The following is a 121,896-nucleotide window of genomic DNA, read 5'->3' as shown; positions in this document are numbered from 1 at the left end:
TGCGTGTCTGGAGCCTGTGCTCTGCAAAGGGAGAGGCCACAACAGTGAGAGGTCCAAGTACCGCAAAAAAAAAAAAAAAAAAAAAAAAAAAAATTAGTAGGCTGTGTGTTTATAAAGTTGGCAAAATCAACTAGACATTTACAGAGCCTCACTTCAACTACTGTTGATGTGTGATATATTGGTAATTCACTGTCGCAGTTTGGGTTGTGTTAAAATTAGTATTGACATATTAAATATTTTTTTGGGGGGATTATTAACATGTACTTCACTTTTTATTTTTTTTGAGGTACATGGCTGGTCTAGGGGGATGTCTTTCTATATAAGCCTTCTGTAAGTAATTGATTGGCATTATTAGGAGGCTAGTTTGTAGTTGTACTAAGTTTGGATTGGTGAAGTAAGGGCAGTCTGTTTGCTAGTTGGGTTTCCTGACTCTTCCGTAGTTCTGTGCTTCTCCTTTTTTGGGGGCTCGGCAGGGCCACGATGGCCTACAAAACATGAGATTTAGTGTTAGGTAGGAGGGTTTGATTAAGGAAGCTGTTTACCTGATAAACACGTGCATATGTATGTATGTGTGTAAATGCTCTATGCCTGGTGATTGTCGACTCAAGAACACATTATAGTTGATTATCTTGGTAAATAATATTCAACTTAAGCTCAGCTGCAAGTTGCTTGACTTGTTAAGTGTTAACTTGTTGACTTGTTAAGCCCTCTGATGGCCACAGCTGAGTCACAGCATCCCACAAAATTAAAAAAATACGAAATGCATGACACCAGTTATGTGTGAGCGTAGGCTGCTTTGATCGTCCATCGAGGTGTCTTATTTAAGGGGAAGGAGTGGGCAAGTTTAGGTGAGATGGCCCTGAATTAAGAGCCAGGTGCCTAATACAGTTCCTTTATAGAAATCCGCATAGTTCGTGGCCCAGAACGAGGAGAGAGGCACGTTTGTGGGCGGGTTGATGGTTTATCGAGGCTTTCTGGTTATCGGTTATGATAAGCATGTTGACGGGAAATGTTCGGAAATAACGTTGCATGTACAATTAATAAACATATGTCCTGTATAAAATCAATCACTCCAATTACCCCTGTGACTATTTCATAGGGACTGGAATCTAGTGTGCATTGAACTGTAATATCAGTAGACTGATGTACATGGTTATACACATGGAGTAGATAATACCTGATTATATGATCATGTATAATGATAAAGCATAGGTATCCTACTTATATATGTAGAAGGGCATGTAATGCACAAAGTCCATAGTAATGTCAGTTTTCATGATGTCATATTTTAATACTGAACATAGTACTTAACAATAGTGTTACTGTCCCATAAGCAAATTGTTCAGGGAATTCTTTAAGTCGAATTTCAGCTTTGGGAGCTGAAGGTGGAGGTGGAGCCTCTTCCTTGAGTCTCAGGGAGATATGTTGTTCTTTTCCGATTTACAAAACCAGGGTAATAAACATACTGCAAAGACTTTTCTTTTCAGGAGATTATTTTCAACAATGCTTGTTATTGGTATAAGGACAAAAATGAAAAGAAAGTATAGAATAGATGCTGGTTTGGGTTTGTGCAGCCAAAACAGGAAACCGAAGCTGAGACCGACGCAGCCCAAGGTTTATTCTGTGGCCAAGGAATGGAGAAGCGAGACCTGAGTTCACAGATCAACTTCTCACCCACGGGGTGAGAGGGATTCGATTTTAAAGAGTGAAGACTGAAGCGATGAGGAGTGAGGCTAATGACGGGGAGACACATGCATTAGTCTACTGGGGAAGGGGCAGCGTTTTCCTGGAAATGGGGTGCACCCCCTTCTATCCTTTTTTGGTCCCCATCTTCCAGGCATGGCCACCAGTACGTGTGTCATCCAGCAGCTGATGTGGTAAAATCAGCGTGTGATGAGACTGAGGGTCTGTTGCAGGTAAGATTCGTTGCCACCTTGGTTCCAGCTGGTTCGGTTTTTTTTTGTTTGTTTTTTTTTGGTCTGTATAGCTTCCTCCTTTTGTCTGCAGATCCTGTGACTTAAAGATTCATGTTTATTCCAGTTCTGGGGTGGGGAGGGGTGGGTTGGTGGGTTTTGGGTAAAGACCTGGCACAGCTCTGGCAACAAAATCCCTCCTTTCCTTGTCACTGTTCCTCTCTCGAGGGGCGCTGAAGGTCAAAGTTCTGCCTTCTGAAGCCACTTCTCGCTGAATATGGGAGCAGATTTTCCCTGCATTAGAGGAGTAGAAGTGTTCCTAAGTAGCCAAAAATATTCTGCTCACCAGGCTGCAGTCCCAGTTGCTCGTACCCTTGTGTTAGTATCATCTGCAGTCTGATGGCTTCAGTCCATTCACTAAGGAAGTTGACAAGGCAGTGAAGGAGGCGAGGCCCCAAGATGAGCAGGAGGATAACAGCAGTTACTGGACCGAGAGGTGGAGAAGACCAGGTTAAACCGGGAGGCACTGTGTGACCATATTCCAATGCAGCTTGGATCTGGACCTTGTGTGTTATATCTGTGTAGCCTTTGAGGTTGCTCCTATATCTCTTAATGTTTACCTCAATCCGACCAGAGTTATTGCCAAAACTGCAGCAGGTTTTCTTCGTAAGTGCACATACTGCCCCTTGCTCAGCCAGGAGATAGTCAAGGGACAGCCTGTTGTCGAGGACGACTTCTGCTAGTGCGTCCAGGAAATTACAGAGTCCTTGTAAGGAATCTCCCGTAATTTTAGACAAGCCATGAAGGACCTGATGGTAAAAGCGTGCCCTCTGTGCACCGGAGCCGGATCTAATTTTGGAGGCAGAGTTTAGGGTGAAATAGAGAAGAACAGCTTTACTGCTTTGCCGGGCAAAGGGGGACACATCGGGCTCGTGCCGCAAAAAACTGTGTGTCCCCAGCGCAGTGTGATTTGATGAGGAATTTTATAGCAATCGTTCACGGGGATGTGGGTACCTGTGTAAAGACCTGGCCTCAGTCCTGGAGCTTCAGGGGAGATGTGGAGAGCAGGGTACAGACCCAGCCTGGCCTCAGTACTGGGAAGCTCTGGGCTTCTGTCTGCATGCCAGTGCTCAGATGTCTGTGGTCTGGAGCTGAGGTGGGCTTGTCTGGGTAACAGCGCTCCACTCTGAGTGTGGTTACGTGGCCCCCCAGGGTCAGTGCTGTCGTAGGGCCCTTAGTCCTTACCCCTCTGAGGTTCACCTTCCCTGGGGCCGGTGGAGACTCCTCAGGTGGGCTACCTGGTAATTATTCCAATTCAGCAGCACGCAGAGGGCGAGGAGGGAGGCAGGTTTACCTGGTGAATTGATTGCTGGGCCCATGGAGCTGGGCTTAAGGCTGATGGGCAGCAGGTGAGGTTGCTACTGCGCTCGCCTTCCGGTCGGCCATCCCCACTCAGCAGAGCCGGGCCCTGCTGCTCCTCTTTCAGCCCTGCTGTTGGGGAGTTTTCTGCACACCTCGGTGAGCAAGGAAAGGGCCGAGCCTGCCAGAACCAAGGTACTGTGTTCAACTTTAGCCTGAAAAGTTTAGAACAGTGGAAATAACGTGGAACCAAAGTGAAACAGGAAGGGAGTGACTTTCCTGGGACAAATGTCAGGCGTGGAGATGGAACCTGCACTTCTTTCTACAGTCCTAGGAGGTCCCAGGGACCCGGCTTGTTCACACGTTGGGAGCCCACGCAGCACAGCCACGGTGTCCTGACCAAGGTGGATGTGTGACCCCAGGTACAGGGTCTGGGGAGGTGGGGTCCCCCTGGTGAGTGTGGACGTGTGACCCCAGGTGCAGGGTCTGGGGACTGTGTGGTCTCACCCCATCTGCATGGGTCAGGATCACATGTAGGGGGAGACCCCATACCTGCTTTCTGCCTGCAGTGTGTCTTGTCCCGTCTGAGACTTCCAGCGTCTGAGTTGAGGGTTTTGCCATGATTCACCTGTGGTCCCTTTTCTGTTTATCTTGTCATGATCCTATGAGCACAGGCACCTTGGAACAAGCTGCTGCCTCATGTTCTGCTGAGTGAGCCGTAACCCTTGGTGGCCTAGTATTCACAACATGTCGTATATCAGATCCATTTATACGGGTCACCACTGTGTGGTTCCCCGGGTCAGAGCTCAGGTAGCATAGACTAGCCGCGCTGAGAATGGTCCCTCACAAGCCATGGGGTGGTACCATGACGGCCCCTGCCGTGGGGGAGGGTGCTTGGGCCTCGCACATTTGTGACAAAGGGGAGTCATAACTGGAATCGCAAGAAGACATCATTTCAAAAGTTTATCATCTTCTAAGTGGACTAACAATACGTTACACACCCTTTACCATCGTTACCATTTAGGTGCGTGTTTCTGAGGCATCAGGTACATTCACCTTGTCATGGAGCCATCACACCATCCCTAGAACTTCTCATCTTGTAAAACCAAAATTTCACAACCTTGAAAGTCTCACTACCCACCCCCTCCTGCAGCCCTGGCAGCGTCGTCTACTCTGGTCCACGAGTTGTTGACTCCAGGCCCCCCATGTGGGTGGAATCCCGCAGTGTTTGCTGACGGGTCAGTTTGGAAGAGCTGACTTTCATTCTGAAGCTCTCTCTTTGCATCTGAAGAACTTGCATTCAGGTAGAAGCTGTAGGAGGGACAGCGTGTCCAGGGTGCAGATGAGCTAGGACCTGACCAGACACTTTTGAGACCCTCTGGTCCCACCTCTTGGGCTGTGCCTCAGCTGCATCATCGTGGTCCCTGCTGCTGCCCCTGGGAAGCTGGTGCCGAGTGAGATTCCTCTGGTGCCCCTGCTGCCCTCCCCTCTTCCTGCCAGTTGGGGAGGGAGATGGCAGCTGAGTGGCCGTTGCTCCTGAGGCAGGAAGGAGCTTACAGGGCAGACTCTCAGAGTGTGGGGTGTGATCCCCAGAGCCCGCACCCCTCATAGGACACAGGGTCGGTGTGGTGACAGGTGCGCAGGTTGCCTCATCACTAACATGGACTGTTCCCAAGATCCTGCTCAGGAGGGCGTGGTGGTTGGCCTGCGAACCCAGCGGCCCTGTTCCTATCCTGGAGCTCAGAGAGCAGGTCCACCATGAGCTCCGGATTCACCCTGGGTCTCAGCCGTCTCCTCTGTCCTGTCTTTGAAAACAGGAAAACGACTTCTACTGCTCATTGTCCGTAACATAGACCTGGTCCTGTCGCTATTAGGGTTCTTTAATTTAGGCATCCTGGGATAGCAGGTGTTCTTAGCCCTAAAGAAGGAAAAGCTCATGAGTGTAAAAACATTTTCAGATGAAAGTAATATTTGATGACTGTCTCTATACTACTTTGCTGTTGACTTCTCTTAGTCATAATTCTCCTGGTTTTAGACCTGATGGGATTATAGGGGAGTCAGAACTGAAATCTTCATAATCTGTGTATTTGTAGCTTCAGTATCATTGACGATCCACAGTGTCTATGGTTAGGGAAGTTATTGATTTCATGTAAAGGATTCCCATTGATGATAGGGCAATTCAGATTAGAATGATGGCTGTAAATTGTTCAAATGTCTCTACCTGTGCATCTAGTGTATGCATCTGAGTCAGTCTAGTTGTCAATATTAGTGAAATAATATAGAGGACCAGAGAACTTATCCAAAAATAATTATTAATATGATCATGAAAATGTAAAAGTTTTTCCATAATTGGTGACGTTGCATCTTGAGAACCTAGATGAAATGGATATGCCTTCGTGATATACAGTTTTGCCTACGATTTAAGTTTGACGGTTATGTAATTTTTGTTTTTACTGTTATCTCATTTATTGAGAAAGACATAATGATTATGCTGTTGGCTTGACACTGGTTGACAAGGACTTGATTTCTTCCTTCTTTATTTTAAATTAACATAGGTAGGGTCTTCAAACGTAGGATGTGGTGGAGGGCATCTGTCTAACCATTATAGGTTATAGTAGTAGTTTCCACTACTGAGACTTCTCGTTTCGATGCAAATCCTTCTCAGATTATGACGATTATTAGCATTACTGCTGATGATGAGAGGAATGAGCCTAGAGACAAAATGTTTCATGTTGTATGTGCCTCAGGGTAGTCAGAGTAATGCAGCGATATCCCTGAAAGGCCAGGAAAGTGCTGCGAGAAGAGTCATATTTACTACTACAAAGAGAGTTGTGAAGGGAATTTTTGCTCATGTTGAGTTAAGTGTGTAAGCTGAGCACAGTGGGAATCAGTGTAGGAAGCCTCCTGTAATAGTGGAGACTGCTCCCCCTGACATTACATGATGGAATGTGCTACTACATAGTCTGTATCATGGAGGACAGTGTCCCGGGATGAACTGGCTAAGATGATTCCTGTCAAACCACCTACTGTAAGGAGAAAAATAAAGCCTAAAGCTCATAATATAGTGGGAGATCATGTAATATGACCTCCGTGAAGAGTTGCAAATCAGCTAAATACTTTTACTCCTGTAGGAATAGAAATAATTTTGGTGGCTGATGTGAAGTGTGCTCAGGGGTCAACATCTTTCCCCCGGTAAACATCTGATGGGCCCACAAGATAAATCCTAAAAAGCCAATGGACGTGATTCATAGTCTTCCCATATATCTGAAAGGCTCTTTTTGTCCTAAGTAGTATGTAATGATTGTGAGATCATTTCAAACCCTGGTAGGCTACGAATAGAGACTTCTGGGTGACCAAAGAATCAAAATAGGTGTTGATACAGGATTGGGTCTCCTCCTGCAGAGTCAAAGAAAGTAGCGTTTAGGTTTGTATCTGTTAACAGTATGGTAATTTAGGCTGCTAGGACTGAGAGTGACGATTATAGTAATATGGCTATAGTTGGGGAGATCAAATAATGGTGTTTGGTGTGGAGATGTGTCTGCTGGTTTTATATTAAAAACTACAGTAATAATTTTTTTTTTTTTTTTTTTTTTTTTTTGGCGCACGCGGGCCTCTCACTGTTGTGGCCTCTTCCGTTGTGGAGCAAGGCTCCGGACGCGCAGGCTCAGCGGCCATGGCTCACAGGCTCAGCTGCTCCGCGGCATGTGGGATCCTCCCAGACCGGGACACGAACCTGTGTCCCCTGCATCGGCAGGCGGACTCTCAACCACTGCGCCACCCGGGAAGCCCTATAGTAATAAATTTAATAGCACTAAGTATTGAAGAGATACTTGCTAAATGTTAGGAGCAAGTGGTTAGGTCGACAGAGGCTCCTGCATGGGCCTGATTGACGGCTAGAGCTGAATATACGGTTCCACCGGTACCAGCACCAGCTTCTACTACTGATGATACCAGTAGGAGTAAGAATGAATGATGGGGGAAGTAACTAAAAGTTTATATTATTTATTCGGGGAAATGCTATATCGGGTGCCCCAGTTATTAGTGGGACAAGTCAGTTTCTGAACCGTGCAGTCGTAATGGGTACACGTCTAAAGGACATTATTACCAAGGCAGGGGCTGCTATGACTAGGCTACAGATTGCTCCTCTCCAAGCAGTGCTCCAGGTCAGCATAGCTCAGCCTGGATTAACAGACTGAAGGTGCTGCCTACTCTTCCAGCTCAAGAAACAAACTGCAAATGTGAGGTGCCGATAACTTTGTGATTTGTTGCAAATAATCATCAGTTTATGAACAGAGGTAAAATGACTGAGCTAGCATTAGATTGTTAATCTAAAGAAAGAGATTGAGCCCTCTTTTTGCCAGACCCTGTGGTGAATCAACAAATCGCATTACAGATTGAAAGCAGCAGCTTCAATCCTGCTGGTGCTTTTCTTGCCCTTTTTTTTTCTTAAAGGCTGGAGAAGTAGATTGAAGCCAGTTGACTAGGGTATTCACCTGTTAACTAAAATTTCCTGGGGTGTAAGCCCATCAATCTAGTAAGAATTTGGCTTAATTAAAATGTTTTATTTCCATTTAATTGATGTAGGATTGAGTCTTGCTTATTTTCAGGATTTAAGTAAATTGCACTTGCTTAGGGTTTTGAAAGCTCTTGGTCTACACTAATCTAAATTCCTAGTCCAGCACTGATAGAGTGGGTGTTAAGGGTAGTAATAGTGTAGATATTATGATTAGTAAGGATAGGAATGTTATTTTTTTAATGTTACTGAAGTATAGTTGATTTACAATGTTAAGTTCTGTACAGCAAAGTGACTCAGTTATATATATATATGTATATATATTCTTTTTCATATTCTTTTCCATGATGCTTTATCCCAGGATATTGAATACAGTTCCCTGTGCTATACAGTAGGTCCTTGTTGTTTATCCATCCTCTCTATATATTAGCTTTCATCTGCTAATTGCAATCTCTCAATCCATCCCTCCCACACCCACCCCCTTGTCAACCACAAGTCTGTTCTCTGTTTCTGTTTAGTAGCTATGTTCATTTATGTCGTATTTTAGATTCCACATATAAGTGATATATAGTATTTGTCTTTCTCTTTCTCACTTTGCTTAGTATGATAATCTCTAGGTCTATCCGTGTTGCTGCAAGTGGCATTATTTCAGTGTTTTTATGGCTGAGTAATATCCCATTGTGTATATGTACCACGTCTCCTTTATCCATTCATCTGTCAAAGGACATTTAGGTTGTTTCCATGTCTTGGCTATTGTAAACAGAGCTGCTGTGAATCTAGGGGTGCATGTATCTTTTCGAAATACAGTTTTGTCTGGGTACATGCCCAGAAGGGGGATTGCTGGATCATATGGCAACTCTATTTTTAGTCTTTTGAGGAAACTCCATACTATTTTCCATAAGGGCCGCACCAAGTAGGTTATTTGTTTTGTATATTCTGTTTTATTTTTATGTTGTTTATTGAAGGGAATATAGTTAGTGATGTGGCATATGTTAGCTGCAAGTAGAAATATATGCTGAGGACTGCTCTGATGGCTATTAGTGTGGTAGAATGTTCTTCTTTTTTTTTTTTTTTTTTTTGCGGTACGCGGGGCTCTCACTGCTGTGGCCTCTCCCGTTGCGGAGCACAGGCTCCGGACGCGCAGGCTCAGCGGCCATGACTCACAGGCCCGCGGCATGTGGGATCTTCCCGGACTGGGGCACGAACCCGTGTCCTCTGCATCAGCAGGCAGACTCTCAACCACTGTGCCACCAGGGAAGCCCTGTTCTCATTTTTGTGATCTCTTGGATAATTATTCATTTGGGTAAAAACCCTGATAGTGGTGGGAGACCTCCTAATGGTGCTACAATGGTGAGGATAAGTATTGTGATGGGAGGTGTTTTATTTCATGTGTGTGATAATGATCCTGCTGTTGTACATAAGCTGGGCATAAATAGTAAGAAGACAGAGTGACATTGTGATATAAATTAGCATGCTTAAGATTGTTATGGTTAGATTATACATTATAATAGCTGTTGTTCATCCCATATGGGCAATTGACGAGGAGGCTATAATTTTTCCTAGGTGATTATAGTTAAGTCTGCCTCAGCCTCCAATTATGATTCATAATATACCTATGATTAATAGTTTGTTTAGGTTGATGGATGGTGAGATTTGGTATAAAACTGAGAAGGGTGCAAGTTTGTTCTGATAATAGCATCTGGCTTGCTGTTCATGGAGTGACTTGTGTTACTTCAGGGACTGAGATGTGAAATGGGGAAAGACCTAATTTTATGACAAGGGCTATTGTTATGATGGTAGATGCTGTTGCATTAAAGATGTTTGTAATTCATTGTGTTCATTGACCAGAGTATATTAGATTAACAAAATAGCCATGACAAGTAGTATTGATTTGGTAGATTGTTTTAGAAAATATTTGTTGGATGCTTCTATAGTTTATAGGTTAATGTTTTTATTAGAATGGGGTAACAGTAACCAGTGTGGGCTTGTTACAATTATGGTTCCCGATATAACTGTCAGTAGAATGATAATAAAAACAATATGGTTTATTATTCCAGGAAGGATATAAAACAACATTTTGGGGGTATGGGCCTAATATCTTACTTTTGGTCCTTACTGTAGCATGTGGTGTAATGTGGTAGCATGGAGAATGTAAAACTCTTAAGAGTAGGTTCAATTCCTACTATTCTAGGAATAAGAGGGTTTAAGCCTATATTATTTATTCTATCAAAGTAACTATTTTGTCAGACATATTTATGTTTGTGGCGAGATGCCTGATGTGATTACAGATTGTGAAACCTCTCAGATACACAGAGCTAATGTTAGTGGTAAAAAAAAACTTTTATATAGAGATGTGTAAGCTGATCATATCAAAATTGTGGGTAGGATGCTCGAATTCCTAGAAAGCAGATTGTGAGGAGTGTTTTAATGATGAGGCTGGCTGTATATAATTCTGGCACGTAGTGGTTGTAAGATGCTCCTGTAGGTAGGACTGTCGTGAACATGTTTATTATGATATTGACATATTCTCTAGGAAGAACAGCGTGAATGTGCCTGTGTTTTCTCCATTGAAGCCAAATACACGTTTTGATTGTACGTTTGCAAAATCAAATGGCGCTTCATTGGATTTCTGCTAGAATCATCAAATTATGGGTAGGGGTCAGGATGGGAAAATTAGTCAGAGGTGTTTTTTGTGTGATTACTGTTGATAGTGTAAATGATCCACTTACCAGCAGGACTGATAAGAGAATAATTGCTAATGTTACTTCATATGAGATTGTGCTACTGCCTGTAGAGCTCTAATTAGTTCATGTTTTGAATCTGAAGCTCATCCAGATCTGAGGATGGAATAAATGGCTAGGCTTGATATAGCTAATATAAATAGTACGCCTAGGTTTACAGTAATTGGTGGAGAAGTTATGGGAAGAGGAATTCATACTGTGAGAGCCAGGGTTAAGGCTAGCACTGGTGCAGTAATAAATACATAAACTGATGATCTTGACGGTCATAGTGGAGCTTTAATAAAGGATTTGACTGCATCAGCAATGGGTTGTAATAACCCACAGGGGCTGACCATGTTTGGCGCTTTCTGGATTTGCATACAGCCTAGGATTTTCCGTTCAGTTAATGTAAGGACTGCTACAGCGAGTAAAATTGGGTAATTAGTGAAAGAATGTTGATTATAAACATATTCTTAGGAAGAGGACTTGAACCTCTGTGGATAAAGGTTTAAGTTTCACGCAGTTGCCGGGCTCTGCAAACCCTGACAAACCTTGCCTACAGTAGGGTATGTATAAATTAATTGAATGTAGATTATATCATCATTTAGTTCAAATACATTTTGTAAAGTAGGCCTTCTTTCTCTGGTCCTTTCTTATTGGGAGAAATCTATAGTAGATAGAAACCGACCAGGATTATTCCAGTCTGAACTCAGATCATGTAGGACTTTAACTGTTGAACAAAGAGACCATTAATAGCAGTTAAACCATTGCAACGTCCTGATCCAGCACCAAGGTCGTAAACCCTGTGGTTGATATGAACTCTAGAATAGGATTGCACAGTTATCCCTAGGATAACTTGTTCTGTTGATCAGTGTTTTAGAACAATAGGCAATAAAGCATTCTGACTAGTTGGTCTAAATTTTAACCACTAGGAGGTTATTTTATTCTCCAGGGACACCCCAACCAAAATTGTTAATCCATTTAAAGCTATGTTATCCTTTAAAAGGTCAGTTGTTTATATTTTTGGATTAATGAATTAATTTAAGCTCCATAGAGTCCTCCCATCTTATATTATTCCCGCCTCTTCACAGGAAGGTTAATTTCACGGATTGAGACAGTAAAAGCGTTTTATGACCAGTCACGCAAGTCCTTATTTAGAGAACAAATGACTATGCTACCTTTCCACACTCAGGATACCACAGCCCTTATTAAACAGATGTCACTAGGCAGGAAGTGCCTCTAATACGGGAAGTGCTAGAGGTGATGTTTTTTATAAGCAGGCAGGGTTTGTGATTCCCAAGTTCCCTTTACTTCTTAAAATCTTTTCGTAAATGCATACTTGTGTTGGGTTAACAGTGTTTGAATAGGTTAAGTATTAGTTTAGGTTTACTTTGTTGTTAACTATCAGTGGGTTATCTGTTCTGATATAGGCTTATGCAAGGAGAAATATTTCTTGTTACATTGAGTATTGTTTCTATTAATGAATAGATTAGTCCAGTATAAAATTAGGAGTTGCTCTATTTACTATTAAGATGAATGTGTGTGTGACTGACCTTGAATGCTCTCTTAATTGGCTGCTTTTAAGCCAACTATGGTATTGTTTATGCTTATCGTCTAGAGAAGGTTGTACCCTTTATCTAGAAAGCTGCAGTGTTTTAGAATGACACTTAAAATTAGAGTAAAAGTCTTTTTCTAAAAAAATATTTAAAGTTGAACTAAAATTCCTTTCTGAACAACCAGCTGTCACCAGGCTTGTTAGGCTCGTCACCTCTACTCACACGTCTTCTCACTAGTTTGCCATTTAGATGAGTTTGTTCTTGTAAACTGTTCCTAAGTAGCTCATCTGGTATCAGGGAATTTAACTTAAGTTCTCTGTAAAGTTTTCTAGTTAAATCAGTATGAAAAAACTAAAAGGGGTAAGTTTTTGGTACTTTTCATGCTTCTTTCCTCATTCCCTTATGGTACTTTATCTATATCAACAGATTTAAATTTCTATCTTCATACATTAGATGTTGACTGAATGTTTTATTTAGTTTACTTATGATAGTTGAATTTGGTGGGAAGTTTGAACTAGTTTTAGTAAAAAGTGTTCATGCAGTATGAAGTGTCCTGGGTGTAAACTAGGTGCTTTTCTTTAAGCTGCACTTTGATTCATCCAAGCACTTTGCAGTCTGCTCACCTTCCAGTATGCTTACAGTTTATCTCCTGTTTTATGTTTGGTACTTGGTAATAGGTTATGAAAGATTATCTGTATTTGAGGAGAGTGATGGGCAATGTGTGTGTGCTTCATGGCCTGGCCTGATCCAATTAAGCACTATGTTCTTGATTTACTACTAAGTCCTCCATTGGTTTTTTTATTTCATAGAAAATTTTGTATAAATTATTTTGTTTTTGAGGCAGAAAATGTAGCCCACTTCTTCCTCCCCCATAGGCTTCACCTTGACCTGTCGTTTTTGTCTGATAATTATGCTTACTATTGTTCTTTACCAGGGTTTTCTGAGGATGGTGGTATATAGGGCTGGTGAGGTTTATCAGAGTTTATCAATTATAGAACAGGTTCCTCTGGAGGGGTGTGAAGCACCACCAAGTTCGACTTTTAGGATTATGCTAGTAATCTTCTGGTAATTTTGTTACAATTACTTTGATATAGGGCTAAGCATTGTGGGACATCTAATTCCAGTTTGGATCTTAGCTGTCATGGAATCAGAAATGTTAAAGCACTTTGATAGCTTATTTTTATTTTAGCTATGGCTTTGTACAGCTTAGCTAGGGCTTTATCTGGTGGTAATTTTTAACATGCTTTATGCTGGATTTCTTAATAAATATGGGTTAATCTTATGACCAGGGTGGCTGATGCAAAATTTACCAACCCTAATTCTTTTTTTTAAATATAAATTTATTCATTTTATTTATTCATTTTTGGCTGCGTTGGGTCTTAGCTGCTGTGCGCGGGCTTTCTCTAGTTGTGGCGAGGGGGCTACTCTTTGTTGCGGTGTGCGGGCTTCTCATCGTGGTGGCTTCTCTTGTTCCGGAACACGGGCTCTAAGGCGTGCAGACTTGAGTAGCTGTGGCTCACTGGCTCTAGAGCGCAGGCTCAGTAGTTGTGGCAACCGACTCAGTTGCTCTGTGGCGTGTGGAATCTTCCCGGACCAGGGCTCAAACCCAAGTCCCCTGCCTTGGCAGGCGGATTAACCACTGCGCCACCACGGAAGCCCCCTAATTCTTAGCAGAACTTAAGCTTTCTTTTATGGCTTAATTTTTAATCACTGCCATTTCCCACGGGGGCGAAGTTAAGCAAGGTCTGAGCTACTTTTTAGTGTGCTGGAGGCCTGCTCCCTTTAATCTTTTGATTCAGAGGGCATTCTCAATGGATGCAGACTTGCATGTGTAATTTTATTAGAAATTGGTAGGCTGGGACCACACCTATGAATTTATGGAGTTGGCAAATTCATCTAGGCATTTACAGAACCTGACTTTACTTATTAAGCTACATCAACAGGTTGAGGAGGACTTTGTACGTATAAGATTGATGTATTCATGTGATATATTGGCATTCAGTGTAGTAGTTTGGGTAGTGTTACAATTAGTGTTGAAATATTTAATATTTTTTCTTTTAAAGATTATTAAATGTACTTTTTTTTAAGGTACATGGCAGAACTAGGGAGGCATCTTTCTTTGTAAGACTACTATAAGTAATTGATTGGTATTATTAGTATACCAATATATATATATATATATAAAGTATAACTTTGTATATATAAAGTATAACTTTGTAGTTATACTAACTTTGGATTGGTGAAGGACAGTAGGTTGTTAGATGAGTTACCCAGCTCTTACGTAGTTCTGTGCTTCGCCTTGTTTGGGGGGTTCGGCAGGGCCATGATGGCCTACAAAATATGACATTTAGTGTTAGGTAGAAGCGTTTGATTAAGGAAGCTGTTTACCTGATAAACATGTGCATATGTATGTGTCTAAATGCTCTGTCTGGTGATTGTGGACTCAGGAACACATTATAGTTGATTATGTTGGTAAATAAGATTCAACTTAAGCTCAGTTACAAGTTGCTTGACTGTGTTAAGGCCTCTGATGGCCACAGCTGAGTCACAGCATCCCCCAGAATTAAATGATACCAAATGCATGAAACCAGTTATGTGTGAGCATAAGCTGATTTGATAGTCCATCCAAATGTCTTATTTAAGAGAAAAGAGTGGGCAGTTTTAGGTGTGATGGCCCCAACGTAAGAACCAGATGCCAGATATAATTCATTTCTAGAAATTCCCGTGGTTCTTGGGCCCAGAACGAGGAGAGAGGCATGTTTTGGTGGGTTGATGGTGTATCAAGGCTTTTGGTTAAGCTCTGGTTATTGGTTATGATAAGCATGTTGCCTGGAAATGTTTGGACATAATGTGGTATGTACAACTAATAAACATGTCTTATATAATAACGATCACTTCAATTACCCCTTTGAATATTTCATAGGGACTGGAATCTAATATGGATTGAAATGTTTAATGTGTCCTGTAGTATCAGTAGGCTGATGTACATGCTTATAGACATGGGGTAGATAATTAATACATGATTACAGGATCATGTATTATGGTAAGGTGTATGTATCAAACTTATTTATGTGGAAGAGCATGTATGTACAAAGTACACAGTAATGTCAGCTTTTATGATGTCATTTTTTAATACTTACACAATACTTAAAGATAGTGTTAATGTCCCGTAAGCAAATTGTTCAGGGAATTCTTTAAGTAGAATTTCAGCTTTGGGAGTTGAAGGTGGAGCTGGAGCTTCTTGAGTCTTAGGCGGATAAGTTGTTCTCCTTTTCTGATTTACAAAACCAGGGTAATAAATACACTGCAAAGACTTTTCTTTTTAAGAGATTATTTTCAATAATACTTGTTATTGGTATAAGGACAAAAATGAAAAGAAAGTATAGAATAGATGCTAGTTCAGGTTTGTGCAGCCAGAAAAGGAAACCGAAGCTGAGACCGATGCAGCCCAAGGTATATTCTGTGGCCAAGGAATGAAGAAGCGAGACCTTAGTTCACAGATCAACTTCTCACCCACGGGGTGAGACGGATTCGTTTTTAAAGAGTGAAGGGAGGAGGAGTGAGGCTAATGACGGGGAGACAGATGCATTAGTCTACTGGGGAAGGGGCAGCGTTTTCCTGGATATGGGGTGCCACCCCATTTCTATCCTTTTTTGGTCCCCATCTTCCAGGCATGGCCACCAGTACGTGTGTCATCCAGTAGCTAATGTGGTAAAATCAGCGTGTGATGAGACTGAGGGTCTGTTGCAGGTCAGATTTGTTGCCACCTTGGTTCCAGCTGGTTCTATCTGGTTGTTGTTTTTTTTTTTTGTCTCTCTGTATAGCTTCCTCCTTTTGTCTCCAGATCCTGTGACTTAAAGTTACATGTTTATTCCTGTTCAAGGGGCGTGGTTGGCGGGTTTTGGGTAAAGACCTGGCACAGCTCTGGCACCAAAATCCCTCCTTTTCTTGTTACTGTTCCTCATTCTTGAGGGGCGCTGAAGGTCAAAGTTCTGCCTTCTGAAGCCACTTCTCGCTGAATATGGGTGCAGACTTTCCCTGCATTAGAGGAGTAGAAGTGTTCCTAAGTAGCCGGAAATATGTCTGCTGCTCACCAGGCTGCAGTCCCAGTTGCTCGTACCCTTGTGTTAGTATCATCTGCAGTCTGATGGCTTCAGTCCATTCACTAAGGAAGTTGACAAGGCAGTGAAGGAGGCGAGGCCCCAAGATGAGCAGGAGGATACAGCAGTTACTGGACCGAGAGGTGGAGGAGACCAGGTTAAACCGGGAGGCACTGTGTGACCATATTCCAATGCAGCTTGGATCTGGACCTTGTGTGTTATATCTGTGTAGCCTTTGAGCTTGCTCGTAGATCTCTTTAATGTTTACCTCAATCTGACCAGAGTTACTGACATACCAGCAACAGGCTTTATTTGTAACTGCACATACTCCCCTTTTCTCAGCCAGGAGATAATTAAGCACTTGCCTGTTGTCAAGAACAACATCTGCTAGTGAGTCTAGGGAAGTACGGAGGCCTTGTAAGGCATCCCCCATATTTTTAGATAAGTCCTTAAGGGCCAGCGTTGAGATTGTGTAGAGTGGTTTCATGCTGTGTGAAACCTCCACAGGAAGCCACCAGTGTGAGGGCAATCTATGCTTCTGCCAGAATGAGATCTATCGCCCTTTTATCTCAGGGTGGGGTGATATCATGAATGGTTATACCTAGGTTCCTGGAACACAGCTGGCCTAGCATGCACTGTGCACAAATTGGGGACTACCTAAACAAGGGTAGCCTAGAGCCCACCCTGGAGAAGGGTAGGAGTTAGGGTTGTTCTTATGGGGCAATTGGTTTACTCTCAGGCCACAAAGGAAGAGGTACCCAGGGGGACTGCATGCCTGGTGCACTTCTGAGGAGTTGAACCACCTCCATAAGTGGCTAGCCCAAGACGGGGTGCCCTTGCAGTGTGGGGAGAGAGGCCCACCTGCACAGCAGGGGCCACTGGGGTATTCTTGACTAGTGGTTTTCCCCCAGGCCTCAGGAGGGCCATATACTAAACACCAGACAACCAGTGTCTTCCCTCCCCAAAGAGTACATTTCCCATCTGGTCCTTGTGTGTATTCACGGAGTCAGTGTGGAGGGCACCAGTAGGAGAAATTTCCATAGAAGTCAATCCCGGGGCACTTAATTGTGGGGCAATGGAAGAAGCACTGATCAGAGTCCAGATCAGCCACACGGTGTTACTGGAAGTTCCGCCCTTTGGTGGAGGCTGTTGATAGGGGCAGTGGCAGCAAGACCGGTAGACAGATGGCACTCTAGCGTGAGTGCTCTGTACTCCTTAGAGGTGTTGATGCGAGGGGTGAGCTCCAAGCAGGAAAGCTGTGTTAGGGATGACATATGAACTTCAAGAGGGGTAGGATTAGCAGACCTGTTAAGCAAGGTGAGAGTGAGGCTGTCATTCGTAGGAGTAAAATGTGATAGCTTTAATCCATAGGCATCACCTTGTGGGTGGGGGTGACAGACCAGCACTGGGATGGATTTTGTCCACGGGCTGTGAGCCTCAAGAAATTTACTACTGCATTGAATTCGCATTCCGCGTGGATACTTATGAGACAGAGCAGAGAAGGAAAGGAAGAACAGACAGTAATGGCCACTCATGCTGCCACCTGTATTAATATTCCCTATATCCAGCATGGACAGAGATGTTTGCCAGAGGAAGGGGTTTCACAGAACAGCAGAGCCAAGTAAGACAAGGGCAGCTACTCAGCCTGTCTGTCCCATTACTTATTGGTAAATTCGTCCTTTTGAAAAGTAACTTAAGGTCTGTGACAGGTTCACAGGTATATTGAATGGGTGCCCCAGTAACCTCCTCAGGCACAGGTCTATGCCCTGTAATTGTAAGGCAGAATGAGTGGTCACTGTTACTAGATAAGGTCCTATCCGCTTGGGGTCTAACTGGTCTTGTGGATTTCCAGCCTTCCAGGTTTTCAAATAAAGCCAATCCCCAGGGGAGAAAGGATGTAAAACCATGTCAGAAAGGGAAGGCAGCTCTGGATTCCTGCAGGCATGTAAATCTCTGATTACTTCCCCTCCCTGTAAGGTATATTTCCATCGGTCCATAGCCCTAAGTTTCGTCTTGGAGCTGGGTCCTTCAGGAATGGGCCCCCCATGCATAGGCTCCTAAGGATTCAACCTGAGCTTTCCTTTAGGGGCTACTTGCATTCTCAATAGTGCTACAGGGAGAAGCAAGATCCAGGGTTGATGAGTGTCTTGACAAAGTTTGGTTAAGTTTCTTTTGAGGATTTGATTTCTTCTACTTTTCCTAGGGACTGTGGTCTCCAAGTGGAGTATAAACCCCATGTATACCTAGAGCTTAGACTCCCTTAGTAATTCGGGAAAGGCAGGCCCACTGTCACTCTGGATGGACTTATGGAGCCCAAACCGAGGGATTATTTCCTTAAGTAGGGTCTTAGAGACCTCCAAGGCAGTCTCAGTTTGGGGGCGGGGGGAATGCCTCCATCCACCGGGAGGTGTCACTAAAACCCAGCAAATGTCTAAAAGTTCCTTGTGCCCAGGGCCTGACTGTAAAATCACTTTGCCAGTCTTGACCTGGATATGTGCCTCTAAACTGGGTGGGGGGTCACTCCATTGACCTTGGGGTTGGGGCAGGGGAGTGTTGGGCTTATTCCAGAGGCAGATAGGGCAAGCTTCAGCCACCTGTTTAAGGAGATTATGGACACTGGGAGTAGTCATGCATTTGATGAACCACTGATATAGGGCCTCCTGCCTGTAATGTGTGCTCTGGTGAGCTTGCCTGGTGGCCTGCAGGGTAACAGCTGATGGGAGGAACCGCTGCCCATGACCATTAACCATCCATCCCAGATATTCTGGGCTTTTAAAATAGCCCCATCTCAAAGCCTTTTCCCTTTCTTCTGGGGTACATATGGGAGTGTAGGAGTTAAGGTCTGGGTGAGCTGGTAGGAGTGGCATTTGAAGTCCGTCCCCATCCTCAGCTACTTGTTTAGCTGCCATGTCTGCTCTGTTAACTCTTTTTTTTTTTGCTTCTCCCTTTAGTTGGCCTCTGCAGTGAATAACTGCTACCTCCTTTGGCAGGAGTATAGCCTCCAGCAGCTGCATAATTTCCCTCCATTCTTTTTTTTTTATTGGAGTATAATTGCTTTACAATGTTGTGCTATACAATGATGTGAATCATCTATATGTATACATATATCCCCTTCCTCTTGGACCTCCCAATCCTGCACTTCTAGGTCATCACAGAGAACCGAGCTGAGCTTCCTGTGCTTTATAGCAGGTTCACACTAGCTATTTTACAGGTAGTGTATCATGTCAATCCTAATCTCCCAATTCATCCCACCCTCCTTCCCCCCCCCCCCATGTCCACATTATTCATTCTCTACGTCTGTGTCTCTATTCCTACCACGGAAATAGGTTCATCTGTACCCTTTTGCTAGATCCCACATACACACGTTAATACACAGTATTTGTTTTTGTCTTTCTGACTTACTTCACTCTGTATGACAGATTCTAGGTCCATCTGCCTCAATACAAATAACTCAATTTCGTTCCATTTTATGGCTGAGTAATATTCCATTGTAGATATATACCAAATCTTCTTTATCCATTCATCTGCTGTTGGACATTCAGGTTGCTTCCATGGTGCTGGCTGTTGTAAAGAGTGCTGCAATGAACACTGGGGTACACGTGTCCTTTTGATTACGGTCTTCTCAGTATATATGCCCACTAGTGGGATTGCTAGGTCATATAGTAGTTCTATTTTTAGTTTTTTAAGGAACCTCCATACTCTTTCTCCATAGTGGTGGTCTCAATTTATATTCGCACCAACAGTGCAAGAGGGTTCCCTTTTCTCCACACCCTCTCCGGCATTTACTGTTTGTAGATTTTTTGATGATGGCCATTTTGACCGATGTGAGGTGATACCTCATGTAGTTTTGATTTGCATTTCTCTAATGATTAGTGATGTTGAGCACCTTTTCATGTGCCTCTTGGCCACCTGTATGTCTTCTTTGGTGAAATGTCTATTTAGATCTTCCACCCATTTTTTGATTGGGTTGTTCTTTTGATATTGAGCTGCATGAGCTGTTTGTATATTTTGGAGATTAATCCCTGGTCGGTTGCTTCATTTGCCTATATTTTCTCCCATTCTGAGGGCTGTTTTTTGTTTTGTTTATAATTTCCTTTGCTGTGCAAAAGCTTTTAAGTTTAGGTAACGCATTTGTCTTTGTTTTTATTTTCATTACTCTAGGAGGTGGGTCAAAAAAGATTTTGCTGTGGTTTATGTCAAAGAGTGTTCTTCCTATGTTTTCCTCTAAGAGTTTTATAGTGTCTGGTCTTACATTTAGGTCTCTAATCCATTTTGAGTTTATTTTTGTGTATGGTGTTAGGGAGTGTTCTAATTTCATTCTTTTCCATGTAGCTATCTAGTTTTCCCAACACCACTTATTGAAGAGGCTGTCTTTTCTCCATTGTATATTCTTGCCTCCTTTGTCATAGATTAGGTGACCATAGGTGCTTGGGTTTATCTCTGGGCTTTCTCTCCTATACCACTGATCTATATTTCTGTTTTTGTGCCAGTACCATACTGTCTTCACTACTGTAGCTCTGTAGTACAGTCTGAAGTCAGGGAGCCTGATTCCTCCAGCTCCGCTTTTCTTTCTCAAGATTGCTCTGGCTATTCGGGGTCTTTTGTGTTTCCATACAAATTATAAAAGTTTTTGTTTTAATTTGGTGAAGAATGCCATTGGTAATTTAATAGGGATTGCATTGAATCTGTAGATTGCTTTTGGTAGTCATTTTCACAGTACTGATTCTTCCAATCCAAGAACATGGTATATCTCTCCATCTGTTTGTATCATCTTTAATTTAGAGTTTTCTGCATGCAGGTCTTTGGCCTCCTTAGGTATTTTATTCTTTTTGTTGCAATGGTAAATGGGAGTGTTTCCTTAATTTCTCTTTATGATCTTTTGTTCTTAGTGCATAGGAATGCAAGAGATTTCTGTGCATTAATTTTGTATCCTACAACTTTACCAAATTCATTAGTTTTCTCGTAGCCTCTTTAGGATTCTCTATAGTATAGTACAGTACCATGTCATCTGCAAACAGTGACAGTTTTACTTCTTTTCCAATTTGGAGTCCTCATTTCTTTTTCTTCTCTGATTGCCGTGGCTAGGACTTTTGAATATGAGTGGCGATAGTGGACATCCTTGTCTTGTAGCTGATCGTAGTGGAAATGCTTTCACTTTTTTACCTTTGAGAATGTTTGCTGTGGGTTTATCATATATGGCCTTTATTATGTTGAGGTAGGTTCCCTCTATGCCCACTTTCTGGAGAGTTTTTATCATAAACGGGTGTTGAATTTTGTCAAAAGCTTTTTCTGCATCTATTGAGATGATCATATGGTTTTTATTCTTGAGATGATCATATGGTTTTTATTCTTTAATGTGTTAATATGGTGTATCACATTGATTTGCATATATTGAAGGATCCTTGCATTCCTGGAATAAACCCCCCTTGATCATGGTGTATGATCCTTTTAATGTGCTGTTGGATTCTGTTTGCTAGTATTTTGCTGAGGATTTTTGTGTCTACGTTCATCAGTGATATTGCTGTAATTTTCTTTATGATATCTTTGGTGTTGGTATGAGGGTGATGGTGGCCTCGTAGAACGAGTTTGGGAATGTTACTCCCTCTGCAATTTTTTGGAAGAATTTGAGAAGGATAGGTGTTAGCTCTTCTCTAAATGTTTGATAGAATTCACCTGTGAAGCCATCTGGTCCTGGAATTTTGTTTGTTGGAAGATTTTTAATTACACTTTCAATTTTATTACTTGTGATTTGTCTGTTTATATTTTCTATTTCTTCCTGGCTCTGTCTTAGAAAGTTGTACCTTCCTAAGAATTTGTCCATTTTTTCCAGGTTGTCCATTTTATTGGCATATAGTTCTTTGTAGTAGTCTCTTATGATCCTTGTATTTCTGCAGTGTCTGTTGTAACTTCTCCTTTTTCATTTCTAATTTTATTCATTTGAGTCCTCTCCCTTTTCTTCTTGATGAGTCTAGCTAATGGTTTATCAATTTTGTTTACCTTCCTAAAGAACCAACTTTTAGTTTTTTTGACCTTTGCTATTTTCTTCCTTTCTGTTTCATTTATTTCTGCTCTGATCTTTATGATTTCTTTCCTTCTACTGACTTTGGGTTTTCTTCTTCTTCTCTGGTTGCTTTAGGTATAAGGTTAGATTGTTTGAGATTTTTCTTGTTTCTTGAGGTGAGACTAAATTGCTATAAACTTCCCTCCTAGAACTGCTTTTGCTGTGTCCTATAGGTTTTGGGTTGTCATACTTTGTCATTTATTTCTATGTATTTTTTATTTCCTCTTTGATTTCTTGAGCGATCTCTTGGTTATTTAGCAGTGCAGTGTTTAGCCTCCATGTGTGTGTGTTTAATTTTTTTCCTGTAATTGATTTCTAATCTCATAGTGCTGTGGTTGGAAAATATACTTGATACATTTTCAGTTTTCTTAAATTTACCAAGGCTTGATTTGTGACCCAAGATGTGATCTATCCTGGAGAACATTCCGTGAGCACTTGAGAAAAAAAGTTCCACTTTTGGGTGGAAGGTCCTGTAAATATCCATTAAATCTATCTGGTCTGTTGTGTCATTTAAAGCTTGTGTTTCCTTATTTTCTGTATGGATGATCTATTAGTGTAAGTGGGGTGTTAGAAGTCCCCCACTATTATTGTGGTACTGTCAATTTCCCCTTTTATGGCTATAAGCACTTGCCTTATGTATTGAGGTGCTCCTATGTTGGATGCATAAATATTTATAATTGCTTTATTTTCCTCTTGGATTGATCCCTTGAGCATTATGTAGTGTCCTTCCTTATCTCTTGTAACCGTCTTTATTTTAAAATCTCTTTCATCTGATATGAGTACTGCTACTCCAGCTTTCTTGTGATTTCAATTTGCATGGCATATCTCTTTCCATCCCCTCAACTTTCAGTCTGCATGTGTCCCTAGGTGTGAGGTGAGTTTCTTGTAGACAACATATATATGGGTCCTGTTTTTGTATCAATTCAGCCAGTCTGTGTCTTTTGGTTGGAGCATTTAATCCATTTACATTTAAGGTAATTATTGATATGTATGTTCGTATTACCATTTTCTTAATTGTTTTGGATTTTTGTGGGTCTTTTTCTTTTGTGTTTCCTGCCTAGAGATGATCCTTTAGCATTTGTTGTAAAGCTGGTTTGGTGGTGGTGAATTCTCGTAGCTTTTGTCTGTCTGTAAAGCTTTTGATTTCTCCGTGGAATCTGGATGAGAGCCTTGCTGGGTAGAGTAATCTTGGTTGTAAGTTTTTCCCTTTCATGGCTTTAAATACATCCTGCCACTCCCTCTGGCCTGCAGTTTCTGCTGAGAAATCAGCTGATAACCTTATGCAAATTCCCTTGTATGTTATTTTTTTCTTTTCCCTTGCTGCTTTTAATATTTTTTCTTTGCATTTAATTTTTGTTAGTTTGATTAATATCTCGTTTGTTTGTTCTTTAGTTCTTCTAGGTCTTTGTTAAAGACCTTGATCTGTGCCTCCATTCTATTTCTGAGATTTTGGATCATCTTTACTATCATTACTCTGAATTCTTTTTCAGGTAGGTTACCTTGCTCCTTCATCTGTAACATAGTTTGTTGTCTCTTTTTTTGATGGGTGGGACTGCGTTCCTGTTTTACTGTTTGTTCGGCCTGAGGCTTCCAGCACTGGAGTTTGCAGGCAGTTGGGTAGAGCTGGGTCTTGGTGCTGAGATGAGGACCCTCTGGGAGATCTCACTCTGATTAATATTCCCTGGGGTCTGAGGTTCTCTGGTAGTCAAGCAGTTTGGACTCTGTGCTCTTACCACAGCAGCTCAGGCCCGACTTCTGGCCTGGGAACCAAGATCTCACAAGCTGCACAGCAAAAGAAAAGAAAAAAAGGTGCAGTACAATAACAAAGAATAAAAAATATATTAAGAAAAATAAAAATATAATTGAAACAACTACAACTAGGCAAAACAGAACCACAACATAAAAAAAGACATAAAAAATTAGAAAAAATATAAATGAATCAACTAGAAGGTGAAACAACCACAACCTGAAAGAAGAAAAAAAAAAGAAAAATGCCAGACAAGGCCTTGGCTGTGGAGGCAGAGTTTAGACAGGGAGTGGAACTTAGGCAGCAGCGGGCTTTAGTGGGGGCAGCAGGGCCTAGGCTCAGGTCCTTGTAGCTGGAAAAAGCCTTGGGGGTGGGACCTAGGCAGGGAAAAGCAGCATGGCCTGAGGGGTGCCTTGCACTGTGGAGTTTGGAGATAAAGGGGTGTGTGGGCAGGGTTGGAGGGGGTCTTAGGGTGCTGGGTGGGGCTTAGGCTTTGTGCAGCAGGAAGGAGACTCTGAGGGTGGAGCATTAGTCCTGGGAGCCCAAGAGGGCAGGGGAAGCACTTGTTGCTCCCTTCCATTCCTCTGCTCTCCTGAGGGTCTCCCCTGTCACTGCTGAACCCCTAATGTGGGTGGGCCCCAGTGGGTGTAGAAACTCCTCCCCTTCCCCAGCTGCCTCTCAGAGGCACCTGTCCCCTCACTCTGGTCTTTACTTTTGCTCCCCCTTCCCTCCCTCCCACTCCCTCAAGACCCACATGGCTGAAGGGGGCCTTGGTGGGCAGAGGGTCAGGCCTGGGATCTCAGCAGGCTCCCTGGGGCCCAAGTGGGTAGGGGAAATGCTGGCTGTGCTCCCTTCTGATCCTCTGCCCTCCCAACAGTCCCCCTTCTTCCCCCTTGGGGCATGGGAGCCCCTCCCCTACCCCAGCTGCCTCTCAGGGGTGCTGGTTCTGCTCCCCACCACCTCTCCCCCTTCTTCCCCACAAATCCTAAGCAGTTGCTTAGGACATCTGAGGGGGTTTTCCTTCAGTCCCTGGATGACTCCTTGAATCCTATTCTAATTTATGGGTTTCTTCGCAGCCTATTGAATGCCCTGAAGTATCAAGTCCCTGAACTGTGTGAGGTGCTGCTGACCGTTTTCCTCTTAATGGTTCCACCCCTAGAGTCCATGTCAGGAATGGCCTGGATTCAAGTCTGGTATAGAGTGTGTCCTGCATTATTTTGGTCTTATCAGCTTCCTCCTTTGCATTAGTTATAATCAGTGCCTTTTCTTCCCCAGAGACTAAGATGTTCAGGAGGGTTTGGACACCCACCCAAGTGGGGAAAGGACTGTGGAATATTCCTCAGACTAAATTGGGCAGGGAGGCCAAATGCCCCTTTGGCGTGTGTCCAGTTCTCCATTTGCTCAGCTACAAGGACCCAAGGACTTTGGACGATTTGGGGGTCCTTTTCTTGTTTTCCCAGTAGGCAAGGTGATTTTCCTGAAATCTGGCAGAAACATTTGTAAAGAGTTTGTGTCTGAGAAGGGATCCCTAGGGATCTGCAGTGGAGGGTAGTGGGGAGAGACCTGTCCAACAGAGACATGTACCCTGCCCCAGGACGGCAAATTGGGATACAACAGACCAACACCAAGGATGTGCTCTTGGGTTTTTGATTACATCCTGAAGGTGGGAATGCAGCAGGGGTTCTGGGGGCTGTGAGCATTCACAGTTGCCTACTTACATTTTTTTCAGTCAGCAGGATGCCTAGTGCTCATCTACCCTGCTCTGTGACAGACTTATCCTTTCGTGGAAGTCTTCCAGTGGTAAGTGCCCCAGTGACCTTTAAAAATGCTCAGCGTGTGCCCACATTTGCAGCAAGGGGTTTCAAGAGCATTAGGACAGACAACAGAGACTGAAGCTTCAATCGTATAAAGAACAGACTAGGACGTACAACACACACAGAAGACAAAGAGATGTTCTTACCATGTGGTGGCCTCTCGTCCAGTCTAGTCCCCTTTTGGGGAACCAGTTCAACGAGACAGCCAATTGTTCAATCTCACTCACTAGTAGAGGACTGGCTATATTTAGACAACTATGTAGCTGTATGGATCCCAAGGAGGGGTCCATACAACTTAATTTGGCAAAAAAAGCAGTGTACACATTCAATGTAATCCCTCCAATATTCAAACTGCATTTCTCATGGAAACAGAACAAACAATCCTACCAATTGTATGGAACAACAAAGAACCCTGAATAGCCTAAGTGAGCCTAAGAGAAAAACACAGCTGGAAGCATCTCCCTCCGTGACTTCCTACTACACTATGAAGCTATAGTAACTAAAACAGTGTAGTTCTGGCACAAAAACAGGTGTATGGGCCGGAGGAACCGAAACCCATTTGTACGTCATCAGTTAATTCATGACAAAGGAGCCAAGAACACAAGACAGGGAAAGGACAGTCCCCTCAATAAATGGTGCCAAGAAAGCTCTACACCAAACATCAAAGAACACCAGACACTGTCAACACCACACACAAAACTAATATCCACAATTTTCCACATCAAGCCCTTCCTCTGCTGGGTCCTCTGAAAATGGACACCCCCCCCCCCCCCCCCCACCGCTTAGCAGTAAAGCACACACAGGAGGTTTCTCCCCACCTTTTCCTCACCTTTTCGTCCCATGGTGGTGCCTCCTGGCAGTTCCTGAAGACATCTGGTTCCTGCCTGCATGGACTCAACAGTGTTGTCCCAATGCTGAAACCATGGCGGATCCTGAAGAGACTGAACTTCAATCAGCAGCGTGAGAAGCCAAGTTCCTTCACAAGCCAAGTTCATCAGTGGAGCACATATGCACCTCAAGGATCAGCAAGGTGGGCGTACCACCTCCTGCTGGTCAACTGGGAAGTGCAGGTCACAACCTCTCAGTTCAGTGGAGCCCATGCTCCAAGCTGGCAAGCCTGCAGAAACCACTAAATTTGGAAATTCAAACTGAAATGGAGCCAAATATCCCATGACTTCTCCAAAAAGAGTTACAGAATAATTGGAAACCATATGCAATCAAAAGAATGTAGACACAAACTTTACAGCCTAGAACCAAAACTCACTCAAAATTGTCCACAGACAAATTTAAAATGGAAAACTATAAAAACTGTAGATGAAAACACAGAAGCAAATCTACATTACCTTGGATTTGGTGATGGATTTTAACACAAAACCTCAAAAGCCTATCCACAAAAGAAATAAAATGAACATGGACTTTAAAAATTTAAAACATTAGACTCCATGAAATACCTTATTCAGAAAACCAAAAGACATGCCACAAACTGAAAGAAAAATTATTTGCAACATGATAAAAGATTTGTACTCAAATTACACCAAGAAATCTAGAACAAACCTCCTTAAAAATGGGTGAAGATTAGAACAGACACCTGGCCAAAGAAGATTATACAGACAGTAAATAAGCATACAAGAATATGCCCAACATCATATACCATTAGGGAATTACAAATGAAAACAGAGATAGCACTGCACACCTATTAGAATTAATAAACTCCAAAAAAAAGCCACTACTGATTGATGGGAGGTGAACAGGAACTCTCCTCTACTGCTGGTGAAATGCATATACAGCTACTTTAAAAGATATTTTGGAAGTTTTTTCCAAAGCTAAATAAGACTCACCTCAGGATCCAACATCCTGCCTCCAGTATTTAGACAACTGCTTTTCAGAACTATGTCCAAACGCAAACAAGGATGTAATTAAGCACAGCACTTCTACTCATAATGGCTATAAACTTAAAGAAACCAGGATGTTCTTCAGCAGAAGAATGCATAAGCAAATTGGGGTACCTCCATTTCAAGGGGAGCGGAATATGCCACCCCAATATGCCTCTTGGCATAAGGATTATTTTGAGCTGATTATTTTTTGTTTTTTTTTTTAAAAAGAAGACAACATGAGAATCTCTGAAAACCAAGTCAAGATTGCCCTTTTGTGAGGGAAATATATATATTTATAAGGGAAATCTCCATTTGAAAGGTTATCTCCCTTTCCATTGCAAGGAATAGGAAGGATGACTAAATCTCAAGAAACTCTACCAATGGAGAAAGCTACTACTTAAATCCATACCCTTCCTTTCTTTTGTCTTTAGATGAAGATGGTATTTAAGGTGATGGTTTGGGCCATTTCAGGGCATTACTCAGTGTTCCTGAGTATCTCCCTTGCATATAGGAGGTACATATGTTATTAAACTTCTGATTATTTGTCTCCAGTTCATCTGCCTTTCATTTTTTATGGGGGGTAAGGAGGGGACCTCAATGAAAAACAAAGAAGGGTAGAGGGAAAATTATTTTTCCTTCCATATATGCAATGGTATAGCAAAGGAGTGAACCATCAACCACCTTACATGTATATTGCTAAGCAGAAGAATCCAGTCTGAAGTGCTAAACACTGTATGACCCCATTTATGACATTCGGAAACAGGTAAAACAGACGGTAAACAGGTTATGGGTGGGGGACTGAAATATTCCATACAATACTTCAGTGATGAATACCTGCCACTATGCATTTGTCTAAACCCAGAAACTTTTACGGCCCAACAAATAAATCATAATGCATTCAATTTTAGTTATTTAGCATATGGGAGTGCCACAGGATACATTACAGAATTTAACAAAAACTGATTTAGTAATGTATGAGAAAACCTCACTGTTGGTAGTGGGACAAAAGGTGCTGACCTTAGTAATTCTGGAAGTAAATGGAATCTCTAGACTAAATGCAAAATGTACTGTACCCAAACAGTGGACTCAAAGTTCTTTCCCTGCAGGCAGGAGCTAAGAATGTTGAAGCCACTGTATCTGTAATCTGGAATGGAACAAGCAATGAATTCAAAAAATGACAGATGGTGGAAGCCAGGTTTCTAACCATTGGAATAGGAAGCTACAGATAAGCAAAGGGAGAAGGTTACAATATCCATGTAATAATGGATCAGGGTGATGACATCTATATAAATTCATCTTTAGTTTAACATGGATACAGACAGTTCCACATAGAAATCTTTATAATTAGGTGTATATGCACAGGTTGGAATACATGCATATATATTTCAGTGCATTATCAGCTGAGTACATTTAGCTTTCAAACGTAAGTTTTTAATACCATCCTCTAATTAAAGGAATCAGGGCTCTTTGAAGAAATGGCTGCTACTAGGACTCAGTAAATATATGAGCCAGGATAATCTTAAAGTATCAAAGTAAAGAAGTACCAGCAGGGGGCTGGGGGGACGGACGACTCACAAGATGTTTTCATTTGACATAATTCCATGAGACAGTGGAGAAAGCTCTCAACAGTCAAAGCAAGAATGAACTAAGCACCCAAATACTGTACTGTACTGCTGAATTATAACCACAAGTGTAAAAACTAATCAGGTGTCCACACTAGTAAAATGACTACAAACACTTTTTATGAACTGTGTTGAATAGAAATGTCCTATGCAGAAGAATTCCAAATAACTGATGTAGACACACAGCCATTCATCCATCGAGGAGGGTAACCCTCTTCTGAAGTGTGGGTTCTTCCTAAATAAGATACACAGCATGGACATGGGAAAAATAACTTCACAGCAGGGAAAACTGACAAACAGGACCTCAGCCACGTGACCAAAGTTAACATGAATGGTGATAAGTTGCCTTGAGAGCCTGTTCCTTTGACCTAAAATGATGAGAACGCACTTGACCTAAAATGATGAGAACGCAGTTGACCTCTGTGATTTGCTTCCTCAAAACCCATAAACCCAGTCTAATCATGACAGAAAAACACCACGTAAATCCCAACATGGGACAGTCTACAAAATACCTGACGAGTCCTCCTCCACAAAGAACAAGGAGAGTCTGAGAAACTGTCAAAGGCCAGACAGACATGATGACTACATGTTATGTGGTGCCCTGGATGGGATCTGGGACAGAAAAAGGAAAAACAAAGGGAATTAGAATAAAATATGGACTTCAGTTAATATATAAAAAGGTATCAAAATGTGTTCATTCATTGTGACAATTCTGTAGGAAGCTAGAAGGAAGGAAAAATTATAAGTCAAATAAGAGAAAGCTATTGTATCAAACTGGAAATGTAGAGGAAATGGGTGATTTTGTAATAAAAACACATTAACAAAATGCCCCTAAAATAAGGCAAATACAAACAGACCAATTAGCCACCCAGGGACCCCTTTCCCCTGCTGGTTCTCCTCTCATTACTCTGGGGTTTCCCTCTTCTAGACAGGGAAGGAACAAGAACAGAGATGCCCAGCAGCTCCCCTACGATCTGACCCCACCCAGTGTTGCCACCTCTGCCCACCATGACCCCCCAGGTGAGGACACCCTGCCAAAGGGAGCCTCAGGGATTATTGGTTCTGATGTGTCAGCAAGGAATTTTTTGATTCCAAGGGACTGGACACACTTACTGACAGGAAATAAGTTAATAAATTTAATAAATTTCTTAATGATAGAAAATAATATACTTGCAAGAGGCAGTTATAGGAGTGGTTTTGAGCCTGGTGAGACAAGCTCGCACTCTCACAGTATGACCTGGTCCCTTTCTCTTACTAAGTGACTTTGTGGTGGCCCCATCCACAGGCACAGTCTCTCTGCATCAGGAGCCTTCAGCAACTGCAGGCTAACACCCACTCATGTCCATCCTACTGCGAAGGGTCTCTCCTTCTTTAGGTTCCATGAAAAGTCATGGCTTTAAATACCTTTGCTCTGGCTTAGGTCATGGTCTCATGCTTGAACCCACCAGAGTGCCAAGAGGATGGAACATGGGATTGGCTAGAGGTGGATCATATGTCCATCTTCAAGGGGGGGTGGAACATGGGATCAATCCTCTGCAAATGTGTGGACCGGAAGCAGGCAAGATGTAATTCCCAAAAGCTGAGATGTTGAGAATAGATGCTGGGTTGCGGAAAGCAGCAGATACCACGTTACTGACAGCCTACTGCATAGCTGTGTATCTGAAGCCCAAGGAAGGACGGGATTCACTTAGGGTCAGGGGCTGTGGCCACTCATCCAATCCTGTCCTCCCAGTTTGGCAAGAAGCTCTTCCATTTGCTGAAAAAGCAACTTTGTTGCTGGTGGTAAACTCAGGGTTCCTGGTTTGGGCATCCGGTCCTCACATTTTAAAGACTGGCCAAGAATAGCCTGTGTGCCCTCAGAAGGCACACAGACCTCATTCCTGGCCCTGGGGGGTGGGAGCCATGCCTACCCCTTGGCCACATTACTCACTCACCCACAAGGAACAAATTTGCTCATTTTCCAGTCTCTTCTCTCTATGAAGAGCAGAGACCAACTACTAGAGTTGCAGTAGTTGAAATGAAACAGAGGGAGTCTCGTGGATTATTTTATACCATGATAACACAGTTGGTGTCTTTCCAGAGACCACAGGGTATGGGCCAGGGATGCACATATCTCCCCAAGGCCATATGGCCACAACATGAAACTGCCTGCTAGGAGGCCCAGATGCTTCCATACCTTTGATTCTCAATGAACATGAATGTCAATCTTTGTTACAACCAGAAGGTCAAAGAATTTCAGGGCCACAGTCTGTTCATTATTGTCATGACCAGGGCCAAGCTCAACATTTGGAGGGTTATTACTTGTCTTGGCAGGCTAAGAGGCTGTAAGGGAAGAGATATTTGTCTCAATGACATGGATGTTGGGAACTGAAACATCCCAAGGAACTGTCTAGGCTGCCCAGGTAGTTGTTCAATTACCCAGCAGCACAATCAGTAACTGGCCACAGGGGGCTTGAGGGGCCAAGGCTGACCTGAGCTGGAAGACCATGGATGTCTGCCTGGATGCTCAGAGGCCAAGGGCTGTTCTGAGTCCTGTTTCTACACCCATGCAGATGGAACAAAGGACACATCCAGTCCCAGGAGGGCCCCACCAGACCTCAAGAAGGCAGCACCTGGGGGCTGGCAGCTCAATGCACCCACTCCTGTATAAAATCCACACGTCGGGGCTTCCCTGGTGGCGCAGTGGTTGGGAATCCGCCCGCCGATGCAGGGGACACGGGTTCAAGCCCTGGTCTGGGAAGATCTCACATGCTGCGGAGCAACTGAGCCCATGCGCCACAACTACCAAGCCTGCGTTCTAGAGCCCGTGTGCCACAACTACTGAGCCTGCGTGCCACAACTACGGAAGCCCATGTGCCTAGAGCCCATGCTCCACAACAAGAGAAGTCACCACAATGAGAAGCCCGTGCACCACAACAAAGAGTAGCCCCCGCTCGCTGCAACTAGAGAAAGCCCGTGTGCAGCATCGAAGACCCAACACAGCCAAAAAAAAAAAAAAAAAAAAAAAAAAAAAAAATCCACACGTGTCTACTGAGTACCCTGCATGTCAGGGCTCTGCTGGACGTGGGGCTGCCCTGACAGAGTGGGGCCTGCATCACCCTTCCCAGGTGGGAGCGTGGAGGGAAACCCTGCATGACCTCTGAGACCCTAAGAACACTTGGCTGAGGTTGAGTTCAGTTTGGAACAGTGAGTGGCCAGAGCAGACATTTCATTCATCTTCTATCAGAGCCCAGAACAGGAGAAGGAGAAAAGCAATGGCCTAGCTCAACCCTGACCCCTAATCCTGACACTGACCCTAACCCTAAACTCTGACCCTGACCCTAAACCCTGACCTAACCTTAGCTCTAGCCTATACCCTAAACCTGTACCTTACCCTAACCCGTATTCATACCCATATCCTACCTGTACCCTAATTCTAACCCATACCCTAACACCCATACTCCAACACAGAACCCTAAGGCCAAAGACCCTGAGACCAAAACCATAAACCTTAACCAATAAACAAAACCATAACCATAATCAAACCGTAATGCTTATTAATTAACCATATGCATAAATAAGTCATAACCATAAAAATTAGATCGCAACAGCAAACATAAACCATGACCCAACTTGGCCCCCACACCAGTCTCAGCCCTAATGCTAACCCTCCAAACCACTAACACCAAACCAAATGAATAAAAATCACACAAATACATCATAAAAAAGAAAACAACAGCAGTATACCTTATAAATAGGAATGTAAGAATCCTCCACAAATAAGAGCATGAAACCAACTGAACATGAAACGGATGATGCCACAAGCAAATGTCTCTACACCAGAAAGGTCAGGTTGTTCAACATTAAAACTAAGCAATGTATTAAACCACAATAAAGGTGTGAAGTAAAAACACATGATCATATCAATTATTACAGAAAAAGCTATAATCAAAATCCAGTGCTATTTCATGATACAAACACTCAAGAAAGTAGGAATAAAAGGAAATTTGTTCAATATGGAAAAGAGTAGTATACAAAGCCACAGGAAACATCATGCTCAAGTTAAAGATTTATTCTTGAAATCAGAAACAAGGCCAGGAAGCTGGCCTTCACCACTGTTACTCAATAGTGTACTAGAGGTTCTACCCAGTCTTGAGGAAACAAATAAAAGGCACCCATGTGTCAATGGAAAAATTAAAACTGTGTCTATGCACGGAACACAGACTACATCATCTTATAAATAAAACTTCCTTTATTAACAAAAAATTATTTGAGCTAGTCAACTAATTCAGCAAAATTACAGGAAAACTATCAGGCTCGGAGTCTGACGTGGCTGACTGTAGGGAGCTCCACAACCCATTGGCACCGAACCACTCCCCTCAAAAATGATCCAATTCATGTTCAAACTGACAGGCTCCTGGATTAGAACTCACCTTTAAATGGTAGCAATAAAAAAAAGCTTGGTGGGGAGTTGACCTAAACCCAATCCTAACTTGCAAAAGAAGGAAAGCTGAAGTTGAAGGTTTGAGGCCATCAATCTTGTGACATATCTTACATGAAAAACATTAGCAAACTAGACAAGAAAAGGATTACTGACCAAAACTGAAGGAAAACGGCTAACAGGACTTATGTGAGATTGATTCATTGTAAGGAACTGACTGACTGGCTCATGCAATGCAGAGGCTAACAAATCTGAAGATCTGTAAGAACGGGCGATCTAGGATTGGTTCAAGGTGGCAGAGGAGAAGGACGCGCTCTCACTCCCTCTTGCGAGAGCACCAGAATCACAACTAACTGCTGAACGATCATCGACAGGAAGACACTGGAACTCACCAAAAAAGATACCCCACATCCAAAGACAAAGGAGAAGCCACAATGAGATGGCAGGAGGGGCGCAATCACAATAAAATCAAATCCCATAACTGCTGGGTGGGTGACTCACAAACTGGAGAACACTTATACCACAGAAGTCCACCCACTGGAGTGAAGGTTGTGAGCCCCACGTCAGGCTACCCAACCTGGGGGTCTGGCAACGGGAGGAGGAATTCCTAGAGAATCAGACTTTGAAGGCTAGCGGGATTTGATTGCAGCACTTCGACAGGACTGGGGGAAACAGAGACTCCACTCTTGGAGAGCACACACAAAGTAGTGTGTGTACTGGGACCCAGAGGAAGGAGCAGGGACCCCATAGGAGACTGAACCACACCTACCAACTAGTGTTGGAGGGTCTCCTGCAGAGGTGGGGGGTGGCTGTGGCTCACTGTGAGGACAAAGACACTGGCAGCAGAAGTTCTGGGAAGTACTCTTTGGTGTGAGCCCTCCCAGAGTCTGCCATTAGCCCCACCAAAGACCCTGGTAAGGCTCCAGTGTTGGGTCACCTCAGGCCAAACAGCCAACAGAGACGGAACCTAGCCCCATCCATCAGCAGACAAGCACATTAAAGTTATACTGAGCTCTGCCCACCAAAGTAACACTCAGCTCTACCTACCACCAGTCTCTCCCATCAGGAACGTGCACAAGCCCCTTAGATACCCTCATCCACCAGAGGGCAGACAGCAGAAGCAAGAAGAACTACAATCCTGAAGCCTTGGACCAAAAACCACATTCACAGAAAGATAGACAGGATGAAAAGGCAGAGGGCTATGCACCAGATGAAGGAACAAGATAAAACCCGAGAAAAACTAAATGAAGTGGAGATAGGCAAACTTCCAGAAAAAGAATTCAGAATAATGATAGTGGGCTTCCCTGGTGGCGCAGTGGTTGAGAGTCCGCCTGCCAATGCAGGGGACATGGGTTCGTGCCCCGGTTGGGGAAGATCCCACATGCCGCGGAGTGGCTGGGCCCGTAAGCCATGGCCGCTGAGCCTGTGCATCCGGAGCTTGTGCTCTGCAATGGGAGAGGCCACAACAGTGAGAAGCCCGCGTACCAAAAAAAAAAAAAAAAAAAAATGATAGTGAAGACCCACGTAGCAAAAAAAAAAGAAAGAATAATGATAGTGAAGATGATCCAGGACCTCGGAAAAGGAATGGAGGCCAAGATTGAGAAGATGCAAGAAGTGTTTAACAAAGATCTAAGAATTAAAGAACAAACAAACAGAGAAGAACAACACAGTAACTGAAATGAAAAATACACTAGAAGGAATCAATAGCAGAATAACTGAGGCAGAAGAACAGATAAGTGACCTAGAACACAGAATGGTGGAATTCACTGCTGCAGAACAGAATAAAGAAAAAAGAATGAAAAGAAATGAAGACAGCTTAAGAGACCTATGCGACATTAAATGCAACAACATTTGCGTTATAGGGGTCCCTATAGGGAAGGAGAAGACAGAGAGAAAGGACCTGAAAAATATTTGAAAAGATTATAGTCGAAAACTTCCCTAACATGGGAAAGGAAATAGTTAATCAAGTCCAGGAAGTGGACAGTCCCAGGCAGGATAAACCCAAGGAGAAACACGCAGAGACACAGAGTAATCAAATTGGCAAAAATTAAAGAAAAATTATTGAAAGCAACAAGGGAAAAACGACAAATAACATAGAAGGGAACTCCCATAAGGTTAACAGCTGATTTCTTAGCAGAAATGCTACAAGCCAGAAGACAGTGGCATGACATATGTAAAGTGATGAAAGGGAAGAACCTATAACCAAGATTACTCTACCTGGCAAGGATCTCATTCACATTCGATGGAGAAATCAAAAGCTTTACAGACAAGCAAAAGCTAAGGGAATTCACCACCACCAAACCAGCTCTACAACAAATGCTAGAGGAACTTCTCTAAGTTGGAAACACAAGAGATTAAAAGGACCTACAAAAACAAACCCATAACAATTAAGAAAATGGTAACAGGAACATACATATCGATAATTACCTTAAACGTGAATGGATTAAATGCTCCAACCAAAAGACACAGGCTTGCTGAATGGATACAAAAACAAGACCCATATATATGTTGTCCACAACAGACTCACTTCAGACCTAGGGACACAGTCAGACTGAAAGTGAGGGGATGGAAAAAGATATTCCATGCAAATGGAAATCAAAAGAAAGGTGGAGCAGCAATACTCATATCAGATAAAATAGACTTTAAAATAAAGAATGTTACAAGAGACAAGGAAGGACACTACATAATGATCAAGGGATCAATCCAAGAAGATATAACAGTTATAAATATATATGCACCCAACATAGGAGAACCTCAATACATAAGGCAACAGCTAACAGCTATAAAAGGGGAAATTGACAGTAACATAACAGTGGGGGACTTTAACACCTCACTTACACCAATGGACAGATCATCCAAACAGAAAATTAATAAGGAAACACAAGCTTTAAATGACACAATAGACCAGATAGATTTAATGGATATTTATAGGACACTCCATCCAAAAACAGCAGATTACACTTTTTTCTCAAGTGCGCACAGAACATTCTCCAGGATAGGTCACATCTTGGGGCACAAATCAAAGCTCAGTAAATTTAAGAAAACTGAAATCATATCAAGCATCTTTTCTGACCACAACTCTATGAGATTAGAAACCAATTACAGGGAAAAAAACGTAAAATACACAAGTACATGGAGGCTAAACAGTACGTTACTAAATGACCAAGCGATCACTGAAGAAATCAGAGGATATCAAAAGATACCTAGAGACAAATGACAATGAAAACATGAGGATCCAAAACCTATAGGATGCAGCAAAAGCAGTTCTAAGAGGGAATTTTATAGCAATACAAGCCTACCTTAAGAAATAAGAAAAATTTCAAATAAACAATCTAAACTTACACCTAAAGGAACTAGAGAAAGAAGAACAAACAAAACCCAAAGTTAGCAGAAGGAAAGAAATCATAAAGATCAGAGCAGAAATAAATGAAATAGAAAAAAAGAAAACAAAAGCAAAGATGAATAAAACTAAAAGCTGGTTCTTTGAGAAGATAAACAAAATTGATAAACCATTAGCCAGCCTCATCAAGAAAAAGAGGGAGAGGACTCAAATCAATAAAATTAGAAATGAAAAAGGAGAAGTTACAACAGACACTGCATAAATACAAAGCATCCTAAGAGACAACTACAAGCAACTCTATGCCAATAAAATGGACAACCTAGAAGAAATGGACAAATTCTTAGAAAAGTATAACCTTCCAAGACTGAACCAGGAAGAAATAGGAAATATGAAGAGGCAAATCACAAGTAATGAAATTGAAACTGTGATTAAAAATCTTCCAACAGGGCTTCCCTGGTGGCGCAGTGGTTGAGAGTCCGCCTGCCGATGCAGGGGAAACGGGTTTGTGCCCCGGTCCGGGAAGATCCCACATGCCGTGGAGCGGCTGAGCCGTGAGCCATGGCTGCTAAGCCTGTGCGTCTGGAGCCTGTGCTCCGCAACGGGAGAGGCCACAACAGTGAGAGGCCCATGTACCACCAAAAAAAAAAAAAAAAAAAAAAAAAAAAAATTCTTCCAACAAACAAAAGTCCAGAACCAGACGGCTTCACAGGTGAATTCTATCAAACATTTAGAGATGAGCTAACACCCATCCTTCTCAAACTCTTTCAAAAAAATTGCAGAGGAAGTAACACTCCCAAACTCATTCTCTGAGGCCACCATCACCCTGATACCAAAACCAGACAAAGATGCTACAAAAAAAAGAAAATTACAGACCAATATCATTGGTGAATACAGATGCAAAAATCCTGAACAAGATACTAGCAAACAGAATCCAACAACACATTAAAAGGATCACACACCATGATCAAGTGGGATTTATCCCAGGGATGCAAGGATTCTTCAATATACGCAAATCAATCAATGTGATACACCATATTAACAAATTGAAGAAGAAAAACCATATGATCCTCTCAATAGATGCAGAAAAAGCTTTTGACAAAATTCAACACCCGTTTATGATAAAAACTCTCCAGAAAGTGGGCACAGAGAGAACCTACCTCAACATAATAAAGGCCATATATGACAAACCCACAGCAAACATCATTCTCAATGGTGAAAAACTGAAAGCACTTCCTCTAAGATCAGGAACAAGACAAGGATGTCCACTCTCACCACTATTATTCAACATAGTTTTGAAAGTCCTAGCCACGGCAATCAGACAAGAAAAAGAAATAAAAGGAATACAAACTGGAAAAGAAGAAGTAAAACTGTCACTGTTTGCAGATGACATGATACTATACGTAGAGAATCCTAAAGATGCCACCAGAAAACTATTAGAGCTAATCAATGAATTCGGTAAAGTTGCAGGATACAAAATTAATGCACAGAAATCTCTTGCATTGCTATACACAAATGATGAAAAATCTGAAAGAGAAATTAAGGTGAATTCTATCAAACACTCCCATTTACCACTGCAACAAAAAGAATAAAATATCTAGGAAAAAACCTACCTAAGGAGACAAAAGACCTCTATGCAGAAAACTCTAAGACAGTGATGAAAGAAATTAAAGATGATACAAACAGATGGAGAGATATACCATGTTCTTGGATTGGAAGAATCAATATTGTGAAAATGACTATACTACCCAAAGTAATCTACAGATTGAATGCAATCCCTACCAAATTACCAATGGAATTTTTTTTTTTTTTTTTTTTTTTTTTTTTCAGTACACAGGCCTCTCACTGTCATGGCCTCTCCCGTTGCAGAGCGCAGGCTCAGCAGCCATGGCTCATGGGCCCAGCTGCTCTGCGGCATTTGGGATCCTCCCGGACTGGGGCACGAATCTATGTCCCCTGCATTGGCAGGCGGACTCTAACCCACTGCGCCACCAGGGAAGCCCCAACCAATGGCATTTTTTACAGAACTAGAACAAAAAATCTTAAAATTTGTATGGAGACACAAAAGACCCCAAATAGCCAAAGCAGTCTTGAGGGAAAAAAAACAGCTGGGGCAATCAGACTCCCTGACTTCAGACTATACTACAAAGCTACAGTAATTAAGACAACATGGTACTGGCACAAAAACAGAAACACAGATCAGTGGAACAGGATAGAAAGCCCAGAGATAAAACCATGCACCTATGGTCAACTAATCTATGACAAAGGAGGCAAGGATATACAATGGGGAAAAGACAGCCTCTTCAATAAGTGGTGCTGGGAAAACTGGACAGCTACATGTAAAAGAATGAAATTAGAACATCCCCCAACACCATACACAAAAATAACCTCAAAATGGATTAGAGACCTAAATGTAAGACCGGACACTATAAAACTCTTAGAGAAAAACATAGAAAGAACACTCTTTGACATAAATCACAGCAAGATATTCTTTGATCCACCTCCTGGAGTAATGGAAATAAAAACAAAAATAAACAAATGGGACCTAATGAAACTTAAAACCTTCTGCAAAGCAAAGGAAACTACAAACAAGACGAAAAGACAACCCTCAGAATGGGAAAAAATATTTGCAAATGAATCATTGGACAAAGGATTAATCTCCAAAATATATAAACAGCTCATGCAGCTCAATATTAATAAAACAAATAACCCAATCTATGGGCAGAAGACCTAAATAGACATTTCTCCTAATAGGACATACAGATGGCCAAGAAGCACATGAAAAACTGCTCAACATCACTAATTATTAGAGAAATGCAAATCAAAACTACAATGAGGTATCACCTCACACCAGTTAGAATGGGCATCATCAGAAAATGTACAAACAACAAATGCTGGAGACGGTGTGGAGAAAAGGGAATCCTCTTGCACTGTTGGTGGGAATGTAAATTGATACAGCCACTATGGAGAACAGCATGGAGGTTCCTTAAAAAACTAAAAATAGAATTACCATATGACCCTGCAATCCCACTACTGGGCATGTACCCAGAGAAAACCATAATTCAAAAAGACACATGCACCCCAATGTTCATTGCAGCACTGTTTACAATAGCCAGGTCATGAAAGCAACCTAAATGTCCATCGACAGACGAATAGATAAAGAAGATGTGGTACATATATACAATGGAATATTACTCAGCCATAAAAAGTAACGAAATTGGGTCACTTGTAGAGACGTGAATGAATCTAGAGACTGTCATACAGAGTGAAGTAAGAGTCAGAATGAGAAAAACAAGTATCGCATATTAACGCATATATGTGGAACCTAGAAAAATGGTATGGATGAACCGGTTTGCAGGGCAGAAATTGAGACACAGATGTAGAGAACGTATGGACACCAAGGGGGGAAAGCAGCAGCAGGTGGTGGTGGTGGTGTGATGAATTGGGAGATTGGGATTGACATGTATACACTGATGTGTATAAAATGGATGACTAATAAGAAACTGCTGTATAAAAAAATAAATAAAATTCAAAAAAAGAAACATATCAAAACTGTGATTAAAAATCTTCCAACAAGCAAAAGCCCAGGACCAGATGGCTTCACAGGCGAATTCTATCAAACATTTAGAGAAGAGCTAACACCTATCCCTCTCAAACTCTTCCAAAATATAGCAGAGGGAGGAACACTCCCCAACTCATTCTGTGAGGCCACCATCACCCTGATACCAAAACCAGACAAGGATGTCACAAAGAAAGAAAACTACAGGCCAGTATCACTGATGAACATAGATGCAAAAATCCTCAACAAAATACTAGCAAACAGAATCCAACAGCACATTACACGGATCATACACCATGATCAAGTGGGGTTTATTCCAGGAATGCAAGGATTCTTCAAAATATGCAAATCAATCAACGTGATACACCATATTAACAAATTGAAGGAGAAAAACCATATGATCATCTCAATAGATGCAGAGAAAGCTTTTGATAAAATTCAACACCCATTTATGATAAAAAAAAAAAACCCTGCAGAAAGTAGGCATAGAGGGAACTTTCCTCAACATAATAAAGGCCATATATGACAAACCCACAGCCAACATCGTCCTCAATGGTGAAAAACTGAAAGCATTTCCACTAAGATCAGGAACAAGACAAGGTTGCCCACTCTCACCACTCTTATTCAACATAGTTTTGGAAGTTTTATCCACAGCAATCAGAGAAGAAAAGGAAATAAAAGGAATCCAAATCGGAAGAGAAGAAGTAAAAGCTGTCACTCTTTGCAGATGACATGATACTATACACAGAGAATCCTAAAAATGCTACCAGAAAACTACTAGAGCTAATCAATGAATTTGATAAAGTAGCAGGATACAAAATTAATGCACAGAAATCTCTGGCATTCCTATACACTAATGACGAAAAATCTGAAAGTGAAATCAAGAAAACACTCCCATTTACCATTGCAACAAAAAGAATATCTAGGAATAAACCTACCTAAGGAGACAAAAGACCTGTATGCAGAAAATTATAAGACACTGATGAAAGAAATTAAAGATGATACAAATAGATGGAGAGATATACCATGTTCTTAGACTGGAAGAATCAACATTGTGAAAATGACTCTACTACCCAAAGCAATCTACAGATTCAATGCAATCCCTATCAAACTACCACTGGTATTTTTCACAGAACTAGAACAAAAAATTTCACAATTTGTATGGAAACACAAAAGACCCCGAATAGCCAAAGCAATCTTGAGAACGAAAAACAGAGCTGGAGGAATCAGGCTTCCTGACTTCAGACTATACTACAAAGCTACAGTAATCAAGACAGTACGGTACTGGCACAAAAACAGAAAGATAGATCAATGGAACAGGATAGAAAGCCCAGAGGTAAACCCACGCACATATGGTCACCTTATCTTTGATAAAGGAGGCAGGAATGTACAGTGGAGAAAGGACAGCGTCTTCAATAAGTGGTGCTGGGAAAACTGGACAGGTACATGTAAAAGTATGAGATTAGATCACTCCCGAACACCACACACAAAAATAAGCTCAAAATGGATTAAAGACCTAAATGTAAGGCCAGAAACTATCAAACTCTTAGAGGAAAACATAGGCATGACACTCTATGACATAAATCACAGCAAGGTCCTTTTTGACCCACCTCCTAGAGAAATGGAAATAAAAACAAAAATAAACAAATGGGACCTAATGAAACTTAAAAGCTTTTGCGCAGCAAAGGAAACCATAAACAAGACCAAAAGACAACCCTCAGAGTGGGAGAAAATATTTGCAAATGAAGCAACTGACAAAGGATTAACCTCCAAAATTTATAAGCAGCTCATGCAGCTTAATAACAAAAAAACAAACAACCCAATCCAAAAATGGGCAGAAGACCTAAATAGACATTTCTCCAAAGAAGATATACAGACTGCCAACAAACACGTGAAAGAATGCTCAACATCACTAATCATTAGAGAAATGCAAATCAAAACTACAGTGAGATACCATCTCACACCAGTCAGAATGGCCATCATCAAAAAATCTAGAAACAATAAATGCTGGAGAGGGTGTGGAGAAAAGGGAACCCTCTTACACTGTTGGTGGGAATGTAAATTGATACAGCCACTGTGGAGAACAGTATGGGGGTTCCTTAAAAAACTACAAGTAGAACTACCATATGACCCAGCAATCCCATTACTGGGCATATACCCTGCGAAAACCACAATTCAAAAAGAGTCATGTACCAAAATGTTCATTGCAGCTCTATTTACAATAGCCCAGAGATGGAAACAACCTAAGTGTCCATCATCGGATGAGTGGATAAAGAAGATGTGGCACATATATACAATGGAATATTACTCAGCCATAAAAAGAAACAAAATTGAGCTATTTGTAATGAGGTGGATAGACCTAGAGTCTGTCATACAGAGTGAAGTAAGTTAGAAAGAGAGAGACAAATACCGTATGCTAACACATATATATGGAATTTAAGAAAAAAAAATGTCATGAAAAACCTAGGGGTGAAACAGGAATAAAGACACAGACTTACTAGAGAATGGACTTGAGGCTATGGGGAGGGGGAAGGGTAAACTGTGACAAAGCGAGAGAGAGGCATGGACATGTATACACTACCAAACGTAAGGTAGATAGCTAGTGGGAAGCAGCCGCATAGCACAGGGAGATCAGCTCAGTGCTTTGTGACCGCCTGGAGGGGTGGGATAGGGAGGGTGGGAGGGAGGGAGATGCAAGTGGGAAGAGATATGGGAATATATGTATATATATAACTGATTCATTTTGTTGTGAAGCTGAAACTAACATACCATTGTAAGGCAATTTTACTCCAATAAAGATGTTAAAATGAAAAAAAAAAGAAACGTATCAATTCATGAAAATCTATCTTATACGTATACACTAGCAATAATCTGAAAAAAATTATGAAAAGAATTCCATTTTAAATGTCAACATTAATATTTAGGAATATATTTAATCAAGATACAAGACTTGTTTTTATGTATGTAGAGTTGTCTGTATGTTCAAAATTACTGGAAAGTAAATTACTTTTCAAAACACCATGTGAATACCATGCCGGAAAAGCAGAGAAAACATCAAACTTCATATAGAGGCCAGCCTTACCCAGATCCAGTTCACCCAAAGTCCACACGTAATTTAGAGGCACTGTGGGAAGATTATATTAGGAGCCACTTTCTTCCGTGTTATGGATGACCTGGATGTGGTAGAAAGAGTTGGGTTTTTGAATTCCAATTTTACACATCATTCCACCAACAAATTACTAGAAATAATGCATTCAGTAAAGTATCAAAATCAATACACAAAAATCAGTTGCATTTCTAAACACTAACAATGAACCATCAGAAAGAGAAAAAAAAAACCTTATTTACAATTCCATCAAAAAGAATGAAATGGTATTCATTTAAATTTATGAATAAATTTAACCAAGGACGTGAAAGACCTGCACATGGAAAACTTTTAAGACACTGATGAAGAAATTGAAAAAGAACACAAATAAAGAGAAAGATATCCTGTTCTCATGGAATGGAAGAATTAACGTTAAGATTTCCATTCTACCCAAAGCAATGTACATAGTGAATGCAATCCCTACCAAATTTCAATGGTACTTTGTACAGAAACAGAGCAAATCATCCTAATATTTGTATGGAACCACAAAGGACCCCAATTAGCCAAAGCGATCCTCAGAAAGGAGAACGGGCATCTCGCTCCTTGACCTCACGCTACAGCAGGAAGCCACAGTCACCAAAAGTGTGGACTTGGCACAGAAACAGGCGCGTGGGCAACAGGAACAGAACAGAGGGCCCAGAATTAAACCCACGTGGATGGGGTCAGTTAATTTATGACAAACGGGCCAAGGACACACCAAGGGGAAGGACAGTCCCCACAATAAGCAGTGCTGGGAAAAATGGACACCACATAAGTCATGCCGGTTACACTGCCCACAAAACTGACGAAAACCCAGTTTTCAACATGAAGCCCTTCCTGGGTTGTATGAAGATGGACCGCCTCTCAGCAGTCAGTCGCACACAGGAAATTCTCCCCACTTTTCCTCACTGTTTTCTCACCTTTTCCTCCCGGTCGTAAGGAAACTCAGCTCCAGTCTGCAGGGACGCAGTCCTGTGTTGTTCTGAAGCTGAACCCCAGCGAGCCCTAAGGAGACTGAGCTCCTGTTGGCAGAGACGCTGTCAGCGAGGCATCCCAGGCCCAAGCGGGTGCCTGAGGCAACAGAATTCCTTTCAGGCGCGCAGAGCCAAGTCCCAGGTGGAATGCGCATGCGCCGTGGGTCAGCGAGGTGGGCTTGGCCCCCCTGTGGACAGTCCCGGAACTGCAGGGCGCGCCTCACTCACAGTTCACTGGTGACAGCGCTCCCTGCAGGCAGAACTGCTGAATCCATTAAACTGTGGAAATTCAAACTGAAATAGAGATAGCACTCCACAACTTTCTTAAAAATAGTTAAGGAACAATTAATTGGAAACCGCATGGAATGAAATGAATGTAGATGCAAACTTACACAAAATTCACTCAAAATTATTCACAGAAAAATTTTAAATACAAAACTATTCAAAATTATAGAAGAAAACAGAAGAAAATTGACAGGAGCTTGGGTTTGGTCATGTAGATCATGAGCTCCAAGCTTTAACAAAAAACACAAAAAGCCAATCCACAAAGAAAAAGAAGGAATATCATGGACTTTGTAAAATTAAAGATTTCTACTCTGTGAAAGGCCTTATTCAGAAAATCAGAAGACAAGCCACAGACTGAGAAAAATATTTGTAAACACATATCTAACAAAGGATTTGTTTCAAAATATACAAAGAACTCTAACACAAACCCCATTAAAAATAGGGAAAGCTCTGAATAAACACCTGATCAAAGAATTACACAGATAGTACACAAAACCAGGCCCATGACCAGGGGCAGAGAAACAATGGTCCAGCTCAAGTCCCTAAGTCATGTGTGACCCTAGACTAGTCCTGTCCTTCCTGGAGGCCTCAGAGAGATGGAGAGGGAGGAAGGGAAAGAGGGCCAGTTATGCTTAAACCTAACTCTAACCCTGAACACTCTCGCCACTTTCGTTCCAAGGTCTAGGAAGTCCTAGCCATACTAATTAGATGAGAAAAAGAAATAAAAGGAATCTAATGGCAGAGGAAAAAGTAAAACTGTCACTGTTTGTAGATGACATGGTACTCTATAGAACAGCCTGAAGACGACACCCCAAAACAGATAGGACCCATTGGAAAATTCAGTTAAGTTGCAGGATAGAAAATTAATCTACAGAAATCGGCTGCATTTCTATACACTCACAACAAACTATCAGAATGAGAAATTAACAACTCCACTGACAATAACATTAACAAAAATAAAATACCTAAGGGTTACATCTAAACCAGGTAGTAAAAGACCTGTACTCAGAAAACTGGAAGACCTTGATGAAAGAAATTGAAGACCACACAAACAAATGGGAAAATATGCTGTGCTAATGGATTTGAACAATTCTTATCGTTAAAATGATTCCACACCTCACGGCAATCTAGAGATTCAATACCATTCCTATCCTATCAAAATACCAATGGGATTATTTGGAGAACTAAAACAAAGAATTCTAAAATGTGTATGGAAACACAAAAGAACCTGAAAAGTCAATACAATCTTAAGAGAAGCACAAATCTGGGTATGTTACACTCCCTGATTTCAAACTATACTACAAACCTAGAATCATCAGAACAATATGGTATTGGCACCAAAGAAACACACAGATCCATGGAACAGAACTAAGAGCACAGAAATAAACCCACACATTATGGTCAGTTCATCTATGACAGAGGAGGTGAGAATATACAATGGGGAAAAGATAGCCTCTTCGATAACTGTGTTGGGAAAACTGGACAGCTACATGCTCGAGAATCAAACTGGAATCCTTACTCATACATCTATAAAAACCTTAAAATGAATCAAATACTTCAATGTAAGACCTGAAGCCATAAAACTCCTAGAAGAAAACATATGCAGTATGCTCTTTGACATCAGTCTTAGCAATATTTTGGGGATCTGTCTCCTTAAGCAAGGGAAACAAAAGCAAAAGAAGCCAATGGGACTCCATCCAACTGAAAAGCTTTTCAACGGCAAAGGAAACCATCCACAAAATGAAAAGGCAGCTTACTGAATGTGAGACAATATTTGCAAACAATATATCTGGTAAGGGGTTCATATCCAAAATAGACCAAAAACTCACACAATTCAACCTCCAAAAAACAAAAACCAATTAAAAAATTGGCAGAAGATCAAGCATTTTCCCAAAGAATATATACAGATGGGCAACAGACACATGAAAGGATAAACAATATCACTTATCATCATGGAAATGCACACCCAAACCACAATGAGGTTATTACCTCACACCTGAAAGAATGGCTATCAACCAAAAGACAACAAATAACAAGTACTGGCAAAGATGTGGAGAAAAGGAAACACTCATGCATTTTTTTTTTCTTTTTTTTTTTTACCCTCATGCATTTTGTTGGGAATGTTCATTGGTATAGCCACTATGGAAAACAGTATGGAGGTTCCTCAAAAAATTAAAAGTAGCACTACCATATGATGCAGGAATTAATTATACCAGGCCACCACTCTGATTCCACCCAGGTAACCCTATGTCCCCTCCTTGTATGTGTGGACGTCGGGGGTTTATGTGGAGTGGGTCTACTTCAAGCAAGAGCAGGTCAGAAGCCTGGTGAGCTGGTCATATCCACACTCCAGGTCAAAGCTGGCTGGGTGGGATGTGGAGAGCTGGGGCAGCGCCCTTTTGCCCGAGGTTTATCCCAAGCCCTCTAGAGGCATCTCTTTCCTCCCAGGTGGATATCTGAGCAGACACGGGTCTGTGCCTGATCTGGAAGCCGAAGGTCTAGCAGGCAGGAGAAGCAGCGATAAGATAAAGGCCTGGCAGGGCTCTGATACATCCGGGCCAGGCTGGCTGCTGGTCACTGTCATTGCAGAGCCCCACCCCACAGAGCCACGAGGAGCTTGTTGATGGCGACACTTAATCCATCTCCCCAAGTGAGGGGCCACTGCACCACACTGCCAACGAGGGCCAACGCAGCATCCTGGTGAGTGTGTCCATGGAGGGTTCTCCAGAACCAGGGCCCAGAGATGAATGGGAAAGGCCTCCTGCCCGCATACCACCCAAGCCATTCTCCAGGGTCCCTTCCTGGGCTTATGTGCAGCTCAGCACATCCAGCTCTGACCTGGAACACTATGTCAACCTTCCCCTGAGTCAGCTGGAGGACCTGGAGCCCACCAAGGCAGAGACCAAAGGTGGGAAGGCCGGGGGTGGGTGCATGTGAGTGTGTGGGAGGGGTGAGTTCTGGGCCACACAGGGAGGAGTACCCAGAGGCTGGTGTTGGGCCAGGAGCAAAGACTGGCCCCAAACCACCCATCTGGTGGACTGCAGTCTGAGAAGTTCCTGGGCTGGGCCTTCTCTGGAAGGCTCTGGGAAGATTTCTGTCCTTGGAAAAGGACATGGAAAGGCAGGCATGTGGGTAATCTTTTCTTCTCTCACAGCTCCAGCCAGAGACCCAGAGCCAGGTCAAAATTCACCACCCCTGCAGGGAGAGCATGCACCAGCTCTTGCAGGAGACCTAAAGCCATTTCAGAAACCACCACACACCCAGGCAGAGCTGGCTCTGCAACCACCACTGCTGTCAACTCCCGATCTACACCATCAACCCACTCCCCCACCCAAAATTTACTTTCCTTCCCCTGTAGTTGTTTGCGTTTGTGTGGTTTGTAATTTTATTTTTTTCCCCACATTTATGGCATCCCGTCCTTTATGTTTTACGTGTGAAATAATAAAATTTAAACTTTTTCTATTTTAAATTGTGAAATTAAGTATTCACAACGCTGTGCAAATATCACCACTGAATAGTTTCAAACTATTTAATTCCCCCCAAATAACACCCTGTATCCAAAGCACGCACTCCCCATTCCTCCCTCCCCCAGCCTCTCACAACCCCTAATCCTCGTCCTTTACCTGTTTCTTTACCTATTCTAGATGTTTCCTATAAATGAAACTATACAAAAGGTGACTTTTTGTGTCTGCCCACATATTTTAAGAGGGGACTGGTGAATTTTCATTTTTTTAAAATTTGAAATAGCATTTTTGTTATTTGAAAGGGAAATCCAGATGGATTAAAGATGAGAGGTATAAAACGAAGCCCTTTTAGTAAATATATGCAGAATCTCGGGGTAGACACTCTTCTAAGTGTGACACCTAAGCCAGAAGATAGGAGGGAAATGCTTAGCTCCTCCTGTGGCATTAGTCTAAAACCATGGATTTTTACGACCCAACAAGTAAATAACATATTCAAATATAGTTATTTACGATATGGGAGTGTCATAGGGTAGAACAGAGAATGTGAAAAATAATCTGATTTAGAAATGTAGGAAAAAAACTCAACTGTTATTGGGCAAAAGGTACTTGACCTAGTTAGCTACAGAAAAGAATGGAATCTGTAGAACAAAGGCAAACTGTGCCATACCTAAATACTGGACTCTGTAAGTTCTTTCCATGGTGTTAGTGGCTAACAGTACTGAAACTACTATATCTGTACTAAGCTGGAACGGAGCAAGCAATAAATTCAATGAATGACAAATGTTGGAAGCCAGGTTTCTTACCGTTGGAGTGGAAAGTTACAGATAAGCAAAGGCAGATGGTTACAATACTCATGTAATAATGGACAGATTACATTTCCTCAACTTTAAAAAATGTTGTGCATCAGAAGGTGCTATCAGGGCTTCCCTGGTGGCGCAGTGGTTGAGAGTCCGCCTGCCGATGCAGGGGACACGGGTTCGTGCCCCGGTCCGGGAGGGTTCCACATGCCGCGGAGCAGCTGCGCCCGTGGGCCATGGCTGCTGAGCCTGCGCGTCCGGAGCCTGTTGCTCCGCAACGGGAGAGGCCACAACAGTGAGAGGCCCACGTACCGCAAAAAAAGAAAAAAAAAAAAGGTGCTATCAGAAAGTGAAAACACAGCCCACAGAACTGAAGAAAATATGTGCACATGATATATCTGACAGGAGTCTCCTTCAGAATACATCAAGAACTTTTACAAATCATCCACAAAAAGACAACCCAAATTTTAAAATGGAAAAGGACTTGAACACACCTTTCTCCAGACAAGAAACATAGATGGTCAACAAGCACATAAAAAGATGTGTATGAAGATAGAAAGAAACCCACAAGATGGAATTATGTCAGAGGAAAGCAGGAGCAAATAGAAAGAGCTCTCAACAGCCGAAGCAGGAATGAATTGAGCAGCCAAATACTGCACTGCTGGATTATGACCAAAAGCTTAAAATAACTTTCTGGGTGGGGCGTCCACGCTGGTAAAAAGAAATGATTAGATAGTGTTTTGTTGTTTTTTAATGAGTACCACTGAATAGAAATCTCCTACGTTTAAGTATTCCAAATAGCTGATGTAGATATTCAGCCACTCATTAAGGAGGTGGGGCTAACTCCCGCTCCTGAAGTGTGAGTGCCGCATAGTGACTTCATCCTGAAGAAGACGCAAAGTACGGACTTGGGGAAAAAGTAACTTCACAGTGGGGAAAATATGACAAAAACTACCTCAGCCAAGAGGGCAAAGTTAACATGAACAGTGTTGCTTTGATGTATGTTCCTATGATATAAAGTAAGGAGAAAGCACTTTACCTCTGTGATATGCTTCCTTAAAACCCATGACCCCATTCTAATCGCAAGAAAAACGTCAAGTAAATCCCAATGCAGAAGAGTCTACAAAGTAGCTGCCTAGTCCTCCTCAACACTGCCTAGGTCACTGAGAGAAGGACAGTGTGAGAAAATGTCCAAGCCAGAAAGATCCTAAAGTGACATGATGACTCAATGCCATGTGAGACCTTGGATGGGATCCTAGGACAGAAAAAAGGGAGAACGAAGGGAACCCGAATAAAATATGGATTTTAGTTAGTAGTAAGCTATCCATATTTGTTCATTAACTGTGACAATTCTGTAGAAAACGAATGAAAGGTGAAATTAAAGGTCAAATACAACAAGCTATTGCATCAAACTATAAACCTAGGATAAAACAGTGATTTCCTAACAATATACAAACAAAATGAACCGTAAAATATGGAAAATACAAGCAGACCAATTAACCATGCTATGACCCTTTCTCCCTGCTAGTTCTCTCGTTGTTCTGGGGTTTTCCTCTCCTGGGACATAGAAGAACAGGGATAGAGCTGTTTGGCAGCTCCCCTTAGATCTGACCCCACCCAGTGTCTTCATCTTCCCCAGACATGCCCTATCCAATGAGGACACATGCCAGAAGGAGTCTCAGGAATCACTGACCCTGATGAGTCAGGACTTGCTGGCTTACAAGGGACTAGACACACTTGCTCAAGTAAAATAAATTAACATTATTTTAAATGATAGAAATAAATTAATACTTACAAGAGACAAGTTGAAGAGTGGGGTTGGAGGTGTCAGGTCCAATGGCTCACGTTCTTGTAGTATGTCCTGCTGAATCAGTCGCACTGAATGCCTTGGGGTGGTCCCATTCACCGGCACAGTCTCTCTCACTGCATCCACAGCCACCAGCAACTCCAAGATGACACCCACACAACATCCATTCTACCAGCAAGGGTTTCTCCTTCCCTAGGGTTCCATGAAAACTCATGACTTTGAATGCCTTTGGCCTGGCTTGGGTCACATTCTCACCCTTGAACCGATCACAGCAAGCAGAGGATGAAAAATGGGATTGGCTAGACGTGGATCATACAGCCATCTTCTAGGTGGGTGGAATATAAGGTCAGCCCCCTGAAACTGTTTGGACTGGAAGCAGCTGAGATGTAGTTCCAAAAGGAAAGCTGAGGTGCTGCAGCTGGTCATGAAGACAGATGCTGGCTCGGCAAAAGCGGCAGATTCCGTATCACTGACAGTCCACTGCATGGCACAGAATCAGAAGCACAAAGCAGGAAGGGATTCACTTAGGGTCAGGGGCTGTAGCCACCCATCCGCTGCTCCCGCTATTCTCCCACGACAGCGAAAAGTTCTTCCATTTGCTGAAAAGCAAGGCTGCTGATGATGGTAAACACAAGGATCCTGCCTTGGTCACCGGGCCCTTGCATCATAGAGACTGTCCCAGAATAGCCCAGGTGCTCTCAGAAGGCACACGGACCTCGTTCTTGTTCCCGGGAGGTGGTTGCGCAGGATGCATATGCCTGCCCGCTGGCCACATTAATCACCCGTCCCCGAAGAACAATATTGCTCATTTTTCCAGTCTCTTCTCCTGCCTTTACAAAGAGCAGGTACCAAATGCTAGGGTGGTAAAGAAATTATTGCTCAATGAAGTACGGGGAGGCTCAAGGATTATTCAATACCATGGAATTCATAATCGGCAGGCTTTCCAAAGGCCGCATGGGTGTATATGACTCTCTAGTAACACGCAGTCCCTGTGAAACTGCCTCTTGGGAGGCCCAGCTGCTCCCATAGCTTTGATTCTTAAAGAGTATGAATGTCAAAAGTTTGTAACAGGGCTTCCCTGGTGGCACAGTGGTTGAGAGTCCGCCTGCCGATGCAGGGGACAGGGGTTCGTGCCCCAGTCCGGGAGGATCCCACATGCCGCGGATCGGCTGGGCCCGTGAGCCATGGCCGCTGAGCCTGCGCGACCGGAGCCTGTGCTCCGCAACGGGAGAGGCCACAACAGTGAGAGGCTCGCGTACTGTTAAAAAAAAAAAAAAAAAAAAAAAAAAAAGTTTGTAACAACTGGAAGGCCAAAGGACTGCAGGGCCACCGTCTGTTGTCTGTTGTATGGTTTTTGTGGCCAGGGCCACATTCAACATTTGGAGGGTTATTACCTCTCTCGGCAGGCTAAGAGGCTGTGAGGGAGAGGACCCTTTTCTCAACCACATGGATGTTGGGAACATAAACATGCCAAGGGGCTGTCTATGCTGCCCAGGTTGTTGTTCAATTGCCCAGCGGCAGGTTCAGCTCAGTAACTGGCCAGAGGGCTTGACAGGGCCCAGGCTGGGCTGAGCTGGAGAACCACAGATGCCTGCTTGGATGGTCAGAGGTCACGGGTTATCCTGTCTGAGACTTGATTTTCTACTGATGCCCGCTCAGATGGGACAGAGGATTCATGAAGTCCCAGAAGGGCCCCAGCTGCCCTCAAGAAGGCAGCACCTGAGGGTCAGCCCGTCACTACCCAGTCCTGCGTAAATCGGCACGTCTTCAGAGTGCCCTCGCGTCAGGGCTGTGCTGGAACCTGGGACTGCCCAGGCAGAGTGGGGCTGGCACCACCCCTTTCAGGCAGGAGGGAGGGAAGAGAGAAACCCTACATGACTTCTGACGGCCTCCACAGCCCCTGACTGAGGTTGAGGTCTATTTGAAACAGAGACAGTACAGACATTTCATTCGTCTCCCAAGAGCCCAGGACTGGGGGGAAGACAAACAATGATACAGCTCACCTACCTGACTCACGTGTGACCTTGGGAGAATCCTGTCCATCCTGGAGGCTTCAGAGAGATGGAGAGAGACAAGAACGGTGAGAACAGGTTATCCTTTAACCTAACTCTAACCCTCACCCTAACCCTAACATCCTAACCCTTTACCCTATTACCCTAAACCTAACAATCCTAACCTTGGATCCTAGACCCTCGATCCTGACACCTCAACTCTAATCCCTGACCCTGACCCTTTAACCATCACCCTAAACCCTGACACTGACTCTAAGCACAGACCTTAACCTTAGCAAAGTGGATGCCAAGGGATGACTCTATAATCTCTAAAATAAACCAAGGGAATAAATCCTCATGACCTTGCATTTAGCAGTGGTTTCTTCGATCTGACATCAAAGCTTAAGCAATGAATAAAATATAGATACACTGGATTTCCTCAAAGTTAATAATTTTATCACATCAAAACTGCTATCCAGAAAGTTAGACAGTCCACAGAATGGAAGAAAATATTTGCACATGATATATCTAATAAGAGTCTGTTATCCAGAACGTATCAAGAAACTCATCAACAGAAACACAAAGAACTCAATTTTTAAAATGCACAAAGGACTTGATCAGACTCTTCTCCAGACAAGACATGCAAACGGTCAACAAGGACATGAAAAGATGTCAAACATCAGTAGTCATGATGGAAATGCAAATTCGTACCGTAATGCAATACCCCTTCAAACACACAATTGTTATAGTCAAGAAAAATTAAAAATAATGAATATTGGCAACAATGTAGAGCAAATGGAACTTTTAAACATTGTGGAAATGTAAAATGGTGCAGCCTACGTGAACAATACTTTGACCTTTCTTCAAAAAGATAAATGTACTGGGTTGGCCAAAAAGTGCCTTCAGTTTTTAAGTAAAAATAAAACACACATTTTTCATTTTCACCAAGAACTTTATTGAACAACGTATTCACCCTTTTGTTTCACTAGCTTCTGCCCTTTTTCAGGCAACCACATAATTCTGTCTTCCCAAAACTTTTTATCTTTTTGAGCAAAGAACTGTTCCTGGTGCCTTTTACAGTCTTCCACGGAATTGAAATTTTTTCCATCAAGAGAATTTTGTAAAGACCAAAAAAAATGGAAATCTGAAGGTGCAATGTCTGGTGAATATGGCGGATGAATCAGAACTTCCCAGCCAAGCTGTAACAGTTTTTGCCTGGTCACCAAAGAAACATGAGGTCTTGCATTATCCTGATGGAAGATTATGCATTTTCTATTGACTAATTCCAGACGCTTTTCGTCCAGTGCTGCTTTCAGTTGGTCTAACTGGGAGCAGTACTTGTTGGAATTAATCATTTCGTTTTCCGGAAGGAGCTCATAATCGAGGACTCCCTTCCAATCCCACCATATACACAACATCACCTTCTTTGGATGAAGACCGGCCTTTGGTGTGGTTGGTGGTGGTTCATTTCGCTTGCCCCACGATCTCTTCCGTTCCACATTATTGTACAGTATCCACTTTTCATCACCTGTCACCATTTGTTTTCAAAATGGAACCTTTTCATTGCATTTAAGTAGAGAATCACATGCAGAAATTCACTTAACTTATGTGGAACTCAAACATCAAAGCAATTAATAGAATCAAGCTGGTGCAAATGATTTTCAGTGCTTGATTTGGATATTTTGAGTATGTTGGCTATCTCCCACGTGGTATAATGTTGATTGTTCTCAATTAATTTCTCCATTTGATCGCTATCAACTTCAGCTGGTCTACCAACCATGGAGCATCGTCCAGCGAGAAATCTTCAGCATGAAACTTCACAAACCACTTCTGACACGTTCAATCAGTCACAGCACAAATCCATACACTGCACAAACCTTTTTTTGCATTTCAGTTGCATTTTTACCTTTCTTGAAATAATAAAGCATAATATGCCAAAAATGTTGCCTTTTTTCCATCTTCAATACTAAAATGGCTAAACAAAAATTCACCAACTTTGATAAGTCTTTTGCTAAATGCATGCTGATATGACAGCCATCACATAGAACCTCACAAAATTGTTTTGAATGAAGTTAAAGACAACTAAGGGCTACTAGAGCCGTCTTACGGAAAAAGTCGAATAAACTTTTTGGCCAACCCAATTAGGGTTCAACAACTCCACTCCTATACAGACACCAAAGAATTGAAAACAGGTGTTCAAACAAACTTGTACACAAATATTCATAGCAGCACTGTTCATATAGCCAAAAGGAAGAAACAATTAAGATGTCCATCAACAGGTGAATAAACAAAATGTGGTACATCCATGAACTACCATATTATTCTGCCATATAAATGAATAGAGTAAAATGGTGCAGCCACTGTGAAAATAAAAGCTCCTTAAAAAGTTACACTCTGGGTTAACATATGATCCATCAATTTCACTTTGGGGCATTTACTCAAAATATTTAAAAGCAGGGACTGGAACAGGTATTTGTACACTCATATTCATAGCAGCATCGTTCACAATAAGAAAAGGTGGAAGCAACCCAGGTGTCCATTGATGGATAAATGGATAAACAGAATGTGGTATATACACAAAGGAATATTATTTAGCCTTGAAAACTAAGGAAATTCTGACACATGCTACAATGTGGATGAACCTTGAACTTACTATACTGAATGAGACAAGTCAGTCACGGAAGAACAAATTCTATGGTTCCACTTACATAAGGTATCTGGGGGAGTCAAATTCAAAGACAGAAGGAATGTGGTTGCAGGAGCTGAGAGGAGTCAGTGTTCAATGGATACAGTTTCACTTGGGGAAAATGAAAAAGTTCAGGAGATGAGTGGTGAGGATATTTTTATAACGATGTAGATGTAGTGAGTGCCACAGAACTGTACACACCAAATGGCTTAAACGGTAAATGTTATGTGTTTTTATTCGCAGTGGGAAAAATGAAGTACTGATACATGCTACCATATGGAGGAACGCTGACAACACCCTAAGTGAAAGAAGCCATACAGAAAAGGCCACACAGATAACATACTCATTCTGTGCTTTAAATCCATCAAGGTTTTGAACATAAGGGAAAGTCGTAGTCAAGGTTTCAGAAAAAAAAGAAAACTGGGTCACAATGAAAAAAGATATTGCCATAGAGTTGGGGCAGGTGGTGAAAGGGGAAGTGGACCTATGGACCGGATTATTATAAGAAATTATAATCCTCCTCATTTGGTGGTTAAAAGTGCTTGTTCCCTGGGAGTGTATCCATGTTTTGGGTAAAACACACTGAAGTGTTTTGTGTGAAGTGGCAAATGTGAGTACTCTGTACTGCTATGGAAAATTTTCTATACATTTTAAATTACTGTAAAATAAATTACTTTTCAAAGCAACTGTGTCAATAAAAGGACAGAAATGTAGAGAAGACAACGATCTTTGTATAGAGGCCAACCCTACCCAGATCCTGCTCACCCAAAGTGATGATGTAATTTGCCATTGTAAAATTTCACGTGTTTTCAAGGGGCAGTGTGGGAAGATTATAATAGTAGCCACCCTATCTTGGGTGTTGTGGATGAGCTGGATGTGGTAGAAACAGTGGGATTTCTAATTCCAGTTTCCCGTATTAAATCACCAAAACACTGTCAGAACCAATAAATGAATTCAGTAAAGCTGCAGGATACAAAATCAATACACTAAAAACACTTGTGTTTCTATACAGTAATAATGAACCATCAGAGACAGAAATTAAGAAAACAATCCCATTTCCAATAACATCAAAAGAAACAAATACCTAGGAATGAATTTAACCCAAGATGTGAAACAGCTGCACGCTGAAAACCTTACGACATCAATGAAGAAACTGAAGATGCAAAGAAATGGAAAGATATCCTGTGCTTATGGATGGAAAGACTTAGTAGTGCTAAAATGTTCATTCTGCCCAAAACAGCATACACATTTAATGCACATCCTACCAAATTTCCAATGGAATTTTTCACAGGAGCTGAACAAACAATCCTGACATTTGTATGGAACTACAAAGGACCCTGAACAGCCAAGGGGACCCTGAGAAAGGAGAACAGCAGCTGGAGGAAACTCACTCACTAACTTGAAACCGTATCACAAAGCTACAGTAACCAAACAGTGTAGAAATAGCACAAAAAGAGGCATGGGCCACAGGAACAGAATAGAGCCTGGGAAAGAAATCCACATATATGTGGTCAGTTTATGACAAAGCCGCCAAGGACATACACCAGGAAAAGGAGAGTCCCCTCAATAAATTGTGTGTGATAGAAAGAAGGGAGAGAATTACTGTGTTGGCTTCTTGGGGACACTTGGAGGACTTTCTGACAGTGGGGATGCAATCCGTTTGTCTTTTCCCTCCTTGGTAAGAATCTCCGTATGACATGAGCCTCTCTAAGAATCCTCCCTGAATCGAGGCCTGAAGAAATCAGAGCTGAGATTCAAGTTGTCTTCACAGACAATATCTCAAGGTTAAGTATAAGTATGACTTCAACAAGGTAATTTAAAGTGCCATTATTGCCCTCCATTCCAGATGTGTCAGAGGGGAAGTGTTGGCAGAGGCCTAGTGTTTAAAGCTGTCTGGTTTGACTGGACATGCTCATTCATCCCCAGCTGGCCTCACACGCATTTGAGTTACTGGCGATGACCAAGCTGAATTCAGAGACTCGTCAGCGGGAAGGACACTGACGGAAACTCTGTTACCTGTCCTGTTGGTTTCCCTGTACCTTCTGGTCACTAGGTTGTGTCACTTGCTGTGGTGCTTGGGCATCAGGTTTTTAATACAGTTATTACCAGTTGTGAGACTAGGAAGAACGGAAATCAGGCCATTCCACGAAATCTGAAACTGGAGGACAGGGTCACTTTCTTATTTTCCTGGTTTAACAGGCCAGTTAGTTGCTGCTCATGACTAACTAGCCCTGTTTTACTATCACACCGGGCAGTCGACTGAGATTTACCCATATATATACTTATACTAGTTCTACCTCAAAGAGCCTTCTTGATCAAACATGTCAACAACTTCACCTCAATCTGGAAATACTGGAAAGGCAGAATAAATTCAGTTTAAGGTGATTTATGTAAATCATTTATTACAGGAAATTTTCGTGGTGGGAAAGGCCAATATTTACCACCCAGTAAAAATAAATACTGATCTGATCTCAAAATCGTGTCTTCTACACACACACACACTGGCGTGGGCACACACTCACGTGCACACGGGCAGACACAGACCCTCTGCGGAAGTTACCAATAGCTTGTGAGGTCAGTGAAACCCCATGATTACGAGCTTACGCTGTGCAGTATGCTGGCTCTGGGTTTAAATCCTGCCCCTGGCTGTGGGACAGGGCACAGACCACTTCAGCTCCCTGCACAGTTTTTCTCTTCTCTTAAACAACACCCACTACAGAAGGGTTAGTGTGAGGATCAGATAGCAAGTACCTAATAAACTGGTGCTTCTCAAACTCCAAAGTTCACACAAATCATCTGGGAATCTTGTTACAATGCAGATGCTGATTCAGGTGCTCAAGTGGGGCTGGATGGTCTAAGTTCCTAGGTGATGTTATGTTGCCAGTCCACGGACCAAACTTTGCGTAGCAAGGTACACACTGAAACCAAAATCGCTATCCTGTGGTCCTGCCAGTCAAGTAAGAGAAGAAAGCTGAGAAAGGATTTTTTGGTGCCCAGTGTGAGCTTGGCATGAACTCAGTTTCTCTAGGTACGGAGAAAATAACACATTTGGGGCCAGGCTTTATTCTGTCCCCTCGTGAGCCTCAGCATGACTTAATTTCCATTCTTCTGCCCAGAGCCAGCCAGGGGCCACGGGAACCCACAGAGATGGGGAGTCTCACACCTGTCATAGTCCTGGCAAATCTCCCCTACGGCCACCAAGGCCTTCAGGTACTCGCTGGCTGGCAGGGGTGGGTATAGCGCAGGGAACAGCTGTTACTGGGGTCCCTGTTGGAGGCAGTGGAATCTATAGCTACCTAGAAGAGAAGAGAGGCAAATGAGTGAATTTAAAGCGAATGCATCTCGTAAGAATTGCCACGTGCTGTGAGAGAGACACGGCCTGAGGAGGGGAAAGCAGCATATTACACACCCTGCCGATAAGCAGAGTTAGAGAAGAACTTCATTAGCCTTAAAAACTAGTTATTAATTTGGTTGAGGCCATTTCTGTAGTCTCCACTCTCCCTCTCCCCCGATGCCCTCTCTTCTCTGTGTCCAAAACGGAACTTGAGATTGACATACAGGTCAGAAAGCCCAGCCACCGCTGCTCCACATCACCAGGCGCCAAGGGCAACGGTGGAATATCATAGTTCACTAAGAAGAGTCTTCTGTGCTCTCCCAGCAGGACGATTCCATCTCCGAAGCCTAGGTAGGCCCCCTTAAAGCTAAACTCTGTGTTAGAGATGCGGTCTGTATAACAAAGCCAGTGTTACTTTCATGAGTGGCCGGCTGCAGAGAGATGTGCTTAAGTGGTTGTGATAAAATTTCTGCCAGAAGCAGAAAGTCTCTGCTTCTGTGTAAGGCTCCACTCATGTGAAAATTCCTGCCCATGCCAGAGAAGATGCATGAATCTAGGGCACTGTCAGTGGCAAGTGGAGAGAAACCTCTGTTTTGCCACCAAGTCGTCATTATCCTTGAACTTCTTAAATTTTTTCTGACCTCCAATATCATCATGATCTAAATAATGGTTGACTCATCCAACACTTAACAACAACTACTACAAACGCTTAAGCCTGGGGCGGGCTCAATCGGGAAGGAGGATTTCTTCTGATTTTTCAAGATCATCACCATTTAAATGAAAGTTAACCTAGCAAAACCCTAGTCAAGGACTGTGTGAAAAGCTAGTTGGGGGGGGGGGCTAGGGTGGGGAACCTAAGTGCGTTTTGTGAACAAAAAGGAGGTGTAAAGCACTCCAGGATCCACCCATGAGGGCCCAACCAGACAGAGGTCGGGATACATGCAGACAATCCTGGAAAACTCCTCCAAGGAGAACACTCGAGAGGTAGCTGAGAGACAGTGGTTTGGAGAAATCAAACATCTCAGGGCCTCCCGGATTTACCAAGCTCTAATACACACCCACCATTCTCTGCCTTTTTGTCCTAAGGAGAGACACTTAAGAGATCATGGCACCCCACACGTGTGTGCATAGTGTTTAAAAGGTAAAAATAGCGCTGGGAAGGCTAGAAGTAAAGCCACCTCTTTCCTACTGAGGAAAGCATTTTAGAACTCTAGAGAATTCTAGAGAATGCAAGGATGTTATTATGGAAATAACCTTGATTCTGCTCTGATTTATTATCATTGCAAGCACTGCAAATCATTGGCATGTGTTGATACTTATTAATAACGAGTACCTGTGGCTCCCCTCACTTCTGTTTATGATGGCTCTCATCGTGGAGCATCCCCCTCTACCTGTGCTTCTTAATACTGCAGCTGACACCCTGTCCTACGTGTTGATTACCTGATTGTCAAGGGTATCCTGTGATGACTAAAATATGCTGTTTTCTTGATTTAAAACCAGAGAAGGAAATCAGATAATATAAAGAGCAGAGGGAAAAACTTCCATAAAGAAAAATGGCAGCTCAAGAAACATAACTGAACATTTTATCCTCCCCAGGTAGGGGCAAGATCTCCAAGCATGGAGGCACCAAGTGGCAGCATCTGAGCCCAGGTGTATCACCTGCATGAGTACCTGTGGTATGGGGAGAAGTGGATGTAACATCTGGATGAGTGTTAATAGATTCTGGCAATAATTTATACTAAAATTAAAGAAGAAAAACATAGGACTGGGATTAGGGTAAGACAGGAGAGGTGACTAGGGATAAACTCAGGAAGGCACTCTCATCTGAGCTGACCCTACACTTGCTCAATCCTGAGAGTGATGCCTCCTTAAATTTTGCATCCTAGGTGCCTTTCTTCACTCTTGTCCTGGTACATCATTTCATTTCTATCAACTCTTCATCCTCAGGCTTGGGATAATTCCCTTATGCTTAACAAACTAGGGTTGGGCAGAGATGATGGTGAGAAGAGGTTTGTGATTGAAGATATTAAGGACAGAAAATAAATAGGATTTGGTGACTGTCTGTGAAGTTGGATGCCAGGTAGGGTGCGGGAGCGGCCAGATCTCCTTGGGGATGGAGGAAATTGCACAGTGTGACAACTTGAGCTGCCTGTTCCTGGTGGTGGTGTAGGGACATACAGACATGCCTGATGGAGACTGCTTTTTTTCTGCAGGCAGGCCTCTGGGGTTTCCACTCTTCCTGTGGGGATGCCCCTGTGGGCTGTGACCACAGAGCCTATTCCGACTCAAGAGACGCTGATATAACTTTGGTGAAGGGTATGAACTTAAAAATTATCTGATGAAAAAGGAAATAAACCAATGATCCTTATCACTCACTGTTTTCTCTAGTTCCCATTGCTTATAAAAATATTTTTTCATTTGACTAGACAGCAAATGGACAGCCTCAAGTACATGGCAGCTAAAAGATTATTTTTTTTTTCCTGGCAAGTGATGGTTTCTGAAGTCTCCCAGATGAGGCTGGAGATAAAATCTGTCTTCAGGAGGTGGCCTTCTACCAACAATTCTCTGTGTTCTTTAAGTTAGCATTAGTGCAAAGGGAACAGAGCAAAAGGTTAGGTTTATTTTATTATTATTTTTTGCGGTACGCGGGCCTCTCACTGTTGCGGCCTCTCCTGTTGCGGAGCACAGGCTCCGGATGCGCAGGCTCAGCGGCCATGGCTCACGGGCCCAGCCGCTCCGCGGCACGTGGGATCCTCCCGGACCGCGGCACGAACCCATGTCCCCTGCATCGGCAGGTGGACTCTCAACCACTGCGCCACTAGGGAAGCCCTAGGTTTATTTTAAAAAGCAACAGGGAGGCCATGAAAGATGACATTAAATTGAAAATAAAAGCAAACAATGACTGAAAAATGCCAGTTTGTGGAGGAGGCTTCCGACTCCTGGCTTCCTGAATGGGGTAGGCTTGCAGAGCCACCGTTTTCATCTTCTGCTACGAAGCATTTAGGAAAGCCTGTGGTCTGGTGTGTGCTCCAATCTGCCCAGCAGGCAGCCCCGGAACAGGCCTCCTTTGCCTCCCCTTCTGCCCAGGAGGCCTTGCTCTTCATTAAGCAGAGCCTTGAAACAGTTTTGCAAAACTTTGTAAAGTAAGAAAGCAAAATGCTTGCTCCCTCCATGTCACCAGATCCCCAGTATGTGGAGCTGCTTCCAGAAAAGGCTGGATGCTAACGATGAGTATCTTTCCTTGGATATTTTTAGCTTCTTATGTGAAATGAGCCCACGCCTCACATCCCTTCCCTGCCTGTGACAAACAGGCCATTTGAGAACCTCCTGGAAGTTTTCTGATGAAAGCTGCTGTGAACCCATCTCTGTTAGCTGCCTGATCTCTCTGCCATCAACCTTTGTGATATCACCTGCTACAGGACAGCTTTTATTTTAAAGACTTGTATACAATTTGGACCTATACAACATGCCTTGTACGTTGAGATGCTGTTTAGTCTGGACCACTTCTTAAATAATAGGTCTAATTCTAGGGCTTTCCTGTTTCCTCAAAACTCCACAGTAGGCAAAGAAATAGGACCCTAGGCAAGGTGGTAAAGACCCTGGAGGCCGCCTGGTTCATTTCCTGGGAAAGGCAAAGCATTCTCCTCTTCAACCCAGGACTCATCCTTATTTCTCAGAGGTCTACACCAGAGTCCATTAGTGTTTAATCTGGGATATAAAATCAGGATTTAAAACTTAAACTGAGACACAGCATGGGCACAGGATGTCCTAAATGTGTTAGGGTCAGAAAAGATTACGTGAGAGAACTTTAACAGGTGGTCTTTTCGTAGTCTTGAAGGTTAATCTGGGAGAAGCCACATTCAACTTATATTATTAAATTATAGCTGGTAAAGTCAGAGACAAAAGAAAGCAATACCATCTTTAATTTTAAATACAAATAATACAAAGGGCCAGTAAAGCTGTCACTGTTTGCAGATGACATGATACTATACATAGAGAATCCTAAAGATGCTACCAGAAAACTACTAGAGCTAATCAATGAATTTGGTAAAGTAGCAGGATACAAAGTTAATGCATAGAAATCTCTGGCATTCCTATACACTAATGATGAAAAATCTGAAAGTGAAATCAAGAAAACACTCCCATTTACCACTGCAACAAAAAGAATAAAATATCTAGGAATAAACCTACCTAAGGAGACAAAAGACCTGTATGCAGAAAATTATAAGACTGACTGATGAAAGAAATTAAAGATGATACAAATAGATGGAGAGATATACCATGTTCTTGGATTGGAAGAATCAACATTGTCAAAATGACTCTACTACCCAAAGCAATCTACAGATTCAATGTAATCCCTATCAAACTACCACTGGCATTTCTCACAGAACTAGAACAAAAAATTTCACAATTTGTATGGAAACACAAAAGACCCCGAAGAGCCAAAGCAATCTTGAGAACGAAAAACGGAGCTGGAGGAATCAGGCTTCCTGACTTCAGACTATGCTACAAAGCTACAGTAATCAAGACAGTATGGTACTGGCACAAAAACAGAAAGATAGATCAATGGAACAGGATAGAAAGCCCAGAGATAAACCCACGCACATATGGTCACCTTACCTTTGATAAAGGAGGCAGGAATGTACAGTGGAGAAAGGACAGCCTCTTCAATAAGTGGTCTGGGAAAACTGGACAGATACATGTAAAAGTATGAGATTAGAACACTCCCTAACACCATACACAAAAATAAGCTCAAAATGGATTAAAGACCTAAATGTAAGGCCAGAAACTATCAAACTCTTAGAGGAAAACATAGGCAGGACACTCTATGACATAAATCACAGCAAGATCCTTTTTGACCCACCTCCTAGAGAAATGGAAATAAAAACAAAAAAAAAAAAACAAATGGGACCTAATGAAACTTCAAAGCTTTTGCACAGCAAAGGAAACCATAAACAAGACCAAAAGACAACCCTCAGAATGGGAGAAAATGTTTGCAAATCAAGCAACTGACAAAGGATTAATCTCCAAAATTTATAAGCAGCTCATGCAGCTCAACAACAAAAAAACAAACAACCCAATCCAAAAATGGGCAGAAGACCTAAATAGACATTTCTCCAAAGAAGATATACACACTGCCAACAAACACATGAAAGAATGCTCAACATCACTAATCATTAGAGAAATGCAAATCAAAACTACAATGAGATATCATCTCACACCAGTCAGAATGGCCATCATCAAAAAATCTAGAAACAATAAATGCTGGAGAGGGTGTGGAGAAAAGGGAACCCTCTTACACTGTTGGTGGGAATGTAAATTGATACAGCCACTGTGGAGAACAGTATGGAGGTTCCTTAAAAAACTACAAATAGAACAACCATATGACCCAGCAATCCCACTACTGGGCATGTACCCTGAGAAAACCACAATTCAAAAAGAGTCATGTACCAAAATGTTCATTGCAGCTCTATTTACAATAGCCCGCAGATGGAAACAACCTAAGTATCCATCATCGGATGAATGGATAAAGAAGATGTGGCACATATATACAATGGAATATTACTCAGCCATAAAAAGAACGAAACTGAGTTATTTGTAATGAGTTGGATGGACCTAGAGTCTGTCATACAGAGTGAAGTAAGTCAGAAGGAGAGAGACAAATACCGTATGCTAACATATATATGGAATTTAAAGAAAAAAAAACTGTCATGAAGAACCTGGGGTAAGACAGGAATAAAGACTGTGTCCTACTAGATCTACTAGAGGATGGACTTGAGGATATGGGGAGGGGGAAGGGTAAGGTGTGACAAAGCGAGAGAGAGGCATGGACATATATACACTACCAAACGTAAGGTAGATAGCTAGTGGGAAGCAGCCGCATAGCACAGGGAGATCAGCTCGGTGCTTTGTGACCGCCTGGAGGGGTGGGATAGGGAGGGAGACACAAGAGGGAAGAGATATGGGAACATATGTATAACTGATTCACTTTGTTATAAAGCAGAAACTAACACACCATTGTAAAGCAATTATACTCCAATAAAGATGTTAAAAAATATATCATTCAGGTATCTCACCTCCCTTTGTATTTAATTAAAAAAAAATAAGGGCCATTTGAATATAATAAGAAAAAAATGATGACTCAGTATTCTACTAGCCTGGTAAGTTATGTGCATATATATAAACAAAATATTTTAAAAATGTATACATAAAATATAGTTATATATAATATATATAAATATTCAACATAGCTGTAATCATAGGGTAACTGCTTTATATTCTTTTTTTCTTCACTTAACACTATGTCATAAACATATCCTCATGTTATTACCAATCATCATAATTATCACTTAAAATGGCTTTACCATAGTCCACTTAAATGAGTGAACTGCAATTTACATAGCCATTACCTTACCGTGGGACATTTATGTTGCTTACAACCTGTCTCTGTGAAAATCCATTTTACAGTGAACATTTTCTTGCATCTGGAAAGAAACATTTAATTCTGCTACCATTTTCTTTCCAAATACCTTATGGAGTCTGTCTGGTCTATGCTGTCTATACTTGTGTATTTTGTATGTGAAATTCTAGTATCTGGCTTTCTTTTTAGCTGCTGTGCCGTGTGCCAAACACATGGAACCCCATCTCTCTCCCTGAAGTCTCTGCTTCACCTCTGCCCAGCTCCTCCAAGACCACAACGTGATGTTGCCCCAGAGTACTTATGATTCAAGGATTCACACGAGGAACAAAGGTTGTCCTCGGGACACCCTGGACCTCCCGGAATTGTGTGCGCAATTGGGTGTATGCACTTTCCAGTGAGGGATATAGACCCTGTATCAGATTTCAAGTGGTCCATGTGACCAAAAAAAGAAGAAGAATCATTGACAGGGGCCCTTTTAGCATGCTTTATATCTCCTTCCCTCCTCAGGGCTTTCGCTGCTTATTTGACAGCCTAAAACTCCCCTCTTCCTCAGGTTGCTACCTACTTTCCACCTCCTGTCTTCCCTTCACTGTTGGCCTTCTTGTACGAGTAGTTATGCCCACTGTGTTCACCTCCTGTCTGTTACACCCCAACTCCTAGGTCTCCCGTCTCATTCTGCTGAAGTTGCTCTTCTGCAGATGATTTATGCCTACTCATCACATGGCCCAGTCACTGGTTTTCATTCTTCACCTTGTGTCTTCTCTTTAGCATATGGGATATTGCCCTCGACCTTGTAACATTTCCTCCTGATCATGAGTTACTGCCTCCTCCAGGACCTTTTCCTCTGGCATCTCCTCTTACTGTTTGCCCCTCTTTCCTCTGCTGCCAGTGGAGGTCTTCTACAATTTTCCGTCACCAGGTCCCCTTTCTGTATTCTTCTCTTTGGCCATCTCATCCAGACCCATGTATGTGCAGCTTCTACCTCTCTCCTGAAACTGAGATCCGTATGTATAAACGCCATCTCCACCGGGATACCTGAAAGTACCTCCACTACGTCCAGGAGGAAGCTCATCCTGTTGTCTGGCAGCTCCTCTTGATTTCCGTATTTCCGTGAACAGGGCTGCCATGCTTTGTGTTTAGGCACAAGAGATCTGGGTTATCCTGGGCTCATTATTCTCCCGTGCTTTCCGTCTCCTCATGTATCGTAAGTCAAGGCTAATTGACTCTTTCCACAGTGCCCCTTCCTACTGCTGCCCCTACTGTTACCTCTTATTACCTGTCACCAGGATGGTTGCAGTGGGCTTTAATCTCTTCTTTCAGAGTCCCTTCACCACCACCGATGCCTTTCACCAAATACTCCCAGATTTACTTCCCTAAAGCATGTGCCTGATTGTTCCAGTCTTGCCCAAGACTCTCCTGAATGTTCCCTTATCCACCAAATTACCTCAAAATTCAAAGCCCTTCAAGTTCTCAATCCCAATCATTTCCTCAACAATCCCCTAAACATATCCTGTATAGTCACATTAACCCAAGTAAGGAAACGTATTTATCATTAGAATATATGGATACATAAATATTTAAGTTCATAGGGGTGTTTTTTAAAGCAAAAATCTAGTATCACATTTATCTGTCCAATTTCTTCTTTTCCCTAAACCTTATCTCTTCTTGAAGATTTAGGCTTCGGTCCATCATCATTCAACGGAAGTATTTTGAGCACCTTATATGCATCGGCCTGGGATCCGAAGGGAAAGATGCTTTACTCTTGATATTCTTAAGAATATCAAGGAGCCCTGGGCATCTGTGGAAGGTGCAAAAGCTTTTTCCTCACCTATTTGTAGTGTGTACTAGTCAGTCTTGAAAGGAAGCAAATGGTCCACTCAGAAGGGCTGACTGCGGAGAATTTAATAAGAGGACAATTCAAAAAAGGTTAAAGGAGGCTGCCTAGAAAGGGTCGAGAGGGGCAGTTAGCAGAACCGAGTGACAGTAGTGTCTGCAGGGCAGGACACCTGATGGGAAGTGTGTCCTTTTGTAGAGGAATGTGGTCCCTGCCGAACAGCAGCCTGGCAAGCAGAGAGCTGGGAGGAAGCGCCCCAACTTCATTCTCCTCCAATCGTTTGACCTCTGGCTGCTGACCCCAAAGAGGAAGGCCTCCTGGGGCACAGGGGAAGGGCTGAGAAGAGTGAGGAAACGCGCAGAACTCTACTCCACTGCTGGCTCCTGAAGGTCTGTCTCCAGGGAGACGGAGGCTCATCCTGGCTGAAGCTCCTGGGCCTGCTCGGGAATCTCAGGTCATCCTGTGCCAGCAGGAGATTTCGACTCCGGAGGGCTCAGGGGTTGGGTGACTGCAACGCATCCTCGTTCCTCCCTCCCTCTGCTCTGCCCGTCTGCACACCAGGAAGCCCTCCTCTCATTTCTCATCCCTCTGCCACTTTCCCTTCATTTTGCCAGATGGGTTCAATAAAATAATTGGGCAGATAATAAATACTTAGAGGCCAAGTTAAATAAGACATGTTAATTGTTATTAATAGCTTGCATTACAGCTTATCATTTACAGTAGACGGTACTGCTTGAGTAATAAGGAATTAATAATGAGGAAGTTGACTTTTAGAGGGAAATGACAATGAAGTGGCTGGTATGTTTTCTTTAATAGAAAGCTCAAAACAGAACACCTAGCAACCGTCTCCTGCGACCCAGGCCCGAAGCCCTCCAGGAGGAAGGGCTTTGTTGCAGGCGCTGCTGATGATCTGGCTCCTCCTCCTCGGCATTTATCTGTACGTGCTCCCCCTCTTCTCATGCCTTGCTCCAGACTCACTCCAGACCTCCTACAGGTCCATCATTGGACCCTGGAGGGCTGAGAAGCTGGGGCTGGGAAGGTGGTGGAGAGAACAAAGCCAGGAGGGCAATCCTCCTGTTTCAGGCAGGCCAGATGACCTCTCCTCCCCTCCATGAGTCAGGGTGTGGAGCTGGGAACCCTGTGGGGTCAAACTTCCAGTTTTTACCTGGACTGATTCTTTGCAGCCCAACTCCAAGGGCAGAGTAAGCCCTTGTTGTCTCTCTGTCCAAACCTAGGAGGATTTTGAACATGAAGGTTGAATAACGAATTGTTCAAAAGCATGGGATCCCTAGACTATAAAACAGACCCAAATCAATAGAGCTTTCCTTTGAAAGCCTGTAACAGTTGCCTAAGATTGTAGGACACTATCTCCTCTGTGACACTGCTGACTCCTCTACCTCCATTTGCCCAGGACAGCTGGAGTTAGGTGTGTGTGTGCCCACAATGCACATGTCTGCTACCTTCTAAACGTGCCAGTGTATATATGGGAGGGCTGGGTGGGTGTGTCTTTAAAGAACCTTAGACTTTAAAGAGATGACTGAAATCTATAATTAACTCCTGTAAGTATTCAGGGGCAAATGAACAATGCCCTGAGTTTAGGCAGGACATAGGTAGACCCCTCTGAGGTTACAGTAGAGGACCTGCCTCTATCTCAGGAGATGCCTTATCCCATTCCCCTCTAGTCCTTTGGGTACCACTATCCCTAGTCCCAGTAATACAATGGTCCTGTCTATTCTCTTGGGCTCAAACCGAGACAAAGTTAAACCCATTTTCCTTGCCTTCCTCACATGACTGAGCCAGTCCAGGAAGCTGATAAGCAGGGCTGAGTTTCACAAGTACGCTTCCGTAAGATGAGGAACAAATGCTGCACAAATTGCATTCCTCTTGTTTACATCCATGTTGCTTTCCCATAGGTTTTAGCAGATCTCTCTCTTGCCATCTGGGTATTCTCTTTCTGGAGGTCATGTCTGTCAAAACCTAGGAGGATTCTGAACATGAAGCCACTGAAAGCAAACTGTTCCAGGGCAGATGGACTCACAAGCTTGACCTACCCAGGCACTTTAAAAAGATCCAGTCCATCCACCCAAATACGTATTAGGAGTGCGTAAATCCCACGGGCTCAGTCAGATTCCATGTAGGAGATGATACTCAATCCACCATCTCATTCTATTTCTCAATCTTGAGAGACTGGTTATCCAATCTTTTGGAATTCACCTTTTCATTGCCTGATGAACCACTTGGATGGCTTACTCCCCCCCCCCACCCCCCCCACCCCCGGCTTTCCACTCAAACACTCAATAACTTTATTTGCCTACGGTTGGTTTCTTGGGTATGTGAAGGACGGGGCTGGCAGCAACCTGGGCTTCATGCGCCCTCTGGTGGGCTTCAGAGGCAAGGAGCAGAATTGTGACCAACCCGAAAGGACTTGCCAGTCTGGAGGCCACAGTCAATACAGCCTAGGGGAGGGTTGCAGTGTTCCTCACGACTGCGGGATGACCACATGTTCTGCCGAGACTTCATCTGCTTCAAACAGTCCTTGTCCACTTCCCACTTGGGGAGGATAAAGAGGAGGATACCACGGGGGAAGCTGATGGCCCAGGCGAGTCCCACAGCTTTCATGGGGTTCTTGCTGCTCTTTCTGGGAATGTATTCCAGCTCAGGGGATGGGGCTTGGGCTCCTCCTTGCACTCTGTGGAGCTGTGGCTTCGCAGTGCCCGGGTCCTGTTCTGGGAAGCCTTGTTAGCTGTGGCTCCTGACAGAATCCCTTCGAAAGCCACTTCCACATCACTGAGGGCTCATCACCCTGGTGCCAGGAGAGTGACCTTCACTGTTATCTCCTCGGACACAGGACGTGAAGGACTGCAGGAGGGCTCACGTGAGACACGTGAAGGAAATCTGAGAAAAGGTTTTCAAACCTGGAGGACATGGGCATTTCTTGCCCCCCTGGCCCTTCAGTGCCACAGCAGCTACCACCGCCGCCATGTTCAGATCCCACCCCCATTCCTGGATGGCTCACTCCTGGCACTGACCACTGGGCATGACATGGATACTTGTGTTCTGGCCAGGTTAGGTTAAATAAGACCAAGAGCCTTCAAAGCCCTAAGCAAGTATAATTTTAAGTTAAGTATAGTTTTACTTAACCCCTGCCCAATAAGGATTGCAAGACCATATCTCACATCAATTGAATGCAAATCAAACACTTTAATTAAGCTAAATCCTCACTAGATTGGAGGGATACATCTCCCATGAACTTTTAGTTAACAGCTAAATACCCTAGTAAACTGGCTTCAATCTACTTCTCCCGCGAGAAAAAAAAGGTCCCGGCAGGATTGAAGCTGCTTCTTTGAATTTGCAATTCAAAATGATTACTCACCACAGGACTTGGCAAAAAGAGGACTTTACCCCTGTCTTTAGATTTACAGTCTAATGCCTACTCAGCCATTTTACCTATGTTCATAAACCGATGACTATTCTCTACCAATCACAAAGACATTGGTACCCTGTATTTACTATTTGGCGCCTGGGCAGGAATAGTGGGTACTGGTCTAAGCTTGTTGATTCGTGCTGAATTAGGTCAGCCTGGCACACTTATCGGAGACGACCAACTTTATAATGTTCTAGTAACAGCTCATGCCTTCGTAATAATTTTCTTTATGGTTATACCTATCATAATTGGGGGATTTGGAAACTGACTAGTTCCCTTGATAATTGGAGCCCCTGACATAGCATTCCGTCGTCTAAACAACATAAGCTTCTGACTACTTCCCCCTTCCTTTCTACTACTGATAGCATCTTCGATAATTGAAGCCGGCGCAGGTACAGGCTGAACTGTATATCCTCCTCTAGCCGGAAATCTAGCACACGCAGGAGCCTCAGTAGACCTTACTATTTTCTCTCTGCATTTAGCCGGTGTATCTTCAATCCTTGGGGTTATTAACTTCATTACAACTATTATTAATATAAAACCACCCGCTATAACCCAATACCAAACACCTCTCTTCGTCTGATCAGTCTTGGTCACAGCAGTCTTACTCTTACTATCACTACCCGTCTTAGCAGCCGGAATTACCATATTATTAACTGATCGAAACCTAAACACAACCTTTTTCGACCCGGCAGGAGGAGGGGACCCAATCCTATATCAACACTTATTCTGATTTTTTGGCCATCCCGAAGTATATATTTTAATTCTACCCGGCTTTGGAATAATTTCACATATCGTTACTTATTATTCGGGGAAAAAAGAACCTTTTGGGTATATGGGAATAGTATGAGCTATAGTTTCTATTGGTTTCCTGGGTTTTATTGTATGAGCTCATCATATATTTACAGTTGGAATAGACGTAGATACACGAGCATATTTTACATCAGCTACTATAATTATCGCAATTCCTACAGGAGTAAAAGTTTTCAGCTGACTGGCAACACTTCACGGAGGAAGTATTAAATGATCTCCCGCCCTAATATGAGCTCTAGGCTTTATTTTCTTATTCACAGTAGGAGGTTTAACCGGTATTATCCTGGCTAACTCATCCCTAGATATCATTCTCCACGACACCTATTATGTAGTTGCCCATTTTCACTACGTGCTTTCAATAGGAGCTGTCTTTGCCATCATAGGAGGTTTCGTCCACTGATTTCCACTATTTTCAGGCTATACACTTAACCCAACATGAACAAAAATCCAATTCATAATCATATTCGTAGGTGTAAATATGACATTCTTCCCACAACACTTCCTAGGCCTATCTGGAATACCTCGCCGATATTCCGACTATCCAGATGCCTACACAACATGAAATACCATCTCGTCAATAGGCTCCTTTATCTCACTGACAGCAGTCATACTGATAATCTTCATTATCTGAGAAGCATTCGCATCTAAACGGGAAGTATTAGCAGTAGACCTCACCTCCACAAACCTTGAATGACTAAACGGATGTCCTCCACCATATCACACATTTGAGGAACCAGTATATGTTAACCTAAAATATTCAAGAAAGGAAGGAATCGAACCCCCTCTAATCGGTTTCAAGCCAACATCATAAACATTATGTCTTTCTTTATGAGCGAGATATTAGTAAAGTCTTACATAACTTTGTCAAAGTTAAATCACAAGTGAAAATCCTGTATATCTCCATGGCATATCCCTTCCAACTAGGCTTACAAGACACAGCATCACCTGTTATAGAAGAACTTCTACAATTTCATGAGCACGCATTAATGATCGTCTTCCTAATTAGCTCCTTAGTTCTTTATATTATTACACTAATACTTACAACCAAATTAACACACACTAGTACAATAGACGCTCAAGAAGTAGAAACTATTTGAACTGTCCTCCCAGCCGTTATCTTAATTATAATCGCCCTACCTTCTCTACATAATAGACGAAATTAACAATCCCTCCCTTACCGTAAAAACAATAGGACATCAATGATACTGAAGCTATGAGCATACCGACTACGAAGACCTAAATTTTGACTCATATATAATTCCAACCTCGGATCTAAAACCAGGAGAACTACGATTGCTAGAAGTAGATAATCGAATGGTCCTACCCATACAAATAACAATCCGAATACTAGTTTCCTCAGAAGATGTATTACACTCATGAGCTGTTCCTTCCCTGGGTCTAAAAACAGATGCAATTCCTGGACGCCTAAACCAAACAACCCTAATATCAACACGACCTGGCCTATTCTATGGACAATGTTCAGAAATCTGTGGCTCAAATCACAGCTTTATACCAATCGTTCTCGACTTAGTACCCTTAGAGAATTTTGAAAAATGATCTGCATCCATATTATAATTTCATTAAGAAGCTAAACTAGCGTTAACCTTTTAAGTTAAAGATTGAGAGTTATAAACTCCCCTTAGTGATATGCCACAACTAGATACATCAACATGGCTCCTTACCATTCTCTCTATGATCTTTACTTTCTTCGCATTACTTCAACTAAAAATCTCAAAGCATTTTTATTCTCTTTCCCCCAAACCAATGTGCACTAAATTACAAAAACAACAAACCCCTTGAAACCACACATGAACGAAAATCTATTTGCCCCTTTCATAATCCCGATTATACTAGGTATTCCTATTACTACTCTAATTATTATATTTCCCACCATACTATTCCCAACACCAAATCGATTAATCAATAACCGTATAATCGCTATCCAACAATGACTAACCAAACTCACATCAAAGCAACTGATAGTTACACATAGCCTCAAAGGACAAACCTGATCTCTAATACTTATCTCACTTTTCCTCTTCATCGCTTCCACAAATCTTCTTGGAATATTATCCCACTCATTTACACCTACTACTCAACTCTCTAAATTTAGGCATAGCTATTCCATTATGAGCTGGCACTGTCTTTATCGGCTTCCGTAATAAGACAAAAATATCCCTAGCCCACCTTTTACCACTAGGCACACCTACTTTCCTGATTCCTATACTAGTAATAATCGAAACTATTAGCCTATTTATTCAACCTTTAGCTCTAGCAGTACGACTAACAGCGAACATCACAGCAGGTCCCCTATTACTACACCTAATCGGAAGTGCAACTCTTGCATTAATAAATATTAGTCTATTCACAGCCCTCATCACATTTATCATCCTCACTCTATTAGTCATCCTCGAATTCGCCGTAGCCCTAATCCAAGCCTACGTATTCACCTTACTAGTAAGCTTATACTTGCAGGACAATACATAATGACCCACCAAACCCACTCATATCATATAGTAAACCCCAGTCCTTGACCACTTACAGGAGCTCTCTCAGCATTTCTTATAACATCAGGCCTAATCATATGATTCCACTTCAACTCAATAATTTTACTGACTTTAAGCTTTTTAACAAATACCCTAACAATATACCAATGATGTCGAGATATTGTCCGAGAAAGTACCTTCCAAGGCCACCACACACCAACCGTTCAAAAGGGGCTTCGATATGGTATAATCTTATTTATCTTATCAGAAGTCCTATTCTTTACAGGCTTCTTCTGAGCCTTTTACCACTCAAGCCTCGCCCCTACTCCTGAATTAGGAGGCTCCTGACCACCAACGGGTATCCACCCCCTAAATCCACTAGAAGTCCCACTCCTCAATACCTCCGTACTATTAGCTTCCGGTGTATCTATCACTTGAGCCCATCATAGTCTCATAGAAGGTGACCGCAAACACATACTCCAAGCTCTTCTCATCACAATCATACTTGGCCTCTATTTCACCCTACTCCAAGCATCAGAATACTATGAAGCCCCATTTACAATCTCAGACGGAGTCTATGGCTCTACCTTCTTCGTAGCCACAGGCTTCCACGGACTACACGTCATTATCGGATCCACTTTCCTTATCGTCTGCTTCATACGCCAAATAATGTTCCACTTTACATCAAACCACCACTTTGGCTTCGAAGCCGCCGCTTGATACTGACATTTCGTAGACATCGTGTGATTATTCCTCTATGTATCAATCTATTGATGAGGTTCATAGTCCTTTCAGTATTAACAAGTACAACTGACTTCCAATCAGTTAGTTTCGGTACACCCCAAAAAAGAACAATAAACCTTCTATTAACGTTACTGACGAATACAACCCTAGCCTTACTACTCATACTTATCGCTTTTTGACTACCCCAACTAAACGTCTATGCAGAAAAGACTAGCCCTTACGAATGTGGCTTTGACCCAATAGGATCTGCTCGCCTACCCTTTTCCATAAAATTTTTTCTAGTAGCAATTATTTTCCTCCTCTTTGACCTAGAAATTGCTCTCCTACTCCCCTTACCTTGAGTAATCCAAACAAATAATCTAACAACAATACTCCTTATGGCCCTATTCCTAATCTCCCTACTAGCAGCTAGCCTAGCCTATGAATGAACCCAAAAAGGCCTAGAATGAGATAAATATGATACTTAGTTTAAAATAAAACAAGTGGTTTCGACCCACTAGACTGTGATCTAAACTCACAAGTACCAAATGTCTCTAGTCCACATTAACATTTTAATTGCCTTTACAGTATCCCTCACAGGCTTATTAATATACCGATCCCACCTAATATCTGCATTACTATGCTTAGAAGGCATAGTACTATCATTATTCATCTTAGCAGCCCTTACAATCCTAAACACACACTTCACCCTGGCCAACATGATACCAATCATCCTCTTAGTATTTGCAGCCTGCGAAGCAGCTATTGGACTAGCCTTACTAGTCATGGTTTCCAACACGTATGGCACCGACTACGTACAAAACCTTAACCTCCTTCAATGCTAAAATTTATCGTTCCTACTATTATACTTATACCTTTAACTTGACTATCAAAAAGTAACTTTATCTGAATTAATACTACAACCCACAGTTTACTAATCAGCTTTACAAGCTTACTTCTACTTAACCAATTTAACGATAACAGCCTTAACTACTCTCTAACATTTTTTTCTGACTCCCTTTCCGCACCACTCTTAATATTAACAATATGACTTCTCCCCTTGATACTAATAGCAAGCCAATCTCACCTCCTAAAAGAACCACTTGCCCGAAAAAAACTCTACATTACAATACTAATTATACTACAAATCCTCTTAATTATAACCTTCACTGCCATAGAACTAATTATGTTTTATATTACATTCGAAGCCACATTAATTCCTACTCTCATTATTATTACCCGTTGAGGCAACCAAACAGAACGACTTAACGCAGGACTCTATTTCTTATTTTATACACTCATAGGATCTCTCCCCTTACTAGTAGCACTAACGTATTTACAAAATACAGTAGGCTCCCTAAATTTCCTATTATTACAATACTGAGCTCAACCATTATCAACCTCCTGATCTAACACTTTCATATGATTAGCTTGCATAATAGCCTTTCTAGTAAAAATACCCCTTTACGGATTACGTCTTTGATTACCCAAAGCACATGTAGAAGCCCCCATTGCAGGCTCAATAGTCCTTGCAGCTGTACTACTAAAGCTTGGAGGCTATGGAATACTACGAATCACATCAATTCTTAACCCCCTAACAGAACACATAGCCTACCCTTTCCTTGTATTATCTCTATGAGGAATAATCATAACCAGTTCTATTTGCTTACACCAAACAGATCTAAAATCACTAATCGCATACTCCTCAGTCAGCCACATAGCACTCGTCATCGCAGCTATCCTTATCCAAACCCCTTGAAGTTACATAGGAGCTACTGCCTTAATAATTGCCCATGGCCTTACATCCTCCATATTATTCTGTTTAGCAAATTCAAACTACGAACGTATTCATAGCCGAACCATAATCCTAGCACGAGGCCTACAAATTTTTTCCCCACTAATAGCTACCTGATGACTGTTAGCATGCCTAACAAACCTCGCCCTACCCCCTACCATTAACCTGATCAGAGAACTGCTCGTAATTATGTCAACTTTCTCATGATCAAACCTCACTATCATCCTCATGGGAACAAATATTGTAATCACAGCCCTCTACTCCCTATACATACTAATCATAACACAACGTGGCAAACACACACACCATATTAACAACCTTACCCCTACTTTTACACGAGAGCATACCTTAATGGCCCTACACATTATCCCCCTCCTACTCCTGTCGCTAAACCCTAAAATCATTCTAGGACCTCTCTATTGTAAGTATAGTTTAAAAAAACCGTTAGTTTGTGAAACTAAAAACAGAAGATAAAAGCTTCTTACTTACCGAAAAAGTATTGCAAGAACTGCTAATTCATGCGCTCCACACTTAACAATGTGGCTTTTTCAAGCTTTTAAAGGATAGTAGTTATCCATTGGTCTTAGGAACCAAAAACTTGGTGCAACTCCAAATAAAAGTAATAAACTTATTCACTTCCTCCACCTTACTCACACTACTCATACTGATCGCCCCTGTCATAGCATCTAGTACAAACCTCTACAAAAACAACAAGTACCAACATTATGTAAAAAATATAACCCTCTTTGGTTTCATCACCAGCCTGATCCCAATAATAATATTTATCCACACAAATCAAGAAGTACTCATCTCAAACTGACACTGAATTACTATCCATACCCTTAAACTAAAGCTCAGCTTTAAAATAGACTACTTTTCACTTATATTTATGCCCGTAGCGCTATTCATTACATGGTCTATCATAGAATTTTCAATATGATATATGCACTCCGACCCTTACATCAACCAATTCTTCAAATATCTACTTATCTTCCTCATTACCATACTTATCCTCGTCACAGCTAACAATCTCTTCCAATTATTTATCGGATGGGAAGGAGTAGGAATCATATCTTTCCTATTAATTGGCTGATGATTCGGACGAACAGACGCTAATACAGCCGCTCTTCAAGCAATCCTATATAATCGTATCGGAGACATCGGATTCCTTCTGTCCATAGCCTGATTCCTACATAATACAAATGCATGAGACTTACAACAAATCTTCACACTCAACCAAAATCCCCCAATCCTCCCTCTTATAGGACTCACACTAGCCGCAGCTGGAAAATCAGCCCAATTTGGTCTACACCCCTGACTACCCTCAGCAATAGAAGGTCCCACTCCAGTTTCAGCCCTACTCCATTCAAGCACAATAGTCGTAGCGGGAATTTTCCTACTTATCCGCTTCTACCCTCTAACAGAAAATAACAAGTTTATTCAAACAATAATACTTTCTCTAGGTGCCCTCACCACCCTATTCACAGCTATCTGTGCCTTAACCCAAAATGATATCAAAAAAATTATTGCTTTTTCCACCTCCAGTCAACTTGGCCTAATAATAGTGACATTAGGCCTCAACCAACCACACCTAGCATTCCTGCACATTTGTACACATGCTTTCTTCAAAGCCATGTTATTCCTATGTTCCGGCTCCATCATCCACAATCTAAATAATGAACAAGATATTCGAAAGATAGGAGGGCTATACAAAATCCTTCCCTTCACCACAACTGCCCATATCATCGGCTGCTTCGCACTAACAGGAATACCATTTCTCACAGGATTCTACTCTAAAGACCTCATCATTGAAGCCGCCACTTCGTCTTATACCAACGCCTGAGCCCTACTACTAACACTAATCGCCACCTCCCTAACAGCTATTTACAGCACTCGCATTGTTTTCTTTACTCTACTAGGACAACCTCACTTCCCTCCTCTCATAAACATTAATGAAACTAACCCCATACTGATTAACCCCATTAAACGCCTATTAATCGGAAGCATCTTTGCCGGATTCATCCTCTCCAACAGCATACCCCCAATAACTACCCCTATAATAACTATACCTTTATACCTAAAACTAACAGCCCTTATAGTAACAATTCTAGGCTTTATTCTCGCATTCGAAATTAACACCTACTCAAAAAACCTAAAATATCCCTATCCATCAGACTCTACTAAATTCTCTACCCTGTTAGGTTACTTCCCCACAATCATACATCGCTTACCCCCTCACCTAGTCCTGACAATAAGCCAGAAATTCGCAACCTCCTTACTAGACCTAGCCTGAACAGAAACAATTCTACCAAAAACGGTAGCTCTCATTCAACTAAAGGCCTCCACACTAACTTCAAACCAAAAAGGGCTTATCAAATTCTACTTCCTATCTTTCCTCATCACTATAACCCTTAGTATACTACTATTTAATTACCCCAAGTAATCTCCATAATAACCACTACACCAATAAACAAAGACCATCCAGTAACAATAACCAACCAAGTGCCATAACTATACAATGCAGCAATCCCTATAGCTTCCTCACTAAAAAATCCAGAATCCCCTGTATCATAAATGACTCAATCCCCTAACCCATTAAACTCAAATACAACATTCACTTTTCCACCCTCTAAAACATACAACACCACTAAAAACTCTACCACCAAACCCAGAAGAAATCCCCCTAGTACAACTTTATTAGAAACCCAAACCTCAGGATACTGCTCAGTAGCCATAGCCGTTGTATAACCAAACACAACTAACATTCCTCCTAAATAAATTAAAAACACTATCAGACCTAAAAACGAACCCCCAAAACTAAAAACAATTCCACATCCCATAGCACCACCCACAATCAACCCTAAACCACCATAAATTGGTGAAGGTTTTGAAGAAACCCCCACAAGACTAATTACAAAAATAGTGCTCATAATAAAAACAATATATATTGCCATTATTCTCACATGGACTCCAACCACGACCAATGACATGAAAAATCATTGTTGTAATTCAACTACAAGAACCTTAATGACCAACATCCGAAAAACACACCCACTAATAAAAATTCTCAATGACGCATTCATTGACCTACCCACTCCATCTAACATCTCCTCATGATGAAACTTTGGCTCCCTACTAGGCCTCTGCCTAATCATACAAATCGTAACAGGTTTATTCCTAGCAATACACTACACGCCAGACACCTCAACTGCCTTTTCATCAGTCGCACACATCTGTGGAGACGTTAACTACGGTTGACTCATTCGCTATTTACATGCAAATGGAGCCTCTATATTCTTCATCTGCCTTTACGCCCACATCGGACGTGGCCTATACTATGGCTCTCATATATTCCAAGAAACATGAAACATTGGCATACTCCTACTATTAATAGTTATAGCCACTGCATTCGTAGGCTATGTCCTACCCTGAGGACAAATATCATTCTGAGGCGCAACCGTCATCACTAATCTCTTGTCAGCAATCCCTTACATCGGCACTACCTTAGTAGAATGAATCTGAGGCGGGTTTTCCGTAGATAAAGCAACACTAACACGTTTCTTCGCTTTCCACTTTATCCTCCCATTCATCATCACAGCATTAGTAGCTGTTCACCTGCTATTCCTACACGAAACAGGATCCAACAACCCCACAGGAATCCCATCCAACATAGATATAATCCCATTCCACCCCTACTACACAATCAAAGACATCCTAGGCGCTTTACTATTAATCCTAACCCTGCTAGCACTAACCCTATTCACTCCTGACCTACTAGGAGACCCCGATAACTATACTCCAGCAAATCCACTAAGCACTCCTGCACACATCAAACCAGAATGATACTTCCTATTTGCATATGCAATCTTACAATCAATCCCCAATAAACTTGGAGGAGTACTAGCACTACTACTTTCCATCCTCATCCTAATCTTTATTCCAATACTTCAAACATCCAAACAACGAAGCATAATATTCCGACCCTTTAGCCAACTCTTATTTTGAACTCTAATCGCAGACCTCCTAACCTTAACATGAATCGGAGGCCAACCTGTACAACACCCATACATCATCGTAGGCCAATTAGCATCTATCCTATACTTTCTCCTAATCTTAGTGCTAATACCAACAATCAGCCTTATTGAAAATAAACTCTTAAAATGAAGAGTCTTTGTAGTATAACAAAATACCCCGGTCTTGTAAACCGGAAAAGAAGAACCCCATTCCTCCCTAAGACTCAAGGAAGAGACATTAAACCTCACCACCAACACCCAAAGCTGGAATTCTACATAAACTATTCCTTGAAAAAGGCTTATTGTAGAGTTACCATAACATTATAGTACTATGTCAGTATTAAAAGTAATTTGTTTTAAAAACATTTTATTGTACGCATCACATACATATATACACATGCATATTAATATTTAGTCTCTCCTTGTAAATATTCATATGTACATGCTATGTATTATTGTGCATTCATTTATTTTCCATACGGTAAGTTAAAGCTCGTATTAAATTTCATTAATTTTACATATTACATAATATGCATACTCGTACATATTATATGTCCCCTAATAATTTTATTTCCATTATATCCTATGGCCGCTCCATTAGATCACGAGCTTAATCACCATGCCGCGTGAAACCAGCAACCCGCTCGGCAGGGATCCCTCTTCTCGCACCGGGCCCATACCTCGTGGGGGTAGCTAACGGTGATCTTTATAAGACATCTGGTTCTTACTTCAGGACCATCTTAACTTAAAATCGCCCACTCGTTCCTCTTAAATAAGACATCTTGATGGACTAATGACTAATCAGCCCATGCTCACACATAACTGAGATTTCATACATTTGGTATCTTTTATTTTTGGGGGGGGGGCCTGCACCGACTCAGCTATGGCCTTAGAAAGGCCCTGTCACAGTCAGATAAATTGTAGCTGGACCTGTGTGTATTTTTGATTGGACTAGCACAACCAACAGGTGTTATTTAATTAATGGTTACAGGACATAGTACTCTATTGGGCCACATGTTCTGGCCAAGATGTCTGCAGTGGCGCAGTGGGACATCCTAGCACAGTTCACTTCCCTGCCATCCTTCTCACCAGGTGATGGGATCTGGCAACCCGCCCACTGCTCATGTCTCATGCAGTTACTGAAAGAATGGAAAGCACTAGGCTGGTTCCCCAAACCACCTGAGGTTGAATGGCATGAATTTCCTGATATGATGTGGAAAACCATATTCACTGGGGAAAACAGAAGTATGAACTCATTTAAAAAAACAAGTTGCTGTACGATATTTCCGCGGTGAGACTTGAGCAAAGCTGACCCCGCGTCTTTAAAGGCTTTTGTCTCCTCACGCCCCACACCCAGCACCACTCCCCGCCCTCACTCCCTGAATAAGAACAAACATGGAAACAATTCACTGTAAGCTGGGTTTGGCAGCCACCCATGGTGTGGTCCAAGAAAGAAGGCATCTTGTGGGTCTGCACAGGAGGAAGAGAGGAAACTGTATTAGGAACAGTATGATCTGTGCTGTTATAGATGAGAGGCCTAGACTTTGGGTGCTGACCTAGAGGGAAGAGCAGAGAAAGATCTGTGGGAAAAAGAGGGGTCAGCTGATTTTGTTCCATGAAAGGAGAGAAAGAAAGCAATGCTGAATTCAGATGGGCCTGTGAGGGCTGCAACCATGCACCCCCTGCTACCCTCTCTTTTGGTTTATGCATGATTTTAATCAGCCTCTGGCTCTGGGGTGGGACTAACACTATGTTTTCAAGGGTCACCACTGGTTTGAAAAGAACAAAGTCTCACACCTGGCTTCGGTCTTTCTGCCCATGTCTAAGTCCCAGTTCTGGTAAGGTTCCTAAAATCATAGTAATTTAGATGGGCAGCTTCAAGATCACAGTTACCTGAGAAGGTCTTTACCGTCAGCTAGTCAGATTCCTCCCATGCCATGAACAACAGGGATTACCATTTACTGAGCACTAACTGTACGCCAGGCACTTAACATCCATTACCTAATTTAATTCTTAGAACAAGCCTGTGAAGGTGATGCTATTATTATCGTGCCCATTTTATAGATGAGGAAATTGAAGCTAAGATCACCTATCTAGTGGGGGTGAGGCTCAAGTGATGGCAGTCTGACTGCACAGTCCATCCTTTTGACCTCTAGGCTGAAGTCAGCACATTCCCTGCCTTCTGACCAACTCCCAGCACCTGTGTTCTCACACGCCTTACTGATTTCTAGTCTCAATTTCTGCTTCGTTATGATCCTGCTGCTTGAGTCTTGGTGACATTCATCTGTTCATTTATTCAACAAGGATTTGTTGAGCCCTTACCATGCACTGGATGCTACGGATACAGGGATGAGAAACACAGGCATGGTACTCGCAGTCACGGAGCTCACGATCGGGATCCTTTTACCAGGACAGCTACTAGCTGATTTTTGACCCTCACTTCTCAGACTCCATCTGACACTCAGGGCAGCGTTTCAGAGACTGACGCACAAAACCCTGTGGTTGTGTTTCCAGGTACCACTTCCAGGAGGCACACATCTATCAGCAGCTCTGTCTCAGGGCTGATGCTTACTGGGGCCTCTGAATAGTTCCTGCTCCTGGCTTCCTTATGGTGATGCTTTGCCTGATAGCTGGGATACCTTACTACTGTCTGTATACCAAGAAAATGAGTTCAATAACCAAGGCCTCTGAGGGCCGAACTCTTAGATCAAAACAGATATATGCACAGTCACCTTACAGAGATGGACAGTTGAACTGGTTCATCTATATCTTCCTTTCTCTTGCTTCTATGGTCACAGGACTATTCTGAATGTACTAGGATATGGTCTGTACAGGTAGGTAAGATGACGAGAAACAACCGCCTTTGAAAGAAGAGTTTATCACTGACAGCTCCCCAAGGGACAGGAGGTATGTCCTGCCACACAAGGGGGCCACATGGAGAAGCACTAGCGTCAGTCAGGAGACAGGAGGAGTGAGGGGAAAGCACGGGCAAAAGTCTTTGTTGTGGTTTTTGTGGGAAGGACTGTGTGAAGCAAGGCAAGCAGTTAAGCACGTTTAAGGTTGAATAGTCTGGGACTTCCCTGGTGGTGCAGTCATTAAGAATCTGCCTAACAATGCAGGGGACACGAGTTTGATCCCTGGTCCGGGAAGATCCCACATGCCGTGGAGCAACAAAGCAAGTGCACCACAACTACTGAGCCTGCACTTGAGAGCCCATGAGCCACAACTACAGAGCCCACATGCTGCAACTACTGAAGCCCACATGCCTAGAGCTCATGCTCCGCAACAAGAGAAGCCACGACAATGAGAAGCCTGTGCACCGCAATGAAGAGCAGCCCCCACTTGCTGTGCGTAGCAACAAAGACCGAACGCAGCCAAAAATAAATAATAAATTAAAAAAAAAAAGATTGAATACTCTGAGTAGCTTAGGAGGCTCTGGGCGATAGGGATGGTCTCTAATTATCCGAAACCTGGCTCTGGGGTGATACAGGGCAGGGGAAATATTGGCTTGGTGTGTGTGAGTTCAGGAAGGGAGGTGTCTGGGGGTAGAGGCTCTGGATGGGTTGGTCTGCATGTCAAAGGCAGGCTCACAGGCAAGTTGGTTGCTATCTCTAGGAATTAGCTAACCCTGGGAGGAGCAGTTCCTACTCAGTGTGCAGGGCCCCAAGATGTCAAAGCATCATAAAATACAGAAAAAAGAGAAACTATTAAAACAATGACCCCAGATGGCCAATCATAAGCATTATCCCCCAGTTCCAGTGGTTGGTTCAAGGGGTGGGCATGTGACCTAAGCCAGATCCATCAGTCTTTTCCTTTACTCTCTTGTCATGTAAGGATGTGCTTCTGTAGCTCCTGGGAGCCAGGAAAGGTCAACTCTGAGCGAACGAACCTGACATATGTAGAGAGAAACTGGATGGCACCTAAGTCTTATATGGTGGAGTCAGACAGACCTAAACTAAAATCTCAGCTCTTAAACTTCCCACTCATGTGACTATGAGCTAGGTACGAAAGCTCATATGAAAGTAAAAATCTCAGAGCTGTGATAAGAATAAACACAATGGACTCCCACTTGCAAGAACGCTGGAATCACAACAAACTGCTGAACAATCATCGACTGGAAGATACTGGAACTCACCAAAAAAGATACCCCACATCCAAAGACAAAGGAGAAGCCACAATGAGACAGTAGGAGGGGCGCAATCACAATCAAATCAAATCCCATAACTGCTGGGTGGGTGACTCACAAACTGGAGAACACTTATACCACAGAAGTCCACCCACTGGAGTGAAGGTTCTGAGCCCCACATCAGGCTTCCCAACCTGGGTCTGGCAATGGGAGGAGGAATTCCTAGAGGATCAGACTTTGAAGACTAGAGGTATTTGATTGCAGGACTTCAACAGGACTGGGGGAAGCAGCGACTCCACTCTTGGAGAGCACACACAAAGTAGTGTGCGCACTGGGACCCAGGGGAAGGAGCAGTGACCCCATAGGAGACTAAACAAGACCTATCTGCTAGTGTTGGAGGGTCTCCTGCAGAGGTGGGGGGTGGCTGTGGCTCACCACGGGGACAAGGACACTGGCAGCAAAAGTTCTGGGAAGTACTCCTTGGCATGAGCCCTCCCAGAGTCTGCCATAAGCCCCATCAAAGAGCCTGTAGGCTCCAGTGCTGGGTCACCTCAGGCCAAACAACCAACAGGGAAGGAACCCAGCCCCACCCATCAGCAGACAAGTGGATTAAAGTTTTACTGAGCTCTGCCCACCACAGCAACAGCCAGCTCTGCCCACCACCAGTCCCTCCCATCAGAAAACTTGCACAAGCCTCTTAGATAGCCTTATCCACCAGAGGGCAGACAGCAGAAGCAAGAAGAACTACAATCCTGCAGCCTGTGGAACAAAAACCACATTCACAGAAAGATAGACAAGATGAAAAGGCAGAGGGCTATGCACCAGATGAAGGAACAAGATAAAACCCCAGAAAAACAACTAAATGAAGTGGAGATAGGCAACCTTCCAGAAAAAGAATTCAGAATAATGCTAGTGAAGATGATCCAGGACCTTGGAAAAAGAATGGAGGCAAAGATCGAGAAGATCTTTAACAAATGTTAAAGATCTTCAAGAAATGTTTAACAAACACCTAGAAGAATTAAAGAAGAAACAAACAGATGAATAATACAATAACTGAAATGAAAAGTACACTAGAAGGAATCAATAGTAGAATAACTGAGGCAGAAGAACAGATAAATGACCTGGAAGACAGAATAGTGGAATTCACTGCCACAGAACAGAATAAAGAAAAAAGAATGAAAAGAAATGAAGACAGCCGAAGAGACCTCTGGGACAACATTAAATGCAACAACATTTGCATTATAGGGGTCCCAGAAGGAGAAGAGACAGAGAAAGGACCCGAGAAAATATGTGAAGAGATTATAGTCTTCCCTAATATGGGAAGACTTCCCTAATATGGGAAAGGAAATAGCCATGCAAGTCCAGGAAGTGCAGAGAGTCCCGTACAGGAGAAACACGCCGAGACACATAGTAATCAAATTGGCAAAAATTAAAGACAAAGAAAAATTTTTGAAAGCAGCAAGGGAAAAGCGACAAATAACATACAAGGGAACTCCCATAAGGTTAACAGCTGATTTCTCAGCAGAAACTCTACAAGCCAGAAGGGAGTGGCATGACATATGTAAAGTTGAAAGGGAAGAACCTACAACCAAGATTACTCTACCAGGCAAGGATATCATTCAGATTTGATGGAGAAATCAAAAGCTTTACAGACAAGCAAAAGCTAAGAGAATTCACCACCACCAAACCAGCTCTACAACAAATGCTAGAGGAACTTCTCTAAGTTGGAAACACAAGAGATGAAAAGGACCTACAAAAACAAACCCATAACAATTAAGAAAATGGTAACAGGAACGTACGTATTGATAATTACCTTAAACGTGAATGGATTAAACGCTCCAACCAAAAGACACAGGCTTGCTGAATGGATACAGAAACAAGACCCATATATATGCTGTCCACAAGAGACTCACTTCAGACCTAGGGACACAGTCAGACTGAAAGTGAGGGGAAGGAAAAAGATATTCCATGCAAATGGAAATCAAAAGAAAGGTGGAGTAGCAATACTCATATCAGATAAAATAGACTTTAAACTAAAGAACGTTACAACAGACAAGGAAGGACACTACACATAATGATCAAGGGAACAATCCAAAGATGTAACAATTATAAATACATATGCACCCAACATAGGAGCACCTCAATACATAAGGCAACTGCTAACAGCTATAAAAGGGGAAATCAACAGGAACACAATAAAAGTGAGGGACTTTAACACCTCACTTACACCAATGGACAGATCATCCAAACAGAAAATTAATAAGGAAACACAAGCTTTAAATGACACAATAGACCAGACAGATTTAATGGATATTTATAGGACCTTCCATCCAAAAACAGCAGATTATACTTTTTCCTCAAGTGCGCACAGAATATTCTCCAGGATAGGTCACATCTTGGGTCACAAATCAAACCTCAGTAAATTTAAGAAAACTGAAATCATATCAAGCATCTTTTCTGACCACAGCTCTATGAGATTAGAAACCAATTACGGGGAAAAAAACATAAAATACACAAGTACATGGAGGCTAAACAATATGTTACTAAATGTCAAGAGATCACTGAAGAAATCAGAGGAAATCAAAAGATACCTAGAGACAAATGACAATGAAAACATGAGGATCCAAAACCTATGGAATGCAGCAAAAGCAGTTCTAAGAGGGAAGTTTATAGCTAAACAAGCCTACCTCAAGAAACAAGAAAAATCTCCAATAAACAATCTAACCTTGCACCTAAAGGAATTAGAGAAAGAAGAACAAACAAAACCCAAAGTTAGCAGAAGGAAAGAAATCATAAAGATCAGAGCAGAAATAAATGAAATAGAAACAAAGAAAACAATAGCAAAGATCAATAAAACTAAAAGCTGGTTCTTTGAGAAGATAAACAAAATTGATAAACCATTAGCCAGACTCATCAAGAAAAAGAGGGAGAAGACTCAAATCAATCATATTAGAAATGAAAAAGGAGAAGTTATAACAGACACCGCAGAAATACAAAGCATCCTAAGAGACTACAAACAACTCTGCCAATAAAATGGACAACCTGGAAGAAATGGACAAATTCTTAGAAAGGTATAATCTTCCAAGACTGAACCAGGAAGAAATAGGAAATATGAACAGACAAATCACAAGTAATGAAACTGAAACTGTGATTAAAAATCTTCCAACAAACAAAAGTCCAGGACCAGATGGCTTCACAGGTGAATTCTACCAAACATTTAGAGAAGAGCTAACACCCATCCTTCTCAAACTCTTCCAAAAAACTGCAGAGGAAGGAACACTCTCAAACTCATTCTCTGAGGCCACCATCACCCTGATACCAAAACCAGACAAAGATGCTACAAAAAAAGAAAATTACAGACCAATATCACTGGTGAATACAGATGCAAAAATCCTGAACAAGATACTAGCAAACAGAATCCAACAACACATTAAAAGGATCATACACCATGATTAAGTGGGATTTATCCCAGGGATGCAAGGATTCTTCAATATACGCAAATCAATCAATGTGATACACCTTATTAACAAATTGAAGAAGAAAAAGCATATGATCCTCTCAATAGATGCAGAAAAAGCTTTTGACAAAATTCAACACCCATTTTGATAAAAACTCTCCAGAAAGTGGGCATAGAGGGAACCTACCTCGACATAATAAAGCCATATATGACAAACCCATAGCAAACATCATTCTCAATGGGGAAAAACTGAAAGAATTTCCTCTAAGATCAGGAAGAAGACAAGGAGGTCCACTCTCACCACTATTATTCAACACAGTTTTGAAAGTCCTAACCACGGCAATCAGAGAAGAAATAAAAGGAATACAAACTGGAAAAGAAGAAGTAAAACTGTCACTGTTTGCAGATGACATGATACTATACATAGAGAATCCTAAAGATGCCACCAGAAAACTACTAGAGCTAATCAATGAATTTGGTAAAGTTGCAGGATACAAAATTAATGTACAGAAATCTCTTGCATTCCTATACACTAATGATGAAAAATCTGAAAGAGAAATTAAGGAAACACTCCCATTTACCACTGCAACAAAAAGAATAAAATACCTAGGAATAAACCTACCAAGGGAGACAAAAGACCTGTATGCAGAAAACTATAAGACACTGATGAAAGAAATTAAAGATGATACAAGCATCATCTTGGGGAGAGATATACCATGCTCTTGGATTGGAAGAATCAATACTGTGAAAATGACTATACTACCCAAAGCAATCTACAGATTCAATGCAATCCCTATCATATTACCAATGGCATTTTTTACAGAACTAGAACAAAAAAATCTTAAAATTTGTATGGAGACACAAAAGACCCCAAATAGCCAAAGTGGTCTTGAGGGAAAAAAACGGAGCTGGAGTAATCAGACTCCCTGACTTCAGACTATACTACAAAGCTACAGTAATTAAGACAACATGGTACTGGCACAAAAACAGAAATATAGATCAGTGGAACAGGATAGAAAGCCCAGAGATAAAACCACGCACCTATGGTCAACTAATCTATGACAAAGGAGGCAAGGATATACAATGGGGAAAAGACAGCCTCTTCAATAAGTGGTGCTGGGAAAACCGGACAGCGACATGTAAAAGAATGAAATTAGAACACCCCCCAACACCATACACAAAAATAATCTCAAAATGGATTAGAGACCTAAATATAAGACCGGACACTATAAAACTCTTAGAGGAAAACATAGAAAGAACACTCTTTGACATAAATCAAAGCAAGATATTCTTTGATCCACCTCCTAGAGTAATGGAAATAAAAACAAAAATAAACAAATGGGACCTCATGAAACTTAAAAGCTTCTGCAAAGCAAAGGAAACTACAAACAAGACGAAAAGACAGCCCTCAGAATGGGAAAAAATATTTGCAAATGAATCATGGGACAAAGGATTAATCTCCAAAATACATAAACAGCTCATGCAGCTCAATATTAAAAAAACAAATAACCCAATCTAAAAATGGGCAGAAGACCTAAATAGACATTTCTCCTAATAGGACATACAGATAGCCAAGAATCACATGAAAAGCTGCTGAACATCACTAATTATTAGAGAAATGCAAATCAAAACTACAATGAGGTATCACCTCACACCAGTCAGAATGGGCATCATCAGAAAATGTACAAACAACAAATGCTGGAGAGGGTGTGGAGAAAAGGGAACCCTCTTGCACTGTTGATGGGAATATAAATTGACACAGCCACTATGGAGAACAGTATGGAGGTTCCTTAAAAAACTAAAAATAGAATTACCATATAATCCAGCAATCCCACTACTGGGCATATACCCAGAGAAAACCATAATTCAAAAAGACACATGCACCCCAATGTGCACTGCCGCACTATTTACAATAGCCAGGTCATGGAAGCAATCTAGACGTCCATCGACAGACGAATGGATAAAGAAGATGTGGTACATATATACAATGGAATATTACTCAGCCATAAAAAGGAATGAAATTGGGTCATTTGTAGAGATGTGAATGAATCTAGAGACTGTCATACAGAGTGAAGTAAGTCAGAAAGAGAAAAACAAATATCGCATATTAACGCATATATGTGGAACCTAGAAAAATGGTACGGATGAACCAGTCTGCAGGGCAGAAATTGAGACACAGATGTAGAGAACGTATGGACACCAAGGGGGGAAAGCAGCAGCGTGTGGTGGTGGTGGTGGTGGTGGTGTGATGGGAGATTGGGATTGATATGTATACACTGATGTGTATAAAATGGATGAATAATAAGAACCTGATGTATAAAAAAATAAAATTTAAAAATTCAAAGAATATACACAATGTACTATAGTTATTTTCACATAAGTACTCCACTCGTGGCAAAATTATTCTCAGCTGTGATTTAAGAGGTTTAAGTATCAGCACACAGGATTTTCTGTGAAGTTAGAGCCCCTCTGGGTGGAATTTTTAGCCCCTTTAATCTTCCCCCATTGTTTTTTTTTCGTGGTACCCTTTCAGCAGGGGGGAGGTGCCACATATAAAGCAGCGGACCCTGTGATAGGCACATAGTAGGTGCTTTAGAAATGTTGGCTGACCAGGACTTTCCTATCTTTGGGGAGAGGACTATCCTTGTGGAGGGGATGGAGGCTTTGGGTTACCACAGCTCCAAGACCACCCATGCTTCCATTTCCCATGTACATCCATTAATACATTGACTTTCTGATTTTTATTTTAAAAAATATCACTTCTCCTTGACACTCTCTCCTCCTGACCACACAACCTGAAGTCTTCCTCCCAGGCAGTCCTAGCTTCATACTCCTGGAAGACAGGGGCCATGTATATTAATACTACTCAACTCTGCCTTCCTAACACGAAAGCAGCTGTAGGCAATATATCAATTCATGGGTGTGGCTGTGTCCCAATAAAGCTTTATTTATAAAGACCAGTGGCAGGCTAGACTGGGTTCCTTGGCCACAGTTTGCCAACTTCTGCTCAAGGTGGTGTTAGGCATGAAGTGGGCAGAACCTGAGCCCCAGCTCACTGACATGAGCTGTGAAAGCCACCAAGAGGTGATGCTCCTGGATAAACAGAAGTTCGTAGCCAAGATGGCAATGGTGCGAAATCCTTCCTCCCATCCTACCCTTGAGTGTCATCGAGTTGGGAAGAGGATTAAACTGAAAAGATTGGCATCACACAGTAAGAGGAGGGACTTACCCAGAGCACGGAAGCTTCATTCTAAGAGATGCATCTGTCTGGGCATTATGAACTTGATAAATTCATATAAGATTCCGCAAATCAGACTGGTCTCTCCTCTGCATTTTCCCAGGCTGCATTTCCAAAGGGACACAACCAAAAAGGTGGCCTCGAGAACAGTAGCATATTTAAGAATGCATGTCTATTCTACTGATATTTCTTCAGGCAATTACATGTAGTTATGCCTGTGTAACCAGGAGCCTGCTTTTATTTATTTTTTTGAAAAAGAGTGAATGAAACTCAGGACTTCTCAGAAGTCTAAGATATGGAAGAAACTAACATGATTAGAGGGCTTAGCTCTTGTTGGGAAACAGGAAGCCTCTGTCCCATCCATGCTAGACGGTGGGGGGAGGCATGGCGATCCATCCTCAGACAGAACAACCGATCCTTTGCTGGATGCACAAGATCACGAGACCAACTTCCTTCTTCATGACTGAAAGATGTTCAGCTTCCCAGATTATAGCATAATCCCTCCAGGGCAGGGACGGTATGACACCCGTTGCCCTGTGTCCCTATAGGTTAAAGTGATAATCTTTGCTAACGTTTAAGGAGCAATTATTTTGTGCCAGGCACTACCAAAGTGCTTTAAGGCCCTTCTCATTTAACAACCTCACAACTCATGCCTTGGGACCCTTTATCATTATTATTCCATATCGACAGATAATAGAACTGGGGATAAAGAGATTGAGTAATTTGGCCCAAATCATGCAGCTACAAGTGTGGAGTCCAGATTTGGACCCAGGGATCCCAGCTCCAGAGACACTGCTCTTAACTTCTATCTATACTGCTTCTAATAATGCAACCAATACAGGTGATCAGTAAACTTTTGGGGTGGATGACAGTAGTGACTTGGAGAGATGGGGAACAGAGGAGGAGGTCTGGGTTGAAGCTAAGCCAAACTGTGCATGACTGCCAGTGAGCTCACTCGGTGCTTTCTCCTGGGTGGGCAACACAGGACTGTCTTGAGGGCTCTGCACTGGAGCCCGGCTCTAAGAGGGCGGCTGCTACTGGAGGAGCTGCAAGGCATGTCTGCAGCTCGTAAAGGCCTTTGTTCAACCGCCTGAGCTGGGAGGCGCGGGAGATGTGCCTACAGCTGGGATCAGTGCTCTCTCTGACCCTCCCAGAGCCTTCCCTAAGGGGCCAGGCCTTACTAATTTCTCAGTGATTGAGGTGAAGATGAGGGGCAGCTGAGCAGGAGGAGAGGGAAGCGGCACTATCAAGCTGGGGCTTGACATAATAGTTTTGTTCATTAGACCACTTGGTTTTTCCTTCCTCAATACCCAGATTATTTTGATTTTTCTTTCCATTTTCTTTCTTAAAATGTTTTTGATTCAGAAGCTATTTTAATCTCTGTTTTTCTTCTCTAACACTGGCGTTTGGGAGTAGGAAATGTAGTCCAATTACAGTTTTGATTGCATCCCATGGTATACAGGGAAGACTGCACTTCTACTGTCTTTTGATATATTGTGTACTTGGTTTACTTCTTTCACAAAACAGCTATTTAATAGTTTTTGAGCAATTGGATAGCGTTTAATTAGCTCAGCATTCTACACCTCCAAAGTCCTTATATCATGTTATGAGAATGTCGTGGGCAATGAAGTCTGATTGCTTTTTTTATGAGAATATTTTTCAAACAGACCCTATATATCTTTGTAAAAGACCTCTGTACTCTTGAAATATATTTTATCCTTCACTTTTAAAATTTTTCTTAAAAATTCTATTAAATCTCTCCCAATGAAGTGTGGAGCAAAGCTGTTTCATTTATTCTGCTGATCAAACATTTAATTTACTTATCATTGCTTTCTTTATCTAACATACTCTGATAACAGGGTGCAAAGATTCTGTACATGCAATTATTTCCAAGAGTCAGAGAACCTGTACTCAGATCCTGGTTTATCTTTAAGCTGCTGTATCACTTTGGCCCAAATCACTTGACATCTCTGGACCTAGGTTTCCCTTTTTTATAACATGTAGAGTTGAATTAAAACTTTCAAAGCTGTCTTTTGACGATATCATTCTAGGACAGCTTTCAGTGAGGCTTTACCACCAGGACCATCTTTCCCCTTCCTTTCTGCTCCAAGGTAACCCTTTTAACCAGATTTCACCTGATGAAGGGAAGGAAAGATCAAATAGACCCTGAGAATCACTACACTGTCCTTGAAAGGAAAAGGAATTCCTTGTTCTGCCTACGCACACACAAACAACATATAGGATGCCTGAATGTGAACTTTTTAATAATCAATTGTAATGTACTGATGAGAAAATTTTTATTCTGAGCAACCAGCAAGTATTTGGTAAAGGGATTTTTCCTTTTACCTAAGGGCAAATATCAAGAGGCCACAAGCCTAGGGGGACCCTGGCCACCTTATATCTCCCTAGCCTTGGAACGGATACAATGGAACAATCGCAGAGAAATGCCAGCCTCAGAGGGAATAAACTTAGAATCTTCAACTTCCACAGCCTGGTTGTCACCACAGTATATCGGTCAGATTTCACTCAAGTCACTGCCGGGAAAGACCCAGACACCTGGCTAGGATCAAGGTTCTGCAGGCATCTGAAAATCAACTATTCCTTCATGGACTGAGGATGTCGGAACCAAATAATATGGACTGGCTTCAGCATACAACACACATCTACTACGAAAACATCCAAGAACAACTGTTCAATGTACATACAGTGTGCAAGAAAAACGAGCATTCCCTGGATTGGACTCAGTCACGGTGGGCCAGCCGCGCCGGGAACTCCAACTGGAATCCTTGACTTCAGGCCCTCTGAGATCTCCAGCATGTCAGACCATGCTCTGGTTCACCCAGAGCTGATAAAAATTACAGTTGGAATTTCAACCACCAAGCTGGGAATAACATTTCAACACCCTCTCTTCAGTTCAGATGTCCCCTCCAAGAAGCTCTTTATGTGCAGCAAAAAGTGACCAGTCTGCTGATCGAGGCAGGGACTGAGAGAAACGGGGTGCTTCCCCTGAGCCCATCAACAGGTGAATTTAAAATGTGGGGAAAGACACAGAACTGAAGAGGAAGTGGCGGCAAAGGAGCCCTGGGAAAGAAAGAGGTTCCCTGGACTGGAACGTTCCCTTGGAAAATGTAGGCGACAAAAAACAACAACAAAAAAGACCAAAACTGCTGAGCTTTTACCCACGTCATTCCCCTTTCCTGGACTGAAATTTTCTCTTTTCCAAATATGAAAATCCTATTTGGAACCCCAGTTTACGCTCCTTCTCTATAAGCCTTTCCCAAACCCATCCACCCCACAAAAACTGCTCCATTCTCTAAACTCAGCCGGTGTCTCGTTTCACTCTAACAATAATGCTCACACTGTCTTCTGGCACCTCACATCCTTGTTTTGTGACATCATGTAATTATTCCACTATTATTCAGCTTTTCACATACTCATACCTCGATTTCTAAACTTGATTTTAACCTTCCTTCCTGAAAGTGAACTCCATGATCATTTTAGCTTTTTCCTCTAAGGCAGCTGTTTCATACATGCTAATTGATAAAGGAAGGAAAGAGGAGGGGAAGGTAACACAGTACAAAAGTGTTCCCTGGTAGCACAAGGGTGGACCTGTCCTGACAGAAAGGGCAACAAAATTCCATGCAAACTAAGTACCAACAGCACCCAGCAGACACCTAAACATGCCTGTTGAATGGAAGGCAGGGAGGAAGGAAGGGAGGGAGGAAGGAAGGGAGGGAGGAAGGAAGGGAGGGAGGGAGGGAGGAAAAATTAGAGGAAATGATAAAGGGAAGTAAATGAGGAGGGGAAAGAAAAAGAGGGAAGGATAGAGGGAGAAAGGGAGGGAAGGAGGAGAGAAGAATAGAGAATGGAAGAAAGGATGGAAAGATGGATGGAAAGATGGACAAAGGGGTAGAAGGAAGAAGGAGGGAGAGTGGAAAAAAGGGGAAAGAAAACACAGGATACAGGCCCCAGATGGCCGAGGTGCATATCAAAGGAATGATTTCAGTGAGCCCAGACTCCTGCATCTTCCCATACACTGAAAAGCACTAAATTCCTTAACTTGAGATACCTGGTCTTCTTTACTTAACAATAACCTTTTGACGTTCTGACTACCTGCCCTTTGTTATAAAACTTCTATATAACCCGGCTCCCCTCCTCGTCTCCCCGGAGCAGTTTCTCAGAGTTCACTGAAACGCTGTCTGCTTCGCTGCAGTCCTCATTTTGCCCCAAATAAAACTTAACTCCCAACTCTCATGTTGTGCTTTTTTTTTTTTAAGTCAAGAGTTACAGCGACCACGAATAAGGGACCCAGAGTGGACTTCTCTCCTTCGCCTGAACTCTAAGAGGAAACAGAGCCTTGGTACCAGTAGCGACCCCTTGTGCCCATCTGCCTCCTTGGAGAGTCCAGACGAATTTGGGTAAGTCTCTGCTGGTTCTTGGATCTCCTATGTTGGTTGATGAATCTGAGTTTTATTTGGTGGTGTATAGCAGGTACCTGCCCCCACCCAGCTGAAAGATACTGGGGTGGTGGTGGTGGGGGGCCTGGTTGAGATACCAGGGTTTGCTCAGTTGTAGGAGACTGAGTGGTCTTGGCTGAGTGGTTAGGTAAGAGGCTGATCTGATGCTTTTCCTCAATTTTGCTGCCTTAATAGAATTTGTCAGGGTAAAAGTAAAGATATTACATGAGAGCGTTGCTCTGAAAAAAAGGGACACGACTCCTCCCGGCTGGTTACGGCTTTGAGAAACTTATGGGAGTGGTGGATGCAGAGTCCTCGTACCATGCAGTGGTCCCATAGGAGAAACCTATTACAGGGAAGGGTGAACCATCCTGGGTGCTTACGTATACACCCTGGACCTTGGTAGAACTTAGAGCCTTGGCTAAGGAATTTTCCGATCTGAGTCGGGATCCATTGGGATTTGCTAAGAAATCTGAGTTAACCATCCAGACCTATACGCCTCTATATCAATCAGTATTTACTTAATTGGAAGTTAAAGGGAATCACATCCTAAAAATGACGAGGCTCTTATATTGCATATGCAGTTAAGTTAAATTAAGGTTAAAAAGCTGGCTTGATAAAAATATCTTTTCAGAATTCTAACTTTAAACAAAGGCCTTCTGGGGGAAACCTGCATTTCTCTTCCTGTGTCTTTTAGATGTAAATGTTCTACCTGATCTTCCTAGGACTTTCCGTGTATGTCTGTGTTTTGAAAACTTGACCTCTGCCATACTGTTTTTTTTTTTTTTTTTTTTTTTTGCGGTACGCGGGCCTCTCACTGTTGTGGCCTCTCCCCTTGCGGAGCACAGGCTCCGGAGGCGCAGGCTCAGCGGCCATGGCTCACGGGTCCAGCCGCTCCACGGCATGTGGGATCTTCCCGGACCGGGACACGCCACCAGGGAAGCCCTGCCATACTATTTTTGAGAGTAAACTTTCTGGATTTTACTTAGCTTACACCCTCCCTATCTCTCTTATGAGGAAGCCTCTTGCGTCTTAATGGTTTGAATCACTATAAATACATATACTTTATTAATGGCCAAATGATGGATCCTTTTAAAACTGGAGAAACTAACAAATTGGTCAATCTAGAGTGCTCTCATTATAAACAGCTGTTTTACTGGTACCTATAAAAACAAATCACATTAAAGGTGGAAAAAAGAAATATATCTAATGATTACCTAAGAACTTCTTTAGTTTAAAACAAGTAAGAAAAACTGGTGTGGGAAGCTTCATTTGTGGTCTTTGCCTTCCCTCAATGGGTCTCACAGATGCTAACAGAATCATTACAATAATTAATGTTAACAGTAAAAATCCTATAAGGAAAGTCTAGATACTATTTCCAACAAGGTAGAAATTTTAAAGGAATTCTCTCAAATGAATAAAGAAATCTTTAGATGGTTATTTAAAATGGGATAAATAAAATGGACACTGATGTGACTTAAACACAAGGTTTTGATATTACACTACCTAAGGTTAAATGGGCCAAAGGGACCCCCTACTGGTCCCCAACATTAAAAGCCAAACATGTCTGTTCTATTTACCCCAGCTTTAAAATATATTTAACAGGCTAAAAAAATTTTTTTGACACTGAGATACCTGACCAGCAATTACTTGGGACAACAGTTAGGCCAAAGGGTCTAAGTTCCTTGCGTCAACCTCACTCTGGGGATCCCAGAAGCCTTTTATATAAAAAAAGATAAAATGGACAGGGAACAAAAAGAAAAACTTCTAGAATTCCTCCTGTAAGCTTGTTGATTGGCTCTTAATGAAAAGTAAAGTTAAAGGTATAAAGTTGATGGAATTGAGATGAAAGTATATAAAATTGGTATATTTAAATGGGCTTTATATAAGATGGCTACATCTCTTTTGTTTAATTATATTGTGGAATAGTCATGTTTCACTGGGAAATACTTCCCCTACATGGTATTATAAGACAACGCATATAAATCTGCCCCTCAGGAAATATTAATTGAACATACTAAAAGACACCAACAGGGTTACCTGAACCATACAAGTAGGTAAAACTGGGAACTAACATTCAAGGGCTAAGAAAAATAAAAATAGTGATTTTGCTCTGGGTTTAACCTGTAAACTCAGAAAGAAGGTCTTTGCTGAATGCCTTATACAAACCTCTGAAGGCATGATAAATTAAACTCTAAAGTCCTAGAACATAGAACTTGTAAAATAATTTCCAGTTTAATTAGAAATCTTGTCACTGATAAAATCTTTTAGTATCATTTAGGTGACAGACCTGTTCTTTGGGAAACTAAATCAACTGTCTTTCCCTTGCAAATCTCTTACAAAGCAGAAATGTAAATACAGGCCACAAGGACCTGAGACTGAGCCTAATTAGCTCAATCAGACAAGACCTGAAATCAAGGAAAAAAAATGACAAAGTGGCAGTTATAAAATTCAAACCGCTGGGAATGCTCCCTCAGCCAAACTTTACAAATAGTAAAGCCTTAGTCATATAAACAAGCAACTTTAATGTATTCCAACTGTCCTTTGTAAACTAGTAAGTTTATATTGTAATACCTAATTCATAACTAAGTTTTTTTTCTTTTAAATGAAGCCATGAGATCTCTAGTTTTGCCTGTTTATGTCTGTGTACACATTATACATGTGCGATATCTCCACCTCTGGAAAGTATTATCAAAATTTAACTTATAAAGAGCTCTATTTAATTTTTTAAAAAGCGCTTACAAATAAAGAAACCGGCCAAAATGACTTTCAGGTTCACGTAAACCGGGAAATATTCAATATTAAGTTGATATCTGGTATTAAAGTTTGTTTGTGGATCTAATTAATATAGACATACCGTTAGAGTCATCAACATTAAGCGTAATACTTTATTGTACCTAGGTTTAATAGAAGTCAAATAAGACCTTATCATATCTGCTGCAAGAAAAATAGCTTGATAACACTTTAAATAACACTTTAAATGTAAATAAAAGCTTTGGGGTAAACTCTTTAAAAATATATTTTAGCTATGTCTACTTAAAATTATCCCTTCAGATATTTGATAACTTAAAGTTCTAGAGTTGTGCTAATTTAAGTTATGAAAGTTTATTGAATACCTAATTTCCAAAAAAAAAAAAAAGATACTGAGACATCAATTACTAAGTAGAGAAACTAAAGGTATTTAGGACTATTAATGAAAATGTTTGCTGCCACTCTGAGATGTCCTCTATAAGAAAACAAATGTTTTTAGAAATTATCACTGGTATTCATGCTCACCAATCTACAGAATGCTAATGTAAAAGACAGTTCATAATTGCTTACTTCTTAACTTTCACTAGAAATTAAGGTTTTTAAGAGTTGAGGATTCTAATTTAAACATGTAATTAAAGCTGATGGGAATAATACAGAAATATTTCAGTGTACAGAAGGAAAGTAGAATGTGTGTTTCCAGTAAAGAAGATATGAGGAATGGAATTAAATTTTATTGAGGGAAAAGGAAGAAAGTGTATCTTAGGGCTGGTTGGTTTATTTGGATAGAAAAAATAAGGGACAGGCTGATATGAATACAGATAATGAAAGGTTGTGGAAAAGAAACCCTGAGGAAAAAAAGTTTTATGCATGGTCAGGATTAACTAAATTTAGACTGAAGTTAACTAAGTAAATAGATTTTGTTAAGTAAACTGGTACAAGACTGGAATCTGAACAAAGTTTCTTAGAGTGCTCCTTTTTGATAACAGATTGTGTGAGTTTCTGTTCCCTTAACTAATCTTTCTGTGACTTTGGTTAAATGAATAAGTATTGTTTCACAATGACCTGTTGTGTTTTAAAACCTTTTTGGTATTTTTAACAAACGTCCCAAATATTAAAATCCAACTAAAGTTCTTTTTAGCCTCCAGCTGACTCTGGGATGCTTTGAAGGAACATCTCTGAGACATCTTAGAGAGGAATTTTTTTTTTTAATCTTTATTGGAGTATAATTGCTTTACAATGGTGTGTTAGTTTCTGCTTTATAACAAAGTGAATCAGCTATACAAATATCCCCATATCTCCTCCCTCTTGCATCTCCTTCCCACCCTCCCTATCCCACCCCTCTCTCTAGGTGGTCACAAAGCACCAAGCTGATCTCCCTGTGCTACGCGGCTGCTTCCCACTAGCTAGCTACTTTACATTTGGTAGTATATATTAGTCCATGCCACTCTCACTTTGTCCCAGCTTATCCTTCCCCCTCCACGTGTCCTCAAGTCCATTCTCTATGTCTGCGTCTTTATTCCTGTCCTGTCCCTAAGGTTCTTCAGAACCTTTAGAGAGGAATGTTAAACTAAGTTTATTTGGTATGTTTAATTACTTCAGAAACATTGTCAAGTGATTGGAGACGAACCTTAGGTTATAGTGTATGGATAAATGTCATTAATATAGATATTCCAAAATTTATATGGAATTCCTAACATCTGATATGCCCTGATACAATGTTATCAGTCATAATTCTAATTATTCTAAAATGTTATGTCACGGAAATATCCAAGTCTCCTACTAATTGCACTGTACTCAAATCTTTAGCCATGCTATTTTAAGTTTTGTCCTGATGCTTTTACAGAATGAAGATTTTCAAGAAGACTCATAAAAAGAACTTTTTTTAAAACAAACATAAGTTTCTGATGGCCTTTAGATAATACCACTGAACTATGTAACAAATGATGGAAAACCTGATTACTTCATCCAGATCAACAGGAATCAATTACATGGGGCTGAATGAACTGATGAATGTGATTTATAACTTTATGACTTTGGGAAATATACTAGCTTTAATATTGTTTTTCCAGAAAAACCTTTTCTCTTATGCTATGACCTACAAGTTGATAAAGTATACCCTTGTAAACAAAGACAAAACATTTATCTTTTTCGCTCTACCTGATCCTGCCAGAATTTGGCTTTTCCAGCTGGCCCTCCTATGGATTTGATGGTTTATTGCAACTGGATTACAAGTTATACTAAGCATTGTTTTAATTTGTTCTTTGTTTCTAAATTGTTTATAATTGTGTCTCCCTGCTGCACTATGACTTTGTCAATATTACTAGCTGCATTACTTATATCCTGTCTATTTTTTTTCTTTTTTGCGGTACGCGGGCCTCTCACTGCTGTGGCCTCTCCCGTTGCGGAGCACAGGCTCCGGACGCGCAGGCTCAGCGGCCATGGCTCACGGGCCTAGCCGCTCCGCGGCATGTGGGATCATCCCGGACTGGGGCACGAACCCGCGTCCCCTGCATCAGCAGGCGGACTCTCAACCACTGCGCCACCAGGGAACCCCCATATCCTGTCTATTTTATAAGGTCGTTGTCTCTTACAGTACTCAATGATAGTAATCAGGCTATTAGCCTACTGAATTCTGAGGTCTAAATGATGGGAAAAGCAGTGCTACAAAATTGCACGGCTCTTGACACCCTTACAGCATCTCAGGGAGGCACCTGTGCCATAATTTAAACTGAATGCTGTGTTTTCATACCTGATGAATCCTCTAATACAACATGTTTAATGAACCATATGAAAAATCAGATTTCTGCCTTAAGTGACCCACTCCCAAATCCTGACGACCTCTTAGAAAACTGCTTTGGCGTGGGACGCTCTTGGCTTAAGTATTTACTCATAACTCTATTAATATTATTAGCTATATTATTTGTATTTTGCCTGTTTTACAGGATCGTTTTCTATATTACCAAATGTGTGACTGAGCCTCTAACAAAAATGATGATGACTAGGCGGCTTGAAACAGTCGATCAAATAAATAGTTCTGTATGCGATCAGTGATTGTAATAGTGCAACTCTAGATATGGGAAGATTCAACAAGGGAAAACATTTCCTGGATCATAATAGGTTAGTAAGAAAAAGGATCCAGAAAATCTTTAATCTGATGATTAAACAGGGCCTAATCTGAAAATTAACACCTGGAGTTGCGTATCAACAAGAATTTTCACCTGATCTGGGATGAACCTCCCAGCGCTGTGGGACAAAATTTGGTCATGAAATGTCTCCCAAACATTGGTCTAATTTCCGACCAAGAGGAGGGACTGATAAATGGAATATTTATAAATGTAATGTAATATTTATAAATGGAATATTTCCTGCCATATCACTAAACAAAGGATGTCACAGTCATCAACGATTGCAGCCCTTCAACGTGAGCCAGTGAGCCCTGAGGGAACTCAGGGCTGAAAAGAATACCTGCCATCTAGCAGCCAACTGACTGCAGCCACTCCCTACGGTGAGCCCTGAGGAAACTCAGGATGTGAAAACACAGGATACAGGCCCCAGATGGCTGAGGTGCATATCAAAGGAATGATTTCAGTGAGCCCAGACTCTTGCATCTTCCCACACACTGAAAAGCACTAAATTCCTTAATTTGAGATACCTGGTTTTCTTTAGTTAACAATAACCTTTTGACGTTCTGACTACCTGCCCTTTGTTATAAAACCCCTCCTCCTCTCCCCGGAGCAGTTTCTCAGAGTTCACTGAAACGCTGTCTGCTGGGCTGCAGTCCTCATTTTGCCCCAAATAACTCGCAACTCTTATGTTGTTTTTTTTTTTTTTTTTAAGTCAACACTGCCATTTCTTGATTACAGAAAATAGGCTTCATTCAGTCTCCATTCCTTTCCCTGCGTTCCAACCAGCAGGTTCAAACAGTTGCTAATTAGGGAAGGGGGGGCATGCGCAAACAAGGGAGGAACTGCCAAAAGAAACAATAGTGCAGCCTTGGGGTAGGGTCCTGGTTCCCCCTCAAGGGACACGCAAAACAATACCTTTGAGCTGTTTTGCAGATACTGAAACCCCAACCAGGTGGGAGAAGTTAACTGTATGCTTCCCACAAGCACGTAGACCTCAGGCCACCAGGTGGAACCAGAAGGTTGATGATGCTGCCTCCCACTTTACCTCACCACCAACCCAATCAGAAAAATGTCCACCAGCTGATCACGCCCTCTTCGAACCATTACTAATAAAACGCTTCACTACCCCCTCCCTGTTGGGACACATAGTTTTTGAGGGCACTAGCCCGCTCTGGCCCCCTTTGCCTGGCAAAGCAATAAAGCTATTCTTTTGTACTTCACCCAAAACTTTGTTTCCAAGATTTAATTCGGTGTCGGGGTACAGAGGCCAGATTCAGCTTCACTTACAGGGCACCCAGCACCTAGTTCCAAGCTGCCTGATTCACCTGCATAAAGATGTGCGTGAACCACCTCCAAGGCCAGTTTGCTTCACTGGTCAGCACCCACCATCTCCTTCGAGTGCCCCCCGGTCCAGGGACGCCGGCTCCCACAAAGCTACGCCTCATGACCCAGGGCTTGGAGCTCTGGGGGACGTCTCGGCAAAAACCTGGGCACTCCTGGTGCAGCGGAAGGCCATCTCCTCTTACTTGTGACAAGGCAACACATGACGCAGCCCACTGGCTTCCTGGGCAGCCCATTAGGGAATCAGGGATCCTGGGTTCCGAGGGGTCGGGGCGGGGAGCGCCTCTGAGGACACGCACTGGCGCGCATGCAATGCTTCCCTCACTGCCAACCACCGACCCCCCCTGCAGCCCTCGCCCCTCCTGCACCCCCTCCTCCATGCACCCCCAAGGACCTGGAAGGCGGGAGCAAGGGGTGGGGGGAACTAGAGCCTTAAAGCCCACCCGCGTCCTTCAAGGGGAGGGAGGAACGCATCTTCCTAACAGTACTTCTCTCAGGGATCAGCCTGAAAGCAAGGACCCTGTGGGGCCCTCCTGGACACAAAAGCCTTTCTGTGTCCCCCGTTTCTGGTTTGTAGGAAGTAGGCGTCATTCAGCCTCCAAGACCTTCCCCGAGTTCCAAACAGCAGGTTCAAACATTTGCAAATCAGGGAAGGGAGGGGGGGATGCGCAAACAAGGGAGAGGCAATCCAGAAACAATGTGCAGCCTTAGGGCTGGGTCCAGGTTCCTCCTCAAGGAAAATACAAAGCAAGATCTTTGAGTTCTTCAAGGGACCTACAAGCCAATGGGTGAGTTTCGAGCCCGTGGATGAGTTGTAAACCCGACAGCCCAAGACTCAATCAAATACTGGAACCTACTGTAAGAGTGGGGGGAATGGTTAGGAGGTTGAGTCCCACTGCAGCGGCTCCAGCCCTGTGACACCGCACATCCCCGCCCCCCCCTTCCCCTCGCTCAGTAGGTGGGGCGCTGCGACTGCAGCTGGGACGCTGAGACTGCGCCTCCCCCTCCCCATTCCCCTCAGGAGGCGCAGGTTGGACCTCTCCCCACTCCCGCCGGCCCCGGTGGGCCGGGTGGAAGGCAGGAGCTAGACGGCGCACCAAAGTTCCTCTGGACCAAGACGCTGCCCCCAGCTCTTCCCAAACAGCAGGGACGGCCCCGAAGGAACGCGAACACGTGGGACTCAAAAGTTGGTCTCCCGCAGCAGCCCAGGGACGCGGTATTGGGTCTGCCCCTACTTACCAGGCGCGGGGCCCCGAGGGTGGACTGGGCTTCGGCTGGCGGGGTCCAGCCCGAGTGCGGCGGCGGTGCGGCCGTGGGCGAGGTCGAGGGTCGCGCCGCCCTCCCCTCGGGCTCCGGGGCAGCGCAGCGGCGGCAGAGAGAGGAGACGCCAAGCCGGGAGTTCGGGCTCCGCGGGGACCCGGGCTTCACTCTAGGCGTCGGGGGTGGGTCCGCTCGGCCCTAAGTCTCTAGAGGAGGGGGGCGGGGGCGGGGGCGGCGGAGAGTGTGGGGAGCTAGAGGGAGTAAGCGGGGCCAGAGCGGGCGGCGGGGCACCACGCCTCCGCAAAGAGTTTCCACCTTATGAAGACCCGCGGGCTACGCAACGCACGCGTCGCCCACGCGCCGCCTGCTCCTATGCCTTGGCGCGAGCGCCCCCTGGGGGCCGGGAGGAAGGCGGGCAGGGAGCGGAGTGCACCGCCCGGCCCCTCCGTGCCCCGCCCGCCGGGTGTCCCGAAGCGGGCGGTCCGGACTGGGGTAGGCCCGCCTTGGCAGCAGACCTGGTTCCTGGCTAGGCCCCATCGCTCACCTACAGCTCCTGGGGACACGTCTCCTCTCCACTTTGGGGTAAAGCGGGGATATCTGGAAGCGGGTAGGAGTGAAGCTTCTTTCCGCACGCATTCCAGGAAACTTCTTGGATGGTTGTTCAACTGCCACAAAAAACGGTGAGGATATCGCTCACCTGTGCATCCTCAAGGTCTCCAAGAGCGCCTGGCCTATGGTAGGAGCCTGGTAATTATTTTTTAGTAAATAAGTGCATGAATAAATGGATCCTGAGGCTTTTTTCCATCCCATAATGTCTTCTGGAATACATCCACTTCACAAATAAGTGGAAGATAAAGAAATTCTTGGGGAGCACCAATGTTTTAAAATAAATATAAACAGGCTGTCTTATGTAAGGGGTAACCACTGCCACATGTTCTGAAGCACTTTAGAAAGGAAATGTGGCTTTCCTGTTCCAAGCTTATTAAAAGTCGAATTCAGACAAATGAGCGCTGGAGGTGTATACTGTGCCTTACGTCTGATTCTTTCTGCAACAACAGATAAACTAGACAGCTACAGTAATCAAAGGGGATTATTCCACATCCAGAAACGGAGCCAGCTGTCAGGTGGAGGAGCATACAAGCCAAAGGAGGCCTGTTGGCGTTTTTGAGAGTGTCTGCTTCCAGCGTAAGGTTTACTTTATTTATTTACATTTTTATTTATTTTATTTTATTTTTAAAAATCCATTATTTATGAAACCGTTCTCTTTGGTCAGATATATACTGGTATTGAAAGCAGTTAAAACATGTAATGGTTATCTACAAAAAAATCATTTCTGATTGTTGTATTCCCTCAATAACATATGCATCTACACAGGTGCAAGGATATTATATTCCCCAAACATTTTATATTCAGAATTAAATTTTAAAGGACCATGTTTTCCATAGTTTTGGTCTGGTGAACAGGTTATTAAAAAAAAAACCCATTAAAAGGGGCACAAGTCATCAGAATAGGCACCCAATATCACAATAGGCACCAACCGTCAGAATAGGTGCCAACTGTCAGAACAAGGCATCAGCCATCAGAACAAGCACCAATGACCAGAAGAGGCATCAACCATCAGAATGCTTGACATACTGCTTATTCCCCATTGAACTTTCACTTCACTTATTCATGTATTTATATTGGAAAGGACTCAGCTTTCTGTTTGATTCAGTGGGTTATTATCCATTACTTTCATTGTTTATTTTAATCCTCACATTGTCCCAGATTTGACCAGTGAGGACCTCTTCAAACTGGATTCTGGGTCTTTTTAACATGCTCCATCATTCTTAGAGCATTTTGTTACTTTGTAGGCCCCAAAGATCTTACAGGCTCATCTTGTATTTTCCCTGCCCCTTGGATTCTTTGAATGGAGAATGGCTTTTAGAAGTCAGATATGGGTGCTAGGTGTGCTCATTGCTATTGGGGTGCTCATTGCTCCTAGGCTGTCTCAGTGGACAGAACAAAAAGTGTGTGTGTATATGTGTGTGTGTCTCACAATGACATTAATATTTATCTCTATATATTGAAAGCCATTAATTTACATAATACCTCTAATTCTAATTCAAAGCCACAGGGCTCATTCTGGTTTTCTCCCCTTCTGTATTTGTAACTGCCTTCTTAATCAGTGAGAAAACTGGCTCCCATCATTCTTAATATATTCGCTTTGCTTGGTTGATCTCCCTGCATGGAGCCAACTTCCCATAGTAGGACACCCTCCCACCAGCACCTCGTTCTGCTTGGGCTTTGGCATTCCACCTTGGCTCTTCCCTTTTCTTGTGTGGACACCCTCTTCATTGTATTTGGGCTCTGACACTCTGCTCCCCTGTATGGATACTCTCTTTGTTCTGTTCTGGCTCCGACATCCCATGCCAGACCCTCCCCACCACGGGGTGCTCTGCTCTCACAGTGCTGGGCTGCTCCAGTAGCTGCCCTACCCTGTGCAGATGTACTCCTCCCTACTCAGCTCCAACACCCACCTGGTCTGCCCCTTATGGGGACATCCTCTCATTCCACTTGGGCTCCAACTCCCTGCTCTTAGCCTCTGAGACTCCCTAACCCTGGCCCATCCTCATGAATGCTGAGTCTCTGGTGATGGTGCCATGCCTCTAGACTATAGCAGTTAATCAGGTAGCCCTTCCTCCACAGTCCCCTAGTTCTATGACTGGATTGTCTCCCCTGATTCCATTAGCTGTAGGCTGGTAACTTCTTTTGCTAGTCTTTGACTGCCTCACCATATCCTATATTTTCCCTTAACTCTGCCCACGCCTCTCTGTTACCTTCCCATTTAGATCTCTTCATGTGGCTATCTGGGGGTGAACTCTCCTGCTTAGAGTACGACTGATATGCTACCTTTCATTTTCTTGGTCCTTCTTCCTGGAAATGTTATCAATTGGATAATGGATCATTTGCCTTAATCATCTATGCCTCTTATTTTTGCATAGAATTTCCATCTTTTTGTGTTTTTGCTCTACATTATGAGACATTTCTTTACCTTCCCAGTATTCCCATCCCTCCCAATAAAATTTTTCAGTTTCAGCAATCATACGTTTAATTTTCAAGGGTTCTTTTTTGCTTTCTTGGTCTTATGTTTTCATAGCAATCTGCCCTTATTTGCTGGATTCAGCAACTTTGTTAATCTCCCTAAGGATTAATGGAAGTTTCTTGTCTCTTAAGGTTCTTTTCTATTTCCTGAGGTATTTCAGCTTCTTTTGAGCCCAATTATTTTATTTATCTTGATGATTTTTTCTTTTGTGCTGTTGATTTTCTGAATGTATGGGACTCTTTGGTTCTCTGTTCATAAGAATGGGAAAATAAATGGATTTTCCTGGGTAGCTGATAAGGCTTTCCTTTGCTATGGGTCTTCCAGGGAAAAAGCAAGACAGCTACCCGGGAGCTCTCTGTATGGGCGACATACTTGTCAGCTTCCCTTTAAAATGAGCAGGTGGAAGGCCAGGGACATTTCACAGAGGGCTGTGTCTCCAAGAATAAGTAGGAGTTTTCCAAGTGCAAAATGAGCTCAATGAGTCCAGGTTCTGGAAGCAACATCTACACAAGCCTGGATGTGTAAAACACAATGATATTCCCTAAAAATGAAGAGTTTATGTGGAGAAGGAGTCTGGGGGAGGCACCTTAGGAAACCTTAAGGAGAAATAGTGTCAGACTGATTTTATTTATCTAATCATTAGAATTTGTTTTTAAATTTTTACTAGGGTATAATTTATAGATAGCCCAGTGCAGATATCTTAATTGATGAAGTTATGTGTATTTTATACATTCAAGTGACAACCACCCAGATGGCGATATAAAACATTTCCATCACCCCAGAAAGAGTGTCAGGCTGACTTTACAGGCTCCCATGGCTGAGCACGTAGAGCCCGTTAGGACCCTGTTGGACTAATTCAGGAGAGAGTTGTGGATCGTGCCATGTGGCTGGAGAGGTTTTCAACTAGAATTGGTAGGTACTGCTCATTAGCTGTGGGTAGGGAGCTCAGGGAGGTGGACAGGCACATAGGACACAGGAATGATAACAGCAGCCACAGATCTCCAGGATGTGTTTCCTGCCAGGGACTGTCCTAGGAGCTGTTTGCATCTCATCTCATTTTTTCTCAAGCAAGATTTTATTACTGACTCCATTTCACAAAAGAGAATCTGAGGCTTGGCGAGTTGGCTCCCACGCCTAGCTCCTGACCACTCACCACACTGGTTCTCAGGATGCTCAAAGTAATAGCAAATGGCCCGCAAGGAAGTGGGTTGGGTCCATCTTCATTTCCTGACCCTCAGCTTTCTCCATCAGACCAAGGACAGCATTGATTGACCTTGCAGTGGACTGAGAGTTCAAACTTTGAGCTGTCGAGGGCCAAACACACCTTTTTGACTCCAAGGTGATTCATGTGGAACATTCCTAAGGGGGCAAGGAGTGAGGTCTGTCACTAAGCTATTAAGGAAGGTCAATGTCTAGGAGGTTGGACAAAGCCAGACACTTTTATGGTGCAGGGAAAACCCTATTGAGCCCCTTCCTCAGAGACTGCAGAATGCAGCCTGGCCACTGGCAGGACCTCCCAGACTGGGATCCTGGCCCCAGATGCCAGCGAGTGGGGAAGTACAGCTCCCGGTTTCTTGCTCATGGGCTTTGCTTTCTTGGGGAGCTCCAGATATTCTTGCTCTGCTCTGTTCAGGGCTCAGCTGCCACCAGGGGTTGCTGTTTCCTTCCCCGGCTGAGCAAAGGGTCTGATAGCTAGCTCCTGCTGCATTGGTTTAACTAGGAATGTCTGCTATCAGGCACTCCGTCCCCTTCTCAGTGGCTCTCCGGTGCTGAAGAAGGAGTGCGGACTTTGGATTCAAACCCCAACCCCACCATCTACAATTTGGATGACTGAGACAAGTCATTTCACTTCTTTGAGCCTCAGTTTTCTCACCTGTGAAATGGGGTGATCATACTTCACAAGGTGGGAGTGAGGATGGAATAAGAGAAAGTGCTGCTGTCCGGCGTGGGAGCTGGTCACTATTTTCGCTGCTCCCTCAGCTGCTCTCTGATCCATAGGGGCTCGGGCTCAGGCCTGGGAGCCCTGGGCAGTTGCTCAAAGGGCTCACCTGTAAGACCTCAGCCCTCGGCCCCACACAGCTTCCCCACGAGGAGGAGCTGTCAGTGTCTGAGTTCTTGCCCACACAGAGAACAGGTGTCTATAGGTGAATGGTTTCTGGACAGGAAAGACTCTTCACTTTATTATTTTTTTAGTTTTTACTTTTTTGGCCGCGCTGCGTGGCTTGTGGGATCCTAGTTCCCTGACCAGGGATCGAACCCCTGCCCCCTGCAGTGAAAGCACAGAGTCCTAACCACTGGACCACCAGGGAAGTCCCAAATACTCTTCACTTTAGACTCCTGGAAGCCATCATTATGATTAAGTTCCGTCAAATGCATTCCTTCCTTCCTTTGTCGGATGCTGTCACTGTATATGGACCCATGCTGGGCTCTGAGGGCAGAGACAAGGAATAGTGCCCTAGACACGGGGAGTATGTTATGTAAACATACAAGCAGGCTTTGCCACCTGCCTCTGCAGCAGAGCACAGAAGGCTGCGGGAATGCGTCATGGCACAGGGGACATCGGAGCTGGGCTGTGAAGGAGGAGCAGCATTTTCCCAGGCAATCAAGGCAGGGACGAGAGTGGTCCTGAAAGAAGACGTGGCAGCTGCAAACCCGGAGGGGCCGGTGAGCAGAGGCATGGGTGTTTGGCAGACTGGATCTGAGTGTTTCTTAGCTGAGTGACTTTGGGTAAGTTGCTCAATGCTTGAGTCTCACTTGGCTTCATCAGTAAAACAGAAATAAAAATGCCCACCTCTCAGAGCTGTTGTGATGATCCAATAGGGTAACGTCTGCAGAGCCCACATGGACCATAAATGACAGCTGTCATTCTAGAAAGCTGTCACTGCCCACAACTCTGGAAACATTTCCATAGTTGGCACCATGGATGGTGCCTCTGGGATTACTTGGTGTGTTGGGGGGAGCGGCTGGGAGGCCTGGGCCGTGTCCTGTGGGTCATGGGGAGCCATGGAAGGTTTTTTTCCCCCCAGCTTTATTGAGATATAGTTGACATATAACATTATGTACATTTAAGGTGTACAATGAGTTGATTTGATACATTTATATATGGCAAAAGGATTACCACCATAGCATTAGCTAATACCTCCATCCCATCACATAATTACTATTTCTTTTTTTCGTGGTGAGGACATTTAAGATCTACTGTCTTAGCAACTTTCAAGTATATAATACAGTATCATTAGCTATAATCACCAAGCTGTACATTAGATCCCCAGAACTTGTTAATCTTATAACAGGAAGTTTGGACCCTTTGACCAATTATCTCCCCATTTCCCCAACCCCCTGGCCCCTGGTAACTGCTGCTTTATTCCGCTTCTGTGAGTTGGAGCCATGGAAGGTTTTAGAGAAGAGTTGTATATGTCGGATACTTAGGAAGTTCCCCAAAAGCAAAGCCTACTCTCAGGAGGTCCTCCAAGTACACACGTGATTTTACCGTGTGGCCTTCTGGAGGAAATTATAAGTTAGTGTATTCAAAATTGAAGCAGCCTTTGTAATAAACATTGTCCCCTTTCAGGCAAGTCCTGTTTCACGTGGACTCCAATGGAGAAGTGCTTTCTTTTTTTTTTTTTGCGGTACGCGGACCTCTCACTGTTGTGGCCTCTCCCGTTGCGGAGCACAGGCTCCGGACGCGCAGGCTCAGCGGCCATGGCTCACGGGCCCAGCCACTGTGCGGCACGCGGGATCCTCCTGGACCGGGGCATGAACCCGTGTCCCCTGCATCGGCAGGCGGAATCTCAACCACTGCGCCACCAGGGAAGCTCCAAGAGAAGTGCTTTCTTACTTTATTCTTGTTGCAACAATCTTGGAGGCCTTTCCAGGATCTACCAGGGCCTCCCTGACAGTTCCCACATGCACCTCTGAAAGCCCTGGCATTTTCCAGCCACACCGCCCTTCAGTGATCTGCAGTGAGCCAATGCCTCCAGTCTCAGGGCCTTTGCACTTGCTGTGCCCTCTGCCTGGCCCACATATCTAAAGTTGACCCATTTCGCCACAGCATCTCACTCCCTGCAATAACTTATTAACTTATTTACTCGTTCTTGATGGGCCTTCTCCCCCCAGGGCTGGGAACTCCAGGATAACACAAGGACGGGAACTCTGTTTTGCTCAGCTCTGTGTGTAGCAGGGGAGCCAGGTTCATAGGAGGCCTGTAATTAATATTTGTGAACGAGTTCACGAAAGGCAGGTCTTCTTATGCCCATTTCATGGATGAGGACACTGGGGCTCAGAGAGAACACCAACAGGGCAGTTCCAGCCCTCTTGTGTGTAGGGTCGGGGTGGGCGTTGGGGAGGCCGGCGTGCGGGGCTGCAGCTCCTGGCGCACGGCGGACGGGAGGGCTCGCGGCCGCAGCTCCGGAGCAGGCGCCTGGGTCGCCTGCGGCCGGTCAGAGCGTCCTCAAGGGCGGTGCGGGCGGCAGACTGGGCGGGCACTGGCGGCGGCGGCGCGGGAGGGAGGCAAGCGGGCGGGGAGACCGGCAGGGCGGCTCCGCTCCGCACGCAGAGAGCGCCGGGCCGCCGAAGCAGGTGAGACCGGCGCGGGCCCCGCGATTTGCCCCGTGGATCCCAGGGGCAGAAGGGACCCGGGCCCGAGGGGTACCCGGGAAGCCGCGCGCTTCCTCTGCCGGGCGCCTGGGGAGGGGTCGCCGGGTGGGCTTCGCAGGGGCTCAGAGCCGCGCAACCGGGGCGGTGCGGGGAAACCCTGCCCCTCGAGCGGACTTGGGCTCCTTCAGTCTCACCTGTCCTCACCTGTGTGCTGCCGGGAGAGCAGGTAGGGGTGAGTGGAAAATGTGGGCGCCGCGGGCTTTAGGAGACAGAAGCTGTTTGCTGAAATTTCAGGAAACAAAGCAGACATTCTTCTCTCCATTCTTAACCTCATGGGAGAATTGATATTATTTGTATTATCCATTAGTTTTCCTCTGAGTGCTGGGAAGGCAGGCTGCAGTGGAGGGCTCCTCCCTCCCCCCTCCCCCCCGGGTTGCAGAACGAGAGCTGCTTGGGATCTAAACCCGGAGACACTATTTCACTGACTTTGCACAATAGTCTGCCTTCCCGCTCCCAGAATTGCCACCCCCTGGGGTGTGCCTGGAGGACCTGAGGTCTCCTGGCGCTCACTGGGCATCTCTGAGGAATGCAGTGGGAAGTGCGGGACAGTCTTGGTGTGAGGGCCCTCGGGGGAACTCCAAATCACCCAGAAGGGTCTGAAGTGGTCGGAGTGGCCCCAGCTCAGCAGCCCTGGGGAGTGGATGCGATCACCTTGAGGTGATCCTGGTGAAGAGTTGCATTGCTGGAGGCTGCAAGGGATGGACACTAGCTTGTGATAGCCCTTCAAGCCTACGTCTCTCCCCTGGGAGCTGTGCTCTTGTGTTCTGCCCCGGCGAGGGGCCTCTGGGGTTCCGAACTGTGTCGGGAAGGAGGCAGCTCTATCTAGGAGTGTCATTCCATTAGGGACTCCAAACCCGCATCTGCTTGGGAAGGATGAGGGGCTGGAGAGGCTGGGCTGTCCGCAGAGCTGCCCCGGGAGGAGGGGGCTCTGAGCCGGCATGCTGGGGCCCGAGGCCAGGGGATGCTGGGCAGCTGCCACCCCACCTGGGGCATCTTCTCACTTGGGCGAGCCACATCCGGCACCCCCAGGTGCTCACCCAGTCACGCTTTGTTGGGGACCTTGGATGTCCATTTCCAACCCTGCCTCTACCGCTCCACCTGCCCCACATTAGTTCACCTCCTGCTTCAAGACAGGCCCCCCTCCTCTTTCCTCCTTTTCAAAATCTCTGTCTGGCAGGGCCTGGTGCAGGGGGCTTCAGAATCAGACTGACCAGGGTTCCAGTTCAGCTTTGCCACTTACTGACTGTGGGGACATTGGCCAGGTCCCTTCATCTAACTGGGCCTCAGTGTCCTCCTCTTTGAAATGGGGCTGATATTAGATCCAATCATATGAATTTGCTGTCTTTGCAGGTTGAAAGTGCTTGGATACTGGCAATTTCACATGGTTCAGCCTAGGAATGCCTTCCTCCCGGGGCTGCAGTGTGGATTAATGATCAGGGAGATGTCTTGTGCCCAAAGCTCAGTGAAGGCTAAAGTCCCTTCTGCCCTCTGTCTCCCAGCAAAGTGTGCGCTCTCCAGGGTGAGGCAAGACACACCCCCTCCTTGGGCTCCCTGCAAGACTGGGCTCCCGCCTTCCCTCCCCTACCTGTCTTTCCAAATTCCCTTCCTGCTCCTCTGGGTATGGCAGGCTCAGTTGCTTCCATTCTCTCCTCAAACCCTGCCCAGGTACAGCCCCTGAGGCTGCTTGGGCCTCCCATGTGTCTGCGGGACCAAACTCAGACCAGAGTCACCTCTGCATGCGTGTTGCCACTGCCTCCTCCCTACTGCCCCTGTGCACTTTCTACAGAAGGAAACCAGCTTTCGTGCTGACCTGGGGCTCAGGGGTTTGAATTATTACTGCCTTGCCCCTGGAGAATGCTTCTGGAAATCCTCAGTTCCTGTGTACAGAGGGCCTTTCTGGGGTAGGGGCTTATGGAGTGGTCCATAAGTGGTGTTCCCTTCCAGCATCTGCAGCTCTGGAGAAAGATGCAAGGGCCAGCTGGCAGTTCTGCTCCTTTCTTGGTCCCCCCAAGATCTCCTTCCCATGTTGATGCTCTCCCAGCCCCAGCACTTCCCTCCTCTGCCCCAGTCCCAGAAGCTGCTGGGAAGGGCTGAGTTGGGTTCAGGCATCTGTGTGGTCTAATCAGCAGGGACTGGCTCACTGGTGACCACCCCTTTTGTTAGCTCTTTATGGATTGTCTGAGAAGAGGGCTGCAAGTCAGGCAGATCCCCAGTGCTGCCTTCAGCCCTCCCCCTCCTCCTGTCTTGGCCCTTTCCCTCAATCTATTCTCTACATCCAAGTGACCTTTCTGGAGTGAACTTGGGCTTGCTGGCAGCCTTTCAGCAGCTCACCCAGCATTCCTGGTCTGGCCCACCTCTCCAGCCCATCTTTCGTCACTCCCTTCCACCTACTCTAGGCTCTAGCTATTCTGAACTGCTTACTGTTCTCTGAGGAGGCTTTCCTCTTTCTTGCCTCCTTGCCTTTGTACCCTGTTTCCTGTACCTTGAATTCCTTCCTCCACCTTGTCTATTTGGATAGTTAACTCCTCTTCATCCTTTGAGCCCTGGATCCATGTCCCCTCTTCTCTCATCTCCTTCCTTCCTTCCTTGATCTCCCAGCTCACAGGCATTCCATTCATACTGGTTTTGGCGATGGCAATGTGCCATTGAGGTTCATCTGTGTTCCTGGTGGTTAGTTCCCCTGGTCTGGGAGGGACATGGCTGTATAAGTCATCTTTGCAGACCTTGTTTCTAGCTGGGACTTGGTACCTGCTTATTGAGTGAATGAATGAACGAAGCAGGGAGGATTTCCTGGAGCCCTCCCCGTCTAGTAATGGCACTCTGATCATGCTGAGCTTGGCCAGGTTGGAACCAATGGTGTTGTTTCCCACTGTTGACCCAGCCCTGGCTGTTGGTCAACCGAGTCTTGGGTTTCCATCTTATTTGCTGCTTCTGAGCACAGTGTATCTGCCACAGTTTCATGCAGCTATGGCTGTTTTTTCCCTCAAATACTGGACCTTATATTTCACCCTGGTATATTTCATTTTGTCACATTCAATTCCAAATGACTCTTTTTGCCCGAAGACTGTGGTACCAGAAAAATCCTCTTGCCTCTGGGATTGGGTAGCCGAAATAACCAGACTATAAACTATCATTTGAATTCATGATGGTCTTGTACGTGGCAAAATGTGCCTCACCTTTATAAGCCAAATTAAATGTACAGTGAGTGACGTTTTTGACGGCTGACAAATAGGTTTTATTGGCCTCTGGTTAATTTTGGCTATACCCTGTAAAAACTGTCTCTAACTTAGCACTTGAACATAAAGAACATATATAATGTTCACAGTTCACAAATAGACACGACGATCATAAGGCCTTAAAGAGTATCTGTACTAGGGTGTTCCTCTATGAACTGTACTTATTGAAATGGGGTCCAAGGACCATGTGCATCGGAGTCATACGGGTCAGTTGTTAAAATACAGATTCCTGGGCCCCATCCTGGACTCACTTAACTGCATCTCCTGGTGAGGGATTCCGGAATCTGCGCTTTCAATCTGCTCCTAGAATGATTCCGGTGTCTCCTGAAGGTTGAGAACTGCTTGTGGGATTAGTGATGACTAGAGAAGTCATGAGGAAGGTGAGCCCCAGTGGTGTGTGATGATGCGGTGGCGCTCCACGTCAAAATATCTCTCATAGGCATTACCACCTGGAGGCTCTGGAGTCCAAATTCCAATTAAGTCCCTTGTGTTGAGGCACCAGAGGAAAACGGCCAGGCTGGGCCGGGACATGGAGGTATGGCCCAGGCTGGAGTCTGGGAGCTGCAAGCTGTAACTTGAGCATAGGCATGGAGGGGACCCATAGGGAAGGCAGTGGGCATCCCTTGACCTTGGCCTGGTGTGTGTGTACACATAGGGGTCAGGAGGAGAGAGCTGGTGTGCTGATGACCCAGTCTTTGCATACCTGGCTGTCTTCAACTCTGCCATGTGTCACCTGAGAAACAAGGCTGGCAGGGCAGGTAGGGACTGAGACCAGGAGGGCACACTGTGTGTCAAGCCCTGAGGTTTTTGTTCTGTCCTAAAGGGGGTGCCATGGAAGGACCTGAGCACATGGCAGAATGTGTTGCTGTCTCTATTTGCATAAAATGTGATAAGGGGATTTCTACCCGTGTTCCCTAAATAGTTCTCCAGCCTCCAGGCCATGACTCCAGCCTCCTCCGCTCCACTCTGACCTGGAGCTGACTTGCCCCAGGTGATTCGTCACCGTTCTTTCAAAGCCTCCTGAACTCTGCATACAACAGTCCAACTTCTTTATCATCAAAATAGCCTCAAACTCTGAGGTCAGAGGGAATTTGTGGAACAGGTTCTGACGTCAGACAGACCTGGGTTTGTATCTGGGCCCCATTACTTATTAGCTGTGTGACTATGGGCAAGTTGCTTTACATCTCTGAGTTTCAGGTCCTCTAGGTCTCAGCCCTGGGAAGGAAGCAGGCATGAACCTCTCTACCTGGTCCCCACTCTTCCATGGATTCCACACAGGAGGCACTATCCTTCAGTGCCATTTGTCTTTGCTTTGCAGATGTCGTCATTGAATCTCCTGGAATCTTTTCACATCCACCATGAACATCTCTCACTTCCTGGCCTTGCTGTTCCCAGAATCCCCACAGGGTCAAAACAGGAGCAAGTCAAGTTCTCTGTACACTCCATACAACTTCTCTGACTACTGCCAGGATTCCATAGACCCAATGGTCTTCATTGTCACCTCCTACAGCATTGAGACCATTGTGGGAGTCCTGGGCAACCTCTGCCTGATATGTGTGACCATTAGGCAGAAGGAGAAGGCCAATGTGACCAACCTGCTTATTGCCAACCTGGCCTTCTCTGACTTCCTCATGTGCCTCATCTGCCAGCCACTCACGGCTATCTACACCATCATGGACTACTGGATCTTTGGCGAGGTCCTTTGCAAGATATCGGCCTTTATCCAGTGTATGTCGGTGACAGTCTCCATCCTCTCGCTCGTACTTGTGGCTCTGGAGAGGCACCAGCTCATCATCAATCCAACAGGCTGGAAACCCAGTGTCTCGCAGGCCTACCTGGGGATTGTGGTCATCTGGCTCATCGCGGGCTTCCTCTCCTTGCCCTTCCTGGCTAACAGCACCCTAGAGAATGTCTTTCATAAGAACCACTCCAAGGCTCTGGAGTTTCTGGTGGATAAGGTGGTCTGTACTGAGTCCTGGCCACTGGACCATCACCGCATCATCTACACCACCTTTCTGCTGCTCTTCCAGTACTGCATCCCACTGGCCTTCATCTTGGTCTGCTACGCTCGCATCTACCAGCGTCTGCGGAAGCGGGGGCGGGTATTCCGCAAGGGCACCTACAGCTTTCGGGCTTGGCAGATGAAGCGGATCAATGTGGTCCTTGTGGTAATGGTGGCTGCCTTTGCTGTGCTTTGGCTGCCCCTGCATGTGTTCAACAGCCTGGAGGACTGGTACCATGAGGCCATCCCCATCTGTCATGGCAACCTCATCTTCTTGGTGTGCCACCTGCTTGCCATGGCCTCTACCTGTGTCAACCCTTTCATCTATGGCTTTCTCAACACCAACTTCAAGAAGGAGGTCAAGGCCTTGGTGCTGACTTGCCAGCAGAGCGTCCCTGTGGAGGAGTCCGAGCATCTGCCTCTGTCCACAGTGCACACGGAAGTCTCCAAAGGGTCTCTGAGGCTCAGTGGCAGGTCCAACCCCATCTAGCCAGGGTTAGGGCTTCTCTCTGCCATGTTCATTACCAGCCTCCCCCACTTAGCTAAGTGGGCACGTTGCAAGCTGGGGGTGGCACTGGCTTTGTGGGGCCCAGATAGGGGCCTTGTGAAGCTGAGCGTTCTGATGGTTCAGCTGTTGTTCTTGGGAGGATTCTGAGTCTGGGTTCTGCAGGTCACACACAGTATGTCTTGCATCCTGAGCAGATGCCAGAGCCGGAGATGGTCTGATTGATGGTCTGTAGTTCATTCTGGTAACTCAGCAACAGATGCCCAGCCCGGGAGCCCAGGGATTTCACTTCCACCAGTGAGGCTGCAAGGCCGTGGTGGGGTGAGGGGAAGAACACGTGGAGTCAGAGCTCTGGACCTTGGTAAACCCCTAACGTCTGTGGGAGACGATGTTTGTGGATGGGCTTTGTAAGTGGTAAAGAGTTCTATGGAGGCAAGACAGGGGGATTACTGTATATCATTAGCACATCCAGCTGCAGAGAATGGACCCTGGCAGCCAGCTCACACTCCTCTGCAGTAGGAAAATCAGCCCTGAGCAGCAGGAATTCCAGGGTTCACATGCTACTCCATCCTTTTTCTCTTTCTTTGTATCTGCCACCTTGAATGGAAATAAGCCTGCAAGTATATCTCCTTGATAGGACTGTGGGCCCCTTGAGGGTGACATCTGTATTGTCAAAGAGCTTGGGTCCCCTATGCCTGGGACAGTCCCTGGCACAGGGAGAGAGCTCCAGAAAGATTTACCATGGTGACAAGAAAGGTAGCAGGTGCCCCTGCTGAGTGCTGAGCTGAGGACAGCACCCTGCGCCACAGTCCAGTGTAAGAAGGGCCCAGGCTGCTGCAGCGACACTCTCTCGCCTGCCCTTCCTTGCCTCCCAGGACCTCTCTTGACAAGGCAGCTGGCCAAGGACTCTGCGACCCTCCCCAGTCCACCCACTGCAGAGACTTACAGTACTTAAGGCCATGACTCCAGCCTCCTTCGTTCCACTCTGCCCCTGAGCTGACTTGCCCCAGGTGATGTGTCACCGTTCTTCCGAAGCCTTCCCAGGACTTTGGGCCTCCCAGCGGCTTTCAGTAATGGCAGGGCCAGGGAGGGAGTTCTTAAAGTCTGGGGCACGGGCTGAAAGGAGCAGAGTGTCCCCCTTCCTCCCGCCAGCCTGGGAAATGGAGAAAGGGCTACGATGAGTGTGAATATCTCACCCGTGGAGGTCAAGGTTCAGGCTTCTGGATCCAAGGCTTCATCTGTGTGTGGACCAGACAGCTTGTCCTTGCAGAAAGGGAAATGTCAAGATTGCTGTGGGCCACCTTGGATGGGATGTCCAGACCTGGTTGTACCTGCTCAGTCCTGCAGAGTGGCTAGTGGCTGGACCCACCACGGCCTCCCGGGGCAGGGTATTCAAGTCCCCAGACCCTTCGAGGGGCGTCACTGTGAGGCTCCTAGGGTTGGCTCTACACAGGGCATCTGGCAAAGGGCCAGGTAGCAGGAGATTGAACAGCCACATTTGATCATCTCTCTGGCCTGGCCTCTGACCAAGAACCTGTACAGCTGACACCAAAGACAACTGCTCTTTGAGTCACCAGCTCCCTTCCTGGAACTGTTTATTTTGTCCCAACTTTTGGTCACATCTCTCATTCCATCCCTTTGCTCACCTTTATCCTGGTTTTTTGGGCAGATTGTTGAGCCATTCTCTCGGTTGCAGCTCGTGCTTGTCCTCTGGTGCCACCTGCTGCTGGCTGCTCCAGGTAACCAACTGCCAGCAAAGCCCAGACCCTGGGACCCATTCCAGAAAGATGTCATTGCTCAAGCTCCGCAAGGAACTGGGGGCCTCAGCTCCCTCCAGATCCCAGACGGTTGCCTGGAGTTTGTGTGTCACCACTCATCTCAGTGGTGCCAAGATGCTTGGGGACAAGGATGCTTTAGGGTGCTAGCATGCTTGAAGACTGGGGGACCAGGCTGAGCATCTGGTGAAGGTGCTTGGCATTGGGAATTCAGGTAGAGGATGGAAGCCTCGCTGAGTATCTTCTGTGCTCCCCTCACCTTGCTGGGTTGGCGCAACTTGCGTGGATGGCTGTCTCCTGCTCCTGTTCCTAATGACCCTTGGGGTTTCCCATTTATCCAGCACCTTTGGCACTTGTATCTCAAAGTGTGCTCAGAAGACCAGCAGCCTTAGCATCACTTGGAGCTTGTTTGGCATGTAGAATCTCTCTTCCCACCCCAGACCTATTGAATCAGAATCTGCATTTTATCAAGATCTCCGAGTTAATGGTGCAAACATTCGAGAAGCTCTCCTCTAGGAAACAGATTGCCCTGGAGCCTGGAGCCAGTCAGTGAGCACCTTCAGACACCCACGGTGGGATCTACAGTAGAGCTATAGGAATCCTAGTTCTAGAGATATGGCTGTAAAATGGTATTGCTAAAAAGGTGGATTCAGTTTTGATTGTATATCTGGCTGCATGTGGACATATTTCTTGTGGCCTTTTCCTTCCTTCAATAAATATTTGTGAAATGAACAGTTTGCATGGTTATATTCTTGGCAAACATGCTCCTCTGTATTATGCTCTGTTTCACTTAAAACTGTATCATCAACAGTTTTCCATCTCGCTGGATATTATTTTTGCCAGCTGGTTAAGAATCTAGAAAATGCTCTAGTGAAAGCTGGTACCTCTGAACAGCATCTCTCTTTAGCTCTTGGAGGGGCCTTTTCTCACCCAGAAAACAGACCTGTCCCCGATAGTAGTGGGAGGAACCCATCTTCATAGGAGCACCATGGCTGGAATTGGAGACTCACACCGACAAAGACTGCCTGGGGACACTCAGAGGGTGCAAAACCTTATTGAGTCCTGTCGATGAGAGTGTAAATCCTGCCTAACTTTAGCCCTTCCTTATTATTTTTATTTCTTATTTTTTGGCTGTGCCATGTGGGTTGTGGGATCTTAGTTCCCCAACCAGGGATTGAACCCGGGCCATGGTAGTGAAAGTCCTGAGTCCTAACCACTGGACCGCCAGAGAACTCCCAAGCCCTCCCTTTGTAAAGAAATGACCTTGACTTGTTTTTTCCCATAATAAAAGTAATCATATTCATTTTTAAAAATATGCAAAATTAAAATAAAATGAAAAAGGAAATCATATTTCACCACCCAAAGATGATTACCGTTTACATTTTAGGGAGTTATTTCTTTAGTTTTTATATATATAGTGTTAGGGTGTATTTTGTTTGTTTTTTTAAAACATGGTTGAGATACTGTGAGCGTATGCAGATTTACATGTAAATTTAAGGATTATTTTATCTTGTTTTTGCTTAACTTTATAAGAATATTCATTCATTCATTCAACAAATATCAGTTACATGGTAGGTACTGGGGGTAAGTGATAAATAAAAGAGACACCATCCCTGTTCTCAGGGAGTTTATAATCCAGTCAGTGGATCCATCCTGCATCCTTAATCATTACCTATTGTGGCATATTTAGATGTTCCTAGACCTATTATAAATAATTCTGTGACAAATGTCTATGCAGAGAACTTTCTTCTGTATTTGGAATTATTTCCTGAGGAGAGATTTCCAGAAGTGGAATTAGTGGGTCAAAGGGCATGGACATCTTTCAAGGCTCTGGATGTGTATTGCTAAAGTGATTTCCCAAGAGGCTGGAATGATTTCCACTCCCTGACTAGTGCCTGCTTCCCTGTACCCTGGACACTGTTGAAAAATTACCATTAATGAAAAGACCCCCATGTTCACTCGATCTTGTTTTCCTCTCATTCACTCACGAGCATCAGTCCAACATCACCAGTTTTCTGGGCTCCCCTTCACACAAAACTCCAGAGGCTTGTGGAATCTCGAAGTCTCTGCTTCTCCTCCTCCCATGCTGTTTTGTCCATCCAAGTAGCTCTTGCCAAGGTCACTGGTGACCTCCGTGTTGCCAAATCCCATGGCCAGTTCTCAGTCTTGTCTTATGTGGCAATCAGTATCATGCGGCAGTTGGTCAGTTTTTTCTCTTTGAAACTCTTCTGCATGTGACTACTTCAGGATGCCACACTTGCGGTTCTCTCCTGACTCACTGGGCACTCCTTCTCAGACTCCTTTCCTGGGCTCTCA

General features: G+C 43.5%; 1 protein-coding gene and 2 long non-coding RNA genes across 12 annotated transcripts; 2 read left to right on the top strand and 1 right to left on the bottom strand.

The window, feature by feature from the left end:
- Positions 1-2,030: 2,030 nt before the first annotated feature.
- LOC117308454 (uncharacterized) lies at positions 2,031-104,611 on the bottom strand. 9 transcript variants are annotated; one of them, XR_012326538.1, is made up of 9 exons: positions 104,301-104,549; positions 53,054-53,097; positions 51,035-51,526; positions 44,640-44,955; positions 43,678-43,768; positions 26,613-29,891; positions 15,202-24,004; positions 14,332-14,392; positions 2,031-5,190 (listed from the first exon to the last, which is right to left on the bottom strand). It is a non-coding gene; the product is annotated as an uncharacterized lncRNA (long non-coding RNA). The 9 variants fall into 9 exon arrangements; XR_004522445.2 differs by lacking the exon at positions 14,332-14,392; XR_012326539.1 differs by lacking the exons at positions 2,031-5,190; positions 14,332-14,392 and having other exon boundaries at positions 15,854-24,004; positions 51,035-52,304; positions 104,301-104,611.
- Positions 24,425-48,506, top strand: LOC109548411 (uncharacterized). Its single transcript, XR_002174490.3, has 3 exons — positions 24,425-25,769; positions 47,427-47,886; positions 48,133-48,506. It is a non-coding gene; the product is annotated as an uncharacterized lncRNA (long non-coding RNA).
- A 238-nt stretch (positions 104,612-104,849) lies between the features above and the next one.
- On the top strand, positions 104,850-120,306 carry LOC101318925 (neuropeptide Y receptor type 4-2). Of its 2 annotated transcripts, XM_073793364.1 has the most exons (3): positions 104,850-105,057; positions 105,380-105,506; positions 116,617-120,306. In XM_073793364.1, the coding sequence occupies exon 3, from the start codon at positions 116,657-116,659 to the stop codon at positions 117,788-117,790; it is 1,134 nt and encodes a 377-aa protein (XP_073649465.1). In that variant the 5' UTR covers positions 104,850-105,057; positions 105,380-105,506; positions 116,617-116,656; the 3' UTR covers positions 117,791-120,306. The 2 variants fall into 2 exon arrangements, with proteins under 2 accessions (XP_073649465.1, XP_004325641.1); XM_004325593.4 differs by lacking the exons at positions 104,850-105,057; positions 105,380-105,506 and adding an exon at positions 111,915-111,984.
- The last annotated feature ends 1,590 nt before the right edge of the window (positions 120,307-121,896 follow it).

The sequence above is a fragment of the Tursiops truncatus genome, chromosome 16 (assembly GCF_011762595.2).
Source record: "Tursiops truncatus isolate mTurTru1 chromosome 16, mTurTru1.mat.Y, whole genome shotgun sequence".
NCBI lineage: Eukaryota > Metazoa > Chordata > Mammalia > Artiodactyla > Delphinidae > Tursiops > Tursiops truncatus.
The sequence above is the reverse complement of the archived record's forward strand: the minus strand, read 5'-3'. Positions and strand labels throughout refer to the sequence as shown.

What these genes read in the sequence shown, in the direction of transcription:
- LOC101318925 (XM_073793364.1), top strand. Translation starts at nt 116,657, where the DNA reads ATGAACATCTCTCACTTCCTGGCCTTGCTGTTCCCAGAATCCCCACAG.